We start from the raw sequence: 144179 nt of genomic DNA, 5'->3' as shown, positions 1-144179 counted from the left end.
TCAATTAATAAAGTTCAACACAATTCGACCAGATAATGTCACATACCACTTATCAAATATATGCGCATTTACCCTAAGGTATCTAATGCCAATTAATTCACTGTCATGCCATCCCTAGACATAACTAAATGCATGTGGTACCAAGATGTCACACCAACGGTGGACCAAGAACAGTTTTATATCATGCTGGATATGTCGGAACTTACCGAACCATCTTATCTCCCTTGGATAAGCCAAAACAGTTTTATATCCTGTTGGATAGCAGCTCTGGACTCATGGATTCATCTAATCCGATCCTCGGCTTCATTATGGACACATAATCCATTTTCGTTATTGGAACCCAAGTTTCCAATGTTCACATACAATCATGAATGCATGATTACTTTTAAACACATCAAATACATGACGCTATCTAGCTCGAAGCTATTCATTCACTGATGCGGAAACACAATTCCGACATCTAACACATTAGAATAACACAATATCCTATCACTCAATTCATAATTATTCACATGATAATTATCTGCATACTCATTTTTATACACACAAGGTTTCATTTACACTTATGTCATAAAACATACATCATTCTCTTAACATTGCAAATTAATGTTAAAACATAAACATAGTCACTTGAACTACAAGTCATTGCATACGCGTGCGAATCATATAACGATTAACAATAAGCATTAACAACATCAACATGTATCAACAAACATGTAAGGATACTCTTAAACCATGTTACAAGTGCCTAGTTGCACTTAAAACAATTATCAAAAATTGCAGGTTCAGTACTGTTCGCTAAGCGAATCCATAGCGAACAGGTAGCGAACTCATTCGCTAAGCGAATCTCAATTCGCTGTAGCGAACCACATCAGAGGATTACAGGTACATGGCGAACAGGTAGCGAACTTGTAGCGAGCTTATTCGCTGTAGCGAACTCCTGTTCGCTCAGCGAACTACACCAGAAAGAAAATCTGTTCTTGAGTTATCTAAGGCGGTTTAACATTAAATCAACTCAAAAATTCATCCAAACATGTTATAAATTCATATAAACAGCCATTCCAAACATATATGGTATCAAGGAACATTAATCATCCCTTCCAAACATCCAAATACCTCTAATAATCAAAATCAAGCCAATTTCTTGAGTTTTAAGCAACTTTTATAAACTTTTTCAACATGATCCAAACACATACATATTTATCATGAAATCAAGTTAGTGATTAACACATACAAAGTAATGATGAAGAACATCACACTCACATACAAAAGCTTATCAAAAGTCTAAAAGAAATTGAGTGGGAGAGTTCGGGAACGGAGACATAGACAATCTCCCCTCTCCTTGCCACTCAAGAATCATGAATTCTAATCTCTTACCTTAAGCAAAGATGATGATCCAAGCCTTCTCTTGCTCAAGCTTTCTCTCTTGATCAAACCCTAGCTTAGCTCTATGGTTTTGCTCTTGCTCTACTCACTCAAACTCAAGGAAAATGAATTGTGAAACTATTCATAAGTTGGACTTGCTACTTATACTACTTCTCATGAGTCATGAACCAAGCCCAATTGGCTTAGGCCCATGCCTCTCACGCCCATAAGCCCAAAACAATGGTTTTCGCGTCTAATAACTTACGTTCGGCTAAATAATTATTCGTCGCTCACTAAAATAATAAAAGCCAATTAATAAATAAAATAACATTTAATAAAATATACGAATACGAAAAACGGGTCGTTACAATTTCCAACTTGTAACATCAGCAAAGTATTAAGTTTATAAATCATAGAAATAGCATAAAATAAACATCTATATTTCGTAGCTCGAAATTCAAAATGTATATAATAAAATCAATAATATGAATATAAAAACGAAATGAATAACAAAAACAAATCATAGTTTAATTTATATTTAAATTGAATTAATAAATCATTATACATAATTCAAAACTCATATATAAAACTTTCAATAAAGATAATTCATTACACATAGTTCATTAATAAATTCATTACATATAAATAAACCTTAGGAATGAAATAACAACACAAAACCACCAACAAAGTGTCCCTAACACAATTCTGACACTTATTTATTAAATAAAACATCATAAGTTTATTATTTCTATGGCAAGTCACAAGTGAACTTCTGGACTTTGCTGGATTCACCAAGAACTTCAAATGCTGCAGGAAGCTTTCTTTTTGATCCACTAACATCATCTTTCGCAGCAGACACAACTACCTCATTTTGATCACTAACAATTGTAAAATCAATCTGATCAAAGTCATCAAACTCATCATATTCTTTCAGTGGAGAACCTACGGAAATATCCCTTTTTCCAGCAAACACACTCTGAAAAGGATACATAAATCCAATAAACTTGATAATAATTTCAATGAATACAAATAAATAAAAAACAATAAAGACTTACCTCATCACAACAAACTGAGAGATAATTTTCAATGAAAAAATTCACAAGTTGTGAATCAGCACAAACATCCAAAACATCATAACATTCAGTGGAAACTTTTTGAGAAACCCCATATTTTTTCACTTTGAATAAGAAAGGATCACCAAAGAACGAATCAAGTTCATGGGGATACAGAGAAGCTCCTTCTGGCTACATCAATACAAACACAAATAACTTTATTCAATCCTCAATTAGAATAAGAATAAATAGCTAATAAACAAAATTACCATTGAAGACAAAGCACCAAAAGTATCAGGAGCTAATTGCTTAACAATTTGGTCAGTTAACTTGAAAGATGCTTCACCAGTCAAATCACCCACGGTAAGAATTAGACGGAACCTACAAATATACATTAAAGAATAAGTTACCTAAAAATGGTAATCTAAGAATAAAATCAAACAAATTAAACTCTTTAGCAGTATAAGAAACCTCTGTGAATTATCGTCTTTGTACCACATATCAATACCCTCAACAACACTAAAAAAACATGCACAGACAACAGCAATACCGTCTAGCTTCGAATCAGCGAATTTGGAGAAATTTTGAATTTCATGAACTCCAATAAAACTTTCAACCTTAGACAGCAACTTAGACTGAGTAGGAAAAACATCGCGATAAACCATAATGATTTTTGTTTTTTAATGACAAAGGAAAAGATATGAAGGAAGAAATGATCCAACCTTCCTTAAATAACATAAGATCTCTGATAATTAAGGTCATGAGGAAAAGGGAAAATATATATAATAATATTTTATTAGAAGAATAATATTCAAAAGAGAAATGTATGGGGGAAAATGGCCAAATAATTTAATATTCATTAAAGTGGCAAATCATTACCTCTTTTCAAGCATAAAAAAATACAGGTAAAAAAAAATAATAATACTATATAGAGTTATATAATAAGGAATCTACATGACAATTATTCAAAATAAATAGGTCTATGAGGAATCTATTAAAAATTGTCAACGAAAACAAAATAAAAATAAATCTTTTATAAAATGAAGTATAAAAGTATTTTACAATATTTATTCAACTTCTATTGTTATACAACTATATGGATAATCTAGATAAATCAATATACATAAATAGAAAAGACTATAAGGTATCGTTTGGTCAAACATGTTTTTGATATTCTTCTCCAAAAATATAGGAGTCGGGGCAAACAATTTTTTTTAATTAATTAATAAAAATAAGTTTCCTAATTTTTATGTGTAAAATACATCAATAATGAGGTTTTTATAAAATTAATATATACATCTTTTTTTTGTGGAAAATCAACTTTTCGGCAGCTCTCCCTATTCGAATCCTCAAAAACACAAAACCATTATCCTATATTTAACCGATACAATTTTTTTTTTTGGTACATTAACTGATATGTTCATATACACTATTATTTAATCGCCCTTATGTCATGTCCCCATTATTGTTATTATTATTCTTCAAAAGTGCACTATTATATTTTTTTTTTCTAAAAAACTGAACTCTTATTATTATTTTTTTTAAAAAAAAGGCATGAATATCAGTATTCAATGTACTGTTAACTAAAAAAAAAAATCCTGTAGAATTTTTATTCTTCAAAATATGAAATTAATAACATCAATAATTATACATGTATTTGGATTAAATTACAAAAAAAAATTAACATTGTTAAACAAAACTCTATGATCGGGTTTGAAATTTTCATCCTTCACACCGATATTTTTACACCGTGTAATAATATTTTAAAAAATATACAATTTCCAAAATATTATTTACAACGGATTTAAAGTTTATGTCATTTAAATTATTAACATAAATTTTACACAAATATAAATTTATTTGATATGTTATTGAGTCCTACTAAAATATAAAACAACAATTTTAATTTTATGAATTTAAAAAATATATCAAATTGTTTTAGATTTGTGTAAAAACTGTCATAAATGATTTAAATAATATATACTTCTAATCAAGAGGTAGATTTTCTAATAAAGTGGTAGATTTTATAATATATTATTATTAAAAATGTTAAATTTAGAAACACAAAATAAAGATAAAATATTGCACACAAAAATTTTAATATTTGTTTATTAAATTTTTTAAATATTATATCGTTAAATATAAAATATTTAATATTTCATAAAAACTTATAATTATTGAAACATATAGCTTAATATATTGATTCTGAAATAGAAATAATAATTGCAAGCAACCATTATATTTCAGGTAACCTTGTACAAAACCACCAAGAAAGTGATCGAAATACACAACTGAAATAAAAACATATACTTCAGATAGTACATAAAGTCCTGTGATTATTTACATAGATAAAACAAACAAACAACAACAGTACAAACAGGACATCTTAGTAGACCTGGATCTACTCTTTTTCAATCTTAACAGATTTCAATGTAACTTTAGGATATAGAACATCAGATTCTTCAAAAGCCTTGGACAAATTCCTCTTAGAACTACCACCAGCAAACACTTTAGTAGGAGGAGCCAAAGCAGTTTCAGGAGTAACCAAAAGATCAGAGACAAATCCATCTAACTGAGTTTCTTCAACAATCTCTTCTTCAACAACCTCATCGCCAACATCATCAACTAACCCACCAGATTCAGGAGATTTATTATCAATCTACAAATACATATTGAAATCTTAGATAATTTGAATTATTTCAATAAAGAATAAGAAATTAATAATCTATAACAACCTCTTTGGTAGAAACTTGCAGCAGAGAAGGATTGAAAATTTGCATAACGGATGCATCATTGCAAATTCGCTTGACCCTAAATGAACCATCAAATAAAACATGGGTTGAGGAAGATTTCTCAACCTTGAAAAGCAGTTTAGTACCAACCAAATCCTTCAGTTCATTTGGATAGAAACCAGCATTTTCAGCCTGATTATAAAAGTAAAAATCTACGTCAAATCACCGAAACAATAAAATTAGCCTCATTGTACAATAAAACTGGTACTAATATAAAAATACCTTTCCAGCAGAAACCAGATCACTACACTGTTTTCCAATAAGGTTGAACATATCCGAATCGAAAACAACAAAAATAGCATCACCAGTAGCATCGCGAACACGAAACTTGACTTTAAACCTGCAAAAATGATTCAAATTAATAAATTCAATAATAAATATATGAATATATATATTTTAAATATATAATAAACCATGTGAAATAAATAACAGTATTACAAACCTAGGCACCATATGAAAGACATGCTTTACACACCCTTTACAATAATAGGCACCAGAATCAGCACTGACAATTCTATGACAACGACAGGCAGGATACCACCAGTCCTGCCCTTCAACCAAATCACTGATTATACCCAGCACAACATATATACCATCTTCAGATGAACCCAACAGACTTGAGATAGTGCTTTTTGGATTATCACGGATAAAATCTTCTTCAAAAGTAGGTTTGGCACGAGGACCAAGTACAGGAACAACCCCGGTTTGGTCAAGCCCAGAAGAAATATCCCTTATAACAAATATAAATATAGTAAATGATCCCAGTAGTTTGCAAATATGAAATAAATAACAAAAAAAATATATAAGACATAAAATGTAATACCCAATTTTTAATTCGACAGCCTCTGGAATATCAGGATTAATGAAAATCTGAGTAGTATTCATGACATTTTGTAGAGAAACTTTATCTGAGAAGAAATAAACATAATAGATAAAAACAAAGTTAAATAATACCAATTTGACCCAAGTCTTTGCCATTAAAATTTAATTTAATAAAAATAACAAAATATTGATTGGCAACAATGTACCTCTAAAAATCTTCAGCTTCGCAAACTGGACAGCTACAACCGGCAATCCTTCGGAAGTATTCTCCATTTTCTTCTGAAGAATATCAACATAATCTCCAAACAATGCAACTTCACATTTTCCACTGCAAAATAACAAAAAGTTTAATATAAAAAAACATATAGATAGACTGCCAAATCCAATTCAATAATTTGAATAAAAATTAATAAATGAAAACATTGAATTACCTCTTATCAGTCAATTCCATGACTATCATTTTTGTAACCCTTCCATCTTTAATGTATTCTCTCTCAACAGATATACCAGTCATTATACCCAGCACATCTAAATATACAACAACCACCAGATAACAAAATTGACATAAAAATGAAGAAATAAAAAAAATCTGCTAATGAAAAATAAAAGACAAAATAACTCAATTTAAGGAAAACAGTAATAATAATAACTAAATGAAAATATAGACATACATACCAACCAAGTAATCATAATCAACCGTATGGGATAAAACATCGGAGATATTGCTAAAAGACAACCCAAACTTTGGTATGGAATCACCCTCACAGATTTGGACTTTGGTTTTCATCTGGAAAAAAAACTTGTATGGATGCAGAGTGGTACGATAGCTACCACTGCTGGGTGCAACAGCCAAGTATGAAAGTTTATAAGTCTGACCCTCCATAATCTTAAGCTTAAAAAGATACAGCAGTTGTTTCCTAATAGTCGCATGAATCTTTCCTCCCTACAAAAATAAAATTAAGAAAGTTTATGTTACATATATAGGAAAAAATGAATTAAAGGAAAATAAAGATATATACCTTTTCATCAATCAAGACCATTTCAATAGAATTAGTCTGGTCATGATTCAAGAAATTAGGAACTTCCCAAACACGAATAACCCGAACCTTAACCCTCCATGATTCTCTTCCAGGAACAACATCACACAACATATCAAAAGATGGATCCATCTGATTAAGGAGTAACTCAAACAAATACTTTATAAAATATGATATCACAAGTATACAAAAGCAAAGACAAAGACATATTTATACCCAAATGGTTCAAATACATAGATGATGCAAGTAATAAATATATGAATCAAATAAAAATGAACTGCCAAAAATGAAAATTATCTGAGCCAGATATCTGCCAGACTGAGTGATATGACAAACCGTTCAGATCTGACAAAATACATTCCTTATGCAAATGCTGACAATGATGACAAACATATAAATGAAAAATAAATTATGAATTTCAAATATAATAAAATAAATCAAGTAACAAAAGATAAATATAAATATAATCTTTCTGCAGACATACAATATAGTATATAAATATTGATAACAAAATAGTATTTTAAAACATCCAATATGTTTTGTCATAGACTTTATTAAATAATCAAGTAATAAAAACTGGACAGGGTTGGTAAAAAGTTTAAAATGAACTGAATGTCAATGCTGAATAAATAGAATATGGTAAAACATAATTAGATAGCAATTGACATTGTATAAAGGTTAATTTACACAAATATAACAGACAAACTGAAATTTTGACAATCAGTTCAATATATAGAAATCAGGTAAAATAGAAATCAAGAAATAATTCATCACATTTTATATAGTCAAAACCTTTTAAAAAAATAAATTAAGAAATTTAAGAAAGATTGATTAATTCTTATAAAACTGGTGGAATAGTTGACTTGAGAAACATGAAACAAAAAAGTAAAAGGGGAATATTAAAATTCGGCAAAAAAAACAATAAACAATTTGAGACCCAACTGTAAACCCTAAATCATCAACAAAATTAAACAAATCTGAGGGCTACATCTTTTTGATAAAACAAATAAAAAAAATCATTAGGGGAGAAAACAAAATAATTAGGGGGATACCTCAATATTCAACCCATGTCGTTAGAGGAATTTTTTTGAAGTCTCAAGAGAAGAAGATGCAAAAGCAACAATTGGTAGTAACGTTTATGAATGGAAAGGTAAAGATATGCTTTCCATTGAAAAATAAAAGTAGAACTTGGGCCATTTGTTGTTAAAATCCCTACCGGAGGCCCACTTAAAGCATGAACCATATAATTTTTGTATTTAGGCACAATTTTGTGTGGAATTATTAACAATAAACCATAAAACGTACTTAAAAAAGGTAATTGTTTATAATTTTAAATCCAACTTAAAATGAAGTATAAGATAATCAATTATGTGGTATGGTTAATTACCATTGAAAATATCATTTCAATTTGTAAACATAAGAGGGATATATGATATTAAAATCAATTTAAATCTATTTTTAAAGTAAGAAAATTGCAAAATTAATCATGTATCCGAGTAAACAAAAGTAATAATTAATTTTAACATAATCCACCATCAATTGATTTAATTTATTAATATAAACTGAACAAAATTTCAATGGCCATTGAAGTACTAAATATTCAGGCCATTGATTATCATTCATAACCTTCAAAAAATGGCTATAAATTATATATAAAAATGCAACAATAGCAACGGCAATGATGACCAAATTGGCTAAAAAATAGGCAAGATAATTATCCCCATAGTAACTAAGAATAAAACAAATCCAAAACCAAAACACAAGCAGTCAAATTGATTCAATCACCAACTAATACCACTTATTAATAATGAAATATATATATATATATATATATATATATATATATATATATATATATATATATATATATATATATATATATATATATATATATATAGATATAAATTTACACAAATCTGGCAACAAATACCAATTATAACACATGATTTATAATAGCAAACAACTACGTCATCTGTCAGACACATTACAAAATCATAATTATTTAGTACTTAACACATTAGACCCTACATCTCAGCATCATTAAAATTACATCAAATAAAAATAAAGTTACAAACAACATTTAACAATCTCTAGATCGCTTGTGATGATCTGCAATTTCCTCAACAATCTCTAGATCGCTTGTGATGATCTGCAATTTCCTCCCCAAGTGTATTATCAAATGAACCAGCCAATCTTTTCTTTGATAAATATTCCCCATGTTGATTGATCTCTTCATTCAAACCCGAGGGATAGACAACCTCGCTCATTACTGGCCTATAAACCTGCTAAATTAAAAACCATACATCAGAAACTATAAAAAAAAGCAAACACTATCTAAATGAAATCACACATCAACAATAGACAACCTTTGCAGGAGTATGACGTGTTCCCTTAAGAGAAAAAGCATTGAAAATATCTGGATCAAGACAAACCCTAGAAACTTTGAAAGCACCTTTGTATATAGGATTCAAAGAAGACACCATGACAATCTTAAACAACAATTTTAAACCTTCAATTTTCATCAAAGCACTAGGTGGATTAATTCCTTCCAAAACCTGCTAAATTAAAACCATTGAAAAAAACACAAATCAAAAAAATATGGGAATAGAACAACAACAAATGAGATGAATAATAGAGAATAAAGTAACAACCTTGGATGATGAAAGCTGAATGCTACACTTGGTACGGGTCAGGTAACGGACATCATCATCAGAAAGAACAAACATGGCATCATCAATGCCATCGGTAACATGTATTTTGACGCGAAACCTATATGCACGAAAATCCATTATTTTTTGTAAAGAAAAATATAAAATAACAATAAACAACAATAACCACATAGATCAAAACAACTTTACAAAAAAACAATAAAAGGCTACCTAGGGACAAATTCAAACACATGCTTTGAACAACCTCTACAGTAATAAAATCCAGCATTAATTATTAAACGTTTTGAACAACGACACGAAGGGTACCACCAATCTTCTCCAATTACCAAACCATCCACAACACCAGATACAATAAATGGCCCATCATCAGGTGTAGATTTCAACTCAGCAATAGTTTTCTTTGGATATAGACGAAGAAAATCATCCACGACCGAAGGTTTAACGGGAGGACCAATTAACGGAACAGTCATTGCAGGTCCACCTCGCATTTTAGATAACCTATCAATAAAAAATGTGGAATATATCAAATAAACAGGAAACTCAATTTCTAATTAACTAAGTGAAACGAATAATGGAAGGAGAATGCTTATAGAGATATCCAATATACCTTCTTCCTAAAAGTACAGATTCATCAACTGGAGGATTCAACAACATCCTAGTTAGATTTTGAATATTCTGTAAAAGAACACGACCTATACAAAAATACAAAAAACATTACAAATCGTTAGTTGATTTCCAATACTGGGAAAACATCAATATACATTTTCAAATTAAAAAATTTACCACGAAAAAATCTGATCTTGGCAAATTGAATAACAACCAGCGGTAGACCTCCGTCGAGAGTGGTCATCATCTGAACCAAGTAATCAACAATTTCGCCAAACAGAACAACATGACAGAAACCTCTTCAAATTGCAAACATAAATCATCAAAAAATAAAAAATTAACCACAAAGCAATAATCAACAAACAAAGTATGGATTACGATTAAAAAGAATAATATAAAACAACAATAACCTGTGATCAGATATCTCAACAACAATCATTTTGACACGTTGACCATCTTTAAGAAACTCATTCTGGGAAGATATACCAGTCATTACCCCCATAAAATCTATAGGTTAACAACCAAAATTTAATAGAAAATCAATGTAGAAAATAAATAACGAAATTCAAAAAACATATAAAACTTACCAACTAAATAATTACTATCACATGAATGAGAATTAATTTGGCCAATGTCCACCAACGACAATCCATTCATTTTGATTGCTCGACACACCATTTTCTCCAAAATAGTAGTAGAATGAAAAAACAACCGACAAGGATGCCTAGTTGGCCTGCATAATCCATAAGCATCAACAACAGAAAACGCAGATAAAGTATAAACTTCACCTTCAATAATAACAGCTTTAAACAAAGGAATCAAGTGTCTCCGGACAGTAGCATGTATCTTGCATCCCTGTGAAACAATTTTGTGTAATAAGGAAAACATAAATACAATATATAAAATGAAAAAAAATAAATCAAATAAAATATTTAACCTTTTCATCAAGAAGCTCAAGTTCAATTGAATTTTCTTGCCCAGAAATTAAATTGGATTTGACCACCCAAAGACGAATCACACGAACCTTCAAACACCATGGAAAATTTCCAACACGAACATCACTTAAATTGCTATAAGCATCAACCATTGCGCCAAATAGCAAACAACCTAAAGGAAAACAAAATAAACCCAGATTTCGTTTTTTCAATAGCTTTTGAGGTCGTTATATACCACAGACATGAGCTTATGTAAATCTTAACGCTAACAATCAACATGTTAATTTACAGATCTGAAAAGCAACCAGGAATGAAGGGAATTTTGCATACTGACAATCTGGAAAGCAAAGTATCGGTCCAGACTTCTGAGGTTAAGAGCGAATTACTCGGTGACACGCGAGCAAGAGCAGGCAGCAATTCGGTTCAGCAAGGGGCAGAAACGCGAACCACCAAAAAGTGGGTATCAACAGTGAAAGGTGGAGTTATCCCCTTCGTGAAGAGTATAGATGAGAATTTTTTTTCTTCGTCAATAGTTCCTCTCTTTTTTTTTTTTAGCTTCCTTACCAAAAAAAACTTTTTCTTTTTTTTTTGACTAAAATTCCACCTACTAAATATGTATAATGTTTGAGATTCAAATTGCGGCCGATACATATATAATACAATGCTCTTATCAAATTGAGTTAAGTTTACGGATACATAATAATTACAATTCTATTCATCACTAATAATTAAAATCAATTTGTCTTAAAGCGTCACTTTATTATTTTACATTTTCGTTTAATAAAGTAATATTGACTTAGTTAAATATAATTTTAGTATTTTTAAGTATCCGAACTTTCGTTTTTAGTCTCATTCCCCCACAAAAAAAAAATCAATTTTAATCTCTATTTTTTGACATTTTTTTTCACCATAAGTATCCGGCCCACTGAACCGTCTAATTTGGTTTAGGGGTCAGTTTTGACAAAGTGGTTATAGCCCCCTCTCAATCGCAATTGTGAGGATCGAACCATGATCCTTCTTACCAAGTCTAACGCCAATTACCATTGGACCAACTAACAATCGGACAAAATTTAACATGGCATGTTTCAAATAACTTTTATTCATAGCATATCATTATTAAGACTTTAATAGATCATTTGTTTGATAAATTAACTATATAATTTTTAGTTTAACAATTTAATCTATAATTTAAAGATAAATAAATTAATAAAGATCAAATAGTTAAGTTATTAAACTAATGATATTTTAAGGTCTTATCAATAACATTTTATAAATTTTTTGAAGCATGCAATGTGAACTTATATAAAACGAAGGACCTAAAAAAGTAAAATTAAAAACTAAAATACAAATCCAATTAAATCCCTTCATGCAACATGGAAGGTTATTAGTTCATGCATGCAGGGGCTGATATTGGCAAATATTTGTTCACTTGCTTTCATGTTAGGTACTGAATTTGGCAATTGATAGGAACCCAAATTTAGAAAGATAAAGTTACTGCTTTATTGATTAAAAAAATGATGTATTACAGAATGAAACCTATTTCTCTCTGCCCAAACCATAAGGTTTCTAACTGCAAGATACTGAATGCTCTCTCCCCTAGTAACAAATGACAACATAAAAACAACAACTGCAAATATATTGAGGAAATAATGTTTCAAGTTATGAAAAATGGAAGAGACATATACAAAGGCTAGTTTTATGACACTGCAATTGCATGTTTATAACTCTAAACAAAGCTTCAGAAGTGCCACCATAATATAGTACCGATGTGAAGCCTGCGTCACCGCTTACTGCAACCAACTTAAATTTTCAGGTAAAATGACCTGTGAAGACTTGAATCATTGTCTTGTTCTCTTGACTTTTGTTAGACTTTGTTCTTGTCCGTATGGTATTTTACTAAGCAGCTGCTTTTATTAAAATGACAGATGTGTTTTCCTTTCTTGATGTAAGTAACCCCTGGAAAAAGGGAAGCAGCAAGGTGTTATGGTATATATATTTCTAGAAGATAAAAACAAAGACAGAAAAGTATTTGAAGACGTGAAATGAAAGGAAGAAGATCAATCGAACTAGACTATCTTGTAGTCTAGTTAAATCAATCTCCTACCGTTCCTTACTCGTCAAATACTTCCTAGCAATACAGCTTGATTGAAGCATCATATGGAGAGTCAGTTGCCGCAAGCAGCTCAAAGTAAATACACTTGCCTCTTTTGGGGATGAGGTATTAGATCACCTTTGGTTTCTTTACAGGCTTCTCTCCTTCTATGTTGACTACATTATCCCTGAACATGGAAGCACAAGAAATATAAACATTCTTTGTACTGCATAATGATGTGTACTTGAAGTATGCCACATCCAAGGAAATGTTATCAGTTTCATGCAATGACCGTAAAATAGAAGTTTATCAATTGGTTTATTGCAACTTATTTTAAAGGTGAGAGTAAGCATACTTGCTTCACAGCTTGAAAAACAGTGTGGTTCAGCATTATACATATTTATCATCATATCATACGTATGAACATTGTAGTTTTTTAATTGTTACTTTTGCAGAAACAAAATTCAATAATATCTCTGAGAGACTGATATTAATTCTACAATCTGTATTGCCAAAGCAGTTCCCTAACAAAACTGTTGAAATATGATGCACATTTCTAGATATTTCTAGAATACATTAGTAGTTTATAGAATAACTTAGCATTGATGCACGTGCTAAAATTTTCTAGAACTAGAACACTTTAGAAGTTGATCATAGAATAGTTCAATACCATATATGTATTAGGAAAATGTCATGAAAATTCTAGAATGTTGATATACCACTCATACCTATAAATAGGTAAACTGTGTACAATTGTATTCAAGCCTTTGAGATGCAATGACAATAACAATAAGGCTTCACCATGCTACTACTACTCTCCTACTACTAATGTGTTACCTCTTGTTCCATGTTACTAAATACTTCAATATTAGCTTTCACACTACTTGCTACTATCCTTCAACTATCAACCAAAGTCTTCTACAATATCAAACTAATTTCTAAACTATCACTACTACATCAACTACTAACAAAAACAAAGCACGAATCAACATCAGCTGGCAGAAATCTAGCTTGCTTTCAAATTACATCAAAACAACATAATGAAATCGAATGAAAATTTCCCAAAAAGCTTTAGGGGAAATGAGAGGGAGGTGTAGAATGGTAATATTAAAACAAGCTGACCACCAATAACAGACTCGCATATGTATAACGGTATTAGAGTAAGCATATTGAGTTAACTTTTGAAGGATGTTGAAATTTCTTGCTAAACTGTAAATAAGTGTGTTAAAAAAACATATGCAAAAAGTATAAAGAGAATAAGATTTGCTGGAACTTAATGAAATAAGGATGATAATAATATTATGGATGATGATCAATTGCCTCATAATGGTTGCATGCGGATAATGAGTCATTAAGATGTGTAAGAGGGGCTAGTAAGAAAGATATACAATGGCTAGTAGAGAAAGAGTCGAGATGCGTGTGAAAGTATCATCACTTTGAAATTATTATGAACAGTTTAGACTTTAGAGTATAAAGGAAAACGAAAACTGGGCTGCACGGAGGGCTTTATCTTCAAAATACAGTGAGAAACTTGTACATAACACAATAACAGAGCCTCTTAATTAGAAGTAAAATCAATCATCACAAATCTCCGATAATCTAAGATATCGCATTCCTTTTTGTTGTTTTACTTCTGACAGAAGTATATAGTTAAAAGAATATATCACCGTACTTATCTTAAATAATGCAAGAAAGAGGACAATATACAAGTGATAGTTAACATATCCCCAACTCAACCCCGCCAAAAGATTAGGACTGTACGTCTTAGTAAAAGGAAATTGAAGACCAAATAGCACCGCAAACACATTAACCTCAACCCATAGTCCATTTATCGTTAAATGTATTCTTTCTTGTATTTTCTTCTGCTACTAAGTAGCAAAAGGAGGATGAAAGCTGGTATAAAAGCTTAACATGGCCGTCCTAAGAAAATCACTTTTACTTTATTAGTAACATGATCCTTATAATAAACATTTTATTCAACACCAAACGCCTCAATTAATATACATAAATCTATTGAAACATGCCCCATGAGGTTTGGTTACCATCCGTTAGATGTAATAAATATAAACAATTGACATATGCCAGCACACAAGCTTAATCATCACATAAAATTAAACTTGACATTTCTTTTATGGAAACCAAAGTAAAGTAATCATAACTAACATGATATGTTATTAGACTTCAATAACTTGCAAAAGTTGCATTTTAGCAAAGAAGGTGCTATAAAGCAATTTTTTTTATGAATATGAACAAGGGAAAGGAATCTGGTATGAATCTATAATGAAAATAACTGTCATTTTCCAGTAACAGTTAAGTTATCCTTATGAATGTTATATAAGATTAGAAATGAGATCGGAAAATTCGATAGTTGTATCCAAAACAAGCCTAAAAATAAATGTTATATAGCCTTAGCCCTTATAAGTAATATAGTGAGATTCCACTCTAATGAAACTGATCATAATAAACGGCAACAAAACTAAAGATTTTCCCATATTGAACTATAACAGTTTCAAATCTATTGTTCACCAAAATGTTATGATCAAGTCAAACTTCATGAGATAATGAAACAAATCAACAATGATAAATGATAAATTAACAGTTAAAAGAACGTTAATATTAATCATTATAAACTCCCACCAACACAATTCTTGAATAGGAAAGGAATCAATCTACCAAAACCAACATAAAATATAAAACCAACTCAAATTTCCCAACATGCAATAACGATTAAAACAACACACTACATTCCATAACAGCAAAACCCATTATAGAAACACCAAAATTGAACTCAATAGCATATATATGGTATAATCATATGATGAGTATCAAACTATAAATCACCAACACAGACACTAAATAACAAAAAAAAGTTAGTTTGAAACACAATAAAGAGTCTTACTTGGAGGAGCCAATTCCATGAATATCAAGCTCATGAGTCATTTTACTCTTCTTCTTAGCGAAAAACTTGTTCTTTTGTTTCCTCTCTCTAACTTTCCAAACACTATTCTTTCTGAAAACGAATTTATCAACCTTCCAAACTGAACAACTCGTGTCAATAACCGTAACCTCACTTTTCGTGAAACCCTTCAAATCTTCCTCACCGTCTTCACCTTCCTCGCCTCGATTTTCTACCTCCACCGGCGCAACGCCGCCGGTGATGGTGGTGGAAGAGGCGAGGAAGATTTTAGGGTTTGTTTGTTTCCTGGGGCGTTTTTTTGTGGTTAGAGTGACGGCGGCGCTAGGATTGAAGAGTTGAGCGAGGACGGTGGTTAACGGTGGGTCATCGGTTATGGTTGGACGGTGGCGAATAGGGCGGGGTTGAGGAGAATGGGAAGTGAGTTTGAGGAGGAAGGAGTCGAGGTCTAGGTCGTCGCCGGTTGGGATGCCTTTATTGAACCGGAGACGGTCGAGCCAATTTGAACCGGAATTGTTGGACCGGTCTGGACAGATCATTATTATGGAAAAATGGACGGTGTGTGGACGGAAAGAAGGGAGAAGGAATTGAAAATTTTGAAGGATGGTAGAAAAAGGATGCGTCGGTGGTGCCACGTGGATGAGACGGAGAAGTGGTGGGTGTTTCTGAAATTCAAACACACTGTATATTTACACCAAACGGGGGAATGTTGACTTTACATACCCCACTCAAGGATGTTGACTTGACACCAAAAATTCAAACATAAATTTGGTGTATTTTTATTTATTTTTCATCATTGAATCGTTTAATCTTATTTGGAGTTAGTTTATGGTCCCTTTCAACTGTGGTCCTTCTACCAAGTTTAGCATCAACTAGTAATAGGCACGTGCTATCGCACGGTCGTATGGAACTCGACGGACATTTAAGATTTTTGAAGTTAAGATTTGTGAATAGAAAATTATAGCGATTACAATTTAGGTGTAAATAAAAATTATAGCAGTTATCTTTTAATCTCATTTAAAATATGTATGAAAGGTTTTTTTTTTAATGAAAGTATGTATGAAAGACTTTTATGTTGAACAGATCTGCATGTCCATGCGTGAAACTTGATTCTTGACATAATTCTTTTTTTCCGGTATATAGTTATGGTATTGACATGATTGATTTTTCCAATATATAGTTATGGTATTTGTCCATACTAATCCTTGAAATTTTTATCGGTGATAATTTGTCTCGTATACGATAGTTAAAATTTATCCTGTGTAAAATAGTTTTTTTGAAATTTTTATTAGTTATAACTTGTCTTACATATGATTTTTATTTTGAAATTTTTATCAGTGATAGTTTATCCCGTATTTAATAGTTAAAATTTATGTCAGTTATAACTTATCATGTGTAAAATAGGTTTTTTGAAAATTTTATTAGTTAGAACTTGTTCACATATGATAATTATTTTGAAATTTTTATCAGTAATAGTTTATCCCGTATATGATAGTTAAAATTTATGCCAGTTATAACTTATCCCATGCAAAAATAAGTTTTTTTTAGATTTTTATTAGTTATAACTTAACCCAATACGATAGTTAAGATGTATATCAGTACTGCAAGGCACCTAATGTGGGCTTAGGCAAGGTGATCCGCTATCCCCTTTTCCATTTTTACTGGCTGCTGAGGGACTGAATGTGCTTAAGGAGGCGATGATAGCGAATAATTTGTTTACGGGATACAGTATTGGTGAGCAGGGACCGATGACGGTTTCACACCTTCAGTTTGCAGATGACACTCTTTTGTTGGGGGTTAAAAGTTGGGCTAATGTTAGGACTTTGCGAGCTGTCCTTGTGCTTTTTGAGACTATGTCAGGCTTGAAAGTTAACTTTAATAAAAGCATGTTGGTTGGGGTTAATATTCCTGATTCCTGGTTAGGCGAAGCTGCGTCTGCTCTGTGTTGTAGAGTGGGAAAGATTCCTTTCCTTTATCTGGGTCTTCAGATTGAGGGTGATCCGAGACGTTTGAGTTTTTGGGAACCGATGTTGTTTCGTATAAAGAATAGATTATCTGGGTGGAAGAGTCGTTTGTTGTCTTTTGGTGGTCGTCTGGTTCTGCTAAAGTCTGTCTTGACCTCTCTACCTGTCTACACTCTTTCCTTCTTCAAAGCTCCCTCAGGTACTATTTCCTCTATTGAATCTATTTTTATTAAATTCTTTTGGGGGGGTTGTGAGGATTCTAGGAAAATTTCCTGGGTTGATTGGAAATCTATTTGCTTAAGTAAGGAGAGTGGAGGTTTGGGGGTTAGGCGGTTAAGGGAGTTTAACCAGTCTCTTTTAGGTAAATGGTGTTAGAGGATGTTAGTGGACAGAGCGGGGTTGTGGTTTAGAGTGTTGGCAGCTCGTTATGGGATTGAGGGAGGTAGACTTCGAGATGGAGGCAGGAGAGGGTCGTCATGGTGGAGGGAGATATCGCGTATTAGGGATGGAGGGAGTGAGACAGGGGGCAGGTGGTTTCAGGAGCAGGTGGTGAAGAGGGTGGGGGACGGGTCAGACACTTTTTTCTGGACCGATCCCTGGGTGGATGAGATTCCTTTGTGTCAGCGGTTTGGGCGCCTGTTTGAGTTTGCTGAGACCAAACTGCGTACGGTGGCAGAGATGTTTGCTTTAGGGTGGGGTGAGGGAGGCGAGGCGTGGGTGTGGCGGCGGCAGCTGAGGGCATGGGAGGAGGAGATGCTGAGGGAGTGTCAGTCTTTACTTCTTAACATTTTATTGCAGGCTCATTCTATTGATAGGTGGCAGTGGCGTCCTGATCCGGACACGGGTTACTCTGTTAGAGGAGCATATCAGCTTCTCACCTCACATATTTCGGTTACTATGGATGACGCGGATAACCTCATTTGGCATCCTCAGGTTCCTTTGAAGGTTTCCATCTTCGCTTGGCGTTTATTGCGTGACAGGTTGCCCACGAAAGTAAACCTGGTTACTCGAGGTGTTTTATCTTTTACAGCTCACTCATGCATTTTTGGATGTGGAGAGGCCGAGTCAGCCCATCACTTATTCATCTCTTGCAGTACTGTTGGTTCTCTTTGGGATTTAGTGCGTTCGTGGATTGGTATTCCTTTGGTGGGTTTTACTACTCTGCGTGACCATTTTGTTCAGTTTGTATCTTCAGCAGGTGGCTCTCGCGCGCGTCGTTCATTTTTACAGCTCATTTGGCTTGCTTGCGTTTGGGTTGTATGGACGGAGCGAAACCATCGATTGTTCACAGGATCAGCAGATACACCCCATATTTTGCTGGACAACATCAAGCTTTTCTCTTTTATGTGGTTGAAGACGACGAGTGTTACGTTATCTTATAACTACCATAGCTGGTGGTCTAGTCCTATGATTTGTTTGGGCTTTGTATGATTTGTTTATGATTATGTTTCTATGACTCTTTGTAAACTTTTGTAGTCTATCTTGGCACGTCTTGTGCTGGGAAGGCTGATGTGGTAATATATCTCATTTTAGCTTTTTTTTAAAAAAAAAGATGTATATCAGTAATTGATTTTATTCATCAAAGGTTACAAAGTATTTATAAGCAAATTCTGCTTTTTTAGATTCATTTGAATATCAATGCATCTAAACTTACTTAAGGTCAAATACATTGGTTTTACAATGAATCTAAAAAGTAGAATTTGCTTATAATTAAGACCGGAGGGAGTACAATTCCAATAATTTATTGACGTCGAAATCTTGCTGAAAGATTATGGTGTACTCTCTTGTTAACCGTGAGTACTTGACAAAATTGAATTTTCATAGTAAAATTTATTTTATATATTTCTTTTTTTACCATTATTTTATAGAGTTGAGTGAATTTTTTAATATTTTTACTAAAGTGGAGTGACTTGTATATGTTTATAGGTCTAACAAAGAAATACTTTATATTTGAATAGTTTTACTTCTTTTCTTTTCTTTTTATTTTTGACAAATTGAATAGTTTTACTTAAAAAGCTTTATTTAATCTTATAAAAAAAAACCTTATTTAAGACGTATTTTAAAGTTTCATTTGATTTTATTTTCTTCTATTGAACTTGAACACATATTTGCTAACACAACGTGACATGATATACCACAAATAGGAATGACAACGAGCTGAACTAACTCAAAAATAGTTTGAGACTCGATTTGATAATTAACTCGTTGAACTTGGTTCACGAATCAAATGAGTCGAACTTGAGTTGAAAATTAATCTCGTTAAATAAACGAGTCAAGTCAAATTTAAGCAAGTTCGACTCGATTCGACTCATTTTCAGCCCTAAACACCAACATCCAATATATTTGAAAGAGCAACTCCAAATCCAAATATATATAGTTCTCACTTCTCAACTAAGCATCGAGGTATAATTCGTCACTTTTTAATTAAATTTCTTACATTATTAAATGCAGTATTTTTATATTAGGATACCTTATTAGGATACCTTGATGAAGTCTTCCATGTTAGAATTGACCTAATAATAATAATATTAATTCTATATGGCTGCGGTGTTTGTTAGCATACTGACTTGGTAGTTGGTTGGTACTTGGTACATCTTTGATCACACATATTAACAATGATGTGTAACAAGGTGGGTGTCTAAATATAATATTTTATTTTTTTGTCCCTTTTCTTAATATGAAATATGCAAAGCATAGTGTAAACTGACCGGAGTCATATTCTTTAATCCTTCAATTTGCTGCTCTAATCATGTACTATGTGTTTAAGCAACATTTCAAAGCCGTGTAGATGACTTTTCACTCGGAAGGCTAAGGTGTGTACTTAGTTTAATATTGTACTACTACTACTTTTTCATGTGAATATAGAATATTATATATTTTTTTATCTAGCATAAGCTAAACGTACATTGACTTAATTAAACAATTTTTTTAATAATATTTATATTCACTCCTCTTAACAAACTATGCAACAGACATTTATAAATAAACAATGGAAAAAATTAATATAATTAAATATTTTTTAGATAATATATGTTTTTTGTACAAATGAAAATGACTTTTACATTTCAATATTTTCAAAACTTTCTTAGGATATATATACCTTCTCTTTTTGACAGCAAAACATTTTATTATGTGAAAATTAAATACTTCTTTGACAGAAAACACATTTCAATATTTTAAAAGATAAATTAAATACTTATAAATTAAATGTTAATTCAATTTCCGTCTTAAATAGAAATTCAAGCAATTATCAACAAAAAAATAGAAATTCAAGCAACACAAAGTTTTAATATTTTTTATTTATTTTTAAGTCATTTTTTCTATAAGAAGAAGAAAGTTTTAAGAATTTTAGATTATTATTATATGAAAACATTAACTTGATTAATTTTATTGCTTCATATCTTGCGTTAGGATGTTTTAATTCAATTCGTTTGCTTCTTCAAAAAAAATAATTTATTGCTTATATAAAATATGTTACCCTGACGAAAAAAAATATTGCCTCATATTTAGAAAGCATAATATAGACTTTTGACTCTATAATTTGTTGGGCCATTGAAAGGGAGCATGCATCATTAGATTAAATCTACATATTGGATATTGAGCAATTATACAAGTGATATTTATTCAAAATAGACATTCGTTTATAGTTAATCTCACTTATAAAGTATTAAACCTAAATTCTTTTAATCAATGTGAAACTTAACTTACACCGATATATCTCAATATATTTCCTCAGGTGCGAGTCTCTTTGCGTCACAATCTATCATCATTTATTGCTCATCCAACCGGACTCTAATACTACTGTTGGGTTGTGAAAGGGAGCTCCACTTGGTTGAATCGACACATTGCGCATTAAACAACCATACATGTAATTTTGACACCACACTTTCACCAAAAAATTTAAAACATAAACATTAGGTTTATGAGTCTTCTCATTCATGAAATATTCAATCTTAACTATTCCAACCAATATGAAACTTAACTCACACTTAATAGATCTCATGCTAATAATACATACTAATACTAGTAATAATCTAAATGCTAACAACTTGTCTACCCACTTAAATTCTAAGGATTAAGGGCACCCACGTACGGTTGACTAGAGGAGATTAAGGGTGGGTTTGAAAATCCTAATCCTAATCCTAATTTTCTAATAGTAATTGGAAACTCACTTTGAACTTGGAGGTTCGACCACTAGAGGTTGGGCTAGCATTTTTCTTTAACGACGAAAATTAGTTTGTTACTAAGCCACTAGGTTTGGTCTAGTAGTAAGGAATTTGGATAGTATGCTATAGGTCCTGAGTTCGATTCCCAACTCATTGTAAATAAAATAAAAATAAAAAATTAGTTTGTTACTAGTTTTTTATGATGGGGTGGGATTATTAAAATACAATTTTCTATTATACACCATGATGTTGGTTATATTAAAAATACAATTTTCTATTATACACCATGTATAAACAACAAAATAAAATTATAAAGAATTAGTAGAATGTTGCACATGAGTATTAGAACAATTTTGGCTTAATTACACATTTGATCTCCCTATTTTATAAGATTCACAATTTTGGTCTTCGTATTTTAAAATCAAACATTTTTGCTTCCCTATTTTGATATTTTTTTTCACCATTAGTCCATGACCCATTTTTTAACCATCTTGCAGGAAAAGAGATTATTTGTTTCTAATTAAGGTTGAAAAGAGTAGATCAGATGCATTAATCATTTCATGAAGCAAAAATTAAATTTTTTCTTATAGCGTATACTACTCATTTCCGTCTTAAAATGAGTGGCCAAGTTTGACCATATGCACTATTTATGTATTTTGTTTTGACCATATTTTTCTAATATATTATTTGATTTGTTTTGATGAATATATTTTTAAAATATAAACTTTTATAATTTTTACTAGTCAATTGTGTCACGCATTATTGGGCGAGGAATTTTTTTTTTCTAGATAGTCTAATGGCTATAAATTAGACTTTTTAAAGTGGATAATATGCTAAGGGCCCGTTTGGTGCACAGGATAAGAGACATGATAGGATAACTGTATCATATCTTGCCTCAATCCAGTGTTTGGTGATACAGAAGGATATGATAAGTTAATCATGAAGCTTATCCTATCCTGTCTCTCTAGTTATAATTCTTATCCTAAATTTGAGCTGGGTTACCAGCAGGATAGGATAAGGAAAAAAAAATACTGATTTATTTTATAAAATATATTTTAAAATACATAAAATAAAATTAATAAAATATAAATAATAAAATAATTAATTTTTAAATATATATGTGATTTTCTCACATGGGTAATTTTGTAATTTATATATTCTAAAAAAATCAAAATTTTACTAAAATTACAATATTTTAAAGTAAAATGATTATTAAAAAATTGACAAATAGGGATATTAATTTAAATTTTATAAAAAATTAAATATAATTCTTTTGCAATAGTAGTTTTATTATTTATGTATGAGATATATCATATATTTATTTGGCTTATCTAACATGTATATATTATTGAGTTATTTATTTGATCATGATTCATATAAAAAATTAAACTTGATTATTTTCCCTTGATTTTTATTTGAAATTATATAAAGTTATTTGATTACTTATTTATATTTTTTATTTATAAATTTCAAAGTATTACAAAATAATTTTTAAAAAATAACAATTGTTTTACAAGAGTAATTTTGTCATTTAAATATGTTATATATATCTTATTATATTATTATGAGCAAATATGTATTAAAAACAAAATATAATAGTTATCATGTTTGTTATCCTGTGTGCACCAAACACAGGATATGATAACTGAGTATAACTATTATCCTGCTGTTATCATATCCTATCCTTATCCTGTTTTATATCTTATCCTGTCACTATGCTATCCTGCGCACCAAACGGGTCCTAAAGATCTCTGGTTTCATCCTCAACTCCAATGTAAAAAAAAAGAAGTGGATAAGTGAAATAAGGTAGATAAGTAAGATGTTCGAGGTTCAAGTCTCGACACCTGCGTATAAAATATGATGTCCATTACCAATTGAGTTATTCTATCGGGTCAACAAAAGTATCATTAAATGGAGAGAATAACAAGGTGGATTAAATGATTAGTTGCGCGTGAAACACAAAAAATTGAAGAAAAACCACTTGTTACAACGTGGAAAACAAGGCCTAGCAAAAGCTCAATGACTTATGAGTATGTTGTTGTATAAATAAAGTACCACTCCCACTCGTTTTGGCTCAAAATCATCAATCACTCACTCACAATATAAACTCACTTTCTTTCACTTCCATTTTCCTTACCTAAGACCAAAGCCAACAATCAAACATTGACAAAATTTAGTAGACTTCAAAATTCCAAATTCAAACCTCATTTTCAATTCCAACTTAATTTCACACGCTTCTCATTCTCCCACATCACTTATTTCCCACCGCTCTTTTTATTTACCTTCTCATTCCTCCAAAACATATTCCAAACTCATTTTTTATTCTATCATATCATCAATTCTCCAACACAAACACAACATCTACCAAAAACCAAACCTTATTGGTTCATTCTTGTTCTGTCCCTATTTCTTGTTCTTCTTCTTCTCAAACCCAAACCCAAAAAACCCTTCTTCTTTTTTTTTTCAACCCTTCATGTCTTAATCAATCCACCTTCATAACACCCCATAACTTTTTGTCTTTCTCTTCCTCTTATTTTTCGCCAAATTTGTCATCTTTTCAATTTTCCCCCAATTTTTCTTCACCTCAATTATTCTCCAAGCTCCTTCCTCCACAAACCCTTTTTAACTTTTTCTTCTTAGTTTCTCCCGAACGCAAAAAAAAAAAAGAACGGATTTTGAGGGTGCCCTTTAGTTTATTTTACCCCTTTAAAGGGTTTTCAAGAATTTTATTTGTTCTTGTTTTTATGATGGAAAACCCTACAATTTTGGGTTTTGTGTTTTTGAGTCCTATGTGGTTAGTGTTTTTCTTAGGTGTTATTGTTGGTTGGTTATGGAAACCTAAATGGACTAGTTCAATTTTTAACTCTTTTGATTTTGCTTCACCATCTTTGGGTTCTCCCTTGAAATTCTATTCTTCTATTACAATGCAAACTCCAAACCCTGATTCTTTGTTGATTAATAAAGAGGTGAATAAAAAGGTTTCTTCTTCATCATCATCATCAACAACAACAAAATTTAATAGTTCCACAAGGTATTTTAACATTAATTAGACAAATAATTATATGTATTTAGAGTTTATGTTTTTATGTTGTTAATTAAGGAATTAGGGATATGATTATTGATTTGTTAATTGCTGCTACCTTTTGGAATTAGTTAATTTATTAAATCAAAGTTAAATTAATCCATAAATTGGTCTATGGTGAATTGGTGGTGCTTTCTAGTTTGTTTGTTTCCATTTGAACTACCAATAAAATTTAGAATGGAAGATAAATGGATAAAACTAATTTGGTTATGATGTCATCCAAGTTTAGATAAGTTTTAATATTTTAGTTGAATTAATGGTTTCATTGGTTTTTAGTTTGTACACTGTTATGCAATTATCTACCAATGAAAGTGTGATTTGAAATTTTTTCTTGGACTTATTTTTGACTGTTTAAACCTTGCAGTTCTCCGAAATCTGGTGAAGATACTTCTGATGGTGTTACAATGGATGATTTACATCATCTATACAAGCTTGTTGAGGAGAAAGATGGAGGTCTCCCTTGGATACAGATGATGGATAAATCTACTCCGACTATGAGTTACCAGGCGTGGCGCAGAGAACCAAAGGTATCGGATCGTATATATTTTGTTTTTGTTTCTGATCGATTTAATTCCTTAAATTAGTTTCTTAAGACTATTTGTAACTTTTGGTTTATTCTAATTACTGATTTTTGTCTTGTTAATTTTGATTCAATAGGATGGCCCTCCACAATATCGTAGCAGTACTATTTTTGAGGATGCAACCCCTGAGATAGTGAGGGATTTATTCTGGGATGATCAATTCCGACCTAAATGGGATGATATGCTTATGAACTCGACAACCTTAGAAGAGTGTCCTACTACTGGAACCATGAAAGTGCAATGGATACGAAAGGTGTGTTAACTCTTAACTTGATTTATTTATTTTTAGTATCGTATTCTTTGCTGGCATGGTATCTGTTTTTATGTGCTTATGGTTGCTATTTATCTGTGTTACAGTTCCCCTTCTTCTGTAAAGACAGAGAATATATTATCGGGCGAAGAATATGGGAATGCGGGAGGTCATACTATTGTGTCACAAAGGTACTTGAAGTTCACTTTTTTCTTCTTGAATATTTGTAGACACTCATCGAGGATAGTTAAGTTTTGTACTGTATAGTTAGTGTTGTTCTTACAAGTTTTTTTCTTCCTTTTAGGGGGTAGATTGTCCTTCAGTCCCAAGACAAGACAAACCTCGACGTGTTGATGTGTATTACTCTAGCTGGTGCATTCGAGCAGGTTTGTTTCGATAACTTATTAAGGTGTAATTTGTGAAATAGATCAACTATTGTTAGTTGTCTACCTCACAATTTGAACCAGTCATTCATTCATCTTTAGACTTGTTATGGGCTTATGGCTGATCAATGATCATTTGCCGTTTTTCTTGACAGTTGAATCTAAGAGAGATAATGGTCAACTGACTGCATGTGAAGTTTTACTCTTCCATCATGAAGAAATGGGAATTCCATGGGAAATTGCGAAGCTTGGAGTACGAAAAGGTATGTGGGGGATGGTACAGAAGATTGAGCCTGGTTTGCGTGCTTATCAAGAAGCTAAAGCTTCTGGTGCTCCACTCTCTCGTTCCGCTTTCATGGCCGGTGTCAACACAAAAATAAGTCCTGAATACTTGCAATCCATCGGATCCTCTAATGATTTATCAGAAACCGAAAGTGCGATCACTTCTGACAAACCAAAGGGCATGAACGTACCAAAGATGCTAGTCATTGGTGGTGCTGTTGCTCTTGCTTGTAGTCTTGATAAGGGATTGTTGACCAAGTATGTTCTTTTTGGTGTTGCTAGAAAATTTGCTAATATGGCTAAAAGATAGTAGAGCTAAAAGTGGATCCAATCTCTTGAAGGGATTTAGATTTGTCGTGGTCACAAATTCCCGCCTCCACGAAGTCAGCATATCAATGACCGTTGGCCCTAGATCATCGGACGTTGCAAAAGGGAGCATATTTTGGTTTTTTGAAGAGCTTGAGATTTCGAACGTCTGATCTTGATCCAATGACAACAAATGTGCTAACTCAATGAATGCGCTAGATTTGTGACTGCATACAATCCTAACCCCTCTTGAAGCCAGTTTTAGATGATCCACATTATTAAAAATTTGGAGCTCTTTTTTTGGTAAATGATCTATAATTAAAAAAGTCAAATCTAGGGGAATGAGAAAGTTTCAGCATGTTGATTTGGGAGATGAGATAGTTGATGATTTTTTTTTTTAACTTAAATTTTTCTTAGGGCATGAGTTGGTCAAAAGTAGACCACAGAATATATAAACTCTCTATGGTTGTACAAAACTCCGTCCGTAGCAATAAAGTTAAATCTATTTTTATTATTACTTCACCTTATGTATGTATTATAATCATTCATATGGTAAAGTTGGCTCAATACATGTATAATATGCTATAATTGCAATAATCAATAAATTTTACTACTTTGTTCCATTTACTGATTTTGATCCGTTTGAATTGAATTGTTTTTGAACTTATGCAAAACAAATTATGTAAAATAATTTTATGTATCAATTTTTGTTAATAAAAACTTATAAATTAACATAAACTATTTTTCACAAGCTCAAAAATATGTCAAATCACTGACCCTTTATCTTGCAATAAGTAGGAATCTAAATTCTCAAAATGAGAAAACTGTTGTTAGACTTAGATTGTTTAAATGTGGAAACAATGATGGGTTTTGTCATCTATTTTAACATGTAACTATATTTAGGATACATAGTTTGGGATTGTGTTCACGTATTAGACGTGACATTCACGTTACGTGTGTTAACATGAGTTAGTTCTTTCTTGAGTAAAGAATTGTGTTACCATAAAATGGCTTAACACAAAGTTGGCACATAATACTTAAATTAGTGGTGAGTTTGGTGTAATCACAAGGATAATTGGAGTCTAAGATGTTAACATTTTTCATCGTTTTCAATTCAATATCTCTAGAGGATTCATGTGAATGTTTAGCATATCTACCTTAGAGTAAAGATAAACTTGCTACTTTATCAGCCACACACTCTAGTCTTGTATAAGATAGATGATGGTGCAATTAATAGGGACACCTTGCACGTGACTACCCTAGTTGATTCCATTCATCAATTATGTGGTAATGAAGAACTCCAATTGAGTGATGGAATTTGGAACTAACTCAAGCCAATCAAATCATGTCTTGACAAGAATGGGGACATCAATATCAATTTTCTTCTTTTTCATTTCTTCTGTGATACATACTCCTATGATATTTTGGAGTAGAGTGGAGTATAAAACATTTGAGATTGTTAAATATGAAGAATCATAGTAGTTGAATTGCATATCACATTTTAATCTAAAACTTTAAAACGTGTACGAATCATCACAATTATATGACATTAACGACTCGTTTGGTGCGCAAGATATGATAGAGATAGAATATGATAAGAAGTTAAATAAGTATAGGATATGATAGTGACATGATAGCCACTATCCTATCATCTGTTTGGTACAGATAGGATAAGAAAACGGATAACATTATTTTATTTTTATATTTGTATTTAGTCCACACTTGATATTGATATAGTAAAATATATATTTAAATAATAAAATTATCTTACAAAACAAATGCATTTTTGTTTGTGTTCGATTTAACGTAGAATTCTTACTCACATGTTAAGACCTAGCTATTATATAAATAATTTTTTGTTTGTGTTCGATTTAGCTCTATACATTTACTTTCTTTATGCACAAAAATGAATTTTTTTTATTTTCTTTTTAAAAGACAAATATAAAGATTATTTGTATTATACTCGAAGTTGAAGATTAATTAAACCCTCAACATCTTTATCATTCCACTTTTAATTTCTGGTTTTAATCACCAAAACAACCTTATATCTCCATTAAAAAGTGGATAATGTATTATTGATTGAATTATTACAAACTAGTTAAATTAAACGATGTACTTTACTTGGAATTCGTATAATAACATATGATTGTTTTAGTACAAATGGTACGTACTCCTAGCTTCGTAGTATGTACACCATGCGTTGTGAAGTGAAGGGGACAAAAATATGAAATGTGAATCCAAAACAGTAACACATGCTATAAAACTAACTAACTACATTAACTAACTACATGTGTGTGTGTTTGTTTGTTTTCTCGGCCAACACAACAACACCACCACAAGTTCACACTATGTTTGGATGCCAAAGAGATAGAAAAGAGAAAAATAGTGAAGAGAGAAATAAGAGAGAAGAGACGTAGAAGAGAAATTGGATAGAAATTTTATATGGAGTAGAGAGAAATTAATAAAATTGAAAAAATAACAAATTTACCATTTTCTACAAGAAAATAAATTAGTTGAATTTAGGGTATTGTTGTAAAATTGTTTATTTCACTTCTTGTCACACAAATATCTCCTAATATGGAGAGATTTATTTTTGGCAGTTATTAACCATTATATTTCTCTCTTTCCTTATTTTTCTCCTCATCCAAACCATAGAAATAACTAATTTCTTTGTCATCTCTGTCTTTCTTATTTTTCTCTTTTGTGAATCTACCTAAACAAACACAGTTTCAGTGATCACTCGTCCAAACTGAAGCTATATAGTAGTTTATAGATTCTGAAAAATTGTAGTCTAATGGTCTTTGGAATGTGAAAATTGGAAACACACATTTATTTATTTATTTATTTATTTATTTAATCTTTATAGCTGATTCAGTCTATATATAGAATATGATGTGAGTAAATTGAAGAAAATAAACGAGGTTATGTATAATGTATTGGAAGAAAATACAACAGAATCAGTAATTAACAAATATTTTAACATATTTATTCATTCATCATTCATTTGCACAAGTTAGCATTTAGCAACACACAAATTAATTAACCATTCTCTATTGCTCTTTTACATTTAATTCATCACAAATGTTTCAAAACAATGCAAACCATCAAATTGTGGTGCTAATTTTGTCTTTTGAAGGATCTTCCCTTGCTCTTTCACTTGTGGTATCATTGTTTTGTTGAATATCATAAACCCTTTTTTCATTTCCTACATATGAATCATGTTGAAATTCAGGTGCATATATCTACAATACTTTCTCTCCGATATTAAATATACGCAAAAGTCAAGTCAAAACATATTTGGTCTAAATACAGTTTGACGTTTGTGTATATTCAAGACGAGCACGAGTACATTACGAGCAATACATAGAACTATTTAATACCTTAGCATGGTTTGTGCCTATGAAATAAAATCCAGCAGCAGCAGCAGCAAGAGAAGGCACAGCTACATAAATACTTCCCATAGCCATATTTGTTCTCCTTGAAAGCTGAATTAACATTTAGCCATTTTAGTTACATTGCATATATCATGATTATATGGCAAGGGTGGACAAAGAATATGCCTTGGCAATGAAAAGAAGCAAACCCAAAAAATAAAGATTTATAAAGAGATGACATGGCTAAATTAAATTGCCAGTAAAATTGCATTGTCTTGAACTTTGTAAAAGGGAAACTTGTAATGATAGGAATGTAGGAATTAATGTCAAAGAAAACCTTTATTCTATGTTACTTCTGTACCAAGCTACTATGTTTCCCAAGCTTTAAGAAATCATATTATCACTTGTTACTACTTCATATATATATATATAGTATGAATTTAGGGGATTTGGAGTGATGGAACTATGTCACACAGTTATTTGTTATAACTATCTTATCGAGAATTAGCGTTCAAAATTGTTTATAGTTAAATTTTTCTTGGTTAAATGTTGCTAGAGATTCACCTCTCGAGATGAATAAGTGGAGAATCTCGAATTCGAACTTTAGTTCCTACATATATAATATGATATTTCTATCGACTGAAATATATTCATAGAAACTATAGTTAATTTTATTTGTATGTAATTTAAACCTCTTATTTCACAAATCAACTTTTGTGATTCGAAACAATGTGAAACTCAGTTCTTTTCTTACATCATCTATCATCTCCTTGGTTAAAATTGGTATGAATTTGTACACTAATATTTAGGAATTTAAACTATGCACTTTTTTAAGACACTAGCTCTTGTCAAGTCTAAACCAAATATTGTTTTTGTTTTTACACATCTATTTTAAGTTCTACAAAATTGCATGATAGAAATATAAAATTAACAAATTGTATAAAAATGATGTGTGTCTACAAATGATGAGATTGAAATTCAAGATGGGGTACATCATTGGCCGGAGATGCTATTAATGGTATGCGTTAGATAGTCACATCAAATTGACAATGGAAAAATGAGTAGAGGACACTGCACTCACACATGTTTCATATGTGAATTTAACTTGGAAGTATGGTCGGTTTTAAATTTAAGAGTTTAATTTTTGTTATGCGGATGAAAAATTAACCTCCTCATTTAGTACTGAAAATCTAGTTACAAAAAACTATATGAAATTTTATCCTTATTTTTTAAAAAAAAAATAATCAACGTACACTTTAGATCAAAATTTACAACATTATGATGCAGTACGGAAGCGAGAAAGATTAACAAGCGACAAACCTGTTAGATAAAGTTCTGAAATCCACCAGATTTCCGAAATCCACCAGAAAAGTAATTAATTTGGAATCCACCAAACTTGAGAGAAATATCTATATTTTATTGAATGAAAAAACTTGCATTCAATGCTACAATAGTTTAGCTTAAATAGTAGAGAAAAATAAAAATAACAAATTTCCTAAACAATACTGATAAAAGAAAATAATAAAATAGAAATATAACAAATCTACCTAAAAGATGTAAAATAAAATCTAACTAAAATGAATACTAAAGAAACCTTCCTACATCACATTAGGACACGAGTAATTAATTTGAAAATTGTGATTAACTAAATGCTCAATACATAAGGGAATAATCTCAAGTCTATGAAAACTAGCCCAAACATTGACCGCTCTAGCAAGAGGTATGAACAATCAAATTCGCTTGTCTCCTAACAAACTTAATCTTAAAGTTTAAGTAAGAAAATGACATCAGAAGAATAATGTCGTTAACAACTAAATTAAATTTCGAATTGCCCCGTCTTCTCGAATGAATAACGTCAACCAACAACTTTGAGTCACTTTCAAGTTGAACTCGCTCAAATACACCAACTATCGTCTTTTATTTTATAAAGATATGAGACATTTGAAAGCAACATCCACAAATAAATATTGAGTCAATTAGATCAACATTTGTGTAATCTCCGAGGAACTAAAAAAGAATTTTTTTAAAGTTGAATAGCGAAAGAGGAATCACACTCTAACCAAAAAAAAAATTCTAACATATTGTTTGAAAAAGAAGACTATATATATTGTTTGAAATCTAAAGTTACAATTTACATGTTATTCATTTGTAAACATAATTTGAAAAAGTTGACTAATAAATACACATAAATAATTTCATGTATAAATAAATGAATCAAATTGAAAATCGATCCATGGATCACTTGGAAGGTATAATGCATTCAAAACAGTGTAACCCATCCAACTCCGGAGCAAACCTTGTTCTGGAACGGGTCGGGTTTTCTTTCTCTCCACCGGGTACCGATGATGTTTTCTGATCTTTGGCGGTGGTTTTTGTTTCCGATGATTCCTTATTAACCTTTGGACCCAAACCAAAAGAAAAAGTCCACTTGTGTGCTTGGGAAATCTCAAAGTGACTAAACATAGACATAAACATGTTTTGTTATGTTGTTGTATTGATGATGATTTTTGTTTGGTTGTTTTTATGAACAGAAGAAGAAGAAGAAGTATTGTATTTTTTGTTTGTTGAATTGTACAATGATGATGAGAGGATTTATAGTAGATGAAGATGAGGAAAGTGGAATTTTCATGAAGTTTCTAAAGCGGTGTGTGTTCTTTTTCTTTGTTTGGTTGGACTCTCGAAGTTTCTTCCATATTGACGCGTGGTTGAATTGAATTCAACAACTTTTACGCGTTCAACGTTTTTAAGTTTTTTCATCACTTACATGGTGAGTCAAATTTGATTCAATTGAATATTCAACTTTTTTTTTTCTTGTTGATTCTAGTACAGCTTTTTGTAATTGGAATGGAAAAAGAACTGCCTATAGGAAAGTAAGTAGAAAGAAAAAAAAAATCCATTTGAGTTAAATGCAGTCAACAATTTAGAAATACAATTCAAAGAGAATTTTTTTATTTTTGACGGTATGACTGGATCATTTTTCGATTGCACAAAATTTAGGTCCAAAAAAATCAAGTCTCTTTCCATCTAGTGCAGCTTTGCTCCTTTTCTTCCTTTTTTATTTTTTAATATGATAAAAACATGTGGCAAAAATGAATCTGATGGCTGAAATCTAATGACTCTAATTAAAAATTAAAATACACTTGCCTACAATTTTTGGAAGGATGAACTTTTTACAAGATTGTAAATTCTCACTCAATTATATATCTATTGTTTTCTACTTGGTTATATATATTTTTTGGTATATAGTTTAATCAAGTAATTGGAAATACATTTGTTAACACTATTTTGTGCGCAGAATCATTCATTAATTAATCAAGTTAATCAAGTAATTGGTAGTACATTTGTTGGCTAGAAGTAGGGGTGATCGTATCCGAACCAATCCAAAAGTAAAACCGCAAATCGAACCAAACCAAACCGAAAACCGCAAAAACCGCATTTGGTTTGGATGTATTTGGATGGCTTTCTTACTGAACCGCAAACCGCAAAACCGCAAACCGCAAAAACCGCGGATAACCGCAAAAACCGCATTAAGTTACTATTATATATTTATATTCCAATATCGTAAAAGAAAATATATTTATATTCCAATATACATGCCCAATTACCAAGTCAGTCGACCAAATTAATCGAACTTCAAGTTGTTTTTATTTTTTGTACTGAAATTTTATTTTGGTGTTGTAATGTTATTTTAAATAAACAAATTTTATCGGTACCGTGATGTTATTTTGAAAATTCAATTTTTTTATATATTTAAAATTGTAAGTTACTATAATGTTATTTTGGATAAATAATTTTTGTTGGTACTACAATGTTATTTTGGAACTTCAATTTTTTATTTTTTTTTATGCTTAAAATTGTTCGGTACAATCGTTATGTTTTAAACCGCACCAACCGAACCGATCCAAACCGCATTGGTTTGGTTTGGTTTGGTTTGGATGACTTTTTAAAAATCAACCGAACTAAACCGAACCGCATGCATTTTTATCTCGCAGTTAGGATGACTTTTATGCTCAAAACCGAATCAAACCGCACCGCGATCACCCCTAGCTAGAAGAATGAATTTAATTATCACTCATATTTATAGGGAATGGAATGTTATTGCTGATAGTCTTGCAAATATGGGTCTTAATAATGCCTTGTTTTTTTGGGAACCTCCTAATTGTATAGTTAATAGTTTGAATAGGAACAAACTTGGAATACCAAATTTTAGGTTCAAATATTATACTAAGAGGGTTTGGTTGGGCCCCCCTCTTAATCTTTTGTATTTTTCTTTCTTTATCAACGGAGTTTTGTGGTTGTAGCACCATAGTTACACCACCTTTTGTTTTAAAAAAAAAAACTCAGTTGAATAAAAATTAGCTTAACTCGAAACTCGATTCAAATTTGGATTGAATTTTTTTAGAATTACAATAAAAATTTAGAACTATTAAATCATATATAACATATTTGCGGATATTTTACAAACTAACTACCATGGCTTAGTGTTTCACCCTTCTCAATCTCAAGATAATTAGGACAAATAACAACACTTTAAAATAGGCTTAATTGTGTAACAAAAAAAAAAATAGGCTTAATTGAAGTTCCATATTTTAACAAATTCGGTATTTTGATCCCTATATTTTTAATTCCACAATTTTGGTCCTCAATTTTTCAAAATGAAGACATTTGGTCCCTCCCAACAGAGATACATAGTTGCTTAACCCAAAGTTGCTTCTTCTTTGATACGGCTGTAAGAACTTGTTCGTGATTGAACCACCATCGCATTTTCTTTCCGGTTGTTTCCTTTGGATTCAACTGAATCCACACTGCCACTTCCTACTTTTCCTGCTTTGCTGCAGATGATGTCCAGAAGTTTAAGGTAAGATGATTCAAACCATTCCTCTGTGTTCTTTCTCTTTTGTACCAAACCCTAGGACCCTAAATGATGGAAAAGGGGATTTTATAAGTTAAAATTGTCTGGTTTTATCATTAATAGACTTATACATGTTTGATTCCACAAGTGTACATGAAAGTAGTAGAAATTTCTGTCAAACCCGGAGCATAAGTTTCGTTACATAAATCGTTTTGACACAAAACCAAAACCATTGGAAAGAAGACAGAAATTGACATGAAACGGTCACTGGAATTATGAGATTTGTTTAACAAGAGGAATTCTGTTTGCAAGATTGATAAATTATCCTGCCCAGTTTTCATACCAGCACCGACACTTTTGTTAAACTAGACCAATTGGTTGCTTAACTATCAAAACAAAAATTATATTTGTAATCTTGACATCCTTGGCTTTCCAAATAGTGGTCGTTTACTCAAACTGGAGATCGTTTGATATTTTAATTAAATTGCGAAAGTTGAGGTACTGTTGCTATGTTTGTGCAGAAAAACTGGTTTCGGCTTTCGTTTGTTCTAGTTGAGGATTTCACTTTTCGTCGAATCCTGGAACTGTTATTGACACATTGCAGCAGAGGAGTTAGAATCGGAGTTGGAGTTGAAGACTTGGTATCGGAAAGGATATAAGAACGAGGCTGGAACTAGAAGCTTGAAGTTGGGATTAGCGAATCATAACCATTTTATCGGCTAATTTGAGTTGGGTTCCTTTAGGTTAGCCTACCCATTTTAAGTTTGGCCTATTTAGAACTAATTGTTCACTATAGGTTTAGATACAATGACAAATTGGAGTATTAGATTCCCATTGTACTACTAATGTTCTTCAAATTCTATTTTGAAGGATATTACACATGTATGATAATCTAGTTATCCCCAATTTTTATGCATGTGATATGATAGAATCATTATGAGAAGTTGTGTATGATGAGCTTGTTGGTGTAAGCCCTAGAGGCCAATTATTTATAATTGCATGATACTTGTATTGGATAATTTACTTATTAAATAAAGGCTTTTCTTTATTATGTTTATGTGTTAAATAATAATAGAGTCCCTAGAATAGTAAGTTCATTGAATCGAACGTTAAGTGTGACTTAATCGTGAGAATCCATTACACATGAGAACACTATTCTTAAAACATCCGTAGTCGAGCTTTACTGTGAATTGGGATAACATCAAAACATAGAGACTATTATGTTGGTAGACTGATGATCACATCTCACGGATCATAGATAAAGAGTTATCAAGTCTTCACATAGATATAAATATTAAGAGTAATATTTATATCAGATTGACCCGCCATGAGAATACTACATAGTATGTTATGAAATGTCATAAGATATTCTCATAGTGATAAGTGGTGTATTCCACCATTCGACCTGAAACCACTATGTTCCCTAGATGTAGGAGTGTAGTACTTTGTCGCCATTCAAAGTTATCCATAACAGGATGACTATAAAGTTGGTTGATGGGTATTCCACGAATCATGCTAAGGGACATGAGTGACCTAGATGGAATTTACCCCTCCTACATAACAGAAGATATGTCTATGGGCCCAATATTGAACTTAACAAGGGTGACGTACTATGCCTTGTGTTCAATATAGACATAAGGGTAAAAGGGTAATTATACACATGAGTTTTATCACGGAAAGGTTTGTCAGATCACGTGACATTCTTGTGACTTGGGTAGCAGTGATGTGTTGCTAGATACCGCTCACTGTTTATAATATTAAGATTAATATTATTGCCAACGTCATAAGAACCTACAGGGTCACACACATAAGGACAGTCGATATGGAAGAAATAAGTAAGACTTATTTTGAGGGTGCAATTAGTGGAAAAAACAGTTTAGGGCTTAAGAAGACCAAACACCGTTTGACCCAACTGACCAGTGACCACACAAGAAACTCTATAAATAGAAGCTTGTGTAGTTCAGTTTGTTTTTGCTTTTTCACAATTCGTTTTCAGAGAAACCCTAAAACTCTGAAACCCTAACCGCACTTCCTAAGCCTTCATCTTGTAGCAGCTAGCACTGAAAGTTGAAGACCTGTTCGTGTGGACTAGCTAGAGGTGCTGCCGTCGTGTGGTGCTTGTGATCAATAAGAGAAGCAAAGAGTTTGCTGTTTCAGTTCTACAAAGGTATAACGTTTAACCCTGATCATGCCCATTCGCAAGGATTCAGTGAAGGAAAATTTAATTCCGCTGCGTTTTAATCTCTTTTATACACGCTATTCTCCTTCGGAACTTTTCACCTCAAAGCTCATTATTATGTTAATATTATGTTGAAACAAGATTAGGCCCGACATATATACAAGCTTCTGAAGTAGATCTCCTATCATCTGGGTCAGATGCCCAGTCAGCATCACAAAATCCAATAAGAGACAGAGGTTCATTAATAAGAGCAGCTTGTAGTAAAAGACCATGATTAGTAGTGCCACTGAGATATCTAAGTATCCTTTTTACAGCTTTCCAATGGTCTTCAAGAGGATTGGCAAGGAATTGACATACTTTGTTTACGGAGTAAGAAATTTCAGGCCTTGTTAGTGTAGCATACTGTAGTGCTCCAACTATTTTCCATAAATTATATCTCGACTCAACTCAAAACTAATGGATGGTGCAATACAACTACCAAACCATTTACATATAAAATAGATGACAATACATTTGTCTCTAATCTTTCTTGGTCAAATGGTGGGAAAATTGAATCATTGGTTATTTTTTCGTTATTATAAACTGCATATATACATATGAAATTTATCATATTTAATGCCAATTGCCATATTTTATGTAGTTTACGATAACGAAAAAAATAACCAATTGCCATATTTTATACATGGGAAGAGGAGAGTGTGTGATGAAGGGAGAGGAGAGTGTGTGATGAATGAAGGAATGAGTTGAAATGCCAATGTTTCTTATCTCTTAAATAATATGAGAGGACTGTTTAGGCGTTGCGTTCTTTCTTCGAAAGTGTCAGTTTCACAGTGCTCAATTTACATGTGTGTGATGAAGCGGGAGATGAGAGTGTTTATTTATAGAGTTAGAGAAAGAGAGAGGAATGAGTTTGATTCATCATGTTACACTTCAAAGTCTTAAAAACAATGAGTCTAATGTACACTGAATAAATGATAATTTGACGATGTACAAAAAAAAATGATAATTTGACTAGATTTCATTGGACATCTTATTCACACACTAAAAAAACGTGATGCTTAGTGCTTAGGGAATCAGAAAAAGTGAAAAGAAGTTAACAAGAAGTGACCAATTTTGCTTTGCAAACTGAAAAAGCCGGGGTTCAAAATAGGAAAAAGTAGATATATGGAAAATCAATTAAATGCAGCCATAAATGCAACCACGAGTGAAAAGGCAAGACTTGAATATCTACAAAACCACGATCCATACTTTCAATTCCAAAGAGTTTCTTAACAAAACAATATTACTGATTGATCGATAATTCAATCAGCATCCCTATGCACATTAATTTGCAGAGCAATGGAAATCTGTAAGCAACACTTTTGCTGGAAAATATCTAGTACAATTAAAGTTATTTTATTCAATTTCTGATTTTTTTTAATAGATTAAACACATTCATATCATTGTTAATATATGAGTAGAAATATAGTTCTCCATTTAAATTTCTCCGCCTCTAAATATAAGAAGAAATAAAAATGTATTAAAAATAATAAATGGGTCATGTGGCCTTATATGGTGCAAGAAGGAGTATTATTGTCTTTTCATAGTATCTTGCTTTCATATATGCCCTTAAATAAGTCAAGATGCAAAAAGGTGGTGGTAGAATGAATTAGAGAACTTTAGGCCAAATATTCCAAATATGCCCTTAAATGAAGGAGGAAAAAAAATTGCTTAAAGGGCAAAATCGGTTTTTTAGCATCATCTTTCTTTCTTATATTTATGGTAGATATGTTTCCACCATACTACAAGAAATTTGACATTTAGTGACAGCAAAAATCCGAAGGTAAAAGTCCAAAAACCGTGGGTATAGGCCGTAAAAGCTACACCAACGGACGTTTGGTTCCGTGGACTTTAACTCGTTGTACCTACGGAAATACGGCGTCGCAATAGCTCTATAGCCACGGTTTTTCGAGCTTTCGGATAAAGTTTTGGTGCTATACCCACGGCCAATGACAACTATTGATTTGCTTTACCTACAGTAGTTGCTGTTGGTATAGGTCTGGAAACATTTTTTTAATATAATTATTTTTCACTCAAACAAACATTTAATTTATGAAATAAAATAAAATGGTACACTGATAACATCATCAACAATAATATAAATCGTCAATGATATAAATTGTCAATTCAAGCCAGTCATCAACAATGAGCGAGCATACCAGGAAACAAATGGTACACTGATAACATATAGTAAATGAATAGTTATAGAGAGATCTTTAGAATTATGACTTAGAGATCTCTTGCTTTTCTTAGGCTAACATCTTCTTTACAGGAGATTTGAGTTCTGAAGCCTCCTCCATTGACACAACATTACCATCATTCTTAGAGTTGTTACTTTCAGTGTTCTTTCTGATGCTCCTTTAGAACTTCAGTTTCCTTAATTATTTCTTTATCTGCATTCTCTGAAGAGTTGGCTAGGACTAGACTACAACATCATGCTGAACTGGTACAACAACAGACACGTCCTTCTCTTTCAAAGTGCCATCTCGTGTCATGTCTTCTTTTTTCCTTCCACTCTTATGCTTTTTCTTTGCACTTGGTGCGGGCTTACAAGTTCCTTTCTCACATACAATAGAGTCACCTTTATTGGATTCATCTACCTCACATTCAATATGTGAATTTCGAACCATCTCCAAAAAAATTACAGCCTCTTTTTTAGTGTTATGTGAATCACATGGGCCATCAGAAGGGATTTCTTCTTTTTCATCCTGTTGGTTCTCTGATCGAGGCCTCTTTGCACTTGGCACAGTTGTTGACGGCACTTCCTTATTTTCTTCACAGGATCCATCTACTATACATTCAATATTTAAACTTGGAACCGTCTCCAAATTTTTCACAGCTTGCAACAAGACATTGCAAGTTGCAACAAGCATTGTTTGAACAACAGTGTAGACAGTAGCTAGAGTTTATGTACCTTAATCCCATGAATCTGTATTGGTCCAATTTTGAGGAAGCATGAAGGATGTTCCGACTCGATTATCTCTACATATGAAAAGAATGAATATCATTTTGATGTACAATCAACAATAAAAAATAAAAAATAAAAAGTATCGAGAGAGCTTAAAATGATTTTTTCAATAATTCTTTTTTGTTAAGTAGTCTTGTGATTAAAATTTTATCCTTAAAATAAATAAATAGAATATTTGGAGTTTGAATTTCGACACACACATATATATATATATATATATATATATATATATATATATATATATATATATATATATATATATATATATATATATATATATATATATATATATATATATATATATATATATATATATATATATATAAGAGTGTATCCGGTGAGAACTGATAACTATTGTGAGAAACGAGAACTATTAATAGTAACCATGAGATTCAATTGACGCATCAGATTAAAATCTTCCACTCACTTAAAATTTCATATGATTATATTTTGTGTATATTAAAATATCTTCCTATATATAATCTTTCCTAATTTATTCCTATAATATTTCCTAATTTATTAATACAGCTCCATCCAAAACTTATCACTCTTTTGGCCACTCCGTCCAAAACCTACCCCAACAGGTACTACCCCCTTCTTTTTGTTTCTTTAATCAAATATTTCACAAATAACTTAAAAGAAATAGCAAAAAAGAAAGATGTGAAATATCTGATTGAACTAATCATACTCCTATTCTCTAAGTCGTGTAACAGAGAACACAAGCCAACAATTAACTTACAAATATTTGATTGAAATTTTGTTAGTACATGCAAGAAGATCAGTTGACATCAGGTGTCAAACTTTAATTTGACACCAAATCTCAACTGTTTATTTTTTAAAATCAAAGGCTAATAATAGTTTCCTGTATTAACTCATGTGTGTATCTATTTAGGAAATTCCTTATTTTTCGGTGGCATACAAATTTGATCTAAATTTAACATTTTTTAATGGTAATATTTGTTTCACTTTTTAATTTAATAAAAGTGATCCAAACGAATTATAATTTGGAGTGAGGGTAGTACTACTCCATCCGTATCAAATTATAAGTCATTTTAAAAAATAAATTATACTAAAATGATCCAAAATAAATTGTACCAATAAAGCATTTAATTTTTATGATACAAATGAAGCATTTAATTTAATGTTATTTTTCCATTACTTTTTTTTTCAATTCATCAATTTATATACTAAATCATCGAACCATGTAGGAAAGATACAGTATCTTTTAAAATATAGGTAAGGAATATATACCATAATATCAGACTTTAAACACAAACCGACCTTAGCTCAGTTGGTAGAGCGGAGGACTGTAGTTGGTATTCAAGCTGTCATCCTTAGGTCGCTGGTTCGAATCCGGCAGGTCGGACTTTTTTTACCTTTTGTTACCTTGAATTTTTCTTTAGAGAATTATTAATTCTTTCGGACATGGTGGTAATTCATGAAAATTTTGGCCCTTTTAAATTTCATCTGTTTACCGAACAATCAATATTTTATGGAGTCTAAGATTAGTTTTTTATTTAAAAATATCATTATCATTTTTTATTATTATCATTTTTCATGAATGCATTTTTTATTATTCTATTCTTTGTTAGGTCTCTTTGGTCCGGGATAGATGAAGGGGTGAGGAGAATTTTTTTTTTTAATCACGTGTATTTTCTTAGTTGTTGTTGTTAAAAAAAAAAGGTGTATTTTTTCGGTTTTTATGAAGGGATGGAAAAGGAGTAGAGTAAAATCCCTCGTAAGCTCACTTTTTGCTTCTTCCCAAATTGGAGGGTTCACAAACAAATCAACAAAAACATTTTGATGTTTTTATGTTGGTTTTATTCATTTGATTTTACTTAGAAGATTGTACTTGGATAAACATAAAATCAAGTCTGACTACCGTTATTTCTTTGTTGCTGAAAAATTGTACTTGCTGAACAGTAAGGAAAATGTAGGTAAACACATTTATTTGACAAAAATACAACAAATATATTTTTTTTGTTTTTTTAATATTTTTTGCATTCCTCGTTTTGTGCTTTTGTGAGTGGAAAGAGAGATGTGTCAATTTTGTGTCTCAAATTTGTGTTTGAATAACATACCTCGAACAGTAAACACCATTTCTTTGTTGTTGGAAAACAGTACTAGCCAAATAAGTACTCGTGTGCATGTAAACTATTTTTTTTTGACGAAAAAAATAAATAAAAAGAAACCATTATTATTAGGTTATCTATCATTTTTTTTACTAAAGGTCATCTATCATTGTTATTTCTTATACATAAAATAAAAATAATATAAGTTTTTAAAACACCAATGTTATAAGATTTTAAGGATGAAATGGTAAATTAAATTTAAAATCTCTCTATTCTCTTGTGAATTTAATTAAAATTTCTTTCATTCTCTTCTATCCCCTCCCCTCCCCTCCCCTCCCCTCCCCTCATTTGATCCAAAGATATATTTAATTAACATATCTTCCTTCCCCCTCCCATGGCGGATCCAGCAAGGGTTTGCAAATTATTATTTTTAATTTAAATTAAAAATTTATTTTATATATAAATATATCAATATTATAAAAAAAACATTAATTATATAATTATATAATCTTTTATATTATAAGCTTGTATACACAAGCAAACTTTAAACCCTAATTTGTTTTCCCTGTTTTCCCTCCATTTTATCTTGCAATTTTTATTAAAAAATAATACAATTTTATCTTGACTATGATTCGAACCCACAACCCTTCATTGCAAGGCAATATTTCCAACCATTATGGCAAGTATATCAATTGTGATTAAAATTATGTGCAATAATTGATAAGCACCATCAATTTTAAAAGTATATCATATCAAAATTATTGTTGACTATATTATTCATCACGAAATATTTTTATGTCTTTCCTGGTCAATAATTTTTTTTTCTACCGGATCATAAATTTAGAGAATAATTATCATGTGAGATTTGGAAAGTTATTATCACGTGTAATTTAGAAAGTTATTATCAAACTCAATTCTGCTAAATTAATTTTTTTTTTGCAATACAACCAAACACAACCATAGTCATGTCACTAATCACATTCATTATCTTGATTTTAACATTGCAGATTTACTATTAACCGATGATCAATTGATACAATATGCACTAGCAGACCAATTGTGATTTAAATTATGTCCACAAAGTGTTAAGCTCCATCATCTTTCATAGGAAAGATTTCATACGACAATTAAGCACCATCAATTTTCATTGCACAATTTAAACAATTAAAAACTGATAATCTCTTATATTATAAGCTTGCTAACATAAGCTAACCCTAAACCAAATTTTTTCCCCTCTCATTTTCTCTTTCTTTTTATTACAGCTTTATATTAAAAAAAATACATATTTGTCATCGAACCTGCATCCCTTACTTACAATAAAACCTTTCAACCGCTAAAACATGTGCTTCAATTATGAAAGAATTTAGGAATCCTAATATGTTAACCCTGTTTTCAATAAATTTGAACGGCGGAATTAATCACAATTTTTATTTATTTATGAATGTCTACTTAAGTTTATGTTCTTGATTATGTCTTTAATTTTTTTTTAACCTTTAATTATCATCAATTTTTTAACCTTTAGTTATCAGCAATTTTTTTCAATAAGTAAACAAAACGATGGGGTTCCAAAATTATTTAAAAAATATATAAAATATAAAATAAGCACATAAACAAATATAGAATAATTAGTCTATGAAATTCCCTATACTACTCTTATTGAAAATGCTCTTAGAATTTTTGTATTTTATTTTTTATTGTTACATATTACATCTAATTAGACTCATGCACCGTATGGGTCAAAGTTCTAGTATATAATATATGTCTTATACTTGCGCTTGTATGATACATCTTAATTGTTTGATAAATAGATTTATACACCCTTTATACTAACTCTGTCTGTTAATAGTTTCATACTCCATACCTAATCTTAATCAAATTTTATTTATCTTGCAGACAAACTCTAAATTATCATACTCTTTTTCTATAAATTAAAGCGTTGGTACTATGTCATTGTCATCACAAAGCAATCGTTAGTTCATTCAGTGGTGATTGACGTTGAACTTGGTATGGAGGACTACAGTTTAATTTCCCGCAACTGCGATCGGAAGAGGGTTGGAACTAGGGGTGATCGTATCCGAAACAATCCAAAAGTAAAATTGCAAATCGAACCAATCTAAACTGAAACCACAAAAAACCGCATTTAGTTTAAACTGCACGGATGATTTTTCTTCTAAACCGCGCGGTTTGGTTTGCGGTTTTTATTTTAGAAAACCAAACCAAACCAAACCAAACCAAACCGCAATACTAAACTTAACTCTATCAACTAGCAACAATCAACCTATTACCTAGTCCAACTTAGCAAGGTCAATCCAAATTGAGTCTATAAAACAATAGGTTGTCAAAACAAATAATTTAACGCGATCCAGAATTATACTGTTTGTATTAAAAATAAGTTCTTATGTATATGCAATTTTCATATATGCATATTATATCATGTAAACAATAAAATAAATTAAAATTTCCTAATGTTATTTTGTAACAAGTTGGTAGTATCGTCATATTTTTTATATCGTGATAAACCGCACAAACCGAACCAACCCTAATCGCTTTGGTTTGGTTTTGTTTGGTTTGGACGACTCTTTAAAAACCAACCGAACCAAACCGAACTGCATGCAATTTTATTTCGCGGTTACAATGACTTTTATGCTCAAAACCGAATAAAACCGCACCGCGAGCACCCTTAGCTGAAACCACTTGATGTCAGAACTACCCCAAATTAAATTAAACTGGTGGTGAAAACTAAAAGCAATCTCTTCCTTTATTATTTTTTTTGGTACAATGTTGTTTTGCTTATTAAGACAACTAATTTGGAGCGTGCGAAATAAAAATAAAAATGGGCCCATGTTGTAAATTGAGGCCCAAACCCGTTTTGGATCCATAAATTTGAACCCTAATCCCAAATCTCACTCTCTCTTTCTCTTCATTCTCTCGATTTCGTGTTTTCCAGCTTCGGTTTCAGTTTCGCGAAGGTTCAATTTGGTACTCAAGCTGTAATCTTTCTGGTATGCCGTACATTAAATCATTTATGAATTCTTCAATTTGCATTCTTTTCACACCTCTATTGAATTTTGAATGTTCAATTATTCAATTAGGGTTTTTGAGGTAAATTTGATCTCATTTTGATTCGCAGTTTATGTTGCCTCAATTTCTCTTGTTATTGATTGCATTTTCCAAAGATGCTGTTTAGTAATAACCAAATTGGATGTTTTGGTTATGTTTTAATTAAGGTTGTATTTCACCGTGCCAAAGTCAGTAATTAGTCGTTAATGTTAGTATTTTTTGTTGTTCATCGGGACTTGAACTCGGGCTCCTTTAACCCTTAGCTCACGCCAGTTGAGCTACGCAACCCCCCAAGATTTTGTGTAATATTTACATGGGATAGTTAAGATAGTGAGGTGAGGCTATAGGATATAGTACCGGTACATTTCGAGGACAATAAGTTGATAAAAGAACTGTATATAAATACAATAAGGGGTAATGTTGAGAAATTTTGACAAGGGTTGATTTTTGAAAGCGGTTAAAAGAGAGATGAGTAAGGTAACTTGTTGAGTATATGTTGATCATAATGTGATCTCATGACACCAATGCTTTCTTTATGATAGATGACAAGCGCTTGGACAAATATGAGCTTTGCATTCAAACATAGGGATATAGAGTGGGAGTGGGAGAATCGGGGTGGAATTGTGGTTATTTTTTTAAATAAATGGAGATTCTTCCTCACTCTCAGAAGGTGTATGCCTGCTAATAATCTGGAAAGGATGAGGAGAGCAAATTTATTTTCAATATTGTTATAGCTTTGGAGCATCTTTGGAGCAAATGAGCAATGGAGCTTGTGGAGCACGGCTCATCTCAAGGATTGCTCTCTTGGTTTGCTTCATAGTTTTGGTTTTTATTTACTTTTGTTTGTGTAATCATTAGAGTAATCATGATAGTTAGCTGTTTCAGGTTTTGGCGTGGCTTCAGAAAGTAATAGATTTATACTTTGCTGACGAGCTTCCGTTTTTGTTTGTAGTGGAAAATATGAGTAGTCGCTTTTCTCGCACAATCTATGTTGGCAACCTGCCCTCTGATATAAGGGAATCAGAAATTGAAGATCTATTCTACAAGGTTTGATCCGCGTACTTTTCTTGTGTTTCATGTTATGGTGCTTTCAGTTCATGATATTTTGCGTTTGTTCGGTTTGCTTGCTTACTGGATTTTTCTATATTCACATATTGTCTGCAACCGACCTTTACACTGTTGTAAATTTTGAACTGTGAATTCTCTACTCAAACCTGAATTTTCTACTATTTTTTTAGTTTTAATTATTGGTAATCAATCAATTATAATTATGTTATCTAATGAGTAAATATCTTGAAACATAATTCATGGTTCAAATTAGATGACAACAATTAATGGGAAAAGCTCTTGGTGGTTGTTTGTTATATTAACTGACAAGCAAATAGTATGCAATACTCAATTCTTGAAACTTACAAGCAAGGATAAAGAATCATCTTAAATTCTTGACCACCCATACTGACAGTTTTTCTGTGGACCTCATTTGCCTCTGAATGGACTGTAGTTTGCTGAGCTTTATTAACTTAAGGATTTGGATTTCTTTTTTAATTATTTCTATTGCTTGATGTTGTTCTTATATGTAGTTTCAAGCGTCATTGGGTGGGGTTGGTTATTGTGTATTATTGTAGTCATTTTACATTGGTTATCTATTATTCCTTCAACAGTATGGCCGCATCATGGAAATTGAATTGAAGGTTCCTCCTCGCCCTCCGTGTTATTGTTTTGTTGAGGTATTTAACACGACTCTTCTATATTTTTTCTGGGCAATGCCCTGCATCCTTTTTCTCACCACCTGATTACTTGTATTTTGGCTTGGTAGTTTGACAATGCACGAGATGCGGAAGATGCAATTCGGGGTCGGGATGGTTACAACTTTGATGGATGTCGACTAAGGGTAAGGAGCTGTTCCAACTTTTTTCTGGTGAGGTGCATTATTTCTTTGGTATGACTCATCAGTTCTTGTTGTAGGTGGAGCTTGCCCATGGAGGTAGAGGGCCATCATCAAGTGATCGACGTGGATATGGAGGTGGTGATGGTGGAGGCCGTGGCAGCGGCGGCGGCGGTGCTGGTGGGGGCCGTTTTGGTGTCTCACGCCATTCTGAATTTCGAGGTGTGTATATTTGGAGATTCCTTTTCCGATATAAAAAATGATAGGGAACATATGCTGAATGGTCTTTTTATTTTCATTTAGACTGCTCTGACTATAGCATGTTTATCATTCTTTAAGTAAAGAATTAAAATTTCTGTCCAAAAGAAAATTCGAATTTTCTGGATTCATCATTCATGACATTTTAAGATTTTTCACCCTGAAAACTCTGGAATCATTGTCCTTGATTCATCTGTGACTGCATGTGTATGAATTCAAAATTTTCAGAAATTTTCCGCATATATATATATATATATATATATATATATATATATATATATTTTGGTGCAAGTGCTTTATAAATTACAAGTGATATTTGTCTAATGTGTATTATTACAAATCAACCATAATTATTGAAGATATTTTTGTTTTCATATTTTCATGATTTTGCGTACACCAGAATATCTTAGTTTTTATGGTTAACTACAGTTATTGTTCGTGGACTCCCATCTTCTGCATCCTGGCAAGATTTGAAGGTATCAAAATGTTCATATTACTGAAAAATCACAAATAACAAATAGTCAAAGCAACATCCTCTATAATTTTAATATTTGGCTTCAGGATCATATGCGAAAGGCTGGTGATGTTTGTTTTGCTGAAGTTTCCCGTGATAGTGAAGGTACACATTCATATTGGTTTGTGTTTTGCCATGTTTTTATCAGGTTTTTACCATTATTTTGGTTGGTGCTTTGCTATGTTTTTATCAGGTTTTTACCATTTTCTATTTATGCTGTTGTATCATGCATGTATGGTGCATGTTTTTTATTTTCTGCTCCATCTGAGTGGTATGCAAGAAACCAAGGCCTACTAAAAGACAAATAACTTAGGTGGAATCTCCCATCTGTTTTGTATATTAAATAATATTTCTTATGATCAGCCCCACATTTGGTCAGTTTGACATTAGTGACCCTGGGAGTAGACATCCCTTGTGCTTCTGACTTATAGTACTGTCTTCCCAATTGTTTCAGTGCTCTGGTTTTAGTTTAGTTACTAGGTACCAGAATTAGCCTTTGTGATATCAGATTACTACTAGCTTTACGTTTTTTGGAATATATTCGTTTTCCCGTATATTTCTGAGCTTGCAATATATTTATTGTCCCTATCACTCATAATGGTTTTTTTTTTTTTTTTTGTTCAGGGACTTTTGGCCTTGTTGATTACACTAATTATGATGACATGAAATATGCTGTAAGTGTTTCATTTTGATGAATTATACCAAGATTGATACTATATTCCCCTTCCATCTGTTTAAAAGCATATTTTCTTTTTCACAGATTCGGAAACTGGATGATACTGAATTTAGAAATCCTTGGGCGAGATCATATATTCGGGTAACCATATCTGTACTAACCATTTATTTAATACATTGTTCATGAGAGGGTTAAATCTACAGTAATATTTTAAGATGTGCTTGTTGCACCCTTGTTTGTCTTGTCTTTGTTTCTTTTTCCTATAAAATGAAGTTGCATGTGGCACTTGATGCTTTAGTACAGGACTATTTCACGGTTTGCATGAGACATATTATCTGGAGAATTGCACATAAATAAAAGTATTATCTTGCAGGTGAGAAAGTACGAGAGCAGTCGTTCAAGGAGCCGCAGCAGGAGCCCCAGCAGGAGCAGAAGTCCGAAAAGGGCTAGAAGGTGCTGTCACTTTCTGATGTTGACTTTTGGTACATTGTCATGCCTTTTAGACATACACACTTGATATGAAAAATTGTGTTGTTTCATTCTGCAGTAGATCTTTGGAGCGATCTGTGTCTAGGTCACGATCTATTTCCAGGTCTAGGTCCAGGTCCAGGTCCAGATCCAGATCAGCATCACCAATCAAGCCTTCCAGGTACACAAAACATACTGTACTTAGATATGATTTTATTTTATATTTTAGTGCAAATCCACCATTTTAATGCTCTTAAATTGTTTATCCAATTACAGGCCAAGATCACCACGATCACCACGATCAGCATCTCCACGATCACCACGCCAGGTATTTAAAGCATATTAAATGATTGAGAATTACTGTGAAGTTCTTGTAGCAGAGAATCAAACATAAAATTAAATCGGAAACATTTCCAATAACTCAGTTTATACTAAAGGATTTAGTTGTGCTTGCCTATTTCATTTGGTTTTGTATATTTATTATAGAAATTTGTTATGTCTCCTAAGAAGCATTAACTTTTTTGTAGGTTCTGTCTGGTGGTGGTAGTTGATTTCCTGAGAATGCATGCGGATCTCCGAAACTCCAGCACTATTCTGGGAAGTATTGGAATTATGATTGAGGGTATTTGAATTGTTTAATGGATAATTATTGTACCAGAGTTGTTATTGGTTTTTATCAGTTTGGTTATTCTGTAGGGAGCTTAAACTATACTTAACTTGCTCTACCATATTGGTCTTGTTTGTATCAAACGTGAATATCGGATGTTGTTATCCATGGCTATTGTCCTTTCAACTATTAGTATTAACATTTTCAGTTATATTTAAGTTTTGACAATTGTGGGTCTGATACATATTCCGATTACAACTTTTTGCATGTAATTCCGGCAAAGCTTGTGCACTCTTTGAATATGGTTATCCTATTAGGTGAAAATCGACAAATCTGAATGCATTTCTAACACTACTTATAGAAATAGTGTTCTTTCAATCCTTCACATTTATTATCTTCAAATAAGCTAGTCACATCATTGCTTGAAGAGTTGTCAATGGTGATAGTAGACAGTAGACACACATCTCAATTCTCAACCCCCACTCTTCTTTTCACTTCCTTTATCTTCCTGCCCATTGATTCTCCTTTGTAGTTTGTTACTACATAAATCTAATGATACGATGTTTATATTTCAAGTTAATTTTGCACTGACCTCTAATGAGTATTTTGTATTTAGTCAAATCACAAATATTTTTAAAAATAGTTGTATGACATGTCACATTTATGTTTTTTTATTGGATGACTATGTAAAATTACTTTACATTTTCAGTGCATGTCTATTAAATTCTATTTCTGATCATTGTCAAATAAATGGCTTAAAAGGGCCAAATGATTGAAATTCAAGGCAAATGTCCAGCTGGAAATTTTTTTTTCCACCCAAACATTTAACTCTTTACCCCTACAAACAACCTAATATTCCTATTTTACCCTTTTATTATGTCATTTCACCTTTACATTTAATCAAAGTTATACATGGAAAAACTAAAAAAAAATCTGAACAAACATATAGTGTTCCGGTAAAAAATTTGCAAACCAGAATAGTTAGATAAAGTATTCCGGTAACCAAAGTGAAGTCATGTCTCAACCACACCCAAAATCCAGTTTGCAATTTATTCAACAATGATCTTTGGCCAATATGCAATTCTAATTTCAAGCACAAACCGTGATTCGATTTAAAGGGTGGTTGGTGAGAAAGAAGCGATAAGGAATATTTTATGGTGAGGTGTGCTGCAATGTAAAAATGAAGGGAGGGTCTGATTGGTGAAAATGAATTGAAGGAGTTAATTAAAATAGAAGGTGTAAGAGAAGAACTGGAAGATGCCAAAAAACACTAGACAATAAAGCTTGAACTTTGGCCATGGAGGATTGTTCCGAAGAAGAAGCCACAAGACGAGGAACTTTTGGGTTTTGGAGTTGTTGAACAATGGAGATGATAAAGCCGAGATCTCGTTAACGGAATACTTTATAAAACTATTCCGGTTTGCAATTTTTTTTTACTGGAATATTTAATTCAAGTGTTCCGGAAAAAAAATTTTGTGTTCCAATTTGTAGTTTTTATTAAATGTAAAAGTAAAATAAAATAATAAAAAGGGTAAAATAGGAATATTAAGTTGTTTGTAGGGGTAAAATAGGAAAATTACTTTACATTTTCACGCATGTCTATTAAATTCTATTTCTGTGGGTGTTGTTTTGCCACCCGAACAGTCTTTGGGTTTGAGTGATGATTTCGGGTGTGGGTTTGGTAAGTGTCAAACCCGCACTCATGGGCGCCCGTTGTCATCCCTTTATAGTTTGTACAAAGTATACTACAGCAAAAAATTGTACTATATGTTAAGCTATGGCAAATAAGGAAAAAAAATTGTACTATATGTTAAGCAAAAAATTATCAAATTTAGTCTTACGGTTTTAATAGGGTCTGCTTTGTTATAGGAAACTTGGAGTCGACGTTGTCAGTACCATAATACCATTTCTTCACATTTCTGATGTACTTGAAATAAGGAACAAAGACCATTAAATATTTCTACATTTCAAATATGGTTTTAAAATAACCTTAGAACATCAAATTTAAGGCTAAATGAAACCCATTTAAAGGATGAGACATGTATACATAAGGCTATTATGTTTGGAATGAAAGATTTATTCAATTCCGCTTCATTACATTCCACTCTATTATATTCTTTCCGCTCTATTCCATTATATTCCATCAATACAAAAAGAGCCTTAAATAACAAAGTAGATGTGAAAGGAAAAAAAAATATGCAATTGAATCCAAAAAGAACATCATGAGCAACAAAAGTATGCAAAGTTGAATTTATTAAAGTTAATTTAATATATTAATATGGGGAGAGATCAAATTACACTGGCGTAACATTTGGGCAATGTTACACCGCTCAATAACGCTTTAACGAATACAAATTTTTAAAAATCGACCGTTGGATTAAAAGTTTATATCATATAGATCATCTATGTTAGATTTTACAAAAATCTAAAGTCATTTGGTATGTTATTGAGACATATCAAGATTAATGGTATTCAATAAAAATGCATAAACCGTTAATCTTGATATGTCTCAATAACATATCAAACGATTTTAGATTTTTGTAAAATTCAACATAAATAATCTATATGATATAAACTTTCAATCCAACGGTAAATTTTATAAAATTTGTATTCGTTAAATCGTTATTAAGCGGTGTAACATTACTCAAATGTTACACCGCTGTAATTTGATCCCTCCCCAATTAATATAATGTAATGAAAAACATTATTGACACAAAAATATTAATAATCAACTAAATATTTAGAGAAAATAGTACAATATAAACTATCAACCAAACTTATGTGGTTCAAATTTTTGTTTTGGCCAAAAACCAATTCAACCCGATCTATATACACACCCCCATTCCAGTCAAAAAAATTGAATTGCCTCTATATTAGAATTTTCCAATTACCGCTAATCAAAAGCGAGAAACCAAATCACAAAATCACAGTTTCATCGCAAATCCCCCTCCGTCAAACCCACTCCCACCGGCGAATCCTCCTCCGTCAAACCCACTCTCCTCCTCCGTCAAACCCACTCCCACCGGCGAATCCACCTCGTCCTCCGTCGCACAACCACTCACCATCGACGACAATCCAATCAGCTTAAATCGCAAAATCAGCTTAATCGGTGAGTGAATCTAATAATCTAATGTTGATTTCTGTTGAATAACTTGTTGAATCTGTTGAGTAGTTCTATAATTAAGTAGTTCTTGTGTATTGCTATTGTTCTGAGATGCTGCAAAATAGAAAAGGTATATGAATTTGATGGTAAATAACCATAGATGATGCATTCTTCTGCTGCTACAATTACTGTTTCTGATCATTATAGTTTATATGCGATGATTTCCCTTAGAAGCCTTTAATTGGACTTACACTCAAGTAGGTGATTTTTCGTGCTCAATATACAATCAGTTTGTGTTCTGCCATTGTGTGCATTTATGGCAACGCCTATGAAGAAGTATAAACTTTTTTCTTAAAAAAATCAGTTTTAAAATTAATTTGAGTAAAAAAAAAGTTTTAAAATTGGTTTGAGTAAAAAAACCGGTTTAAAATTGGTTTGAGTAAAAAAAACCGGTTTAAGGTATATGAAAGGTTTTCATTGGTTTGTGGATTATGGTTTAGATATGCAATTCCACAACTATGTAAGATTTTTATATACAGATAGACACCATATACGTTTACATGCTTACTGAAATTAGGGTTCACCTTAGCGAGCATATCCCTCTGTCTTAATTCATGGTTGTTACTTGTTTGTTGCAGAGTAGAGTAGAGTCGAGGAACAGTTCAATTGTTGAACTCAATCTGGTAGTGCAGTGAGTGAAAGAGAGAATCAAGATTTGATTCAGAATGAGTTCAGTAAAGAAACGTGAATTGAGTGGTGCGAGCAGCAACAAAGATGAAGATCAATTGATAGTAACACCATTAGGTGCTGGTAACGAAGTTGGTCGTTCTTGTGTATACATGACCTATAAAGGCAAAACCGTTTTGTTCGATTGTGGTATCCACCCCGGCTATTCCGGCATGGCGGCGCTGCCTTACTTTGACGAAATCGATCCTTCAACAGTCGACGTACTTCTCATAACTCATTTCCACTTGGATCATGCTGCATCACTTCCTTATTTTCTTGAGAAAACCACTTTCAAAGGCCGAGTTTTCATGACCTACGCAACAAAGGCCATTTACAAGCTCCTCTTATCTGATTATGTTAAAGTCAGCAAGGTTTCCATCGATGATATGCTTTACGATGAACAAGATATTAACCGCTCCATGGATAAAATTGAGGTTGCTCTCTCATTTCTTCATGTGCTTTGCTTTGCTTTATGATAATTCAATTTATTTTCTCTTTCTTTTTCATGAGACTTGCCATTATGATAATGTGTATGTTTTTTAGCCTCTAAAGTCTAAACTTCAATGTGTGTGTTAACAGTGATTGGTGACTGCAGGTTAATGGTTTTTTAGGGTTTTATTTTTCTTTTGGAACAATAGTTATAGTATTGGAGTATGTATGTTTTTAGGATCTTAATTTGAATGTTCATGTTAACAGTAGTAGTAGTATTGGTGACTGCAGGTTATTGATTTCCACCAAACAGTTGAAGTGAACGGTATTAGATTCTGGTGTTACACTGCAGGACATGTCCTTGGTGCTGCTATGTTTATGGTTGACATTGCAGGTGTTCGAGTGCTATATACAGGAGACTATTCACGTGAGGAAGACCGACATCTTCGAGCTGCAGAGACCCCACAGTTCTCCCCTGATGTATGCATTATAGAATCAACCTATGGCGTACAACACCATCAGCCTCGGCACACCCGAGAAAAACGCTTTACTGATGTTATTCATTCAACCATTTCTCAAGGGGGGCGTGTGTTGATTCCGGCCTATGCCCTGGGTCGTGCGCAAGAGCTACTATTGATCCTTGATGAGTATTGGGCAAATCATCCGGAACTCCATAATATACCCATCTATTATGCTTCTCCACTTGCAAAAAAATGTTTGACTGTTTATGAGACTTACACTCTTTCGATGAATGACAGGATTCAGAATGCAAAGTCAAATCCATTTGTCTTTAAGCACATATCGGCTTTGAGTAGCATTGATATTTTCAAAGATGTAGGACCGTCTGTTGTGATGGCAAGCCCCGGTGGACTTCAGAGTGGGTTGTCACGGCAATTATTTGATATGTGGTGCTCTGACAAGAAAAATTCTTGTGTTATACCTGGGTATGTTGTTGAGGGGACACTGGCTAAAACTATCCTCAATGAACCAAAGGAAGTTACTCTGATGAATGGACTCTCTGCACCTCTCAACATGCAGGTGCACTACATTTCCTTTTCTGCTCATGCTGACTCTGCTCAAACAAGTGCATTCTTGGAAGAGCTCAATCCGCCCAACATCATTCTTGTTCACGGGGCAGCTAATGAGATGGGAAGGCTCAAACAGAAGCTCATGACTCAGTTTGCTGACCGTAACACTAAGATCCTTACTCCAAAAAATTGTCAATCTGTCGAAATGTATTTCAATTCACAGAAAATGGCAAAATCCATTGGGAAGCTGGCTGAAAAAACACCGCTAGTGGGTGAAACCGTTAGTGGTTTGCTAGTTAAAAAAGGCTTCACATATCAAATAATGGCACCAGATGATCTCCATGTCTTCTCACAGCTATCAACGGTAAACGTCACACAGAGAATTACCATCCCTTATTCAGGCGCCTTTAGTGTCATACAGCATAGACTCAAACAAATATATGAGAGCGTGGAGGCGTCAGTCGATGAAGAATCTGGAGTTCCAACATTGGTAGTTCATGACCGTGTAACAGTAAAGCATGAGTCTGATAAGCATATCTCATTGCATTGGACGTCAGACCCCATTAGTGACATGGTATCGGATTCAGTTGTTGCTCTAGTTTTAAATATCAGCCGCGATCTCCCAAAAGTAATGGCTGAAACTGATGCCGTAAAGATTGAGGAAGAGAATGAGAAGAAGACAGAGAAGGTTATGCATGCCCTCCTCAATTCACTGTTTGGAAATGTGAAGGTTGGAGAAAATGGGAAGCTGATAATTAACATTGATGGCAATGTGGCAGAACTCAACAAAGAAAGTGGTGAAGTTGAGAGTGAAAATGAAGGCCTTAAAGAAAGAGTGAGAACGGCATTCCGGCGTATTCAAAGTTCTGTGAAGCCGATTCCTCTCTCTGCGCCATAGTTCTTCTCCCTATACTAGCTCTCATACTGCACTAACATGTACGACAGTCATCATAACATGTAGTTACTCGCCTGTAAGTCTATAACATGAACTTTGGCACAACATTTTCCGCTCCATTTTTACTTTATTGGCTGTAGCATCTGATGTCCTTTGTATTGTTGCATTTTTAGCATTTTTATTTTCTTTCAATTCAGATAATTAAATTTTGGTAGATACGGATATTTTGTTATCACAAATTAGTTTTGGTATACTTTTGGGTGACAGCTTGTCAAACATAATTTTGAATGAACTATAAAACTAATAGTTAAAATTGAGTTTGAAGTGAAGTCATTTATTATTATAAGTGTTAAAATTGTAACTTAGTCTTGAAATATGTATATCACTGCATAGTCCAAAACTGTCTTCAACTCATAATTTGCTAAAACGTGCAATGCAAATAAAATGGAGGAGTTTTCTTACAAATATCCAGAGTATATATTTGATTCCCTAGATGGTGTTATGGGAGTGATATCTGGATTGTGAATAAGACCCTTCAGAGCTGTATGTTTTGAATAGAATGTTCGAGACTGAAATTAAGAAATTTTTGTTTTGGAACAGAATGATTCTGTAATTATTTATTCCATCTGAGTTAATTGTAAACCTTCACATACTGACCTCTTGACTAGATAATATTTTGTGCCATAGATGTTAACTTTTTGTCAATCTCTCTCTAGTTTTATCATGATATAGAATATGTCATAATGTGTAGAATTAGTTTTTTTAGTTTATGGAATTTCATATGCCTGTAACTTCTTTGTCCATGCTTTGTTCTTCCTACAGGTGGGAGAAAAGTGAAAGAGGGAGAGATGATAGAACTTGACAGGAGATGTTAACAATATCTTTGTCCATTATTTTGTAATGTCTTGCCAGATTAGTAATATTGAACTAATGGTTTGAGTGTTTGACAGATTATTAGTAATAGTAATGGTTTATACTTTATAATACTGGTTTGATCTGATTAGTCTAATAGATATTTTGTAATGTCTGGTTAGATTAGATATTACTATGTGCTTCATTTGGTGATATCGAATGCATAGAAAAGATAATGTTGGCTTTGTTGTACTGGGAAGCATTACATGACAAAACAATATGATAACAAGAATGCATGTTGATGATGCAAAATCTATATTAGTTTTTGTTGTTATTATTTAAGATGCTTCCTTGATGTTTCAACTGAAACTGAAGCTGTATCATCTTCTGTAAGTAGGATCCAACACTTGCACACAATTGATTGAATTGGTCCGTATATAAATGTATAAATGTAATGCTTTTTTTTTTCCTGATATTAAAAGGAAAGTAAAATACAAGAAACTAAGCCACGACTATAGGAGAACAGGCTCCCCTTAAGTCCTTATCAAGAAGAGAACTAATACTATAAATGTAATGCTCTGAACACACAAGTATTAGCAGTAACCATAACTCATGTATTTGTGTGAACTGTCACCCCTGCTCATAAATGACATTAGTTTCTTTAACTTGTGGTAGTCTTGTAGTCTAGAGTGGCTTATCTCTAATATTTATTCACAAAGCTTCTATTTAGAAACATTGGTGTATATATATTTCTTAACCTGTTAGCCTATTTGGTGAAAGAAACATGCATGTCAGACAATTGCTAAAACAAATACAAAAGCTTTCATTTTATTGGTCCTTGAAAATTGGATATTTTAAAAGAAAAACCAGTTTTGAAAACTGGATTTTTGTACTAAAAAACTGGCTATAAAAGTGGGTATGATCATAACCGGTTTATAAAATCGGTTATGATATGTTGTTCTGAAGCGGTTGCACAATGTTGAACAGTTAACACTTAACACAAACTCAATTCTTGAATCATGGACTCATGAACCATAATCCCTAAATATCTAAATCTTCCCAGTTTCTAAATTGCTCCCCCAAATATCCAAATTGTTATTCTATCTTCACGCTCCAAATCACGTTTCTCTGAAATTCCGTAATCGTCAACCCAATTTATAGTTTTTGAAAATTGAACAGGGCACTGCCACAACATTGTCATTGTCGCGCAGAGCTTCTCACTTCCAATTCTTGGTTGCAAGCATGTCATATGGTTTATCATTATATGGAGGCATTACGAGCTCACACATGAATAAAGCTCATACATTGATTGCTTGAAAGAAACCCGCTAATGAATGGTAGTTTTGAATACGTATGGTGCTAGTAAGGGCACCTTAGTGGTAGGTTGTGGTGGTGTCATTCGAGCTAGTGATGACAATTGGTGTTGTGGGTTTTCAAAGCATTTAGGGTGGTGTACCACGTATGTGACGGAATTTGGGGGTATTCTAGAATGTTCGAATCTCGCTTGGGACTGTGGGTATAAGAAGGTTGAGCATTTGGGTCAGCTTGATATCTAACCATTCATGCCAATTAACTTTATGTTTCTATGGTAAAAGAAAAAGATTATATTTCTAAGCAAATAAGATGTTTTGGGTAGTGTTATGCAAGTACAATTCCATTGATAAATTTTGAATCCACGTTCTCCACTTTTTATATTTAACTTATGATTTTTTTCATTAAATTATTTGACAAAAATATGACATTCTAAGAAGTGGTTAATTAACCGTGTTTAGGCCTCTTGTAGTCGTTGTGCATACAAGAAAATGCAAAACTATATTTAATTAATAGAAATACGTACTTTTAGACAAAAAATAAATAAAAATACGTACTTTTTGTCGTACTATACTATTATATAGACAACATCTTTGACTAATCAAGAGTCAAGTATATGTTAGTAATACTGTAATAGTATATATATAGTCTAGAACTTTTGCTACAATGATTGAATCGGTTACTTTTACAGCTAAAATATTTTGCTAAAAATATAAATATAATACTACTCGATGTCAAGGAACAATTCTTGTCAAGAAAAATGTTGTTTTTGAATTTAAAAATTCGATTTTCAAAATATGTTGTTGAAGAAATTATTGAGTCGAATTGCGGACTAGGTAGATTTCTTTAAGATGTTTTGCGGCAATCAATAATCAGTCAAGAATTGCACACTCGATATGGTACAAAAGCCACCATCAAAACCGGAGTAATTTGCAAGTGAGACGTACTCATCTATTTAAAGAGGTAATATGCGCATCCGTTTATGGTAAAAAAAAACATGCGCACAATTAAAACGGATAGACACACACATTTATTTCATGAAAAATTAATATTTATTATTTTTTCTTTTTTGGGTATTAAAAATATACGTCACTCAAGCCTAACTTGATCGGATTGCTGCACATGTATGTGATGGTCAAGAATTACGTTGTGTTTTGTATATATTCCTTTTATAAAATTGGGTGATCCTTGGGGCACACTCCAAGTGACCACACTACAATATATAAAAATTACTAAAATGTGTTGTTTTTCAACGTAAAACTTATTGAACTTTTTTCAAATTCACTATTTACACTTAGTTCAAAGCCCGTGTTTATATTTTACAAGTTTCTTCAAAATTTTAACTTGTTCCCACAAAAAATGTCAATGATTGAGAAATAAATCGTCCCTAAATTGTCGACGTGTCTTAAATCAACTAATAAATATCGATATTATATGTCAGATGTCTTTGTTAGGATTTAAATTCAAAATATTACGGTTGTTGTGTGTAAATTTTTAATAGGCTTAAATGCACTTTTGATCCCCCTATTTTCAAAAAAATGAAGTTTTGGTCCCCCTATTTTAAAAACCAACTTTTTAGTCCCCCTATTTTCATTTTTTTTAGTTTTGATCCCCCATCCTATTTTGGGGTTAATTTTGTTGACGTGACATCGTCACTAATGCATATCAGCGTCCACGTGGACAAATTTAATATTCATGTCATTATTTGTTTTTAATTCAATAAAATTTATTTTATAAAATAATTTAATTAAACCTAAGAAAGTTCATTAAAATAAAAAATCCAAAAATTCACAACAACTAATTTATTAAACCTAAGAAAAAACAAACAATCACAACATGGACATGATCCTCTTTGATTCATATCAAACAATTGCATATTGAAAGCAAGTTTTGTGTTTCAAGAACCTTCAACTTTCATCATCATCCAACTTTATATAAAACCAATCTAGAATTAAACTTCAAACTTAAAACAATTTTTGGGTTTTCATTCAAATTCATCCAAAGTCATAGATAGTTTAAAGAGTATGAGTAATTTCTATTGAAATACAAAATCATCTCTAATTTCTTTTCGTTTTTAAAAATCTAAAAATTGTTGAGTTTGAACGGAAACCATAAAATTAGTGAAATCCATAAGGAAGGATTCTCTCCGACGGTGAATAAAATTCTAGTAGTTGAAGGTTTGATAATTAGAGTTTCAAATTTCATATTTTATAAGATTTAACAATTATTATTTCAGTTGAATATATAATTGTAACAATTAAAATATTTTATAAATAAAGTTTTATTGAATTTAAAAATATATAATAATGACATGGATATTAAATTTGTCCACATGAATGTTGCCACATCATTAGTTACAAGGCCACATCAACAAAATTAACTCCAAAATAGGATGGGGGATCAAAACTCAAAAAAAATGAAAATAGGGGGACTAAAAAGTTGGTTTTTAAAATAGGAGGACCAAAACTTCATTTTTTTTGAAAATAGGGGGACCAAAAGTGCATTTAAGTCTTTTTAATAATATTTGCTATTTTGTATAAGACCAAAAACTAAAATATTACTCTTCATGTTGTAGTGTTATGGTTAACAACACGAGTGTGAGTGAGTTCGAATGCATAGCACTCACTTCCTCTCCTAATTTATTTGTATAAGTGCTTGGCTAACCAAAAGATCAGTTAAAAAGAAAATTGGGAAAAAAAAGAAGGGAATAATAGACATGGATGGAATTAAAATAATACTATATTTTAATTAATTGACTGAAATTTAAAGGTTCCTTTGACTTTCAAGATTAGTTGATTACCACCTCTTAAGGGAAATGTGTCACCGACTCTCTAGCTATCTTTGTTTGAATATTGAAAAACTTGATTATCACTTTGATTTTCTTTTTTTATAAACTAAAAGTGTATCAAAATAAAACTTGATTATTATTTTGATTATTCTTTTATAAATTTCAATTTTTTATAACATATAAACTTCATTATTATTTTGATGATTTTTCTTCTAGAAAAAACTTTATTATTATTTAGATTTTTTTTACTCTCTCTTTATTATTATTTTTAAAGAAAATTTTGAAGATAATTATTTTATCTTTGATTTTTTACAGGTGTTTTTAAAACACTTATTAGCAAAATCCATAAAAGCAATTTAACAAAAGTTTGGGGACATAGACCTAGTTTAGGAAAAAGGAAACACCAAAAGAAAAGGAAATATAAGGAAAGGAAAAGTAACCAAAAGCTACATTAAAGAATGTTATTTGAACCATTCCTAGAACAAAACAAAAAGAAGAAAAAGAACAAGTATACTATATTTAATGGATGAATTTTGGATTTGGTGTAGTTGGCTCAATAAGGGGTTGTTTACTTTATAAAATATTCTCTGTTTTTATTTTTTAAAATATGTTTGTTGTATTTTTATATTAATTATTTTATTTCAAAAATTATATAAACATATACTACTGTCTGATATATAATTTGTCTAAGCCTTGAATTCCTAATTAATGATTATTGGCATTCCAACGTTCACTTGCTCAATATTGATTTCTATACTTAAAACAAATATGTATACGTGACCTATAAGCTTAAAACAAAGAAAGCTTATATATGTTGTTCTGGTAAAAAACGAGGGGGTTTGTATTATTGATCAAATGGTGTGATTACACTCAGTTCAATCCCAACAACCCTGGGAGTTTGATAAGTCAGAAATCGATCTCCTGAACAAATGAAAGTAAGGAGCTATTTATAGAGCTTCTAGTCTTCTTCTCCAAGCAAGGGCTCCTAAAAATCCGGTATTCAGCGCCTTTTCCGGTGATGCAGCGTGAAAGTAGGAATAAAACCTTGGTCTCCAAGCCATGGCAGTTTCAAGGAGTTGGTTTCTTCATTCCTAAGTAATCGCTAAGGCAGAGGAGGATGAAGATATTTTGTTATCGTGTGTAAATCCATCCTATGGGCGGTATCCTTCATTGTCTACCTCGCCCAGGCCTTATATCGCCAAATGGACACTTAGAATTTAATTGTTTTGGGCCTGTTTCCTTTCTCATATTAATTGGGCTAGTTTGATTTTGCCTTTAAGCCCATTGCCCAGTCCACAGCCCCCCAAGCATGAGATCCGTAGGAATGAAATGCTTAAGTACAATTCGAATTTCCCTCCATAATTCTTGGCGCGCGGTATACCGCGTTTCTCTCCCACTCTCTGGTGCACGTTCTGACGTTCCTGGGCAACTCTCATTAACCGTTTCCCCACCTGATGCTGCCACTATGAGACTCTTCGTCTATAAAAGTGGGACTTTGATGAAACAATCAGTTCATCCCTTCTTACCTGCAAAGTTCTTAACTTTCCTTTCAGCGTTATGTCTCCCAAAAATCCTTCTTTCGAATGTGGTCAATCCCCGGCTTCCCCCGTCATTAAGCGGCTCCGGCGTATGTTGACCCTAGGCACGGAGGACTTGATGGATGATTTTGGCGAGTTCTCCGAGTTCGTCAAAGAGCTGAACGATTATTGCTGGAGGCTAACCAAGGAGGAGAAACGCTTTCTTGATAGCGTGTTACGTTTGGAGAAGGAACTGAAGGATAATGCGTCCTTTGTGATTGTTGTGGAAAATGTGAAGGAGTGCCATGCTGAAGTTACCGAAGCTGTCGACAGTCAGATAGAGATCACGAAAGAAACCATGGGTGTGCAGGAGGAGATCCTAGGGATATGCTTCAACGAGGAACGGAGAGTGGACGATCGTTTGGCGCTGCTGAACAAGGAGATGAAGCCGCTTGTGAAGAGGAAAAGGGCTCTTCAAGGCGAAATCAGGGACGATGTCGTTAAGCTGATTTCTAGGCGTCACTCCCTGGTGGACCTATTGGACAAGCAGAACGAACTGAGAGAGGATTTGAAGCCTATTGAAGAAAACATGGTGAAGGCGAAAAGGGTGAAACGGGCATTGGAGGAAATGCACCGTATCGCCGTTGCCGATGCTGGTGAATTGGGGAGCTCTACTATGCCGTGAAGTTTTTTGTTTGCTCATCTTTCTGTTTTGTACTTTTCTTTCCAGTATTTACAGTTTGCTTATGTATTTTGGGATCTTTGTTATTTTCATTCTGTTTCTTTGCTTCCGTTGTATTTTCTTTGCGACGAGTTTGGATATTAAGCAATTTCTTTCCCTTACGTGTTGCTCTTCTGTTCCCTTTAGTACCGCCTTCCTTTGCGATCTTCGATAACTAAAATGGGTCAAGTTTTGACTCCTTGGAAACATAAAGTGGTATTTATCGAGACAGTCAAAACTTGATGGTTACGACCGTCCATGCACTTATTGTTGCCGTTAATAACGATGTTAAGGTTGAATATTGACTATAAATATCCCCTGTTAAAACTCGAATTTTCATCAATCTTGTTTTGAATCTTTATGATGGAAAATAATAATGCGAAAAAACCTGTTGCCGGAAGCGCTCCGCCTCAGCGAAGAAAGAAAAGGGGAGAGGTGTCTACTTCCAACTCCACTCGCTCCCGAAGGTCAAAGGATGTCAAAAAGGTGGAGGTTATCGTCCTTTCCTCGGATACCTCCGATTCTGGTAGTGGCGATGAGGATTACGTTTCGTTTCTGGAGACCTACGTTCCTCCTGAGCTTCGTGCTTCTTCGTCCAGTGAAGAAGAGGGGTCTCGGGTCACCGTGGAGTCCAAGATGACTTTCCCTGAGCCTGCGCCAAAAGATTCCGAGTCCGAGTGATAGGACTTTCAAGATTAGTTTTTCTTTGTAATTTTGCTTTCTGTCGTTGTACCTTTATTTTTCAAAATTAATAAAGACTTTTGGTCTAGGGCTGAATTTATTGTTCTTGTGTTTTGCTTTCTTCTTAATCTTGAATTTTTTCTCTTTTTGAGCGTTTTTCCTGTTAATTTGTGTTATGCTCAAAAAAGGCGAGGCTTGTACTTTTGGCGTGGTGATTCCAGAGGCGCATTGTGTTTCGAGGCGACTTCATGTTCGCCTTTTAGGGTGATAACTATTTGACGATAAATCTTCCAAAATTTATTCTCGGGATACACGCTTTTTGACGCGTGTTTAATCCGACGGCGGACTTGGTACTTATTACTTCGACTTCTGAACTTCAACCAAAACGAAAAGATTTCCCTCTTTATAAGTAGTATCTCCGCTTCTTCTTTCCCTTTACTTATTTCTTCTCGCGAATCAGTATTCTCTTTCGCATATCCTTCTTCGATCCAGCAAGCCTTTGTTCAACGATTAGGACGCTTCCAGTTTATTTCTTCAAGCTTTGTCAATTCCTTTGAGGTATTCTTTCTTTTATACCTTACTCCTTTTTGCCGATTTGGTCTGTCTTGAGTAGGAACCCTAGTTTTCTGATTAGGTTTGGATAAATGGTTATTTTGAGGGAGTTAGATGATAATGAGGAGAGGGTTCCTATTTCTTCTCCTAGTTATTTCGAATGGGCGCAACAGGTTCGCGCCCACTATACTAGGGCTAACGGCGTCCTTAATAGCCGAGGGTTTTACTCGGAATTATGGGGTTTTGATGTGGGGAGTAGTAGTAGTGATAGTAATAGCAGTAGTGATAGTGGTAATGACAGTGATTGTGTCATAATTTCCCCTTCCTCTTTCACAGGAAAGCGGAAGAATCCTTGTCGAGATCTGGTCGTTGCTGATTATACTCCAGTCACCATGGAAGTTCCTTCGAAGTATACTAGTGTGGAAATGGTGAGGAGCTTTAGGAAAGCCGTCAAACTTTCCGACTCTCGACATGAAGATTCTATTATTACCGAGCCTGTCAGAGAGGATGAGTTTGTATTTTCTAAGAATGACAAACCTCCGCATTATTTCTACCTTTATACTGGCGTGATCCAACCCCTCAATATTTGGCTGCCCTTTACCCCCTTTGAGGCGGAGATGTTGAAGGTTCTTAACGTCGCCCCTACCCAACTTCATCCCAACAGTTGGGCCTTTGTCAAAGCCTTCGAGGTGATGTGCTTAGGTTTCGAACTGGAGCCCTCAATTGGCGTCTTTTTCTCCTTCTACCACATTAAAAATTTGAAACCCCAAGCTTTAGTCTCCCTTAGTAGTCAACCTAACCGCCGCCTCCTGAGTTTGTACGCTTCCAACTTCAAGAATTTTAAGAACTCTTTCTTCCGGGTTCGCTGTGGCGATCAATTCCCGGATTTGATGTATGATGAGGTAGAAGATCCTTTATTTCCCTTCTACTGGACCAATAACCCTAGGCTTATCAAGGGGGCCGTCTTTGAGGCCTTGAGTGATTTTGAACAAGATACCGTCAGCTTCCTTGACTCATATGCTCTTATGGATACTGCCGATATTCTTAGGTGTGAGGGTAATAGTGAAGCCCTGACAGAGTATTTACGTAAGTAACGCATTTGGTATTTTTCTACTTCTGTTTAATGTTGATCTCGCCTCGTTATTAACTCTTGTGTTTTTTTTTGTCTCTTTTTACTTTTGCAGAGAGAATGAGGACTATTTCTAATGAGGAGAGACTGGCATTCTTGGCTAAAGCTCGCCAGCAAAGAGCCCATCCTGTTGTCGCCGTGACTGATCCCCTGAAGAAGCTGCAAGTGGAGGAAGCTGCTATGAAGGAAGGGCGGAGCAAGAAGAAGCATGAGGGGCGTATCCGTGTTGAGATCCCGGGAAAGACGGCTTCTGGAGCAGAGGAGAACGAGGGTGTTGCTCCTCCTCCTCCTAAAAAGCAAAAAGTTGAGAAGATTACTCAGAAGGCTGGGGGCGCTGACAAGGGCAAAGGCGCGGCTTCCAGTTCTTCTCAGCCTCCCGCTCAAGACGCTGAACATGCTGCGCCCCTTTCCTGGAGCTCCTTCGATCCTCTGGAGTTTATTGAGAGAGGAGTAACCATGGTGGGTGATATGACTCGCTTCACCAACACTTCGACGGAAGACCTGAGGAAGAAAGCCTTAGAGTATGAAGTCAAGGGTACTCTCCTCAATTATCTGTTGACAAACCGCCAGGAGCAAGAGGTTATGGAGGCGAGGCAAAAAGTGAAGATGGTTGATGACAACCTCGCTGATATTGAGAAGAAGTATTCTGAAACTAAGGCGAAGCTGGAGGATGATATTAAGAAGCTGAAGGAAGAACAGGAAGGCGAGGCGGAGAGGTTGAAGAAGGAGTATGAGGATAAGCTGGCGAAGGTGAAGGAAAGTTATGCCGCCTCCGAGACCAAGCTGAAAGAGAATGCTGCTGCGCAAGATGAGGTGATTTCTAAGCTTTCTAAAGAGAAAGATGCAGCGGTGTTCTCCGTGGGGACCTTGGGCGAAGAGAAGGAGAGGTTGGAAACTGACGTGAGGGAGCTTCAATTGTATGCTGCCAATCAGTACGAGGAAGGTTTCGCCTATGCCCTTGAGCAGGTCAAGCTTCTTTTCCCAGACCTCGACGCCCCGCGCCTAGCTGAGGCTGATGCTATGAACCAGATTATTGAAGGAAAGCTTGTTCCCTATGTACCTCCCAGTGAATGATATGATCTTGTTTGTAATGATTTTTGTTCTTGCCCTTCTGTGGCTTTTTGTAACTATTTTGTATGCCCTGTTGTGGCTTTGAACAATTTGCCCCTTGGCTGGGTCCTTTATAAATTTCTTTATTCGCCTGATTTCTTCTCTTTATAACTTTATGGATTATTTTTGCATTACGTTGTGAGGTAACGCCTTCTGTTGTTCTCGTCTAGGAAACTTTGTCCTTGCACCTGTGACATTTTCTACTTTCTATAATAATTGTAAAATGATACAAATAACGTTATACCTGTTGTCTTTTGGCGTTATAATGAATCGCCTGCTTTGGTTGTGTATAAGCCTCTTCTGGCGGTGTTGATAATCTCGCCTTTTTAATTTTTCTTTTTCTGACGTACCCAACTCGTAAGACTTACAGGTAACGCCAAGGCCTTTCAACCTTTTTTTAATTTTGCTTTTTCTGACGTACCCAACTCGTAAGACTTACAGGTAACGCCAAGGCCTTTCAACCTTTTTTAATTTTGCTTTTTCTGACGTACCCAACTCGTAAGACTTACAGGTAACGCCAAGGCCTTTCAACCTTTTTTAATTTTGCTTTTTCTGACGTACCCAACTCGTAAGACTTACAGGTAACGCCAAGGCACTGTAACCCTTGTTTATTTATTATTATTTTTTTTCTGACGTACCCAACTCGTAGGTGACGCCAAGGCACTGTAACCCTTGTTTAATAATATTTATTTTTTTTTTCTGACGTACCCAACTCGTAGGTGACGCCAAGGCACTGTAACCCTTGTTTATTTATTATTATTTTTTTTTTTTTTTTTTTTTTTTTTTTTGACGTACCCAACTCGTAGGTGACGCCAAGGCACTGTAACCCTTGTTTAATAATATTTATTTTTTTTTCTGACGTACCCAACTCGTAGGTGACGCCAAGGCACTGTAACCCTTGTTTAATAATATTTATTTTTTTTCTGACGTACCCAACTCGTAGGTGACGCCAAGGCACTGTAACCCTTGTTTAATAATATTTATTTTATTTTTTTTCTGACGTACCCAACTCGTAGGTGACGCCAAGGCACTGTAACCCTTGTTTTTGGTTCAGCGCTCACATCTGAGTTGATCTTTAAATAAAGATTCAGAGCTCAAGTTTGAGATAACCATTTTTGTTGGTTCAGAGCCCGTAACTTAATCAGGTTGACCTTTATTGACGCAAATATTTTGGGATATGCAGGAAGATATAAACTACTAGAATTTTGAAATTCAATGAGCCTCGATAAAAACCCCCGTTGAAACAGGGGAAAAGAGTGTCTCATTGTTTTTTATTCATTTATGAAAATGGTTCTTATACATCATTTAAAAATATTGCTAAAAGAAGAGAATGGTTTTACTTATTCTTCCACCGATAAAGTGATGCTCCGTGATTAGCTATAGTAGAACTTTAGGTTTGCTACGTTCCATGTCCTTGGGAGGATTTTTCCTTCCATGGTCTCTAGGCGATATGCTCCTCCTTCGAAAGCTTCTTGCACCCGAAAGGGACCTTCCCAGTTTGCTGCGAACTTTCCTCCTTTATCCTTTCCCATAGGTCTTTTCAGCACCAGGTCGCCTTCTTGAAAACTCCTTTGTTTGACTCTCGTATTATAACGCCTAGCGGCTCTTTGCTTTATGGCGAATTCCCTGAAATGCGCTCTTTCTCTTCTTTCCTCGATCATGTCTAGGTTCTCTTCCAGAGCTCTGTCGTTCTCTTCCTGCGTCGTGGTTTCTCTGCGCCAACTAGGAGGATTTATTTCCACCGGGATCATCGCGTCCGAACCATAGACCATTGTAAATGGCGCTTCTCCTGTCGAGGATTGGGGAGTGGTGTGATACGACCAGAGGATGGGTGAGATGTGGGCTACCCAAGCTTCGCCTTTACTATCTAGCCTTCTTTTTAAGGCTCTTAGTATCACCTTATTTGCTGACTCTGCTTGTCCGTTAGCTTGTGGATGCTCCACTGATATAAAGGTGTTTTTTATTCCTTTGCTTTGACAGAATTCAACGACCTTTTCGCTGGCGAACTGTGTACCGTTGTCGGATACGATGTATTTGGGCAATCCAAATCTGCAGATGATTTTCTTCCAATAAAAGATTTTTACCTGTTCCGCCGAGATGCTGGATACCGGCTCTGCTTCAATCCATTTTGTAAAGTAGTCTACGGCGACGATGATCCATCGCGCTTGTTTATAGCCAACCGGAAATGGACCAACGATATCTACACCCCACATGAAAAAGGGCCAAGGGGATAACACCGACTTCAGTGGCTCCCCCGGAACGTGATGCAGGTTGGCGTGTCTTTGGCATTTGTCACAGTTTCTTACATACATGGCGGTATCATCATGTATATCTGGCCAGTAAAATCCTGCTCTCAATATCTTTCCTGCTAATGCTCTTGAACCGATATGACTACCACATGATCCTTCGTGTACTTCATTCATGATGCGCTTGGCTTCTTCAGTACTGACGCATAAAAGGAGGGGGGACGCGAATCCTCTCTTATATAGCTTATCCCCTACCATTGAATACCATGCCGCCATTTTCCTCAATTTTAAAGCCTTTTCCCTTTCTTTCGGGAGCTCATCCTTTTGGAGGTACCGGATAATGGGCGATCTCCAGTCTTCTTCTTCTATTACCATCATTACCTCTTCCCCGTCGATGCTGGGAGTTTTTATGGTTTCTTGGATAACGGTTCTATGGCTTCCTGGTTTTTTGGTGCTCGCCAATTTTGACAATAGATCTGCTCTCATGTTTTGTTCGCGGGGAACGTAAACCAATTCGAACGAATCGAAATGCTTAGCTAGGTTTTGCACCTTCTCCACGTATTTGATTAACTGCGGCTCTTTCGTTTGAAACTTCCCTGATACTTGGTTGGTTACCAGCTGGGAATCACTCATGGCCTTTAGCTCTTTTACCTCCATATCGCTTGCCAACTTCATTCCTGCTATCAAAGCCTCGTATTCCGCTTGGTTGTTGCTAGCTTTGAAGGCGAAACGTAGCGATTGTTCTATCATCACGCCATCCGGTCCTTCCAGTACTATTCCGGCTCCACTTCCTCGCACATTGGAGGCCCCGTCAACTGAGAGTGTCCAAAACGCCGTTTTCTCTGTTGTTGGCGGAGTAGACATCTCCAATACAAAATCAGCTAGTCTTTGTGACTTAATGGCCCCTCTAGGTGAGAAGGTGATGTCAAATTCCGATAATTCCACGGACCACGCCACCATTCTTCCTGCCAAGTCTGGCTTTCGGAGGACATTCTTGATAGGGTAATCTGTTTTAACAATTACCTGGTGGCTTTGAAAATACTGCCTTAACTTTCTGGCTGTGACAACTACCGCGAGAGATAACCTCTCTATTCTTTGATACCTTGTTTCTGCTCCCCTTAAGGTTCTACTTACAAAATATATAGGTTTTTCTTCGCCCTCTATTTCTTGAACTAGAGCTGAACTCAAAGCTCTATCCGAGACTGCGAGATATAGGTAAAGGGTGTTACCTGGTAATGGGCGTGTCAAGATGGGCGGTGATGCCAGGAACTCTTTTAGTTGTTTGAAGGCTTCTTCGCATTCTGGCGTCCAGGAAAATCTCTCATTTTTCCTAAGAGATGCGAAGAAGTGGAAACCCTTTTCGCCCGCACATGATAGGAATCTGGATAGTGCGGCTATTCTGCCTGTCAAGGTCTGTACTTCTTTCACGGATGTAGGGCTCCTCATGTCTATGATGGCTTGGCATTTTTCGGGGTTAGCCTCTATTCCTCTGCTGGTGAGCATAAACCCTAAGAATTTTCCGGCTTGTACCCCAAAGGAACACTTTGCTGGGTTTAGTCTCATGTTGTACTTTCTTACTGATCCCATGATGTCCAACAGATCATCATCATGGCGACTTCCCTCGGAAGTTTTTACTACCATGTCGTCGATATATACCTCTAAATTCTTCCCTATTTGCTCAGCAAAAACCCTGTCCATCAACCTTTGGTATGTTGCTCCCGCATTCTTCAGTCCAAAAGGCATGACGTTGTAAAAATAGTTGCAGGTATTCGACATAAAGGCTGTATGGCGGGCGTCGGAGGGGTTCATCTTTATTTGATTATATCCGGAGTAGGCGTCCATAAAACTCAGCATCTTACACCCCGAGGCGCCATCAATTAACCTGTCTATGTTAGGTAGGGGATATGGATCTTTGGGACACGCCTTGTTTAAGTCTGTGAAGTCCACGCACATTCTCCACTTCCCGTTGGCCTTTTTCACCATGACGACATTTGCCAACCATGAGGGATATTTTATTTCTTCGATGAATCCTGCTTCCTTTAGTTTCTCTACTTCCTCTGCTATAGCGACTCGCCTTTCTTCTCCCACCTTCCTTTTTCTTTGGGAAACTGGTTTTGTGCTGGGTGATATTGAGAGTTTATGTGTTATCACCCCTTCGTCAATCCCTGGCATATCTGAAGGTTTCCATGCGAATAGGTCAGCGTTATCCTTCAAGATTTTGATGATTCGTCTCCTCTCCTCGCTGGGCAACGCTGTTCCCAAGCTAGTTGTCTGGTGAGGGTAATCGCCAATTTGAACCTGCTCCAGGTCTTCTATAGGGCTTACCCTTCGATCTTGGAATTCCTCCCTTGGATCCATATCTGCGCTCTCTATCATGTTTATGCCGCCTGGAATTGCGGCTTGTCTTCTTTCGAATTTCCCGCTTGCGCTGGAAGTTCGGTGTCGTATTTTTAAGCTGGACTCGTAGCACTTCTTGGCGAGAATCTGATCGCCCCGTACTGTTCCTACTCCCCCATTCTCGAGGGGGTATTTTATTGCTAGGTATAAAGTGGACATGGCCGCCCCTAATGCGTTAAAGGCGGGTCTTCCTATAATAATATTATAGGAGGTAAAAGGAGTTTTAACTACCAGATATCGCACTTTGATAGTTTTGGCGTTGCTGCCTTCTCCAAACGTGGTAAGAAGGGAGGCGTAACCCATTACGTCCACTTGTTCGCCAGAGAACCCAACCAGGGTTCCGGAGTATGGTTGCAATTGCTCTTCTGCTAATTGCATGGCCTTGAAAGCTTCCCAGTACATAATGTCCGCTGAACTCCCCGAATCTATCAATACTCTTTTTACATCACAGTTCAAAATTTGGACTTGTATCACTAAGGGATCATCGTCATGGGGTGCTACCTCCAAACCATCTTTTGCTGTGAATGCCAAATCCGGTACGTCTAATGGCTGAGGTTGACTTATGAGGTATATCTCCGAGATGGCTCGGCGTACATACCTTTTCCTTGCTGAGCTTGATTCGCCCCCGCCTGAGAATCCCCCCGCTATTGTATTCACGGAGATTCTCCCCTTGGGAGGCTCTCTGTTTGGCCCAGGAGGGTCTCGTGGCTCCTGCCGGGGAACTTTTGGCACGACAACCCGCCCTTGGGCGGCGTCGTCAATAAATTTGCGAAGGTGTCCGCTTTTGATTAGTTCTTCGATCAAATCTCTTAGGCGGAAGCATTTCTCCGTGGAGTGACCTCTACACCTGTGATATGCGCACCAGGCGTTATCGTCCAGCCCCATGGGGATGTTACTGGTTCTCCTTGGGGGGAGGTTTGCCAAACCAGTGGCCAGAATCTCATTTAAGACGTAAACCTTTGAGGCGTTTAATGGCGTGAAGTCTTCATTGGCGGGATGATTCCTGAATTCTCTTCTGGGCGGTTGGCGGTAGGGTTTCCCATGGTGCCTCTGCCATGGGTCTCCTTGGTGGCCCCCCGATTTTGGTCGTGGGTGTTCGGGCGCTCTAGTGGCACGGCCCACGTATTCCTTCTCCTTGACGTCTCTTTGCCTTTTCTCGGCGTTACTTTCTTCGCCCTTGATATAACACTCCGCCCTCTTGTTCACCTCTTGCATCGACGAGGCTGGCTTTTGGGCTAAGGACTCATTGAAATGTCCCGCTCTTAGCCCATTGTGGAAGGCTGCCACAAACATCTCCTGATTTGGATTTGAGACTTTGATGGTGGCTTCGCTAAATCTGGCGAGGAAGTTACGCAATGACTCGCCAGGGTTTTGGCGGATGGAGAAAAGACTGGTTGATGTGACTTTCACGTGTTTCGATCCAGCGAACTGGTGAATAAATTTTTTATGAAAGTCAGCATAACTCTCAATTGAGTTTCTTGGAAGGTTCATGTACCAACGCAGGGCGACATCCTTGAAGGTGCCGGCTAGTAATTTACACTTTAGATGTTCCGGAGCATTGATTATGGCAGTTTGTGTCCCAATTGCCATCAGGTGCTCCCTTGGATCCGTCTTTCCGTCGAAGGTAGGAAGGTGAGGAACCTTGATTGCTTCCACCACTTGGGCATCCCACAGGTGCTGTGCTAAGGGTTGTACGTCCATGACGCCCTCTCCCTCCTCCTCCTCCAAAGTCAATTTCGCCTTCTCTTTCTCATTAGTTCTTTCGGCTTCTATGGCCGCAATCTGAGTTTGTAAGCGCCGAATCTCTACGACGGCGGCTTGCAGGGTGTTAACGTTAGAGTTGTCGTGGTTTTCGTGTTCTCCAGCCATGTGAAGATGTTTGATTTTTCGTCTAGTTGCTGTGATAGGCTGGGATCAAATGATTTTACCGCAGCCCCACGGTGGGCGCCAAAATGTTCTGGTAAAAAACGAGGGGGTTTGTATTATTGATCAAATGGTGTGATTACACTCAGTTCAATCCCAACAACCCTGGGAGTTTGATAAGTCAGAAATCGATCTCCTGAACAAATGAAAGTAAGGAGCTATTTATAGAGCTTCTAGTCTTCTTCTCCAAGCAAGGGCTCCTAAAAATCCGGTATTCAGCGCCTTTTCCGGTGATGCAGCGTGAAAGTAGGAATAAAACCTTGGTCTCCAAGCCATGGCAGTTTCAAGGAGTTGGTTTCTTCATTCCTAAGTAATCGCTAAGGCAGAGGAGGATGAAGATATTTTGTTATCGTGTGTAAATCCATCCTATGGGCGGTATCCTTCATTGTCTACCTCGCCCAGGCCTTATATCGCCAAATGGACACTTAGAATTTAATTGTTTTGGGCCTGTTTCCTTTCTCATATTAATTGGGCTAGTTTGATTTTGCCTTTAAGCCCATTGCCCAGTCCATATGTATATACATAAACAGAAAAACCAACAAAAATTGAGTTCTTCATGATTGCATTTTATGTGTTTGTCAATTTTAAGTTGTTCTTTTACCTCCATATTGGAAAGGATCTATTAAATTTTGGGAAATTTGTGAAAATATATAGCGGATAAATTTCTAAGAACAGTCTTTGTGCCGCCTCAGGTTATTACTTAACATTTTATGTTTTGGAGGTTCACTTTCTAATTTGTAAGCATAAGGAACAACAATGTGTTTATTTTATAACTTGCTAAAATGAACAATTAATTGTGATGAAAAGAATACGAAATAGTAGTTAGAGATGATGCATTTTTAAAAATAATATTAATAGAATCATCTAACCCTTTGTGTCAGTCGGGATGAAATGAGTAGCTCAACTGGTTAAACTAATTGAACTGAGAGTTAAATGAGTTAGAAGTTCAGAGTTTAATATGTAAAAGAACTAACATAATAATTAACATAGTGAATTTAATTTTTTTTAACCCTTTGTGCCTAACCGGAGTGAATCTATTACCACAACAATTCACCATTTGTTTTCTATGTTTGTGGGTGGATTATGCTTCAATGTTGGACGCACTGGATGGGGAATAATTATGAAAAATATAAATAAATAAAAGAATTTAATTTATATGCACCGTCAGTGTAAAGTTAATAATATACTGACACATCATGTATGGTATTTAAAAACACATGATGTGTCACATTCATTAAATGATGTGGCAACGCATCATTGGATGTATGTGTAAAGAATCTTTACACCGACAGTGCACAACAATTAATAAATTTTGTTTAGGCGCGCACACAAAAAAGTTTAAAAATTAAAGAAAAAATTATTAAAGTGATATTGATTGATATGATCATTTTATTTTTCTTTTAATTTTTTAATTTATGTGAGTATGCCTAAAGTTGTGTCTATATGCTTTGCGTCTATAAATTTCTCTACATGCAAAAGAGAGCATATTTTAAAAAGTGATTTTTTCTTTCCAAACAAACTCCTCATGTAGCAATCGTCTCCAAATTATAAAGGTGTACAGTGTACACTAATTTTATTTTAAACGAAAATGCATAAATTTTTTTCCACGCATCATATATAGGTTACTTTTTTTTTTACTCAAGGTTGGCCTTTTTTTTTTTCATAGATAAAAATAAAAAGTGGGATACAAAAGAGGGGGACCAAGCCTAAACCCTCAACAAAGGAAACAAAACAACTAGCTAGCAACATCTAAAATAAGAAAAACCTAACCTATTTCTAGTTAAATCTTCCCTAATTTCAACTGGAGCAGATGTCCACCATGTGAAACCTTGCAAAGATAACCCGAGATTAGCAAGTTTGTCTGCACAATGATTGCCCTCCCTATAGATGTGAGATATAATGAAGTTCATGTTTCTAGTCATGTATATACAGTTCATCCATCTGTTTTTTAGTTTCCAAGGAATGATATTCGGAGATTTAAAGGCCAAGGAGACTAGTTTAGAATCACTTTCTATCCAAAGATGAGACCAATTCTGAGCATATGCATGTTCAACAGCAAGAATGACCCTCATTGCTTCCGCAAACAAAGCATTAGCCAACCCCAAATGCTTGGAAAAACAACTAACCATTTCACCTCTATGGTTTCTAAAAATACCAGAACAAGCAGCAATACCAGGATTACCCAATGAAGCTCCATCTGTGTTACATTTATACCAACCAAACATAGGTGGTTGGCCTTTGATGTATACGTAAAAAATTAAAAAGTTAATATTATTATAGCTTTTATATAGATAACTTTTAGACATTAATGATGTTTTTTTTTTACAAGAGACATTAATGATGTCTTAATATTTATAAATTGCCCTTTAAAAAAAGAGATTCTATAGTACATTGATAAATTAAAATATACTTCTAATTCAATAAATTAATAATTATTTGTTATAAATCAAAAAGTTATTTGTCGATTATTGTATTTTATAGAAAATTATTTCTTAAAAAAAAAACACAGTTTGATTATTTATATGCATTGTACTAATTTTTTTTTGTTTTTTTATATTTTTTCATAAAAAAGAATCATTACTATTATGAATAATAATATTTTTTTAAAAAAATATTATTTTATTTTGCTAACCGATTTAGTAAATAGTATTTAGTTATTCTATTTCTTACGAAAACTACATGCAAGAAAGGCAAGAATTGATCTTGTATAAAATAAACAAACAAATAAATAAACGGATGGGGCAGTTGGAGATGAATTAAGTGGCCGAGATTCATTCTTCTCTCTCTTGCCCAGGCTTTCCGTAAAATTTAGCATTTTCTTTTAGTTACTAGTTTAAAGATTGGTTTATTGAATTTTATTCGATATTTGAATTTGTCACTATATTATTTATTATATAATATTGTTAAAATATAAGTGAAATTATTGTGTTAATTATTTATTGTAAACTTATTTATTCAATATTTTTTTTTGTTTTAGTCACAAATAAATGGTTTTGTGTTAAGTCAAAAAAATAAAAATAAAAATAATGGTCTTGTGTATATTTTTAATCAAAAATTAGAAATTTTATTAAAAATATTTAGGATAATTAGTAAGTTTGATACTAACTAACTTTATTATAGTATTATTTTTTTTTGAAAAAGCTAAAATGAGATATATTACCACAACAGCCTTCCCAGCACAAGACGTGCCAAGATATGCTACAGAATTTTATAAAGAGTCATAGAAACAAAAACATAATCAATCATACAAAGCCCAAACAAATCATAGGACTAGACCACCAGCTATGGTAGTTATAAGATAACGTAACACTCGTCGTCTTCAACCACCTAAAAGAGAAAAGCTTGATCTTGTCCAACAAAATATGGGGTGTATCTGCTGATCCTGTGAACAACCGATAGTTTCGCTCCGTCCATACAACCCAAACGCAAGCAAGCCATATGAGCTGTAAAAATGATCGACGCGCGCGAGAGCCACCTGCTGAAGATGCAAACTGAACAAAATGGTCACGCAGAGTAGTGAAACCCACCATAGGAATACCAATCCACGAACGCACTAAATCCCAAAGAGAACCAACAGTACTGCATGAGATAAATAAGTGATAGGCTGACTCGGCCTCTCCACATCCAAAAATGCATGAGTGAGCTGTAGAAGATAAAACACCTCGAGTAACCAGGTTTACTTTCGTAGGCAACCTATCACGCAATAAACGCCATGCGAAGATGGAAACCTTCAAAGGAACCTGAGGGTGCCAAATGAGCTTATCCGCCTCATCCATAGTAACCGAAACATGAGAAGTAAGAAGCTGATATGCTCCTCTAACAGAATAACCTGTGTCAGGATCAGGGCGCCACTGCCACCTATCAAATGAATGAGCCTGCAAAAAGATGTTAAGAAGTAAAGACTGACACTCCCCCAACATCTCCTCCTCCCATGCCCTCAGCTGCCGCCGCCACACCCACGCCTCGCCTCCCTCACCCCACCCTAAAGCAAACATCTCTGCTACCGTACGCGATTTGGTTTCAGCCAACTCAAACAGGCGCCCAAACCGCTGACACAAAGGAATCTCATCCACCAAGGGATCGGTCCAGAAAAAAGTATCTGACCCGTCCCCCACCCTCTTCACAACCTGCTCCTGAAACCACCTCCCCCCTGGCTCACTCCCTCCATCCCTAATACGCGCTATCTCCCTCCACCACAAGGACCCTCTCCTACCACCATCTCGAAGTCTACCTCCCTCAATCCCATAACGAGCTGCTAACACTCTAAACCACAACCCCTCTCTGTCCACTAGCATCCTCCAACACCACTTACCTAAAAGAGCCTGGCTAAACTCCCTCAAACGCCTGACCCCCAAACCTCCACTCTCCTTACTTAAGCAAATAGAGTTCCAATTAACCCAAGAAATTTTCCTAGAATCCTCACAACCCCCCAAAAAAATTTAATAAAAAGAGATTCAATAGAGGAGATAGTACCTGAGGGAGCTTTGAAGAAGGAAAGAGTGTAGACAGGTAGAGAGGTTAAGACAGACTTTAGCAAAACCAGACGACCACCAAAAGACAAGAAACGACTCTTCCACCCAGATAATCTATTCTTTATACGATTCAACATCGGTTCCCAAAAACTCAAACGTCTCGGATCACCCCCAATCTGAAGACCCAGATAAAGGAAAGGAATCTTTCCCACTTTACAACACAAAGCAGACGCAGCTTCGCCTAACCAGGAATCAGGAATATTAACCCCAACCAACATGCTTTTAGTAAAGTTCACTTTCAAGCCTGACAAAGTCTCAAAAAGCACAAGGACAGCTCGCAGAGCCCGAACATTAGCCCAACTTTTAACCCCCAGCAAAAGAGTGTCATCTGCAAACTGAAGATGTGACACCGTCATCGATCCTTGCACACCAACACTGTAACCCGTAAACAAATTATGCGCTATCATCGCCTCCATAAGCACATTCAGTCCCTCAACAGCCAGTAAAAAGAGGAAAGGGGATAACAGGTCTCCTTGCCTAAGCCCACGCTGAAGAGGGAATTCATCAGTCGGATTGCCGTTAACTAACACGGATGCCGACGCCGTACAGACACACTCTCGAATCCACTTCCTCCACAGAACTGGAAAAGACATTCTCCCCATAACATCATCCAGATATTTCAAGTCCACCGAATCATAGGCCTTCTCAAAATCTACCTTGAACAACAATAGATCCTTCTTAAACTTCCGCGCCTCATCCACCACCTCATTTGCAATGAGGATGCCATCGAGAATTTGTCTATCCTTCACAAACGCCGACTGAGTTTCAGAAATCACACTACCTATCACTATACGCAACCTATTCGCTAAAACCTTCGCTAAAATTTTATACAAGCTTCCCACAAGCGAAATAGGTCGAAAGTCGTTTAACCCTTGGGGACTATCAGTTTTAGGAATCAAAGCAATGAAAGTAGAATTTAAACCCTTAGTCAACTTGCCATTGCGATGAAAATCAGAAAGAAAACGCATAATGTCGCCCCGAAGCTCAGCCCAAAAATCCTTAATAAAACCAAGATTAATTCCGTCTGGGCCAGGACTTTTATAACTGTCACAATCCCACACGGCTGACTTCACCTCAGCCTCAGTAAAAGGTTTAGTTAAACCAACACTCTCCGTCTGGGTCAACCGTTTAAACTGAAGGTCGTCAACCCTAGGCCTCTCCACGTTTGGAGCCTTGAAATGTGACTCAAAATGTGAAAACACGGCCTGTCTGATTGGGATCACGCCCTCTACATTAACCCCATTCACCTGAATAACGGACATTACATTCCTACGACGACGCTCCGCTAAAACCGAGTGGAAAAACTTCGAATTGGCATCTCCTTCCTTAAGCCACAACGAACGAGATTGTTGCTAACTAATGCTGGCATGCAACCGTGACAACGAGTGAATATCAGCCGAGACCCCATGAAATTCCACCAACTCCTCCTCAAAAAGATCTTCTTCCTCCCCCTTCTCGTCAAGAGCCGAAAGCCTACCTTTCAAGGTCTCGATGCGACCGGGAAGGTTTTGAGTATGAGCCTTATGCCACTCTTTTAGACCTGCCTTAATCATCTTAAGTTTTTCCTTGAGCATATATCCTCCCCAACCATCAGCCTGATATGAAATCAACTTATCTCTTACGAACTGGTTATAGCCGGGAACATCCTTCCAACACTTAAGCATTCTCGATGGGTGAGGGCCCCAATCTTCCTCATTCACAGACAAAACCAGAGGACAATGATCAGATAACCCTCTCATCCTAGCCATCTGCCTACAGTTAGGCCATGCCAAACACCACTCCTCAGAAAGAAGGAACCTATCTAGACGACTCATCGAAGAACCATCCCCTTTGAACCAAGTAAACTTACGACCAATTAAAGGAAGATCAATAAGGGTATTATCTTCGATGAAACGAGCGAAAGGTACATGATCCAAAGAGCGATGACCCCCTCTGGACGAACGCCTTTCATCGACAAGTTTAACAGCGTTAAAGTCTCCACAAACACACACCCTCTTACCCACCAACGATAGGAGCCTCACCGAAAGGGAATCCCACAAAGCTTGCTTGGCTCCATCGTCACAGGGCACATAAACATTTGCCACAGAGAACTCTTCTCCAGTCTTAGAGAATCGACCATGACACCATAAAACAGACTCACGACTCTCCGTCGACCATACATCCACCTCAGAAGTGTCCCATAAAGTTAAAAGCCCCCCTGACGCCCCTATCGAGGGTCGATAAGAGAACCCGTGAGATGAGCTGCCCCAAAGATTCGATCCAAGAAAGACATCGCATTTTTGCAACTTCGTCTCCTGAATACAGAAAACAAAAGGTTTCAGATCCTCCACCAACTTTCGTACTTCCTTCCTCTTCTCTAAACCTCCTAGCCCTCTAATATTCCAAGAAACTATCTTCATCTGAAAACACTCCCCCTCAAAAACCAGATGAAACACTTAAACTAGCAACCATTCCCTTGCCGGGTTCCCCCCCCCCCCCGACCTCTGGCCTGAGATCTCCTTCTTTCCTTTGCCCGCCCGAGAGAGAATATTGAACATATTCACATTTTCACCTTTAAACTTGACCCCTATAGCTTTCCCTATCCCCCACACATCATCCATCGTCATTTGTTCATTACCTTGAACAGCCACCCAATTTTTCCAATCATTGTTGATAGAACCCGATGAAATAGAATCTCCTCCGGGTTCTTGGCGGCTCACCGAACAAGACCGATTAAAAGCATCCTCGCCCCTACGACGACGAACACTCTTCTTTAAGACTTTTAGCACCTCATGACGATCTTTACTTGGCATCCTAGCAACTTTTTTAAGGCTGTGAAGCGGGTGACGAAGCAACCCCCCTTCTTTCCTCCTCCGAGGTTCCTGATGCCCAAACTTATTAAGACTCTTTCCATGATGATGCCCTTCTTACCCTTCTTACAAACTGAAAAAATCACCCCTGCCTCCCCGTGGTTCTGGTCATTTAACCATTCCAAACTCCAGGGCCCTGAAATAACTGAACGTTTCACCTCCGGAGGACAAGAATTCGTACGTTTACTACGACGCGACCGAATGGAATGACGAGCCTGAGCTTCCGTCTTAAAAGGGGTTAGATCTGTATGAACTCCCTGATTTCCAAACTCTCCGTGAGGACCCGGTCTCAGATTAGAAGAGATCTTGGATCCCCGCTCCACTTCCGCTTCGGTCTCTCCCTCGGAAGAGAGGGCAACATCCAACTTATCTAATGGCTTTTCAACATCCATACCCTGAATAACGTCAAACCCCTCATCCCTCACTCCATCCGTGAAAAGGTTGACCATCATGTCAACATTGCGACGCGCTTCCGGATCAATTTGACCCTCTCCACAGACAGATTGGGCCCCCTCCGATTCAACCTCTTCCTCGAAGAGACACATGTCCTCTCCCAATGCTTGTAACGCCCCAAAAATTAGGATTCATTTTATTTAATTATTTAGTTATTGTGGTGTTGATTTTCTTGTTGTGGTGTTGATTGACGATGTTTATGTGATGTTGATTGACGATGTTTATTTAATTATTTTGTTGCGAATAATTAAATAATTGATAAATAAAAATAATGACGTTGCTAATTAGAAAATAAAATTAAAAGAAAAAGAAGTAGAAAAATTAGATAATGAGGTGTTGAGAGCAAAGAGGAGGGGGGTGTGAATAATATAGTAGTAAAAATAAAAATAAAAGAAAACCATGATTTTAATTTTAATAAATTCATTTTAATTGTATTAAAAAGGTTGTTTCTTGGAATTAAGTGGTTTAAAGTGGGTGAAGTTAAGAAGAGTCAGGAGAGTGATACAAACAAGAAAACAAACACACACAAAAATAATAATAGTGCTAGTGGGTGAGAGAAAAGAGAGAGAGCTCATGGGAGAGTGAAGAGAAGCAAAGGAAGGAAAAGTTTAACCTCAATTTAGGGAGTTCACTACAATCCAAGTAAGGGAGCTTTATATACTCTTGAAATTCTGAATTCAATAGACATACTTGTATATTCATTATATGTGTGATTTAAGTTGTTGCTCTTATGCTTCTTTTCCCCATTATGTGATGTTGTTGTTGTTCCTATACTTGTTCTTAATTTCGATTTTATCATCTGATATGATAATGTTTCTATGCTTCTGTTGTTGGTGCAAATTCGTGTTATGATGTTGAGTAAATAAAATTGTGAATTGACGTTGTGCTTGAGAATTAACATAAGGGGTATAATGATTTTTTGGGATTTTGATGATAATTCAAAAGAAAAAGTTTCATAACGTGTTGAGCATCGAATGCAATTGTAAAGCAATTCTGGGATTTTTATGGGTTGAGAGAATGTCAAAACCGAAGCTTTTGAACAACCATCAATGGAGTTTTTTTTTGTTAAATTCGTGTGAAGCTTTTTGATATTAAAACATTCGATTCAATTGTCGTTTCTAAAAATAAATACCGGGTATCTTTCTATAATTGAATGACGATCAAAACGATATAAAACACGTCAAATTCCGTTGAGAAATGAGGGAGAACTGACCGGGTCAAATCGCGGGTCGTCGCGACCCGTTTTCCTGCAACCGGGTGAAGGAGGTGATGAACAGTGCTCGAGTGGCCTCGCCCACTCGCAGCACTGGCGCGTGAGGGCGCGTGAGGGGTCATAGGGACTCCAATTGTTTTAAATGTTTTTATAGAAAAATAGTAAATAATTTTCTTGAAATTTTGGTACCTCTTTGGTAATTTTTGGACACTCGTAGCTATTTTTAATTAATTATTTGGAGTAAAAAGGTGATTAAAAATATTATAATTTCGTGAAAATTTCCCAAAAATTTATGTAGGGTATTTTGAATATTTTGGAACCCTCTGGTGTATCTCACTCTCCCTGGTTTTATATGCTATTAAGATTTGAATTTATTTCTTAATTTTTATTAATTAAATTGACTTAAAATTCATACGTTTCGTCAGTAAACTAAATCAAGATGATTTGGGTTATGAGTACTGTTATAAAGGAGTAATAGGTTGTTGTTTTGGAGAGGAGTGAATGATTAATTGAGTTATGAAGTTTTAGTTGGTGTTGTAATCGAAGTTGCTAATAATTGTTGTGTATCGGTGTTGTTTTAAGTCGTTGCTCGTTGATAGTAATTGTGTTGTTTGAATTGCCGTTTCGTTGAATAATGATGTTGAGTTACGTGGTTATAACGATGTTGAATTATCTATTTTAATGATGTCGGAGTTGTGCCGAAATTATAATGTTGTAATTGTTGTTGTTGTAATTGCTTATGGACGTTGTTTATTGATGTTGTTATAATGATGATGAAGTTGTCTATCGAAGTTGTTAAATGATGTTTACTATTGACGTTGCTTATTATAACATGACATGCATTCATTCATGTGTTCAATGACGTTGCTTATTGAAGTTGTATAAACGATGTTGAAAATGACGTTGCTTAATGAAGTTGAAAATGATGTTGTTTATAATGATGTTGATCCTCCATGATGTAAAACTGGAAATGACGTTGTTATTGGTACCACATGCATGTAGCGAGTCTAGGCGCATTGCATGCATTTTAATTATATTGATCATTTAAATGATGTTGTTTATTTCTCATTATTTAATTGTTAATTGATGATTGTGGTTGGCTGATGAATGCGCGCGGCCATCCGCTTAGGTGGTCTTGTTGTTGTTTATGATGTTGCTAGTTATTACTTTGTTTTAATTCAGTTACTTTCTTGATGTATTGTCGCTCACCTTTACATTCCCCCTTCTGGCTTGGCCCTACGGTGTGCAACCGTAGATTTTCAGGTAGGAGATGAATCATAGCTGATGTGTTCGGATAGTTGTTGCCTTGCTATTTATTGGAGTCGCTCTGTTAGGATGTTGTCGGGGAGAAACTTTATTTAATTATACTGCTAAATTTTTATAACAATTGGACTATGTCATTTGATTCAGTATTTTCAATTCGGACTTCGAAACTTATATTATTTTTGTATTTTCCGCTGCATGATTTTTAATCATTTGAGGAATTAGTTAATTGGAGTAAGTGTGACATCCTTATTAAATAAATGAAATTAATTTTTTTTGAAAATAAAATAAAGGGGTAAATTAAGGGTGTTACAAAGTGGTATCAGAGCAGGTCGGTCCAGTCAGACCAAGATGACGATCTTTTATTTTGCAGATGACATGTGTGTAAACACTGTCGATTTTTCTTACCCTTACGAGCGAAGGAAAGAGTTGGAGGTTAGTACAGGAAGTCTGCCGTCTCAGCAGAGGGCTACATATGAGTTTAAATTAAGTGGGGGAGACAACCAATTGATACGGATAAGATGGTGTTGTTTCCCGAACCTGGAGCAAATGCAAGATTGGAGATGGCGTCTACTCCACAAGTGGAAAAGTTAAGGAAGGAGAACGCTCAGATGTTTACGACGTTCACTACAATGGAAGTGGAAGGAGGAGTTGGAATCATCGACTTACCAATGATGTGGAATTTCTTAAAGGATATCAGCGATATAACGCCAAACGAGAAACAGAGTTTATCAATGGCCTACCTGGCATTGGACCAGTATCGATGGTGCCCTAAAAAAATGTTGCGGCAAAGTTGAGTGGACTGACAAAGTAGTTAGAAAAGCTGTTGGAGAAGAAGTTCGTTTGACCAAGTATATCGCCGTGGGGAAAGCCAATGCTATTGGTGAAGGAGAAAGTTGGGAGTAAGAGACTCTATGTTGACTATCGATAGTTGAACATAGTTGTCACTAAAAACTAATATTTCCTTTCGCGAATTGATGATTTGATAGACCAATTAGTTGGAGCATTTGGAATTGACTTAAGATCGAGATATCCTCATAACCGAGAGGCGTAGCAGAAGCGTGATAGAATAACAATAAACTTGTCTAGAAAGTGTGCAGTGTTGCAGTGGGAAGCTCCTAAGTCATTAAGCGAGATGTGAAGCTTGTTGGGATTGGCTTACTATCGGAGATTCTTTGGAGATTCTTCGAGGATAGCTTTACCCTTGACGCAGTTTACCCGGATATGACGAGCTCCCATTCGTTACAAGACGTGTGAGGAAAGTTCCATGAGTGGGAGCAAGGATTGACATCAGCGCCAATGTAACTTTACCTGACGTGAATGAATCATTGAAGTGTATTGTGATGCATCAAAGATGATCTTAGGAGGAGTTCTGATGCAGAAGGATTAAGTAGTTATGCATGCTCGAGGAAGGTGAAAATCAACAAGAGGAACTACCCGACTGACGAATTAGAGTTGGCAGCCGCTGTGGTCGTGTTGAAAGTTCGGAGACGTTATCTGTATGGCTCAAGTTTAAAGTCTTCGGCGACCACAAAATTTTGGAGTACTCATTTAATTAGAAGGAGTTGAACATGAAGCAGATGATGTGGTTGAAATTTCTAAAGGGTTATGATTTTGAGTTGAACTGCCACCCTAGTGAAGCAAATGTAGTGGCAGACGCGATGAGTATGAGGACGTTGCATATGTTAGCACTCGTGACAAGAGAGATAAGACTAATCGAGGGATTTAGAGACCATAGTCTAGTATGTGTACGGAAGCCAAGAAATGTGAAACTAGGAATGTGGAGGTTAACCAGTGTTGTGTTGGAAGAAACCAGAGAAGGTCAGAAATGAGACTTGAGACTAGTCGACATGTTTAGAATTAATTAACTTGGGTAAAAGAAGTGAGTTACGAAGTTGCCGAGAATGGGGTCTTGAGATTCAAGAACAGAGTTGAATAATAGAAGCCAATAGGATTGTTGAAGCCGCTGAATATTCCAGAGAGGAAGCTGAGATAGTTGCTTGCCATTGATAGAGTTTACTTACAATGACAGCTACAATTCTAGCATCGAAATGGAACCGTTTGAAGCCTTGTATGGGAGAAGGTGTAGGACACCTTTGTGTTGGAACGAATCCAGTGAGCGAGTAGTGTTGGGGCCTGAAATGATTAGGCAGACTACTGAAAAGATGAAAAGGATTCAGTAGAAAATGAAGCCATCCCAGGATCGACAAAAGAGTTATTACGATCAAAAGAAGAGAGCAGTAGAGTTTCGAGAGGGACATCATGTGTTTATGAGGATGACTGTGATGACATGTGTTGGACGAACTTTGAAGTCCAAAAAGCTCGCTCCGCGGTTTATTGGGCCGTACTATATATTTAAGAGGATAGGGGGCGTGGCCTATCAGATTGCATTGCCACCGCCATCAAATCTTCATGGTGTTTTTCAAGAGTTGCAGCTGAAGGAATGTATTTTCGATTTGTTGCACGTGATTCAATCTGATGATGTGCAAGTGAGAGGGTATCTGATAGTGGGATTCGTGTAGTTGAAAGTCGAAGATAGAGCGGTGAAACACCTAAAGAACAAAAAAAAAAATTGTTACAGTGAATGTAGACTGGGAGGACCTACCAGTGTGGAATGCGACATGGGAGTTGAGAGAGTCGGATGAAAGAATCCTATCCAGCGTTGTTTCCTTCAGGCAATTTTCGAGGACGAAAAATCCTATAAGTGGGGGAGAGTTGTAACGCCCCAAAAATTAGGATTCATTTTATTTAATTATTTAGTTATTGTGATGTTGATTTTCTTGTTGTGGTGTTGATTGACGATGTTTATGTGATGTTGATTGATGATGTTTATTTAATTATTTTGTTGCGAATAATTAAATAATTGATAAATAAAAATAATGACGTTGCTAATTAGAAAATAAAATTAAAAGAAAAAGAAGTAGAAAAATTAGATAATGAGGTGTTGAGAGCAAAGAGGAGGGGGGTGTGAATAATATAGTAGTAAAAATAAAAGGGTCTTGTTAACATGTGCCCTTAGGGCACATGATAAGATATACCAAAATAGTAATTCAACATTTAATGATACAAGAAATTTAATGCTTCAAAAGTCAAAATACACAAATTAGCATTTAATAATTTCTATTTTTGCTTCCTTAACATGTGCCTTAAGGGCACAAGTTAACATTTTCCAAAATAAAAATAAAAGAAAACCATGATTTTAATTTTAATAAATTCATTTTAATTGTATTAAAAAGGTTGTTTCTTGGAATTAAGTGGTTTAAAGTGGGTGAAGTTAAGAAGAGTCAGGAAAGTGATACAAACAAGAAAACAAACACACACAAAAATAATAATAGTGCTAGTGGGTGAGAGAAAAGAGAGAGAGCTCATGGGAGAGTGAAGAGAAGCAAAGGAAGGAAAAGCTTAACCTCAATTTAAGGAGTTCACTACAATCCAAGTAAGGGAGCTTTATATACTCTTGAAATTCTGAATTCAATAGACATACTTGTATATTCATTATATGTGTGATTTAAGTTGTTGCTCTTATGCTTCTTTTCCCCATTATGTGATGTTGTTGTTGTTCCTATACTTGTTCTTAATTTCGATTTTATCATCTGATATGATAATGTTTCTATGCTTCTGTTGTTGGTGCAAATTCGTGTTATGATGTTGAGTAAATAAAATTGTGAATTGACGTTGTGCTTGAGAATTAACATAAGGGGTATAATGATTTTTTGGGATTTTGATGATAATTCAAAAGAAAAAGTTTCATAACGTGTTGAGCATCGAATGCAATTGTAAAGCAATTCTGGGATTTTTATGGGTTGAGAGAATGTCAAAACCGAAGCTTTTGAACAACCATCAATGGAGTTTTTTTTTGTTAAATTCGTGTGAAGCTTTTTGATATTAAAACATTCGATTCAATTGTCGTTTCTAAAAATAAATACCGGGTATCTTTCTATAATTGAATGACGATCAAAACGATATAAAACACGTCAAATTCCGTTGAGAAATGAGGGAGAACCGACCGGGTCAAATCGCGGGTCGTCGCGACCCGTTTTCCTGCAACCGGGTGAAGAAGGTGATGAACAGTGCGCGAGTGGCCTCGCCCATTCGCAGCACTGGCGCGTGAGGGCGCGTGAGGGGTCATAGGGACTCCAATTGTTTTAAATGTTTTTATAGAAAAATAGTAAATAATTTTCTTGAAATTTTGGTACCTCTTTGGTAATTTTTGGACACTCGTAGCTATTTTTAATTAATTATTTGGAGTAAAAAGGTGATTAAAAATATTATAATTTCGTGAAAATTTCCCAAAAATTTATGTAGGGTATTTTGAATATTTTGGAACCCTCTGGTGTATCTCACTCTCCCTGGTTTTATATGCTATTAAGATTTGAATTTATTTCTTAATTTTTATTAATTAAATTGACTTAAAATTCATACGTTTCGTCGGTAAACTAAATCAAGATGATTTGGGTTATGAGTTCTGTTATAAAGGAGTAATAGGTTGTTGTTTTGGAGAGGAGTGAATGATTAATTGAGTTATGAAGTTTTAGTTGGTGTTGTAATCGAAGTTGCTAATAATTGTTGTGTATCGGTGTTGTTTTAAGTCGTTGCTCGTTGATAGTAATTGTGTTGCTTGAATTGCCGTTTCGTTGAATAATGATGTTGAGTTACGTGGTTATAACGATGTTGAATTATCTATTTTAATGATGTCGGAGTTGTGCCGAAATTATGATGTTGTAATTGTTGTTGTTGTAATTGCTTATGGACGTTGTTTATTGATGTTGTTATAATGATGATGAAGTTGTCTATCGAAGTTGTTAAATGATGTTTACTATTGACGTTGCTTATTATAACATGACATGCATTCATTCATGTGTTCAATGACGTTGCTTATTGAAGTTGTATAAACGATGTTGAAAATGACGTTGCTTAATGAAGTTGAAAATGATGTTGTTTATAATGATGTTGATCCTCCATGATGTAAAACTGGAAATGACGTTGTTATTGGTACCACATGCATGTAGCGAGTCTAGGCGCATTGCATGCATTTTAATTATATTGATCATTTAAATGATGTTGTTTATTTCTCATTATTTAATTGTTAATTGATGATTGTGGTTGGCTGATGAATGCGCGCGGCCATCCGCTTAGGTGGTCTTGTTGTTGCTTATGATGTTGCTAGTTATTACTTTGTTTTAATTCAGTTACTTTCTTGATGTATTGTCGCTCACCTTTACATTCCCCCTTCTGGCTTGGCCCTACGGTGTGCAACCGTAGATTTTCAGGTAGGAGATGAATCATAGCTGATGTGTTCGGATAGTTGTTGCCTTGATATTTATTGGAGTCGCTCTGTTAGGATGTTGTCGGGGAGAAACTTTATTTAATTATACTGCTAAATTTTTATAACAATTGGACTATGTCATTTGATTAAGTATTTTCAATTCGGACTTCGAAACTTATATTATTTTTGTATTTTCCGCTGCATGCTTTTTAATCATTTGAGGAATTAGTTAATTGGAGTAAGTGTGACATCCTTATTAAATAAATGAAATTAATTTTTTTTGAAAATAAAATAAAGGGGTAAATTAAGGGTGTTACAATGCATACCCCCACTCCTCGACGATCTTAACCTTCACCTGGTTACCATCCACCAAAACGGTCTCAACTCTGTTGATGATGTCCAAATCGGTCGTGGCGATCAGGACCCGAGCAAAATCGAGTCTATCCTTATCAACAGAACATCCATCCGTTCGAAGGTAACGTCCACAGTCGAAAACACAAAGCTTGAAAAATTGTTCATTCCAGGCTTTAAGTGGAATCCCGTACAGTCGAACCCACGCACCTCTCCGGTAAGGCTCCACTTCCTTTTCCCAACGCGTCCAATTCGAGAATATTAATTGAAAAAACTCCTTTGCGTTAAGAACCGTTGGCATTACATCGACCCCCTCTAAGCTACGCACGAAAACCTTATCAGCTCCCATTGGAATGAGAACCACGTCGTTAAAACCCGCGTCCAAAATTCTATTCTGCACCACAGGGATCGCCTCGCCATTAAAAATTGTAGCCACTATTCCGTTGTGAACCCAATCCGCATCAACTGGTGTTGATCGATAACTCCGCATTAAGACTGGGTTATCCTTTACCGTATCCACACGCTGCTCTACCACTTTAGAAATCATCTCTTCCACTTCTTTTTTGCCTTTCTTATGGGAAAACTTTGCATTTCGCTCCCCTAGCTTGACAACTATGTCCCCCACCCGCACTCCATCCGCAGGATTACTCCCTTCCTTCTTTGCTCTTAGATCAATGATACCATCGATTTGTGATTGTTGCCCTGATGATTTCATGTTCTCCTCGCCGTCCTTGGGCACAAAATGCCGGTTGGAATTATGCTTCCCATCCTTCAACAAGGGGGCGTTAGCTTTTTCCGGAGCATCCTTTTTATTCTCCATTCTCCTCCCCGCCCCTGAGTCATTTCGTTCAAACATAGCCACTCTAGCTCTTACACGGAAATGCCCAAACCATACATCGTTTAAGGCTCTCGTCATTTTAGAAACATTTCTAACATTTAAGAATTTGACAAAGCCATAGGGTTGACCGAACTTATTTCTTTTTTTTGCAACGTACACATCCTCCAGTATACCACAAACCTCGAAACCCTTTCGAAGATAAAAATTTGACATTTGTGCTGGAAAATTTGTAAAATAAAAAGAAACGTACCGCTTTAAGTCAGTACCCAATCCATTCACTTCAACATGCTTGCTGACAACACCACCATGTTTGTTTCCATTGTCAAGCTTGTGGTCAGCAATCAATTCTCCTCCACCGACAAACTTACTACCTTTTCCATCCATTGAATTATCCTTATTGATCCTCATACCTTCATTGTGATTGCCGTGAGACTCTCGCCTCCTATCCTCTTCCATCACCTTACGCCGTCGATCATCATTAAACTGACGCCGTCGATCATCATCAACCTTACGCCGTCGATCATCATCAAGGATTTGCTGCTGCCGTTCAAACGCAGGTTGAGACCGCACCGTGCCTGAAAGCGATCGCTCGTTAGGACTAATATCTTGAGAACGATCACGCGAAATTACACGTCGCTCCGTGCTGTAACGAGACTGGTTTCTCCCAGTTTGGCCGCGATCATTTGCGCAAGGTCCTGGGCTATTGAATCGATCGTAAAAGCGTCGATATCCAGGTGTAGAAATTGAACGTGAGAATTGGTAGTTGCTGGTCTTGCGAAATATGTCTTGTTCTCCATCATCCCCTCTAAACCCGTTCCGACGTCGCCGTCTCACCTCCGTCCATCCTCCGCTGTCAATCGAAGCACCCCCCCGTTTCTGCCTTGCTTTCGATGAAGGCGGTGACCGTGACGGCTGCCCTAGGTGAGCCCTAGATGCAGCGCTTCTCTCTCTCTCTCTACCTCTCTCTCTCATCACGACTATCTATTTTTATTATAGTATTATTAATGGTTAGTAGTAAACTTTGTAGGAATATTGTTTATGTTTCGTTAAAAAAAATTGTTTATATTTCTTTTTTTTTTTATGAAAAATATTAATGTTTATATTTATTTTTTTCATAGAGTATTTTTTTTTATTATTTGTATATTCCTATGAGATTTCTTATTATTTTTTCTATATTCTCTCTATATATTTTTTTTTATTTACTAACTTTTTTATAGTTTTTTATTATTTTTTTCGTCAAAAAAAAGTATTGTTTTTTTTTCCCCCTATTTTTATGTATAAATTGTTTTGTTTTGTTCCTATCTATAATTTGTTGTGTTCCTATTTTTAAGCGTATCATCTTTCTATATTTTTTTTTGTCAAAAAAAAAAACCTTTCTATACTTTTTTAATATTTTTTTAGTGAAATTACAATGAAGGATATAAAACTTGTAACGTGGTTAAAAGTAATAAGGATAAATTAGTAAATTTAGTGGTAATCGATTTTAATATATTAATAATAGATTATAATTTTTTAAATGATAATAAAAAAAATCAAAAAACATTCATTTAATTATTAATGTTCCAATTTTCGGACTATATACCATAGAAATTGCCTTAAAAAAATCCAATAATAACTGTCAAGGGAGGTTGAGTCCAAAGAAATAGAGAGAAATTCTTGCATGGTCTCTCCCAACATTTAATTCATGGGCACAACTAATGATTAGAAGAAATTGAGTCCTAACTTATCTTTCATGAAACCATCTCTCATACTAGACGGAACACTATCCCACCATGTGAGGTGTTCAAGGTTTGAACCTCAACCCCTCATTGAGTTAAGTTGATGAAGACCTGATATCCGTAATTTTTGTAGCTACTATAATAGCCTCAATGACGGAACTAAAAATTATTTATATCTATAGACTATAGTGGATAAAAAGGTAATTTACAAAGATAATAAATAATTCCAATTCAAGTACGTGAAATTGCTAAAGTTTATTATCGTTTCCCAAAGATCAAGAATTTTTTAATCAGGTTTCTAAAACACATTACTGCTTCATTGTTTTATAATTTTAATTCATATGCTAATTGTAAATACCAATTTTTAAAATTTTATTTTTTCAATTTTTTATTATTTATGTTAATAATTTAATAAATGAAAACCTTTTTTTTGCAAAAAATAATTTTAGAACAAATTTGATTTCATAATGCATGCTATTTTACGAATATTCATTATCTTAATTTTTTTAATCATTTTTTGCGGTTTTTTTTTTTAAAAAAAACAAAGCCCTTTTTTTTTGAAAAATTAAATTACATTGATATTTTTCCATGTTCAATTTATTAATAAATCAAATAAGTTTTTGATCGATTGGGTTTGAGTTGCTTTCAACAAAACGTGATCCGTCAGAGTTTAATATAGAGGTCTCATATTGCCTCTATTGTGTCGGGTTTATCTCAATATTCATATCATACATTGATTTCAAACTGTTTATAGCTTGAAAAAACCACCATCGCTTACCACTTGCTGCTGGGAGTAGCGAGTACGTGGATCATTTTCGTGTTGACGGTCGGCTCATTCGCCTCAAATTTTTTAGTACTTCTATTTTGTCGTTTAGAATTAACTGAAGGTTGGTATGTTTCGTTGTCCTACACCCATTTGTATGGACTCATTGGACTAGGTCTATGTCCCCTCAATTTTTGTAAATATTTCTTTATTTTTTCCTTAATATAATAAGGAGATATAGACAAAGGATGAAGGCAAAATCTGTTTTGTCCCCTGATATCTAGTGTTCACAACCTTATAAAAAAACTTTACTTTCAATCAAATGTTTTTAATCAGCATTAAGTATTGTGTAGCATTCCTTTTTGACTGATATTATTTTATATCTTTTTCCATTTGTAGAAAATAAATTAATTTTTTTTATCGTAATATTAACATATTATAAATATAAATAATTATTTTAAAAGATTATACATCAGATTAAATTGATATTTTTCATTTTTTTTACACAATATTTTTCATATTTAATTTCTTATGAATCATATAAAAAAATTAATCAAACAAAAATATAATAAATAAAAAAATACAAAAAATAGAGGCAATATAAATCCGACTCAACAACTACACAAAAGTGTAAAAATAATCAGATAAGATTTTGAATGTTCATTGAATTCAATTTTCAAATATGTTAAGTATTGATGATGTTGCCTTATTGACTGGTATTTTGTAATATTCTTCAATCACTAGTAAAATAGTTTTCCCAAATTAATTAAATTCTTCAAAATTATTATGCTATCAAGAAATGTTGAGCAAATATCCTCTAAAATAATTCTATATGTATGTATTATAATTCCTAAGTATTTATAAAAAAAATTCCAAATAAGTTTTCTTACCAATTTCTTTTTACTCGACTTATTTTTATACTCATTAAGGTACAGTTTGACCTAACTTTTTTTATCATAAAAGTTACTTTAAACTTAAAGTTAAAAAATAAAAACTTTAAAAATAAAGTTAAAGTTGTTTGGTTATTCCAGTTTTTATTTTATTTTAGAAGCTATTTTTAAACAAATGTTTTTTGACAAAATTTTATTACAAAAGGTTTGATTTTGTTAAACATTATGGTAAATAAATAAATAGTGTGTTAAAAAAATAAAAGAACATGGAATATTTTTTCATAGTTGATAAAAAAAATAGTTCATAAACAATTACATTAAATAAATTAAAAGTATTTTATGAGAGTGAGTTAAAATAATATTATTTTAAACAACATTTCAATACATCAACATAATTTATAATTTTCTATCAATAAAAAAGCATAATTTATAATTTTCAAAAATTACTCTTTTTTTTTTGCTGCTTAAATAAAAAATTACATATATTACTACGGTATTTCCATAACTTATGATGAATATGATTTATGCTTGTCAATATATGTTTGTCAAAGGAAATGCTTCTAGCTACTACTGTTTATAAAAAAATAAAACAAATAAGCATCCTGCTCCTATATATTGTTTCCGTAAAAAATAATAATAGAAGCACTTTATGTTTGCAAAATATATAAAATATTAGATTTTGGTGTCATTGGGTATCGAAACAGAGGCATACATCAAAATAAGCCATAAGTCACCGAAAAAAGTTAATATTTCTGACTTTTTTGGAAGTATCTTTTTCCACATTTTTCTTTATAAAATTAAGTTACTTATTTATTTTAGGACTTTTTTTAATTTATGTTTGACCCTTTTTATACTTTTAAGAAGTAGAAAAATCATAAAAAAAGGCAGGCCAAACACACCTGTCTCACTTATTTTTATTAATTAATAATAACAAGGCCCAAGACCAGTCCAATGAGTATAGCTTCATTGGTAAAAACATTGCCATTAATATGTAGAGATCGGGATTCAAACTATGATACTTCCAGATATTACTAAAACGAAACCAAACTCTGGGTGGGAATAGGTGGCATAGCAATAGGTGGCATAGCCTATTTAGATTTAGGTTAAGCTAGACTTTTTTTTTTAATATTTAAATAGAGCATATGTCAATATTTTTTCAAAAGCCTATTTAGTTATACTACGCAAAAATCTTTAGGATTACGAGACCTTCCTGTTTAATTAAATATGAATAATATTTTTATTACTAATATTATTATATTAAATTTTGTACTTTCGATTAATTTATAATCTCAGAACATCTTTTCAATAATTTAAATTCATTAGTTTACATTAAACTTTATTGAAATATGATGTCATATATAATCAAAATATCTAAAATGTCATGTTAAATATCGGCTTAATTATAATTTTGACCCCCTATTTTCATTTATTGAAGAAATTGATCCCATATTTTAAACCCGAGTTCAGGTTCCCTCCATTTATTCTCCATTTAGAGAGAGATAGACACAAGAAAAAATTTGTGGGGTCCACAAATTAGTGGGACCCACTTTTAATGGGTCCCACTAATTCTTAATGTGTCTATCTCTCTCCAAATGGAGAATAAATGGAGGGATAATAAATGGAGAGAACCCAAACTCTTTAAACCCACTCACTTTTAGTCATTCATTTACTACTCATCCATTTGTTGTCCATTTAGTAGAAAAATAAACACAAATAAAAATTAACGAGACTCATTTTCAATAGGTCCCACCAATATTCACTCGTGTTTATCTTCCTCCTAAATATATAATAATAGTATAACTATATAACAAATGGATGAATTGTCTTAAAAAAAAAGGATGAATAATAATTGTAAAAAAATCCAAATTTCATACTTATGTAGATAATATGTAAAAGAAAAAAGTAAAATTCAAAACAAATAAACTTATACTTTCCCATTTGACAATAATTCCTCCATGCATCTCAAAAGTAACTTATTAACCAAGGTTGTCAGAACCGGACCGGTCATAGAACCGGATCGGTCATAGAACCGGACCGGTCATCGAACCGGCGAGCTCACCGGTTCAAGGTTCAATTGGTCGGACCGGGTTCAATCGGGGTCGAACCGTTTTTAATTAAATATATATTTTAATTAATATATAAATAAATATATATGAATAATTGTTGAATATTTCATAATTTCACACATTAAAAAGATAAAATGTCACAATTCAAAATAAAATAAAATTTATAATTCAAACCAAATGAAAAATAGATGAAAAACAAAAACATTTCCTATTCTTACAACGTCGTTGTTTTGTTTCAGATTTTTTTATTTTAAAATAATTAAAACGACGTCGTTTTGCCCTTTTTTTAAAAAAAAAAAAATCTGCAAAATCACTTGAACCGCCCGACCGGTTCGCCGGTTCAACCCGGTTCGACCCCGGTTCACGAGTTTTTTTGCCGGTCGGTTTCCTATTCGTTTTTTGCTCAAAACCGAACCGTTTTCATGACCGGTTCACGGTCCGACCGGCCGGTCCGGTCCGGTTTTGATAACCTTGTTATTAACACATTCTCACATTAGATAAAATTTTCATTATCCCTATCATATTATTAAACAAAACTAAATCATTAAATAAAATTTTAAATTGTCAAATTTATGACATGCCTAACATATTTTTACCATGCATGTATGACGATGTATGAAGGATGACATACTTTTCTATCAAAATAAGAAAGAAAATAATAAAAAAGGATGACATATACATACCTTTCTTTTATTTCTTTTTTTTTATGACATAATTGTTTTTTTTTTGACTAATATATTTTATGACATAATACTTGAATGGGTAGTTATGGAAATTAATGAAAATTTGTGTCCAATTTTTTATTTTTAATTTTAATTTTAATATTTTTCTACTTTGATACGATCATCATCAAATTCATCATCATCATCATAGTCACATTCACAACACAACCCAAAGACATCAAATTGGGACGTTCTTCTCAGGAAGGTCCAAAAAGTCAGTGCTGCGAAAACGGACGATCCGAATATTACCCTTTTCATCTCTCTCAACAATATTCATCTTCATCACTAATTCAGTAAGATAAACCTCTCTCTCTCCGATTTTATTTTTTGTCGTAATTTTTTATTTCTTTCTGGGGTTTTAAGGTTGTTGTTTTTTTTTTACCTTAAAATCTTCTGTTAGTTTGATCTTATGTCTGTCATTTGAAACCATGATGTTTTTTTTGTGTGTTTTTTTTTATGTTTTTTTTTTCTGGGTATTTTTTATTTAGTTAGTAGTCTCTTAAAGAATCATTTTTTGATACAGATTTGAAGGGAAATCTGATATTAGAGAATAAAGGTAGAATCTTTTTACCTCAACAGAAGTGATTATGGCGGTTGCTGATAATGTTGGTGCCAAAATCGGTTCTTCAAGTCAGAATTTGGACAACAACAACAACAACACCAACAACAACGTTGTACCATCTGACTCAGCTGAGGTGGAGAAATCGAAACCTAGGACTGATCAGGATGTGAACAACAATGGTGTGTTCAACCATCAACACCAAGAAAGAGTTTCCAATGGTAACTATGGCTTCAAGACTCATCAAATGGGTCAGATGCATGCTAATGGTGTTCAGAACCAGCAGTTTGTGGTGAACAATGATGGGTATGTGATGAATGGTGTCAGAAATGGTGAGAATGGTGGCGAGAGTTTCAAGCGTGAAATGAGGGATTTGGAAGAGCTGCTGTCGAAGCTGAATCCTATGGCTGAGGAATTTGTGCCTCCATCACTAACAAATAATCAGGGCTACTTAGCTGCTGGACCTGCTGCTGGGTTTGGTTACCCTCCTAACAATTTTATACTTTTGAATAATTATGCTAATGCTAACGGCCAAACTAACCGAAGGGTATGAATATATTGTTTTGATCTATTTCATTATTTTCTTGTTGGGTTTTGATGCGATGTTTAACTTTTTTTTTATGACAATGGTGTGTTTTGCAGAGGAAGAATGGCTATACTACTAATGGGAAGCGAAGAGTGAATCATAAGATGGATATGGAGAAAAGAGAAGAGATGATTAGGAGGACTGTTTATGTGTCTGACATTGATCAGCTGGTAGGAATTTGATCGGTTTTGTTGATTTCTTATTTCAGCTAACTTATAATGTTTACCATTTGTATCCATTTCAATGATTGTTGATTTTTGTCGGAATATAGGTTACTGAAGAGCAGCTGGCGTCTCTCTTTCTTAATTGCGGTCAGGTAGTAACTGATATGTATAAAAAAATGATCGTTTAATGTTTATGATGTTTGTTTTTTTCGCAATTGAATTATTATATTGTATAAAAAATATCACTGCAAAAATGTACTGTAATTAATCTAGTTTGAACTGAGCTCATCAAAGGTACATTTTTTAACTAATTAATCATATACGAAGGTCCAAGCTTTAATAAATGATGTGTTAGATTCTTTTGTTCCGTTACATTGCCACTCCATGCAATAGAAAATGATTTGTCGGATTCTTTTGTTCCGTTACATTGTCATTCCAAGCAATAGAAAATGACGCATTGGATTATTTTGTTACGTCACATTGTCGTTTGTGCTATTTAGGGTTTTCCCTTTCTTAATGATGGTTTACCATGTTGCTGAGTCAACTTCTCTTTCCTGACTGTAGGTTGTTGATTGCCGTGTATGCGGAGATCCCAATTCTATTCTCCGATTTGCCTTCATTGAGTTTACTGATGAAGGTATACCACCATCGCTAAATATGTGTTGTTCATATGCTGCATTTATTATCGACACTTCACTGTATTAATAGTGTGTTATGCTTGCAGAAAGTGCTAGGGCTGCTGTAAGCCTCTCTGGAACTATGCTGGGATATTACCCTCTGAGAGTGCTGCCTTCCAAAACTGCTATTGCACCTGTCAATCCAACATTTTTGCCTAGGGTAATGCTTTTCTTAGATATGCTTATTACATGTTCTTGAAAATAAATGACCAGAGTGAATATTAATTTATCTATTTTATTTCTTACTTTTGTGATGGTGTTGTGTTCTCAGTCTGAAGATGAAAGGGAGATGTGCTCAAGAACAATTTATTGCACAAACATCGACAAGAAGGTAGTTTAGGGTTCTTACACTTTCATTAAATCTTGCTTCGAGGAACTACTTGGTCTTTTTCTATATCTGGTTTGTAGCAATTGAGGCTCGTAATTCTTAATAAGTTATTTTATTGTTATACTTGCAGCTGACTCAAGCAGATGTCAAACACTTCTTTGAATCAATCTGTGGAGAGGTTTGTAGTTTTTTTTTTTGTGGAACTAGGTTTATAATGCTTATTGTTGGTTAAATTTGTACTATCTAGTGAAACATTTTCCATTATATTGGTGTGTTCCATGGTTTCAAAGCTTGAGTTTTTTGTTGTTAATTGAATTTAAGTACCTTGTAAAATAATTTTCATTGTCTTGGTGTATTATCAAGGTCCATCGGCTGAGGCTTCTTGGGGATTACCAGCATTCAACTCGGATTGCATTTGTTGAGTTCGCGGTGGTAATTACTCATGAACTTTCCAACCTTCTTACTTTTGTTTGCTCAACTCTGGTTTGGCTTAGCACTTTTTTAACATCCTACATTGCTTTGTGAAGTTATAGCTCTCAGATTGAGTTATCATTTGCGTTCATGCAGCTACCCCTCCCTCCCCAAACAACTTCATTCTGTTTGTACTTCTGTCGATAATCATGTTTCATAGTAATAGTAACTCACTAACTCCACATTGCCTACTAAAACTTTCCATCTTAGCTTTTCATAGCAAAAGGAATGTTTTTTTTCCTTGTTCCTTATGAATCGGAATGGAACAAATCTGTGCACATAATGTACTGAAAATCTGTTGTAATGGTGAATTTGTTCATGCAAAGTAAGGTATCTTGGAATCCGCGTGTACCTTAGTGTCAATGTATTTAATTGATGGTAATAGCATCAAATGTTTATTCGTGGCTCCTTTATCGAAATATTCAACTCCACAAATTGTGAGAGAATTATGGGCACCCACATTTTGCCATACTAGTTCATCATGTGGATGTCTCTATAATTGCACGCTTTAAGGTACAATATGGAGTTACAAATAAATCAGTGGCATGCATTGGGAAGAGCTAGAGCACTAATGCCACATTAGTGCTCTAGCTCTGTCCAAACATGTAATGAGAGAAACCAGAGTGAAGAAAATAGGGTGGGATGGCAAATTCATGTGTGGGGAAAGTCCTAACTCCTAAGAGGCGGTTGTGCCGCTTATGTATGCTTTTCACCTCCATAATGATGTATCTATGATCTAGTGGTCAAGTCATTCTTATCAATTTACCTTACTTTATGGTTGGGGGGCACACTTTAGGGCCATGAAAGGGCACTGATACCTAGGCTTGCTCTATAAGGTTCAGACAAATTTAGCTTTCACGTGATGGGGGTCTTTGTAAGATTGTACTTGAACTTATCTAATGACATAAGCACTATTGTAAGTGTGTGAAAGTGCTTACGGAAATAGTTTATTCATGATCCCATAAGCTAATTTCAGCAAATTTTCAGTCTCCTTAGAATAGCTTATATAAACAACTGATTTTGACCTTATACGAAGTTTTCCATTATTCACTCAATTGTAGAAACAACTTATATAGAAGCAATTATACGACATGGTTAACTAAGTTTTTTATCCCAAACATGCTAATAGTTATTAGTCATCCATGCTTTGGCTTCCTTAGTTTGAATTAGTGGAGTTAATAATTCTAAACTCATTTTACATTGTTTTGAGCTTACAAATTTCAATTTAGTCGAATTTTTGAAGATTAGTTTCACTGTTAAATTATTTTCGTTTCCAGATTTGCACTGTAAATACCCCTCTCTTATAAACAAACAAAAACATGCAAATATTATTTACTAAACTTAGGCTTCCATTTTATGGAGCTATACTCAACTTTCTGCCGCTTACCTTGGTTAGCAGCGAACTTGTGTTTCTTGCATATTCGTTTTTGGTTTGTTGCTTGCCCAATGCTTTTTCTTTTCACCCCACTTTTTCCTCATCTATTGCTACTGTTTGATTGCCACGTCTTTTCTTTTTTGTCTGTCTGAAGATTTTCTTTGCCTCATTCTTTCAGGCTGAAAGTGCAATTGCTGCTCTAAGCTGCAGTGGCGTGATTTTGGGGGCGCTGCCTATAAGGTTTGCTGGATTTCTCTCTGATTCAATTGTCCTAAAAACTTCACAGAACATATATAATGCATTCTGAACCAGTCTTATATCTGGTATGCAGGGTAAGTCCGTCAAAGACACCAGTCCGAGGTCGTTCTCCTCGTAGTCCGTGAACTGAATCAACTGTCATTGCTGCTGGGGTTTGACTGCTGCTACATATATATACCGTACATAGAAACATATATGTTCCAAAGAACCTGTGGCGTTTAGTTGATACTTTTGTCCCCGTGTCTTTGCTCTATGGTTTCTTTGTTTCCCTTTTGGGTAATGGGTTCTTCGTTTAGCTGTTAGAGTTGATGGTACTTCGAGGATCTTTCTTAATTTATGATGCACAATGTGACGTGTTTATCTTGCATGTCCAGAATTTTATGGTTGGATGTTATCTGGAGTTTATTTTGAAGAAACATGTTACCAAATCCTTTTTTAGTCATGACATGTTTATTTGGTTATCGGAAATGCCTTTATGTATGGATATCTGTTTTGATCTTTCTCTTACGCCGTACGAAGTAGTGACTGCATCGCACATAGCTATGCCGGTTATTGTGACTGCAATTACCAGATCAATCCCTGGACAACACCGCCACTGTCGCTTCTTGTACTGTTTAGGTTTTCTACTATGGTTTCTTATTATATAAGCTAGCATTGGTAGAGAAGATTTTGTGGCAGGAGGAGGCCGCCTTGTCTGGTTCTTGAATGATCTTGAGCAACCTTTTCCAAAATCTGTGTTTTACTAGCAATAGTAGAGTTCACCCTACTAACATAGTAACATGTCCCTTTTATTCTCATGAATTTCGGATTTGAGGTGATTCTATTTAGTATCAAGGTTCGGCTCGTCAGCAGATTGGAATTGGTTGACTAGCTGTCTGATTTCCGTTGTTCAAGACAATACATCTAGGAAAGGTTTCTATTCCTCACTCTCAGACTATGTTTCCTAAGTTGTGCCAAAAATTACATATTGTTTAGTTAAGGTGCTAGTTTTTTCCTTAACTAACCATTCCGTATTTTTAAGGGAGTGGATTCTCAATGATTGATGACTATGTCATTTGCTTCTACAAGTTTTGTGTTTCAATTCTGGCACTTTACTAGTGTATGTTTGGTATCACGGTGGGTATGTCAGAATCACAGTGAACCACTTGGAAATCACGGTGGATCGATTCTGGCATACCCACCGTGATACTAAACATAGGTTAACAATGTTTGTCTTTATCAACATACTAAACATAGGTTAACAATGTTTGTCTTTATCAACTTGCTTTCAAAATAGTTGCTAAATGTTGAGATCAGGTCAATCTTTTTCACTCATAAAGACTAATAGCTCAAACCTTAGGTTCATTAAAATTTTAGGGTCCGTCTAGATTATCTTATTTTGAGCTTATTTTGTGGTGGTATGGAAACACACTGACATTTCTATAATCTGATCTAGTTTATTTTCATAAACTCTCCCGAATAGCTTATGAAAATGGCTTATAAGCTTATATGGACATAATTTGACTGTATCGTATCTTTTGTCATGAAAATAACTTATACCTAGCACTTATGCTATCTGTGTTTAGTTAAATTGTTTGCTGTGAACTCAATAAATTCACATCAAATGATTGACTTGCCTAAACTAATTTTCTTTGTTTGGTCCATTTCAACTTAGAACAGCTAGGCACAATACTTTTTTGATGTAAACAGATTTGATTTACACCTTAAATTGATAGGTTGTGTTGACACTCTAGTTTTTTTTCCCTTGTGTTTTATTGCATGCTTTTAATCTATTAATGTGATAATTTTCTCTCAAACTTGTTTGCCAAAAGAAGAAAAGGTGAATTTGGCCATTAAATTAAACACTAGAGTTTTTCTTCTATGTTTATTGTATTTTTCTTCTATGTTCATTCAAGAAAAGGTGTTGATCATCTCTCAAACTTGTTTGCCCAAAATAAGTAAAGAAGATTTTGGCATTACTTGCCACAATTGATATTAAGTGTGTAAATTAAACTTGTTCGTTTCTTCAAGTTTTATTGCTTTCTTTGATCTTTAGTCTAACATGAACAAGTGGTTCATGTGGTGCACCATGCACAAGTATCGGATAACATTATAACGAACACGAATTTTACAAAATCGATCGTTTGATTGAAAAATTATATCCAATAGATCATCCGTAGAAAGTTTTAGAAAAATTGAAAATTATTTAATATGTTATTGAGACACATTAAAATTAACGGGATTTAATAAAACTCATAAACCGCTAATTTTGATGGATCTTAATAACATATCAAATGATTTTCAATTTTTCTAAAAATTTCTACGGATGATCTATATGATATAATCTTTCAATCCAACGGTCGATTTTGTAAAATTCGTATTCGTTATAATGTTATTTGAGACTTGTGCATGGTGCACTACATGAACAAGTAGTTCATGTTAGAAAAAGCCCTAAGAATGTGGTAATTATCTATCAAACTTGTTTGCCCAAGTTAAGTAAGAAGAATTTGGCATTATTTGCCACAATTGGGCAGATTTTCAATTAGTAGTTATGGTTATGACTATGCAATTTCCATTGCTAGGTAAAGTTGCCAGTTATGGCCGAGTATAAAAAAAAGGTCTCCACCAGAGGCCGAATATAGCCCGGAGTTTGATTTTTTGGTCGAATATATATATATAAGATTTTACTTATTGTCCGACTGAATTTCAAAGTACTAAAACTCCTTCCCTTAAGAGAGAACGGAATGATTTACACACAAAAATAAAATAAATACAAGTTATGAACTCAGGCTTTCTAGATAACTTGGCAATATATTTGATTAATAAGTTTATTTAATCAAGATAAAAATGTTTGGCAAATAAATTTATTTTATCAACTTATCATCTTTCATTATATATGGAGTATTTCTTGAATGATTAATTATTATTTTTTATATATTTCTTGAAGTGTAGCCCGTTTTGGTAGATAGATATGTAAATGAAATAGCATTACTGATTTTATTACAGAGATTTTAAAACATAAGCAAATGGTTAAATATCCGATCTTTGATTCTAGTATATAGAAAAAAATTGATTGAAAGAGGGAAATCCACCTTGAACCTATAAATATGGTAAATAAAAAAAGAGAGTGAACGAATTGAAATTTGTGTGGCACGAGTTTGTACTTTTGAAGAAGGCTAGAATTTGTACCAATGACATACTAGTATTCATTTTCTTTTGAAGAGTTATTTTTCAAAGAACTTTCTTTAGTGAGCATAATCCTCAAAAAAAGAAGAAATAAATATAAAGAAGACTAAAGACTTGTACGATTTAGCAGTTTGTTTTGTTTTCTTTGCCTCATCGCCATTGTTTATATTTCGGGTCATGTTCTATTTCCTGGCGTTTGGGTGTGGCTGATCTGGCTGGCACTACCGTCCTCGTGGTGGTGGTCGTTAGCCAGTGGTGTTTTGGTTGCTGCTGCATGTGGTCGAATTTTTAGATATTTGTTTTTCTAATTTTTTTCACATCTGTTGAGATTAACAGGTTTCAAGGTCTCTGATTGACCTCCACCGCACCGGTACCAACTGTTTTGATATCCTCGGGTCATTTTTCGTGGTCTTTTAGGAGCACAGCTATGCTCCATTTCTACTAGCTCCTTTTATTCCTGTCCATTGAACAGATGAATGACATGTGGGAAACTAAAAATAGAGGGTTGAGATTTAAAGGTTATAATTAATTATTCTTTTAACAAAAGCATAAGAAAAGGAACCCAGAAACGACACATGCGCCGCTTCTTCTTCTTCTTCTTCTTCTTTCTCTGTACAATCATCGTTTCATCTTCCCCTCGCCGCCGCTCGCCGTCATCACAACAGCGGCGTCCTTCCTCCATTCTTCTCCACACACCACCTCGTCATCACGACTCTGGCTGTTTTCGCTGCATTTGAGTTGAAACAAAGATGAATTTTGACAAATTTTAATTATATAAAAAGATAATTTTTCAATCCATTTAAATTAAAACATCTGTTGTAACTATGAATTGGGGAATTTTCTCACTGCATTTGAATTAAAACTGTTTATATAAGGATTTTCTCACTCTATTTTAAAGAAGGGGTCAATGTCAATTTAACATATTTCAAAGAAAGGATCTAACATTACACTTATAGCAACTCTTTTAATTCAAATGTAGTAGTGAAATTTTCATGGATTCAAATGAAGCAAATGAGTGAAAATTACATGGCAGCACAGTAACAACACAATTCTTAATTCTATTTGAATTTTTCTCTACTTGCAATAACAAAGAGGACCAAGAATAAAAAAGAGTGTAGTTTTGAAAAGGAATAATACCTTGATCATGAATATTAGTAATGACGTTGGGTTGCTCTGCAGCAGCTTCGACATGGTTGGGTTCTGTCATTGCGGCAAAACGGGCCGGCGGCGAATGCGAAATGACAAGATGTTGAGGTGGTGCGTGTGCGTGGTGGTCGATTGAGAAAAGGGGAGGAAAACCGCCGCCCTATGACGGCTGGAAGGGGGTGGCAGTGACGGTGGCTGAGGTTGACAAAGTGACGAAGGAGGAAGAAGATGTTTTTAATTTTTAATTATTTAATTAAAGTCATTAAATTCCAACCATCAGATTCATTTTTGCCACATGTCCTCAATCAATTAAAGAAAAAGGAAGAAAAGGAGCTCTAGGAAAAGGAGCAAAGCTGCACTCGTATTTTAGACTGGTGTTTGTGATTGCAACACTGGTGAAAAGGTTGCAACATCGTCCCTTTGTTGGTGATAGAGTTTTGAGAAGGACAAATGTGCATCCTTGCTGATTTTTTGTTTTTAAATGGTGTTGCTATTTATATTTGTTGCGGCGTTGTTCTACTGCATTTTTTATGTATAGTTTTCTACTCTTTCTCTTCATCAATATGTCTTATACTTATGGTTGAGTGCTATAATATATTTGTTGATTCAAAAATAGGAAAGACTATTCATTCGTTGCCTAAACACAATTTTGATAGTAGATAATTTATGGTGAAAAATAATTTATTTATTTTTTGGTCAAATGACATATAAATGTTGAGTTAAATAAGTTTTTGGTCATTATAAATATCTCAAATTTGTTTTTAGTCACTATAAAAAAATTCAGCAACTATGTACCAAAATAAAATTAGGTAACTTTTGATCTCTCAACCACAACTTTTATCCGGGCTGCTCCCATGGCTATGAATGTCAACGTGGTGGATGCGCTGCAACAACTTTATTGTTGAACGATGTACCATCTTAAGTGAGCATCTTTGGGCGACAGTTATTATTAGAGAAACTTCCGTCTTGGATGTCTTTGACAAGAAAAGGTAGTATAGTTAATCCACGTGAATTTTGTTGTGCTCTTTGCTTTAGAGAATATGAAGATCTCGAGCATTTATTTTCTTAATTATTCGTTCTCAAAGTGTGGATCAAAATTTATAAATGTGAATTTTATACCGTTTGAGGAGGGATGGATGCATTTCAACACCTTTGGTTCGCTAGTGAAAATATGCAAAGGGACGTCTTGTTTTTTGGTTAGCAACAATTTGGAGTTTGTGGCACATGCGTAACATCATGTTTAGAGGAGATTTTGCTAATTTGTCCTCCCTAGTCGATCAAATAATTTATATTTCCTAGTTTTGGTTTATAAGACAAATATAAAATAGCTTCTCTTTTGTTTTTTCTGATTGGTGTAATGTTTCGTTAACGTGTTTACAAAACATCTAATGATGCGCTTGTGAATTGTAAGGGTTGAGTGCACCTAAGTCTCCTTATAATTCAATTTTTTGTTTATAAAAAAAAAACCATTATCCCTACTTTTAATAAACTCTTGTGTACTTTCACATTTTTGAATATTTTTTTTTGTGTGTTTATGTTTATAATATTAATGTACTAAACATGATCGGAAATTTTCTTAAAAAAAAATGGTCGGAAATTGTTTTTTAAAATTTCAAATGATATACACGAATTGACTGAAAAGCATGAACAAAAAATCATTAAAGGAAATATTTGAGGATAAAAAATTGATGAATTTTTTTTTTATAAAAACTAAAAATAAAATTTTAAATATTTATAGGGATAAAAATATATTTAACTCATAAATTTTTAAGCTATACTTATTGTCCTTTTCTTACGTAGAAAAAAAATTCTAACAAAGGCAACGCATAAATCCAGGCCCAAAATAGGAACAGTCTCTGAAGGGGGTGCAGAAAGGCAATAGCTGGTGTATTAAATTCTTACCATTAGTACGACCTTATACTAGTAAATACTTAACGATGTACTACTAATTATGATATTTAATATTAGTTCATTGATATTAAATAGAAATCATTAACGTATCAGTATTACTTTATTAGTTTTACACAATTATAGTACGTTAAGATTATGCAATAATTTCATACTTTAAGGTGAAAGATTCTCATCAATGAAAACTATCTTTCTCTTAAAAAAAAATTAAATGAATCCTATGCATCAAAATTCACAAAGTAAAAATTTTCAAGTCTATAAAGAAATTGCTTAAAAAAAAAGTCTATAAAGAAATTATAATTTATTTCATCAGTGACTGGTCTCTAAGATCACGTATCATGTGGATGTAACACATCAACATGTTCTTGCTTGAACTATATAGTTACATTCCTAGACCACATCATTGAACATTTTCTCAAAACTTTTTCCTCTAGTCAATTGATGGAGACACCTCCTCTTTTTTTGTTTTTAAAAACTCTGTATCCGGCCCTAGGACCGACTAATTCGAGGGGACCAATCCCACCACCCACTTAACTTGAAGATGTTTGATCTTTGGGTGATTCTACCACTCTTGTTGCAGCTCCTGTTTTAATCAAATGTACAAAAAACCTAGAAATTATATAAGATTAAAAAATATTAGTCAAAATAAAATCATAGTACATTAGCAATTGATTATTATATGGAAAATTCTAGCGTGAGGCCACAAAATTGGCCTCTTTGGTGAGATAGCCACTGTGGCCAATAGAAAAGTAAGTTGACTTATTCAAATGCCACATAGGATTATATGGTACATACCACTTACTATGTATCTTCATGTCTATTAATATTACAAATAAGTCCCTATCATATTAAAAGTTACATAATTACCTCAATCTTTATATTGTTTTATTAATTTTAATTGTTATTGTTAAAATCAATTGAAACAATATCACAACAACATCATCATTTTCTCTTCAACACAAATTGCTTCTTACATTCCTATTAAAAAATAAAAATAATCTCTTCTTCCAATATAATGTTCACAAATAAATCAAACAAAAAAAAATCTGCATCCTCATCCTGATTGATCGGATCTGATTTATTAAAAGAAGTTCATGGTGTAGATGGTTGAAGGTAGTGGCTGGAGTTTTTACTGACTTGAGTTATCTTCATGAAAGAAAAAAAAAACGTAAAAAAAAAAAAACAAACAAAAATAATAGATTTGAGTTAATTATCAATCGGTAGAGTGAATAGATCTGGATTTAACGTTGGAAAATAAGAACGAACATACCACTTCATCAACAAATTTGTTATTTTAATTTTTGAAAATTTTAATTTTAGGTTTCTTATTTTAGACCATTTGAATCAAAATTAAAAGCATGAATGTATTGTAAATGGTTTTTGTGATGTTTCTGGATAATTAATTGTTATTTTCGCAGTTAAAATGAACATGATACTGGCGGGTATTAAGCTTGGATCGCGGATCTGAAACCGGGTCGAATTGACCCGGCTGAAGGTTGAAGATGATGTTAATTTATATATTTTTTATCAACGCTTGTTTTATATATATATATTATTTGACGCAATATAAATCAACAATTCATTCATGTGTCCGAGTGGTTGCAGGTTTTATCTCTATATATGATGCGCGCGAGTTCGATTCCTGTTCACAACATTTTGTGAATTTTTTTTAAAATTTTCTTGAAATTCAAGGCAGAAAAAGGAAAATTTCGAATGAAGAGGGTTTCAAACCCATGACCTACCGACTTTACACCCATTAACTAACCACTTGGCTATGTTGCTTTTTGTGAATTTTAGTCCACCTTATGAATATATGTCTATTTCTGAACTTTTAGGATTAATACACTATATTTGTCATTTTTTTAGAAAAGATAATATTTGTCATTTTAAACATGTAATTATATGGATTAAAATGAATTATATAATGTTTATGCAACTTAATTATTTTGAATCAAATGTTAATATAATTTATATTTGATTAGGGAGTACCCGTATCATCTTTAATTAAATAAAATTATTCTAAAACACTATTAAATGTGGTAATTGAATAGTGGTTATAATCCGTTGAAGTTAATGTTTTAAAAACTATATAAATAAACTAAAATTTAAAAATAAGATATAATTTGACTTAAGATTATACTCTGGTTCAACTGAATCACTATTAATCATAGTATTTGATAATGGATTATACTTCGGTTCAAAAGTATTATTAACCCTAGTTTTTTACTACGAGTTATACTTCGGTTGAAGTTTATGACTTAAAAATTACATAAATAACGTAAAATTTAAAAATAAAGAGTTATCTTTTATATTATAAATTTGTATACACAAACAAACTCTAAACCCTAATTTGTTTTTCCTGTTTTCCCTCCATTTTATCTTGCAATTTTTATTAAAAAATAATACAATTTTGTCTTGACTAGGATTCGAACCCATAACCCTTCAATGCAAGACAATATTTTCAACCATTATGGCAAGTATACCAATTGTGATTAAAATTATGTGCAATAATTGATAAGCACCATCAATTTTAAAAGTATATCATATCAAAATTATTGTTGACTATATTATTCATCACGAAATATTTTTATGTCTTTCCTGATCAATGATTTTTTTTTTCTACCGGATCATAAATTTAGAGAATAATTATCATGTGAGATTTGAAAAGTTATTATCACGTGTAATTTGGAAAGTTATTATCAAACTCAATTCTACTAAATCAATTTTTTTTGCAATACAACCAAACACAATCATAGTCATGTCACTAATCACATTCATTATTTTGTTTTTAATATTGCAGATTTAATATTAACCGATGATCAATTGATATAATATGCACTAGCAGACTAATTGTGATTTAAATTATGTCCACAAAGTGTTAAGCTCCATCAACTTTCATAGGAAAGATTTCATACGACAATTAAGCACCATCAATTTTCATTGCACAATTTAAACAATTAAAAAACGATAATCTCTTATATTATAAGCTTGCTAACATAAGCTAACCCTAAACCAAATTTTTTTCCCATCATTTTCTCTTTCTTTTTATTGCAGCTTTATATTAAAAATATACAGATTTGTCATCGAACCTGCATCTCTTACTTACAATAAAACCTTTCAACCGCTAAAACATGTGCTTCAATTATGAAAGAATTTAGGAATCCTAATATGTTAACCCTGTTTTCAATAAATTTGAACGGCGGAATTAATCACAATTTTTATTTATTTATGGATGTCTACTTAAGTTTATGTTCTTGATTACGTCTTTAATTTTTTTTTTTAACCTTTAATTATCATCAATTTTTTAACCTTTAGTTATCAGCAATTTTTTTTAATAAGTAAACAAAACGATGGGGTTCAAAAATTATTTAAAAAATATATAAAATATAAAATAAGCACATAAACAAATATAGAATAATTAGTCCATGAAATTCCCTATACTACTCTTATTGAAAATGCTCTTAGAATTTTTGTATTTTATTTTTTATTATTACATATTACACCTAATTAGACTCATGCACCGCATGGGTCAAAGTTCTAGTTTAACTTAAGTTTTAACTCCAAATCAACTTGAACACTATTTAACTTTAAGTTTAATTCATTAACTTCAGTTGAGTCATAATATAATATTAATTCATTTTATAAAGTAAATTTGTACTTTATTTCTATAATATTTAATAAAAACTCTAATAATATATTCAATTAATTTCAATCCCTGTTGGGATGATTACAACACAATTAAATAGAATATGTATGTCTCAAGTGAATAAATTAACAAGTAATGTTTACGGCCAAGTTGGTAAGTGTTGGTGATTAATAACTATGGGTTCTCTGTTCGAATCATGCTTATGCCATAATATTTATTTTTAGTTGTACTTTTTATCAACGCTTTTTAAAAAATTATAATTCACAAAACACTACCAATATGAATTGAACCCACAACTGCTTTGTAAGGGTAAAACACAGCAACCAGTGCGACAACAGAACTTGTTGTTATTAATCTCGCAACATGAAATATTTATAAAGATAGCGTTAATATATTAAATAAAGCATCGTCTTCAACCTTCAGCCGGGTCATTCTGACCCGGTTTCAGATCCGCGGCACCAGTCTCGATTCCAGTAAACGCAGAACCTCCAAATTAAAACTTCAATTAGATTTTGAATCTATAATCGATTTTGCATGACAATTTTTTTTTTGTTTACACTTAGATGACAAATTTAAACATAGATACTTTTTACTTTTCAAAACTGGAGAAGAAAAACGTTTCTGGGATTGTCAAACTTGAAACCAAATAGTTTTGAGTTCACTCGCGTTTGAGGCTACAGATCTGAGATTTGCTTTTGCAATTATCCACACATCAAAGGAATGAGTTTAAACCGCGTTTCAGCATCAAACTCGCGTTTGGAGAAAAATCTCAGATCTAGAATAGTGGTAGTAATTTCCAGAAAATTTAATGTTAAGGTTGTTGTTGTTCAATGAAAATGGAGGATATGGATGGTGAATGATAAATACATGAAGAATGGAGAACACAAATTGTAACATCCCAATTTTTAGAACTTTAATTCATAAAATATTTTGTGAAAAACAAGACTTTTTTTTTTGTAACTGCTAAGAAGATCCATTTGGTTAATTTCCCCTAATTAAATTTCGTCAGAATATATAATCATGAAACACATCCACTTCCAAAATGAAAGTAACAAATCAAACTTTAGATCCAAAAGAAAATCCAGCGAGAATTTGCCAAAACCAAATGACAACTTAAGATTTACAACACCATGAAATTAAACCAGCGTATAAACTTCGACGGAAGAAAATTAGCTAACACAAGTATGTAACGTAAACAAAATCCTAAAGCTGATCAAATTAAAATCCTATGCTAATATCAGACTTAAAGCTTCTGCTAAGATACTTCATGACTGACGTAATCATCATCTCTGTCCGGAATGTCACGCCAAGTCCCCGCCGTGAGAACCCTCTCGGAAAGGTGAGTTTGGGTCATCATCTGATCCAAAGGTAAGGGTTGTCTCCAGCTAACAGATATAATATGTATATATAGATATATGTGTAGATATGCATAAGCAGATTTGTAATTATAAAACAACCATATAACCAAGCCAAGTATCCGGTGTATCAATTATAAACACGTAACACCAATGCACAACTTATTAGTCACTCACCGAGCCCTATTTGTTAGTCTACGTGACAACGAATGCAACCTACATGATCCGGATATCGCCACTCCATAGAGTAGAATAAAATGTCCCACCATTGGACAGTGTCCCACCATTGGACACAATACCCCACCGTTGGGTATTAAGATTCGGTACTCCACCATTGAGTATTATTCCGAAAAGCGTTAGGTTCGTTACCCCACCGTTGGGTAATATTTCGAACCACGCCAATGAATGAATGAATGAATGAATGAATACACCCTCTCCGTTAGTCACACCAGGAATCTCCATAATTGAAACCTCTCTAAATCCACTCAATTAAGAGACTAATTTAACACCTTTGGTAACCACCGGTCCCAATCGTAAATACTACCTTAAGCTATTTACTTAAGATATCCCCTTACGCACAAGTAAATCAATAAATAGCAGTCACATAATCACTCGCAATAAAGATGACCGCCACACCATAACAGCACAAAAGAATTTATATATTGCAAGTAAGAAAAGTGTGTGGAGTCCCTTACCTTCGCAGCAGCAGCTCTTAATTCTTAACACGGCGGTCTTCACTCCACTACCTCTCAATTAACCTTCATAATTAAATATTAACTCACTTAGTTTCAGATCTCATTAACTCTAAATTTTGACTCAAAACTTAGGCTTTACTAGGTTATAGTCTGCTACTTAATATTCCAAATACCCAACCTTCTTAAAATGTCCCTAAACAATATAAGAATACTACTTCCAAAACAGGACCATATACTCCAATTTTTAACAGTACAAGTGCACTAGTTAATTTTACAGGTTTGTAAATAAAATTAAGTGCAGGTAGTTTAGCCAATAAATCAATTGTTCCCTTATTTTAAAACACAAACCGATCAATTTGACGAGCTGAGATACAACACTGATTCAATGTTAACACAGCCACTAACATGATTTATACCAACACCAACTAGGACAAAGCTCAACATTAAAGTCAGCCTGCACTAAAACTACTAGTTTGTAAAAATAACTCAATTAATCCACACTTAACTATATCTAAACCACAAGATAACAATTAATACAAGGCTTATTCCCTTGATGCTTAGTTAAAAACTAACAATTATTCCTGGCCATGGATTGGGTTCAGACGAGAGAAAATCATCTCAGCACCTTTATATTTCCTAAATTAAAGGTTACCAACAATTAGGAGGTATGTTTGACATCAACCTACAGTGATCTAATTATATAACTCCATTGGTTTAATAGCACTAAATCAAAAGGGACATTAAGAGTATAAGTTGTGTTTTTACCTGTGGTGAGAAACTTAGATGATGACTCCTACAATTTGATCTTTCCTTGATTCACCCCTTTCCTTCTAAACCCTCTGAGTTTTCTCTCTGAATATCTGTTTTTGTTTTCTATGCGTGTGAAGCCAGAATGAGGAACCAGTTACTAATAATCCCTATAATAACTCCTTCCTAAGTAATAGGGACATAGTGGGGAAATATGATTCGAGCTAAGTCAGCCCCTTTGAGTCCCACTACCCCTAATTTTTAGCAACCACAAGTTTTCATATTTTTACCTAAATATACTTACTTCTAAAACATGCTAGTCAAGACTTTTATTTTGATTATCACATCTAATACCCTGTAGATAACACACGTCCTCACTTCTAGATATTCACATTCTCATCTACACCTCATGTCAAATTAGATTCAGCTCATTATAATTAGTATCATAGTTCACACATGTATTAGTAATAACAACACCGGCACAAATATTATCCAATATCAAATTTATCTAATCCTTCTTAGACTAATAGTTCTATGATAGTCTCCGTAAATTGACCACCCACAATAATTAAATTGAATGTGGAATTCTAATTAATTAATTAATTAAAAAAAAGAGAATGTTAAACAAATAATGAGAAAATTTGTACTTGAAAAAGACAAATTAAAAGTTGGATATTAGTTATATGATTTAAATCTAAATAAAATAAGTTTTAATTATTAAAATAATTTTAACTAAAAGAAGGGGTGATGTGCAATAAATAAAACTTTCATTAGAAAGACTTACCATAGACCTTCATTACACTGTAGAGCTAATGTGACATCACTTAGAATTCTATTGGGCAATTCAATTGACCTCACTAAAGAAACCAATTTTCTGACCTCACCATAACTAACAAAATGTCATGCTTGTGCTTTATTACTTGATGAGTCAATAGTTTTTTTTACTCAGTTGTTCGATGCATTTTTTGATCTCTCATTTCCAATCAAAAGTTTCAAAGTTTTCTTAATAAATGCATGTAAGATTGTCACTCAGAAGAAGAATTTCAAAGTGTACTTGGGTTGGGATGAGATGATTAACGAGTACAAATTTCATGATCAAAAATGGTTAAATGACATGTATAATTTAAATTTTTCACGAGTGGCATTATAGTAAGTTTGGAGAAAGGATCCCCTCCCGTGCATATTGCACCGGAGAGGGAGAAGTGTGCATCTTAGCCCTTAAAATTTTGTTTCCTAATTTTTAATTTTTATTTATTTCCATTCCAAAGGTCATTGGTTGTACCGGAGGATTATGTTACGGGAGGGAATCCACTCTCGTAAGTTTGTATTATGTGATGGTATTAAATCCTCTCAAAGGTGCTAGAGTAAAAATATTGTTGTATTGAGTGACATTGTAGAAAAAATGATTGGTCTCACAATTTGTAGTGGCATTTGAGAAAATGGTTAAAAAGTGGCGACAATTAGAAGTTGAAAAGGTCTTATTCTAGAGAGAAACGAAGTTATAACACGGGAGTCGAGTCCTAACTTATCTCTTATGAAACCATCTCTCATACTAGACGGAACACTATCCCACCACGTGGGGTCTTTAAGGTTTGAACCTCAACCCCTGCATGTAAAATACGATTTCTCTTGCCAACTGAGTTAAGTTCATGAAGACCTGATATCCGTAATTTTGGTAGCTACTATAATAGTCTCATTGACGGAACTAAAAATTATTTATATCTATAGACTATAGTGGATAAAAAGGTAATTTACAAAGATAATAAATAATTCCAATTCAAGTACGTGAAATTGCTAAAGTTTATTATCGTTTCCCAGAGATCAAGAATTTTTTAATCAGGTTTCTAAAACACATTACTGCTTCATTGTTTTATAATTTTAATTCATATGCTAATTGTAAATACCAATTTTTAAAATTTTATTTTTTCAATTTTTTATTATTTATGTTAATAATTTAATAAATGAAAACCTTTTTTTTTGCAAAAAATAATCTATTATTTATATGTTTGAGAGTTTCTCTCTCATGATCAATTTATTAGGTGGCATCCTCTCAAGAAATTTAATCTCACGTGGCATTCTCTCAAATCATTTTGTTGACGTGTCATCATTCTGTGCTTTCTTCTTTAGTCATTAATCCTCAATAATAAATATAGAAATTTCCTATGCTCAATTTTTTTTTTTACGTAATTAAATCAATCTTAATTAATATTAGAAGATTTCATGAAAATTGAATAGCAAAGCAATTAGAAAAAAATTAAAAAGAAACAAATTCTTTTGTTCGTAATTAAAAGGAAATAATTTAATACAAGATTACAAGACTATTGTTCGAAAAATTACTGTTTCAGTATTAATTATTGATATTGATTCATGAAAAGAATCGGTTTATTTTACACATTATTAGCATTCAATATATTCCAATTTTACGAGATTCTTAGCTTATTTAAAAAAATTAATTATTAATTATTGTCTTACTATATAAGTTTTTGCATTAGCTAGATCAAAATGGTTAAAATAAAAAAAAAAGTAATTATAGATTATAATATATTATTTCAAAAAAAAAATCAATTTTTTATGAATTTCGAAAAATTACTAATTTCTATATTTTTTTTGTTTTCACCACCAATTTAATCTGGTTCGGGACAAGTTCAACGTCAATCACCACTGACCAACTAACTATTAGTCTAATTTCTATATTAATTAGTTATGCAAATTTAATATTTTTTTTATTCATGTACGTCCAAATAATTCATTTGTGTGAAATTTTTATTTTTATTTTGTATAAAACATTGATATATTCCAAAAAAGGAATCAATATATTTTTAATTAATTTTTAGTAATGGTTTTAACTACACATTTTGGGCAAATTACTTATATACCCATGTTTATTATTCTATATAAGAGGTCTTTTGATGAACATTACAATCACATTTCAGGTATGTCTCTTTGTTATTTTATAAGAGGTCTTTGGATGAACATTACACATGTTTATAATTTTCGTGACTCTTCATTGTTTTATTTGTAGTAGTGAAGTCGACGATCCAAATTGCAATGTGTTTGTATATATCTTTAATTTACATCTTTCTACTACATTTTTTTGTTGATATAAGTTTTGTACTTAAATGATGTTTATAAATAATTATAATCGTACTAATTTTGAGATATAATTTTTTATTTGCAGATCCATGTAGAAGAATGACAATATTCCTTATACAAATTAGAATTTAGCAGTATCAACTATTGTTATTGTTCTATTAATATAAGCAAAATAAATCTGTCTATTTTATTTTTATATGCAAAATAAACCTGTTTATTATTCACATAGAAAAAACTTGATAAAAAAGAACATCGAAAAATGGCATGCTATGAGTCATCTATGGTTCTGAATTATTGTTTATTTTGACTTTATGGTTCTGAAATTTTAAATTCAAAGTTAATGGAAAGAATGTTTTTTTGTTACAAGAATGAAAATTTTCAATTAATTAGAAAACATATTAATACCAATTTTGAAACACATACACTTAAATGAATTCAAATTAAATACCATAATGATTAAATATATTAATTATAAAACGTATCAATCTAATATTAACAGGGTCCATGATTTATTTCCTATTAGGTTTTTTCTTGGGTACAATGGCTATAAAAAATAAAATACGTTGAAGACATAACCAAAATGAATCATGATTATATGTGATGTGATAATAATAATATTCTATGATTTTGAAATTTAATTTTAAATTCAAAATAAATTGAGAGAATATTTTATTTTAATAAAAAATATATTAGAGAATATTTTATTTTAATAAAAAATATATTAATGGCAATTTTGAAATATTTCTACTTAAATGAATTCAATTCTTTGGAAAATATAACATAATTTTTTTTGGAAAAGCAATTTTTTTAATTAAATAGAGAAAAGAGCACAAGAAGTGCTAAAACACAATACAAGTAAAGTCTGGTACATAAGAGCCTCAAAAAAACCAAAGTTCAACTTTAAGCATGGAGCTCATAAGCTCAGTCATGTCCTTATATGATAGCAGAACATCAAAGAGATACAATATGTCCAGAATAAAACTAAAAAACACCAAAAAAAACACCAAAAAAACAATCTAGAAAAGATAACATTTTCGTTAATATTCATATTGTGTCAATAAAACATTAGTCAAAGCAAATATGAATTCACATAAAAGGAAAAAAAAAGAATGAAATAATTATCATTAAAATTATTGCACAAAATAATTAAGAGATCATTAAGATGGTCAATGAAAATTTGAATCCATCCAGAAAAATTCTTAGATGAGTACTCACCCAACAATTAATGGTTAGGCACATTCAATAAGATAATTACATGTAATAAAACCATAATAATAAACAAATATGTTTAAACTACTTCTTAAAAAAAAAATATGTTAAAACTAAAAAGACAATAGACATCTATTATTTATATGTTTAGGAGTTTCTCTCTCATAGTCTTATTCCTATGTGGCATCATTTCATTGATCTATGTCTTATGTGACATTCTAATATTTCTCCAATTCATGTGGCTAACTATGAAGGCCTTTGCAATTTCTCTAATACATGATGATATCATTTTACTTAGAATCTTTGGCTAATTTGGAAATTCAATCATTTTTCAATTATTGTTTATAAATCGTATTTAATGCACCTATTAAAAATAATTTTAAAAGGAAATAACTCAAATTCAAATATAAATAATTATATCTCATTAATATATATATATATATATATATATATATATATATATATATATATATATATATATATTAATATAATACATAATATTATACATGATTTTTTTTTTTGTGAAAGTATTATATATGAAATTTTATATATACCAAACACTGGAGTTTTTTTACGTAATATTTTTTTTATATATATACCACAAGAGTTTTTTCTCAAGGAAACAAATCTACGTGGACAATCCATTTAAATAGAGCATCTTTGTTGGGTTAATTGTGATGATGATAAACAAAAGGATCGGTGAAGAATGAGTCCAAAAATTGACTATTTTTTTTTTTGAACGAATTAATCACTCCGCTGATTTAATGGGTTTGATAATGCTATATATAATCCTTTCAAGCTAAGTTTATTGGTTGAGACTTTGGTGGTTTCTTTTCAAACTTAGCAGATACATGCATGATACACAAATGTATACTAGCTTTCATTTTTCATGTGATATTTAACAAATATACTGATAAAATAATATAAACTCCTCGAAGGACTATACTATAGAACGAATTGCTTATAAAAAAAAATTATATAGAACGAATTGGCCAAATGTGGAACTGAGAAATTGAAGGCTTAATATGTTTCAAAACAAAATTGAAGGCTTAAGAATCTCTGAACAAAAATACTCACCTTAAAAGGAATATAAAAAAAATAAAAATAGTAATTTAATTGTTCACAAAAAAAGTTATTCTTAAACTTCATACTTATCGAACAGAGAAAATGGTGTGATTGTCTGAAATATAAAAGGAATAAAGTAATTGACTTCATAGATTATTTTTCTATTTTATTTTATTATTTTATTAATTTTATTAATAAAAAAAAGTTACATAGTGATTTATACCAAACATAATATTACAATAGGGGGTATTGATAAAAAATAATCTACATGGAGGTATTAAGCAAAAAATAACTTACACGGGGTGGGACATACATTTGTAGATTTTATTATATAAAAAATACGATAAATATCAATTGAAAGTAAGGAAAGTAACAATGATTTTATATATAAAAAAAGAAAGAATTAAAAGTAATAATATCATGTATTACTTTGTTTTTATTTTCCAAATATCACTGTAAGATAAACAAATAGATAAATTTTTTAAAATTTGCACCATTAACAAATGAGATATGCATAAAAAAAATGATATAATTTTTTTTTTGTGTCAAGCAAATGACAAATAATTCTACTGTTCATTACACTTACACAAATGTGAAATTTTTTCACACGGGAACATGGGCTAAAATACTCCAGAAGAAAACAAATGTCTAAAGGAGAGAGATGATGATTAAGAACTAATATATATTAACCGTTAGATTAGTTTTTGCTTAATGACCTTTTTTATGAAAATAAAAGAACAAATATACAAACATGTGGGTTGGGAACGGGGAGTGGAGTATCACTCTCCGTTCTACCATTTCTCATTAAAATCTCCAAAATTTGGATCATTTATCATATTTAAATAAATTATTACATTAAATATAAAATTAATTTTACAAATAATTAAAAAAACCCACAAAATATTGAAAATTTAATAATCCATATTTTTCATATGTCAAAAAAATATCTATATTTTTCATTAAACATTAACCCGTGCATTTGCACGGGTAAGTTATACTAGTTTTAGAACAAATTTGATTTCATAATGCATGCTATTTTACGAATATTCATTATCTTAATTTTTTTTAATCATTTTTTGCGGTTTTTTTTTTAAAAAAAAAACAAAGCCCTTTTTTTTGAAAAATTAAATTACATTGATATTTTTCCATGTTCAATTTATTAATAAATCAAATAAGTTTTTGATTGATTGGGTTTGAGTTGTTTTCAACAAAACGTGATCCGTCAGAGTTTAATATAGAGGTCTCATATTGCCTCTATTGTGTCGGGTTTATCTCAATATTCGTATCATACATTGATTTCAAACTGTTTATAGTTTGAAAAAACCACCATCGCTTACTGCTTACTGCTGGGAGTAGCGAGTACGTGGATCATTTTCGTGTTGACGGTCGGCTGATTCGCCTCAAATTTTTTAGTACTTCTATTTTGCCGTTTAGAATTAACTGAAGGTTGGTATGTTTCGTTGTCCTACACCCATTTGTATGGACTCATTGAACTAGGTCTATGTCCCCTCAATTTTTGTAAATATTTCTTTATTTTTTTCCTTAATATAATAAGGAGATATAGACAAAGGATGAGTGCAAAGTCTGCTTTATCCCCTTATATCTAGTGTTCACAACCTTATAAAAAAACTTTACTTTCAATCAAATGTTTTTAACTAGCATTAAGTACTGTGTAGCATTCCTCTTTGACTGATATTATTTTATATCTTTTTCGATCTGAAAAAAACAAATTAATTTTTTTTATCGTAATATTAACATATTATAAATATAAAGAATTATTTTAAAAGATTATACATCAGATTAAATTGATATTTTTCACTTTTTCTACAAAATATTTTTCATATTTAATTTCTTACGAATCATATAAAAAAAATTAATCAAAGAAAAATATAATAAATAAAAAAATACAAAAAATAGAGGCGATATAAATCCGACTCAACAACTACACAAAAGTGTAAAAATAATCAGATAAGATTTTCAATGTTCATTGATTTCAATTTTCAAATATGTTAAGTATTGATGATGTTGCCTTATTGACTGGTATTTTGTAATATTCTTCAATCACTAGTAAAATAGTTTTCCCAAATTAATTAAATTCTTCAAAATTATTATGCTATCAAGAAATGTTGAACAAATATCCTCTAAAATATTTTCTATATGTATGTATTATAATTTCTAATTATTTATAAAAAAATTCCAAATAAGTTTTCTTACCAATTTCTTTTTACTCGACTTATTTTTATACTCATTAAGTCTCACTTATTTTTATAGCTTCATTGGTCAAAACATTGCCATTAATATGTAGAGATCGGGATTCAAACTATGATACTTCCAGATATTACTAAAACGAAACCAAACCCTGGGTGGGAATAGGTGACATAGCCTATTTAGATTTAGGTCAAGCTAGACTTTTTTAATATTTAAATAGAGTATATGTCAATATTTGTTCAAAAGCCTATTTAGCTAAAAAGTTTGTGTATACTACGCAAAAATCTTTAGGATTACGAGACCGTCCTGTTTAATTAAATATGAATAATATTTTTATTACTAATATTATTATATTAAATTTTGTACTTTCGATTAATTTATAATCTCAGAACATCTTTTCAATAATTTAAATTCATTAATTTACATTAAACTTTATTGAAATATGATGTCATATATAATCAAAATATCTAAAATATCATGTTAAATACCAGCTTAATTATAATTTTGACCCGCTATTTTCATTTATCAAAGAAATTGATCCCATATTTTAAACCCCTCACTTTTAGTCCTCCATTTACTACTCATCCATTTGTTGTCCATTTAGTAGAAAAATAAACACAAATGAAGATTAATGAGACTCATTTTTAATAGGTCCCACTAATATTCACTCTTGTTTATCTTCCTCCTAAATATATAACAGTATAACTATATAACAAATGGATGAATTGTCTTAAAAGAAAAAAGAAAAAAGAAAAAAGAAAAATTCAAAACAAATAAACTTATACTTTCCCATTTGACAATAATTCCTCCATGCATCTCAAAAGTAACTTATTAAGTAACACATTCTCACATTAGATAAAATTTTCATTATCCCTATCATATTATTAAACAAAACTAAATCATTAAATAAAATTTTAAATTGTCAAATTTATGACATGCCTAACATATTTTTACCATGCATGTATGACGATGTATGAAGGATGACATACTTTTCTATCAAAATAAGAAAGAAAATAATAAAAAAGGATGACATATACATACCTTTCTTTTATTTCTTTTTTTTTATGACATAATTGTATTTTTTTTTTTGACTAATATATTTTATGACATAATACTTGAATGAGTAGTTATGGAAATTAATGAAAATTTGTGTCCAATTTTTTATTTTTAATTTTAATTTTAATATTTTTCCACTTTGATACGATCATCATCAAATTCATCATCATCATCATCATCATAGTCACATTCACAACACAACCCAAAGACATCAAATTGGGACGTTCTTCTCAGGAAGGTCCAAAAAGTCAGTGCTGCGAAAACGGACGATCCGAATATTACCCTTTTCATCTCTCTCAACAATATTCATCTTCATCACTAATTCAGTAAGATAAACCTCTCTCTCGATCCGATTTTGAAAGTTGTTGTTTTTTTTTACCTTAAAATCTTCTGTTAGTTTGATCTTATGTCTGTCATTTGAAATTTTTTAGATAGAAACCATGATGTTTTTTTTGTGTGTTTTTTTTTATGTTTTTTTTTTTCTGGGTATTTTTTATTTAGTTAGTAGTCTCTTAAAGAATCATTTTTTGATACAGATTTGAAGGAAAATCTGATATTAGAGAATAAAGGTAGAATCTTTTTACCTCAACAGAAGTGATTATGGCGGTTGCTGATAATGTTGGTGCCAAAATCGGTTCTTCAAGTCAGAATTTGGACAACAACAACAACAACACCAACAACAACGTTGTACCATCTGACTCAGCTGAGGTGGAGAAATCGAAACCTAGGACTGATCAGGATGTGAACAACAATGGTGTGTTCAACCATCAACACCAAGAAAGAGTTTCCAATGGTAACTATGGCTTCAAGACTCATCAAATGGGTCAGATGCATGCTAATGGTGTTCAGAACCAGCAGTTTGTGGTGAACAATGATGGGTATGTGATGAATGGTGTCAGAAATGGTGAGAATGGTGGCGAGAGTTTCAAGCGTGAAATGAGGGATTTGGAAGAGCTGCTGTCGAAGCTGAATCCTATGGCTGAGGAATTTGTGCCTCCATCACTAACAAATAATCAGGGCTACTTAGCTGCTGGACCTGCTGCTGGGTTTGGTTACCCTCCTAACAATTTTATACTTTTGAATAATTATGCTAATGCTAACGGCCAAACTAACCGAAGGGTATGAATATATTGTTTTGATCTATTTCATTATTTTCTTGTTGGGTTTTGATGCGATGTTTAACTTTTTTTTTATGACAATGGTGTGTTTTGCAGAGGAAGAATGGCTATACTACTAATGGGAAGCGAAGAGTGAATCATAAGATGGATATGGAGAAAAGAGAAGAGATGATTAGGAGGACTGTTTATGTGTCTGACATTGATCAGCTGGTAGGAATTTGATCGGTTTTGTAGATTTATTATTTCAGCTAACTTATAATGTATACCATTTGTATCCATTTCAATGATTGTTGATTTTTGTCGGAATATAGGTTACTGAAGAGCAGCTGGCGTCTCTCTTTCTTAATTGCGGTCAGGTAGTAACCGATATGTATAAAAAAATGATCGTTTAATGTTTATGATGTTTGTTTTTTTTCGCAATCGAATTATTATATTGTATAAAAAATATCACTGCGAAAATGTACTGTAATTAATCTAGTTTGAACTGAGTTCATCAAAGGTACATTTTTTAACTAATTATTCATATACGAAGGTCCAAGCTTTAATAAATGATGTGTTAGATTCTTTTGTTCCGTTACATTGCCACTCCATGCAATAGAAAATGATTTGTCGGATTCTTTTGTTCCGTTACATTGTCATTCCAAGCAATAGAAAATGACGCATTGGATTATTTTGTTACGTCACATTGTCGTTTGTGCTATTTAGGGTTTTCCCTTTCTTAATGATGGTTTACCATGTTGCTGAGTCAACTTCTCTTTCCTGACTGTAGGTTGTTGATTGCCGTGTATGCGGAGATCCCAATTCTATTCTCCGATTTGCCTTCATTGAGTTTACTGATGAAGGTATACCACCATCGCTAAATATGTGTTGTTCATATGCTGCATTTATTATCGACACTTCACTGTATTAATAGTGTGTTATGCTTGCAGAAAGTGCTAGGGCTGCTGTAAGCCTCTCTGGAACTATGCTGGGATATTACCCTCTGAGAGTGCTGCCTTCCAAAACTGCTATTGCACCTGTCAATCCAACATTTTTGCCTAGGGTAATGCTTTTCTTAGATATGCTTATTACATGTTCTTGAAAATAAATGACCAGAGTGAATATTAATTTATCTATTTTATTTCTTACTTTTGTGATGGTGTTGTGTTCTCAGTCTGAAGATGAAAGGGAGATGTGCTCAAGAACAATTTATTGCACAAACATCGACAAGAAGGTAGTTTAGGGTTCTTACACTTTCATTAAATCTTGCTTCGAGGAACTACTTGGTCTTTTTCTATATCTGGTTTGTAGCAATTGAGGCTCGTAATTCTTAATAAGTTATTTTATTGTTATACTTGCAGCTGACTCAAGCAGATGTCAAACACTTCTTTGAATCAATCTGTGGAGAGGTTTGTAGTTTTTTTTTTGTGGAACTAGGTTTATAATGCTTATTGTTGGTTAAATTTGTACTATCTAGTGAAACATTTTCCATTATATTGGTGTGTTCCATGGTTTCAAAGCTTGAGTTTTTTGTTGTTAATTGAATTTAAGTACCTTGTAAAATAATTTTCATTGTCTTGGTGTATTATCAAGGTCCATCGGCTGAGGCTTCTTGGGGATTACCAGCATTCAACTCGGATTGCATTTGTTGAGTTCGCGGTGGTAATTACTCATGAACTTTCCAACCTTCTTACTTTTGTTTGCTCAACTCTGGTTTGGCTTAGCACTTTTTTAACATCCTACATTGCTTTGTGAAGTTATAGCTCTCAGATTGAGTTATCATTTGCGTTCATGCAGCTACCCCTCCCTCCCCAAACAACTTCATTCTGTTTGTACTTCTGTCGATAATCATGTTTCATAGTAATAGTAACTCACTAACTCCACATTGCCTACTAAAACTTTCCATCTTAGCTTTTCATAGCAAAAGGAATGTTTTTTTTCCTTGTTCCTTATGAATCGGAATGGAACAAATCTGTGCACATAATGTACTGAAAATCTGTTGTAATGGTGAATTTGTTCATGCAAAGTAAGGTATCTTGGAATCCGTGTGTACCTTAGTGTCAATGTATTTAATTGATGGTAATAGCATCAAATGTTTATTCGTGGCTCCTTTTTCGAAATATTCAACTCCACAAATTGTGAGAGAATTATGGGCACCCACATTTTGCCATACTAGTTCATCATGTGGATGTCTCTATAATTGCACGCTTTAAGGTACAATATGGAGTTACAAATAAATCAGTGGCATGCATTGGGAAGAGCTAGAGCACTAATGCCACATTAGTGCACTAGCTCTGTCCAAACATGTAATGAGAGAAACCAGAGTGAAGAAAATAGGGTGGGATGGCAAATTCATGTGTGGGGAAGGTCCTAACTCCTAAGAGGCGGTTGTGCCGCTTATGTATGCTTTTCACCTCCATAATGATGTATCTATGATCTAGTGGTCAAGTCATTCTTATCAATTTACCTTACTTTATGGTTGGGGGGCACACTTTAGGGCCATGAAAGGGCACTGATACCTAGGCTTGCTCTATAAGGTTCAGACAAATTTTTAGCTTTCACGTGATGGAGGTCTTTGTAAGATTGTACTTGGACTTATCTAATGACATAAGCACTATTGTAAGTGTGTGAAAGTGCTTACGGAAATAGTTTATTCATGATCCCATAAGCTAATTTCAGCAAATTTTCAGTCTCCTTAGAATAGCTTATATAAACAACTGATTTTGACCTTATACGAAGTTTTCCATTATTCACTCAATTGTAGAAACAACTTATATAGAAGCAATTATACGACATGGTTAACTAAGTTTTTTATCCCAAACATGCTAATAGTTATTAGTCATCCATGCTTTGGCTTCCTTAGTTTGAATTAGTGGAGTTAATAATTCTAAACTCATTTTACATTGTTTTGAGCTTACAAATTTCAATTTAGTCGAATTTTTGAAGATTAGTTTCACTGTTAAATTATTTTCGTTTCCAGATTTGCACTGTAAATACCCCTCTCTTATAAACAAACAAAAACATGCAAATATTATTTACTAAACTTAGGCTTCCATTTTATGGAGCTATACTCAACTTTCTGCCGCTTACCTTGGTTAGCAGCGAACTTGTGTTGCTTGTATATTCGTTTTTGGTTTGTTGCTTGCCCAATGCTTTTTCTTTTCACCCCACTTTTTCCTCATCTATTGCTACTGTTTGATTGCCACGTCTTTTCTTTTTTGTCTGTCTGAAGATCTTCTTTGCCTCATTCTTTCAGGCTGAAAGTGCAATTGCTGCTCTAAGCTGCAGTGGCGTGATTTTGGGGGCGCTGCCTATAAGGTTTGCTGGATTTCTCTCTGATTCAATTGTCCTAAAAACTTCACAGAACATATATAATGCATGCTGAACCACTCTTATGTCTGGTATGCAGGGTAAGTCCGTCAAAGACACCAGTCCGAGCTCGTTCTCCTCGTAGTCCGTGAACTGAATCAACTGTCATTGCTGCTGGGGTTTGACTGCTGCTACATATATATACCGTACATAGAAACATATATGTTCCAAAGAACCTGTGGCGTTTAGTTGATACTTTTGTCCCCGTGTCTTTGCTCTATGGTTTCTTTGTTTCCCTTTTGGGTAATGGGTTCTTCGTTTAGCTGTTAGAGTTGATGGTACTTCGAGGATCTTTCTTAATTTATGATGCACAATGTGACGTGTTTATCTTGCATGTCCAGAATTTTCTGGTTGGATGTTATCTGGAGTTTATTTTGAAGAAACATGTTACCAAATCCTTTTTTAGTCATGGCATGTTTATTTGGTTATCGGAAATGCCTTTATGTATGGATATCTGTTTTGATCTTTCTCTTACGCCGTACGAAGTAGTGACTGCATCGCACATAGCTATGCCGGTTATTGTGACTGCAATTACCAGATCAATCCCTGGACAACACCGCCACTGTCGCTTCTTGTACTGTTTAGGTTTTCTACTATGGTTTCTTATTATATAAGCTAGCATTGGTAGAGAAGATTTTGTGGCAGGAGGAGGCCGCCTTGTCTGGTTCTTGAATGATCTTGAGCAACCTTTTCCAAAATCTGTGTTTTACTAGCAATAGTAGAGTTCACCCTACTAACATAGTAACATGTCCCTTTTATTCTCATGAATTTCGGATTTGAGGTGATTCTATTTAGTATCAAGGTTCGGCTTGTCAGCAGATTGGAATTGGTTGACTAGCTGTCTGATTTCCGTTGTTCAAGACAATACATCGAGGAAAGGTTTCTATTCCTCACTCTCAGACTATGTTTCTTAAGTTGTGCCAAAAATTACATATTGTTTAGTTAAGGTGCTAGTTTTTTCCTTAAGTAACCATTCTGTATTTTTAAGGGAGTGGATTCTCAATGATTGATGACTATGTCATTTGCTTCTACAAGTTTTGTGTTTCAATTCTGGCTCTTTACTAGTGTATGTTTGGTATCACGGTGGGTATGTCAGAATCACAGTGAACCACTTGAAAATCACGGTGGATCGATTTTGGCATACCCACCGTGATACTAAACATAGGTTAAGAATGTTTGTCTTTATCAACTTGCTTTCAAAATAGTTGCTAAATGTTGAGATCAGGTCAATCTTTTTTACTCATAAAGACTAATAGCTCAAACCTTAGGTTCATTAAAATTTTAGGGTCCGTCTAGATTACCTTATTCTGAGCTTATTTTGCGGTGGTATGGAAACACACTGACATGTCTATAATCTGATCTAGTTTATTTTCATAAACTCTCCAGAATAGCTTATGAAAATGGCTTATAAGCTTATATGGACATAATTTGACTTTATCGTATCTTTTGTCATGAAAATAACTTATACCTAGCACTTATGCTATCTGTGTTTAGTTAAATTGTTTGCTGTGAACTCAATAAATTCACATCAAATGATTGACTTGCCTAAACTAGGGATGGCAGAAAAACCCAAACCCGTGAGACCCACCCGAACCCAAACCCAAGTCAACGGGCGAAACCCGAATTGACTGGGTTTGGGTTTGGGTTTGGGTGACACCCGAAAATATGGGTGTGGGTTTGGTATCACTCAAACCCACACCCGAAACCCATACACCCACCCGAAACATGTTAAAATTACCTAAATACCCCCATATATATATATAAGTGTAAAAGTAAAATTTGGTTTTTCACAGACCACAAACCAAAATTGTGTTTGAATTTTGCTTGAAAGTTGGAAGAACTTAATTTTGGTTTAGTTGTAATTTAATTTCTTGAAAGACTATTTTGTAATTTTAAATTCCCTTGTAATTTTAAACCTATATTTTAAACCTATGTTTAAATTCCATTGTTTTTGCTTAAATTTACCTTGTTTTGCTTAAATTTGCAAAGTAGTACAAAATGTGTTGTGGGTTTGGGTTTGGGTGTAAAAAACCCGAACCCAATGGGTGTGGGCGTGGGTGTGGTTTTGCCACCCGAACAGATTTGGGTTTGGGTTTGGGTTTGGGTGTTGATTTCGGGTGTGGGTTTGGTATCACTCAAACCCGCACCCGTGGGCGCCCATTGCCATCCCTAGCCTAAACTAAATTTTGTAGCATATACCAGACATTTCGGTTGATGTTTTTCTTTGTCTGGTCCATTTCAACTTAGAACAGCTAGGCACAATACTTTTTTGGTGTAAACAGATTTGATTTACACCTTAAATTGATAGGTTGTGTTGACACTCAAGTTTTTTTTTTCTTTTTTTTTTCCTTGTGTTTTATTGCATGCTTTTAATCTATTAATGTGGTAATTTTCTCTCAAACTTGTTTGCCAAAAGAAGAAAAGGTGAATTTGGCCATTAAATTAAACACTAAAGTTTTTCTTCTATGTTTATTGTATTTTTCTTCTATGTTCATTCAAGAAAAGGTGTTGATCATCTCTCAAACTTGTTTGCCCAAAATAAGTAAAGAAGATTTTGGCATTACTTGCCACAATTGATATTAAGTGTGTACCATTGAATTAAACTTGTTCGTTTCTTCAAGTTTTATTGCTTTCTTTGACCCAAGAATGGGCCAAGTCTAACATGAACAAGTGGTTCATGTGGTGCACCATGCATAAGTCTCGGATAACATTATAACGAACACGAATTTTACAAAATTGACCGTTTGATTGAAAAATTATATCATATAGATCATCTGTAGAAATTTTTAGAAAAATTGGAAATTATTTGATATGTTATTGAGACACATCAAAATTAACGGTATTTAATAAAACTCATAAACCGCTAATTTTGATGGATTTTAATAACATATCAAATGATTTTGAATTTTTTTAAAAATTTCTACGGATGATTTATATGATATAATCTTTCAATCCAACGGTCGATTTTGTAAAATTCGTATTCGTTATAATGTTATTCGAGACTTGTGCATGGTGCACTACATGAACTACTTGTTCATGTTAGAAAAAGTCCTAAGGTGTTCATGTTAGAAAAAGTCCTAAGAATGTGGTAATTATCTATCAAACTTGTTTGCCCAAGTTAAGTAAGAAGAATTTGGCATTATTTGCCACAAAATAATGGTTATGACTATGCAATTTCCATTGCTAGGTAAAGTTGCCAGTTATGGTCATATAAAAAAAAGGTCTCCACCAGAGGCCGAATATAGCCGGGAGTTTGATTTTTTGGTAGAATATATATATATATATATATGGGTTTTGCTAACTACACCCGCTTATTTTTAAGGTGTGTGTTAGCAAGTTACAACTAAAAAATAGTTAAATACACCCTGAGGTGCATGTTGCTAATGCACACCTTCTAAAAAAATAAGTGGATGTACGTTAGCAACTCCTATAGGCATTTGCTATAATACACCTACTTAATTTTTAGAAGGTGTGTGTTAGCAAATGAAAACTAAAAAGTAGTTAAATATACCTTAAAAAATGGTGTATATATTTTAAAGATTTTACTTATTGTCGACTGAATTTCAGAGTACTAAAACTCCTTCCCTTAAGAGAGAACGGAATGATTTACATACAAAAATAAAATAAATACAAGTTATGAACTCAGGCTTTCTAGATAACTTGGCAATATATTTGATTAATAAGTTTATTTAATCAAAATAAAAATGTTTGGCAAATAAATTTATTTTATCAACTTATCATCTTTCATTATATATATATATGGAGTATTTCTTGAATGATTAATTATTATTTTTTATATATTTCTTGAAGTGTAGCCCGTTTTGGTAGATAGATATGTAAATGAAATAGCATTAATGATTTTATTACAGAGATTTTAAAACATAAGCAAATGGTTAAATATCCGATCTTTGATTCTAGTATATAGAAAAAATTTGATTGAAAGAGGGAAATCCACCTTGAACCTATAAATATGGTAAATAAAAATGAATTGTAATAAATATGGTCAATTTATTACACAATAACAAATATAAAATTAATAAGACTAATTTACTAGTATTCATTTTCTTTAGTAAGTACAACGTTAAACACGTTATTCACCAAAAAAAAAAAGAAGAAGTCAAACACGTTTGCTTTGGAGCAATTTTGGGAAGAGTTATTTTTCAAAGAACTTTCTTTAGTGAGCATAATCCTCAAAAAAAGAAGAAATAAATATAAAGAAGACTAAAGACTTGTACTATAACTACTAGTTTGTAGAAATGACAATCAATCAGAAGCAGTACGATTTAGCAGTTTGTTTTATTTTCTTTGCCTCATCGCCATTGTTTATATTTCGGGTTGTGTTCTATTTCCTGGCGTTTGGGTGTCGCTGATCTGGCTGGCACTGCCGTCCTCGTGGTGGTGGTCGTTAGCCAGTAGTGTTTTGGTTGCTGCTGCGTGTGGTCGAATTTCTAGATATTTGTTTTTCTAATTCTTTTCACATCTGTTGAGATTAACAGGTTTCAAGGTCTCTGATTGACCTCCACCGCACTGGTACTAACTGTTTTGATATCCTCGGGTCATTTTTCGTGGTATTTTAGACTGGTGTTTGTGATTGCAACACTGGTAAAATGGTTGCAACATCGTCCCTTTGTTGGTGATTGAGACGTTTTTGCCACATTATGTGGTGTTGTTTGGTGAGGAGCTTGAATAGTTTGAGTAGAATGTTCAAGTTTTTGTTTGACTATGGAGCGGTTGTTTTGGTCGTGGCTATTGCTAGGATGTATAGGGTTGGAGATGTTGTTATTAGAATAAGAAATATTCTTAGTCATCATTTATCTTTATTAATGATGACTAAAAATATTTCTTATTCTAATAGTTGTATTGGGGTTTTTGGATTTTATGGTGGTGATGGAGTTTTGAGAAGGACAAATGTGCATCCTTGCTGATTTTTTGTTTTTAAATGGTGTTGCTATTTATATTTGTTGCGGCGTTGTTCTACTGCATTTTTTATGTATAGTTTTCTACTCTTTCTCTTCATCAATATGTCTTATACTTATGGTTGAGTGCTATAATATATTTGTTGATTCAAAACTAGGAAAGACTATTCATTCGTTGCCTAAACACAATTTTGATAGTAGATAATTTATGGTGAAAAATAATTTATTTATTTTTTGGTCAAATGACATATAAATGTTGAGTTAAATAAATTTTTTGTCATTATAAATATCTCAAATTTGTTTTTAGTCACTATAAAATAATTCAGCAACTATGTACCAAAATAAAATCCAGTAACTTTTGATCTCTCAACCACAACTTTTACCCGGCCTGCTCCCATGGCTATGAATGTCAACGTGGTGGATGCGCTGCAACAACTTTATTGGTTGAACGATGTACCATCTTAAGTGAGCATCTTTGGGCGGCAGTTATTATTAGAGAAACTTCCGTCTTGGATGTCTTTGACAAGAAAAGGTAGTATAGTTAATCCACGTGAATTTTGTTGTGCTCTTTGCTTTAGAGAATATGAAGATCTCGAGCATTTATTTTCTTAAGGGTCATGTTAAATGTTAAGCTACCTAAAAATAGAAATATAACATTTAATGATACAAAGAATTTAATTTTTAGATAATCGAATACACCACAAGTTCAATAAATTTTTTTCCACATTTATCTTTTTTTTTTTGAAGAAGCTAAATTAGCCCACCTAAATTGGCGCCAGAGAGAATCGAACCTCAGACCTCAAGAGGAGCACACTCTCAGGTCCCAAGTCAATACCAATGCACCAACCCAAGTGAGTTTCCACATTTATCTTCTTAACATGTGCCCTTAAGGGCACAAGTTAACATTCTCCTTTTCTTAATTATTCGTTCTCAAAGTGTGGATCAAAATTTATAAATGGTTGAATGTGAATTTTATACCGTTTGAGGAGGGATGAAAGCATTTCAACACCTTTGGTTCGCTAGTGAAAATATGCAAAGGGACGTCTTGTTATTTGGTTAGCAACAACTTGGAGTTTGTGGCACATGCGTAACATCATGTTTAGAGGAGATTTTGCTAATTTGTCCTCCCTAGTCGATAAAATAATTTATATTTCCTAGTTTTGGTTTATAGGACAAATATAAAATAACTTCTCTTTTGTTTTTTCTGATTGGTGTAATGCCCCGTTAACGTGTTTACAAAACATCTAATGATGCACTTGCGAATTGTAAGGGTTGAGTGCACCTAAGTCTCCTTATAATTCAATTTTTTGTTTATAAAAAAAAACCTTTATCCCTACTTTTAATAAACTCTAGTGTACTTTCACATTTTTGAATATTTTTTTTGTGTGTTTATGTTTATGATATTAATGTACTAAACATGATCGGAAATTTTCATAAAAAAAAAATGATCGGAAATTGTTTTTTAAAATTTCGAATGATATACATGAATTGACTGAAAAGCATGAACAAAAAATCATTAAAGGAAATATTTGAGGATAAAAAATTGATGAATTTTTTTTATAAAAACTAAAAATAAAATTTTAAATATTTATAAGGATAAAAATATATTTAACTCATAAATTTTTAAGCTATACTTATTGTCCTTTTCTTACGTAGAAAAAAAATTCTAACAAAGGCAACGCATAAATCCAGGCCCAAAATAGGAACAATCTCTGAAGGGGGTGCAGAAAGGCAACAGCTGGTGTATTAAATTCTTACCATTAGTACGACCTTATACTAGTAAATACTTAACGATGTACTATTAATTATGATATTTAATATTAGTTCATTGATATTAAATAGAAATCATTAACGTATCAGTATTACTTTATTAGTTTTACACAATTATAGTACGTTAAGATTATGCAATAATTGTGTCAAAAAAAAAAGATTATGCAATAATTTCATACTTTAAGGTGAAAGATTCTCACCAATGAAAACTATCTTTCTCTTAAAAAAAAAATTAAATGAATCCTATGCATCAAAATTCACAAAGTAAAAATTTTCAAGTCTATAAAGAAATTGCTTAAAAAAAAAGTCTATAAAGAAATTATAATTTATTTCATCAGTGACTGGTCTCTAAGATCACCTATTCTGTGGATGTAACACATCAACATGTTCTTGCTTGAACTATATAGTTACATTCCTAGACCACATCATTGAACATTTTCTCAAAACTTTTTCCTCTAGTCAATTGATGGAGTCACCTCCTTTTTTTTTGTTTTTAAAAACTCTGTATCCGGCCCTAGGATCGACTAATCCGAGGGGACCAATCCCACCACCCACTTAACTTGAAGATGTTTGATCTTTGGGTGATTCTACCACTCTTGTTGCAGCTCCTGTTTTAATCAAATGTACAAAAAACTTAGAAATTATATAAGATTAAAAAATATTAGTCAAAATAAAATCACAGTACATTAGTAATTGATTATTATATACTAACTATAAAGTAACTAACCAATGCTAGAAATTGAAGTAGAAGGTGAAATAGTTCCTGATATGCCAACAACATCATGGAATTGTGTCTTTTTCACTAATGTTGTTGGAATTAATTGTCTACTAAGGCCATAATAGGGTTGGTAATATGCTGGAATCCAACGATATGGAAATTGTGGTCCACCATATGCATTATAGCTCTGCAGAGAACAACAAAGTTTAGACTCAGAGGAATATTCTGAAGTTGATATGAAAAATTAATTATTTGAGATAAAACTAACCATTTCATAAATGTCTTGTGGACGAAGGTAACCAGGTTGAGGGTACCTGAATTTTTACATTATTTAGCATACGACAAATTCGTAGATAAATTTGACAGCATATAAAGAGTTATTATCTATGAAGCACCGACACAGACATCAAACATGATGTTGACATCACTAATAATAATCCGACAAAATGAAATATTTGAATATAATCACATGTATCAGGCCATGTCAATGTTAGATATTTGTCAGACGCCTGACATGGTTTAATATAAAATGTTGATGTTACATACGTTATCTGGTTGTGTCAATGTTAGATGCTTGTCGGGACACCAGACACGGTTTACTATGAAGTGTCGATGTTACATATGCTATTACTTTTTACATGTTTGAATTATGTACCTGTAAACTGGATAAGGATATGCATATTGAGGTACATGTTGATTGTAATATATGGATGAACCTTGTAATTGGATTGGTGCATTAGTCCACGAAGGACTATTGATTTTCTGCTTTCCTATAGAAAAATAAAAAAAATAGTAAAATAAGTCAAAATATGAGACCAATAATAACATATTTGTTTCATGAAATTTTGATCATGAAATTTTAAAATTAAACATAATTCAAAACAAAAACATTGATCACCTGAATCAGATTGTTGAGATGCAAGATTACAATTAGCTCTTCTTCCATCAATCACAGGATTAGGATTTTGGCAAGCAAGTATTGCAGAATTTGGATCCTTGAAGGTAACCTAAGAAACAAAAGTGAAACGATTAATCTCTGCGGTTGTACGCAGATGATACATGATTTACACAACAACAAAAAATTAGAAGCAAAAAAGTGATTATTACAAAGCCATATCCTTTTGATTTTCCAGTGGCTCTATCAGTGATGACAACAGCTTCTAAGATATCACCAAACTGATCAAAATAACGTTTGAGTGTGTCTCTTTTAGTCTCCCAAGCCAATCCACCAACAAAAATCTTAGTATAAGTTGTGTCACCAACATGTCTAGGAACAACGTTTGGACTCATCATCTTGTTTTGCCTAGTATGTGACATCTGAAATTGATTCACAAAAAGCACTTAATGAAGAAAGAGACAGAGAAAGTGAGAGAATAGGTGTTTGGTTTGGTTTGGTTGTAAAGTATGATGAATAGTTGTAATAATCAATTATTTATCAAAATTTTCGGAGGAAATCTTTCACTAACAATGTGGTATAGTGATTTTCGTTCCTTCTAGTGAAGACAGGACAAGTAGTACTTGATTTTCATACTCAATAATATTTCCTCAGATTCTACATCAAAATATTCCCTTAACAAGAAACTTAATCAGTTAATAATAGTAATAAATCGTTGAATATGTCGGGGAGTAATAAATAAATAGGGATGACAATTTGACTCATACTTAGTGGGTACCCGAAAAAATACCCATTATGGTAAAAACCCGTATTTTGGGTACGAGCACGAGTATGAGTAATTACCCGCAAAAATGAACGGGTATGGGTGCGGGTACGGGTACTTTAGTACCCACCCCGCCCCATACCCACATAATATATATTTATTTATTTTGTATATATTTTTATATAATAACATATGTATACCAATTTTAAAAAATATAACAACTATTAAATTATTACACATTTTTAATAAAAATATTTATTTATAATATAATACAAACACAATGTGAATATTTCAACAAAGAAATGAACTTTAACATGAGGTTGATAAATTTTTTGTTTATAATTTTTATGAGTCAACATTAAAATCTTAAAAAAAGAATTAATTATATTAAAACGATATGATATTTTATAATCGATCGATTTATTTTTAGCAAAACTGCGGGTAACGGGTACGGGTACTTAGGTACCCATAGGGTATGGGGACGGGGATAAAGATTTTTACCCACGCGGGTATGAGGATGGGTACGAGTATTTTTCAAACTGCGGATATGGGGATGGGTACTATAGTACCCTACCCATACCCTACCCATTGTCATCCCTATAAATAAAAAGTTAAAACGGAGAAACAGTGATGTAACAAAAAAAAAAACAGAGAAACAGTGGAGAGTTTTTACATTCTTTGCTATGATTCCACGCGGTAATTGACCGAGAACAATCTGTTGAGAATAATGTTTTTTTTTTAAGATTTTATATTTATATTTGAAATAAGATAGTATTAAGATTTAATATTTATATTTCAGTTTCGAATATTTATGATTTGTTTAAATTTATATAATTAGTTTGTTTTTTAAAAGATATTATTCAGAAGTTTGTTATTTTTGTAGCTCTTTATATAGAGTGATATAGTTATGAACAATATACGAGCAAAAATATGAGAATATTCTTCATGTAACAATAATGTTTTTTTTTAAGATTTTATATTTATATTTAAAATAAGATAGTATTAAGATTTAATTTTTATACTTCAGTTTGAAATATTTATGATTTGTTTAGAATTTAAAGGATTAGCTTGTTTTTTAAAAGATATTATTCAGAAGTTTGCTATTTTTGTGTTATATATATATATAGAGCTATATAGTTATGAACAATATATGAGTAAAAATATGAGTATTCTCCGTGTAACAATATATTTTATTCTTGGTATAAACATATAAATATATTCAACCAAATTCCGTAATACAAAAACATAAAAAATCATATCACAATGGAGATTTTAAACCGTATGAATTTGTAGATATTTGTGGCTGGCTAACTATGTACTTTTATAATTGTAGCTGATTGAGTCGGGCATTATGTATGTATAGCTAAGAAGTCTCACATCAAATGTGAGTTTGTCTGGACAATGATTTATAAGTAAGAGACAATTATCACCTTACAAACGGTTGATTTTGTAGGGTTGAGTTATATCAAACTCTCAATTCTAAGATGGTATTAGAATCTCATCTGTTGGACCACCGACTATTAGGTCATCGAATGTGAGTTGGCCTGACAATCCTCACATTATAGAAGTCAATATATTTCATTTTTTTGTTTTTTGTAGCTTAGTGGCTAAATTTTTTATATTTTACGGTGAATAATTGGATGTATGAGAGCTTGTAAAGTAAAAATAAACCATCTACATTTGACTTAAAAATAACTATACACCCTACGAGGGGCAACTAGGAAATCATTCACATTGAACTTAAAAACAACTATATAAGTGAGTTGAACATCACAATTTTACCTAAAAATTATATTAATTTTATGAATCCTTTTATTTATAAAATATTTAATCTCTAAGTTTTTAAACAATGTCGAATTTAACTCGCCTTATATTTGCAGCAATAATTTTTTATTTATTTTTTGATAAGGATATTTGCAGCAATAATATTCTCATGTGGAACTCTCACTGAGATGAAAATATTGTGGAAAATCTGATGGTAGTGTTTTTTGGGTAGTTAATTAAATTGAGTGCATAAATAGTACTATACCGTTTAATTTTATTTTTTTTGGTGCATCTATACCGTTTAATTTTATTTATAGCTTTTATAGTATAAGTTTCACACGTATCAATTCTTTCCAACTTCTCTCAATTTATCCAACCAAAGATACACGTATGTGTCTGGCATCTGGCTGTTTAGAAGCTAGCTACAGTCTCCTTCAAACATTTTAAAAAAATTTATATTATCATATCTTTTAATCTTTATAATTTATTTTTGTGAACTTAAAATATTTTTAAAGGATGAACGAGTAGAATATAGAAATTGAGGAAATTGTTTTCAAATAATAAAGATTTTGGTTTCTTATAATAAGAAAGTAGACAAAAGAGTCATGAAATACATTTTCCTACCTATCCAAAAAGAAATTTTACATGTATTTATCAGGATGTACAAAATGAAATTAGAGAAGAGACCGAAAATAATTATTTTTGTTTATGTGTTGATGAAGCTCGCGATGAAATCTACAAGAGAACAAATGACTCTAGTTGTAAGATTTGTTGATAAGAATATGAATATATATGTCAAGGAGCGTTTCTTGCATATCTTATACGTGCAAAATACCATATCATCCACTTTTAAGCAAAATCTTTGTTCAAAACACCATAATCTTAACATTTAAAATATTCGAAGTCAAGATATGATGGAATTGGTAATTTGCATAGAAAGGTAAATGGTTTATAAACTTTGATTCTTGAAGAACGTCATTATCCATATTATGCGCATTGCATGAGTACTCATCCATCAATTCCAGCTTGTTGGATCATCTAAAGAAGCAGCTAACGTTCATACTTTTTTCTTTCAAACTTTGAATATAATTGATAATGTTGTGTGTTCTTGTAAATGCAATGATGAGTTGCAAGCAGTGGTGGATCCAAAAAAATTCATTGGTGGAGCTAAAAAAATATTACAACTAGTATATTTTTCCTTGAAGATAACGCTTCATTTATTTGAATATAATACCAAACAAAAAGAATTAACTTACAAATTTGCAATTGTTATAGAGAATCATAAGACAAAAATAAAATCAATTATAGTAAAAATTATAACCTTTAAATACTAGTTGTGAGAGAATATATCTGAGATAAAAATTAGTTGATGTCAATGTAAAAGTTTAAACTTTAAATATTGAAGGGGAAGTAACAAGAAAGAAGAAGAGAAAAACGGTTTATGTTTTACTCTATTGGAAGAAAAGGTTACATACCAAGTAAAGTCCCTTGGGACCTAAGATGGAACAATTGTTTTTCTCATAATATGCAATTATTATTTTCACACATTTTTAGGGAAGATAATTGTTGCGCGGACAAGTTGGCGAACCACAATCATAACATTACGGGTTTTCATTGGTTGGATTCCCTGCCTCCTTTCTTGCAGGAGGATTTCTTTCGTGATAGATTTGATGCTCCTAATTTTCGTAGAACTTAGCGTTCTGTTTGCCTTTTTGTTGTTTTGTCTGCTTTTTTTTTTCCGCTTTTTTTTTTTGTTTATTTTTATTATTATTATTATTATTATTATTATTATTATTATTATTATTATTATTATTATTGGGTAAGGTTTGCCCCCCCCCCCATTTGTACTTGTTTATATATATATATATATATATATATATATATATATATATATATATATTATTATGAGCACTTGACAGAGGATTAAGGATACAAAGGGTACCAACATAGTTGGGATGTCTTCTATTCTCATTGATGTCATTATGCTCTTAGTTCACCTAAAAAAAACATACCAAGTAAAATTAGAGAAAGAGAAGGCTTGTTGGGATGTCTTCTATTCTCATTGATGTCATTATGCTCTTAGTTCACCTAAAAAAACATACCAAGTAAAATTAGAGAAAGAGAAGGCTTGTCAAGAATTTGATTGAAGAACATGAGGATGCACACACAAACAAAACTACAAAAGAGAAAAATTAATTCAGTGCTATTTTACTCAAGATAATGAAAAGTTGAAAAGTGAAAATGTAGTGAGTGTACAAGTGTAAATGTAAAATAATAGACTTAGTTAATTTTTATTGGGGCTTAAATATATATAATAGAAATTTCCTTATGATAAAATATATAATAATAGTAATATTAAAGTTATTTTTTCTTTTGTAGTGGGGGCTTGATCCCCCAAAGCCATGGCCTTGCATCCGCCCCTGGTTGCAAGCTGTGTATGAAACTAAAACTTTCAATTGGTTGAAACTATTCGTTACTAAATTATTATTTTTTTGTATATGTTATTCATTTTGAAATTTATTTTTTCTTTACTAAATTATTCTATTAAATTTGGTCCTCCTAATCTAAGTTCATCGTATTTATACATAGAGATTTGCTTTGGAATTATAGTTTTTTTTCTTCAAATAGTTTAGTTTAACGATTTGCTTATGAAGAAGTGAAAAATCCAAAGTTGGAACCTTAATCCCTCCAATAATATCCATCATAATTACCAACTGAGATACACTTACGTAGTAAAACTCAAGATTTTCAATTAATTAAGGTATTTATGATATAAAGTTTTTTAAGATGGTGAGAGAAACTAACATAAAATTGAAGATTTTTTTATAGGTTCCTTCTATTGAAAATAATTTTAGACAAAATTATACTTTTAGTCCCTTAATTTAATTTCAGATAACAATTTGATCTTATATTTTTTTTGTTTCATATTTTCCCTTCTGGGTCCATTTGCATATAAATTTTGATGCTTCAAATGTAACATTCATATGCAAAAATGGATGAAAGATCAAAGATATGAAGTTTCAGAGTTCACAAAAAAATAAAATCATAGTTTTGAAGCTTGAAATCTATATACAAATTGACTAACATGGAATAAAATAAAATAAAAGAAGATAAATGACCAAAACGCTATTTAAAATTAAGTTAAACAATTAAAAATATAATTTTACCATAATTATATTTGAGACTAATATGAAGAACTTAAATATAAAAATTTGTTATAATTTTCAAATAATCAATAAAATAGTCGGCCTAAATATCAAAATAACAACATAATTTATGACTCTCCATTCAACAATCACCCTAAAATAGATGCAAACATGTTTTTTTTTAAAAAAATTTAACTCGTAAGCTATAAAATTTGGGTCCTAAAATTCTAGTTTTAGTGCCCTTGGGCTGGCATGTTTTTATTGCTTTTTAGGTAGGGTATTTTCATGCCTATAGAAAGGCAGTATACTTTTAATACTAGAAACAAAATGTCATGCCTTTAAGATTGAACTTAGCCAATTACCTTCTAGTTGAAGAAAAAAAGTGGTGTTTTATTGGGCTTTACCCAATCGCATCCTGTTAATCAAAATATATTAGTAGCATTTGTTTTAGGAAAATTTCTTATCCCACTACCCACTTTCTCATTACATCTCTGAAAATTCCATTTTTGTCCTTGGTCAAAAAATTCGGAACGCGTTTTCCAAATTTTTTTAGTTCAAATTTGAAAAAAATTGGGAAAACACATTCCGAAGTTGTTTTTGAAGGCAAAAAAAATTCGGAAAACGTGTTCTGAATTTTTTGACCAAGGGCAAAAATGGAATTTCCAGGGGTGTGGTGAGAAAGTGAGTAGGTGGGATGAGAAATTTTCTTGTTTTAGCATCCTAGGTAGGGTGTAATTCTATTTCAAAAGGCAATCTATTAGTTATGCTATAATCTTTGAGAAAAAAATTATAGGGGAAAAATTATAATTTTGTAGTAGATCACATCAAAAGTAAATTAGGGTATTTTGTTAAAGAAATGATATTAGAACACAAAATTTTGACAAAAAAAAATAGTTAGACAATGTATAAAACTATTCATATATGGATAAACTTAGGATGATCAAATAATATTTTTGACCATGGTGGTCCAATTATCATCAACCGTTACACTAAGTAAGCTCGTATAATATTAAGATGGTCTATCGATATTAGATATATTCAAGAATTTTTCTATCTGTCTAGAACCTTAGAGGGGATTCACTAGTCACGACGGAAATCCCTCAACGTCCTCATGCGGTCTTCCCCTCCAAAACATAGAAAGTTACACATTATCCTTTTTACCTCTCACTCATCAATTTCCTATTAACTTAAGCTCTCGAGTACGTGCAGTTACACTAACCTTGCTTGATGGAGAGCTCCTTTGGTTGTCCTCCGTCTCATTTCAGCAATGTCAGTAGTCATTTGAGATCTACCTCGGATTAAATTCCAATTTTTTGATATAGATTTTGATCCTATGCAGACTTGAAATCTGGATGATAGGCTACGGTGGGTCCTTGGTTATGGTTGTTGGTGGTTGTACATCGTTGTGAAAGAGGGGTGCTACTTACACACACTTCGACGATCAAGTAAGTATCGAAGATGAGATGTATTAAAGTTAGATAAGACATATCTTACGTAGTCCATAAGGCAAGTTTTTATAAAAGGAGAATTAGGGTTTAAGTGGAACCTAAAACCTTCTCCTAGACATCTCGTGGACGTGTGATAAATGATGACTTGGCGATAGAATTTGGCGGCCACATGTCTCAAGTGATAATCGTGTTTTAGGTCGTGCGTGTACATCGCATGATTCGCCCAACTAGGTATAATTCGGGTGACCCAATCCAGCTCGCGGATGGACCTTAGTCTTGTTTGGATTGGAACAAACTTTTTATACATAATTTATTAAAATTGAATGTTAAGAATGTAACAAAAACAAAGAATATACTACATTGTTAAAGCACCTAGGGCCAAAATGCTAGTAATATACCATGTCATTCGGTTAAAACAAAAAATATAAATCATAAATTCTAATGGTATCTTAATGATATCTTATTTTGAATATAAATATAAAATATATTTAAATATAAAATCTTCTGAAAAATATTTAAGTATATATTATTCTTGTAACAGATCGGTTACAAAGTTAAATGACCAATAACTAAAAGACTTAAAAGAATCAATCAATCAATCAATATAATATAAATGTTAAACTTAAAACCCTAAATTTCAAAATCTCTATTATTATTTTTTTGTATTCAAACAAATTTTAAGGTGTTTCAGTCTTGATTTCACTCAATAAATGTAAACCTTGTCCAAACTCTTTTTTCCTTTTGATATTTTATTCTCTTGCAATCCTATCCTAGTATATAATACATATCCCTCACGTAACATGATATCATCATACAATCCTCCAAAAAAAAAAAAAAGATATCATCATACAAAACATATGAAAGTGGAAAAATAGAAGTAAAAAGTAATGTGGTTGGCCTCAAAAGCAAAAAGCTTTTGTCATGTTCGATTGATGATGTGGTTTGCTCTCCACCATATCCTATTTTTCTTCTAACAACCCATTGCATTTGAAAGATCTTGTGTGCTCGAGAGAAACTCAAAGAGAAGAAAACGTGTGGAATTGTTGCTCCTGGCTACAATGGCATGGAAACTAACCAAGAAAAATGGTTATATGGAAATCATATTATTTGAATCTTTGTGACAAAACATGGGGAACTATAGTTAGTTAGTTAGTTTGAAAATCTTGTACTATGAATTTCGGAAGCAATAAAAAGTAGTAAGTATGGACCACGGTCCTAGATTGAATGGATTATAATATAATATATATAGGGAGACCTAAATGAAAAGAAGGCATTAGGTCAATTCCACAAACACATGGGGCCTATATTCATAGGATCCTTTCCTATCCAACATAAATTTTGTATAATTATTCATAAATAAGACAAAGATGTTTATCGAGCACATACTTTTTTATATAGTACATCCATCACATCACGTCCAAAAATATGATTAATTTAATTAAGTAGTGGTTAATTCAATTTCAATTTTCGTATAAAAAAATTCAATTTCAATTAAAAATTGTTGTTAATTTATTCATATCAAGAAATCAAATTTTCTTTACCAAAAAAATAAATAAATGAGTATCTATGTTTGAAGAAATTATTCCCTTAGATATTCATCTCCATATTTAAAGAATTACTCTCTAACTTTTGACTAGTGACAGCGGCAAAAATTACCAAATTCTTTTATTGATCATCAAGAAGACAAACTTTTTTATTTAGTGACCAGACACTTTTTTTTTAAGAGAGTGATCAGACACATGTGTTCCTTCTTTTAATTATTTAAAGTAGACATTGTTTAAATTTGTCAATTGCCTGAAAAGATTTATAATCTCTTTAGAGAAATGTGCGTAGAAATGTAGAATTGTGGAATAAATTTTGAATATTGAATAAAATCTCCTAAAGTAATTTGAGGATAATCAAGTGTGTTTAAATAGATTATGTTATATATGATTAAAAAAAATTTGTTATCTTTAATGGGTTCAATAAAATCTATACCAATGGAACAAAACCAAGACATT

The 144179-nt window shown here is 33.2% G+C and overlaps 9 protein-coding genes, 2 long non-coding RNA genes and 1 other non-coding gene across 20 annotated transcripts; 7 read left to right on the top strand and 5 right to left on the bottom strand.

The window, feature by feature from the left end:
- Window positions 1–4818: 4818 nt before the first annotated feature.
- Window positions 4819–7183, bottom strand: LOC123905121 (replication protein A 70 kDa DNA-binding subunit B-like). The gene is made up of 9 exons (XM_045954757.1): window positions 7051–7183; window positions 6707–6974; window positions 6463–6559; window positions 6238–6359; window positions 6033–6117; window positions 5652–5939; window positions 5432–5549; window positions 5153–5341; window positions 4819–5076 (listed from the first exon to the last, which is right to left on the bottom strand). Exons 1-9 carry the CDS (start codon window positions 7180–7182, stop codon window positions 4819–4821), a joined length of 1557 nt encoding a protein of 518 aa, XP_045810713.1. The 5' UTR covers window position 7183.
- A 1806-nt stretch (window positions 7184–8989) lies between these two features.
- Window positions 8990–11781, bottom strand: LOC123905120. The gene is made up of 9 exons (XM_045954756.1): window positions 11368–11781; window positions 10931–11198; window positions 10754–10850; window positions 10521–10642; window positions 10345–10429; window positions 9948–10235; window positions 9720–9837; window positions 9435–9623; window positions 8990–9353 (listed from the first exon to the last, which is right to left on the bottom strand). The coding sequence occupies exons 1-9, from the start codon at window positions 11428–11430 to the stop codon at window positions 9189–9191; spliced, it is 1395 nt and encodes a 464-aa protein (XP_045810712.1). The 5' UTR covers window positions 11431–11781; the 3' UTR covers window positions 8990–9188.
- Window positions 11782–12754: 973 nt separating this feature from the next.
- On the bottom strand, window positions 12755–16970 carry LOC123909590. The gene is made up of 3 exons (XM_045960456.1): window positions 16270–16970; window positions 13481–13557; window positions 12755–13234 (listed from the first exon to the last, which is right to left on the bottom strand). Exons 1-2 carry the CDS (start codon window positions 16821–16823, stop codon window positions 13500–13502), a joined length of 612 nt encoding a protein of 203 aa, XP_045816412.1. The 5' UTR covers window positions 16824–16970; the 3' UTR covers window positions 12755–13234; window positions 13481–13499.
- A 7462-nt stretch (window positions 16971–24432) lies between these two features.
- Window positions 24433–27815, top strand: LOC123909454. The gene is made up of 6 exons (XM_045960297.1): window positions 24433–25445; window positions 25861–26023; window positions 26154–26330; window positions 26435–26518; window positions 26632–26713; window positions 26866–27815. Exons 1-6 carry the CDS (start codon window positions 25159–25161, stop codon window positions 27300–27302), a joined length of 1230 nt encoding a protein of 409 aa, XP_045816253.1. The 5' UTR covers window positions 24433–25158; the 3' UTR covers window positions 27303–27815.
- Window positions 27816–41986: 14171 nt separating this feature from the next.
- On the top strand, window positions 41987–42076 carry TRNAY-GUA. The gene is given in 2 exon segments: window positions 41987–42023; window positions 42041–42076. It is a non-coding gene; the product is annotated as a tRNA-Tyr (tRNA).
- A 3570-nt stretch (window positions 42077–45646) lies between these two features.
- LOC123908705 (serine/arginine-rich splicing factor SR34A) lies at window positions 45647–50478 on the top strand. Of its 4 annotated transcripts, none has more exons than XM_045959421.1 (14): window positions 45666–45784; window positions 46385–46649; window positions 46795–46889; window positions 47504–47569; window positions 47659–47733; window positions 47808–47949; window positions 48415–48461; window positions 48547–48604; window positions 49124–49173; window positions 49260–49316; window positions 49549–49628; window positions 49726–49824; window positions 49920–49971; window positions 50171–50478. In XM_045959421.1, the coding sequence occupies exons 3-14, from the start codon at window positions 46803–46805 to the stop codon at window positions 50192–50194; spliced, it is 837 nt and encodes a 278-aa protein (XP_045815377.1). In that variant the 5' UTR covers window positions 45666–45784; window positions 46385–46649; window positions 46795–46802; the 3' UTR covers window positions 50195–50478. The 4 variants fall into 4 exon arrangements, with proteins under 4 accessions (XP_045815376.1, XP_045815374.1, XP_045815377.1 ...); XM_045959419.1 differs by having other exon boundaries at window positions 49723–49824; XM_045959420.1 differs by lacking the exon at window positions 46385–46649 and having other exon boundaries at window positions 45647–45784.
- Window positions 50479–53006: 2528 nt separating this feature from the next.
- On the top strand, window positions 53007–57595 carry LOC123907106 (cleavage and polyadenylation specificity factor subunit 3-I-like). 4 transcript variants are annotated; one of them, XR_006809155.1, is made up of 4 exons: window positions 53007–53359; window positions 53992–54513; window positions 54800–56507; window positions 57254–57595. XR_006809155.1 is itself a non-coding variant. In XM_045957213.1 (3 exons), the coding sequence occupies exons 2-3, from the start codon at window positions 54079–54081 to the stop codon at window positions 56432–56434; spliced, it is 2070 nt and encodes a 689-aa protein (XP_045813169.1). In that variant the 5' UTR covers window positions 53025–53359; window positions 53992–54078; the 3' UTR covers window positions 56435–57595. The 4 variants fall into 4 exon arrangements, 2 of the variants coding, with proteins under 2 accessions (XP_045813169.1, XP_045813170.1); XR_006809156.1 differs by having other exon boundaries at window positions 53025–53359; window positions 53997–54513; XM_045957213.1 differs by having other exon boundaries at window positions 53025–53359; window positions 54800–57595.
- Window positions 57596–81875: 24280 nt separating this feature from the next.
- On the top strand, window positions 81876–84152 carry LOC123909928. The gene is made up of 2 exons (XR_006810039.1): window positions 81876–82134; window positions 83961–84152. It is a non-coding gene; the product is annotated as an uncharacterized LOC123909928 (long non-coding RNA).
- A 12496-nt stretch (window positions 84153–96648) lies between these two features.
- On the top strand, window positions 96649–101442 carry LOC123904778 (polyadenylate-binding protein-interacting protein 12-like). Of its 2 annotated transcripts, none has more exons than XM_045954398.1 (11): window positions 96649–96875; window positions 97106–97688; window positions 97784–97897; window positions 97999–98043; window positions 98456–98528; window positions 98616–98728; window positions 98840–98899; window positions 99027–99074; window positions 99260–99328; window positions 100921–100982; window positions 101074–101442. In XM_045954398.1, the coding sequence occupies exons 2-11, from the start codon at window positions 97170–97172 to the stop codon at window positions 101123–101125; spliced, it is 1155 nt and encodes a 384-aa protein (XP_045810354.1). In that variant the 5' UTR covers window positions 96649–96875; window positions 97106–97169; the 3' UTR covers window positions 101126–101442. The 2 variants fall into 2 exon arrangements, with proteins under 2 accessions (XP_045810354.1, XP_045810352.1); XM_045954396.1 differs by having other exon boundaries at window positions 96716–96875; window positions 97162–97688.
- Window positions 101443–111908: 10466 nt separating this feature from the next.
- Window positions 111909–113934, bottom strand: LOC123904777. The gene is made up of 2 exons (XR_006808277.1): window positions 113681–113934; window positions 111909–112978 (listed from the first exon to the last, which is right to left on the bottom strand). It is a non-coding gene; the product is annotated as an uncharacterized LOC123904777 (long non-coding RNA).
- Window positions 113935–122367: 8433 nt separating this feature from the next.
- LOC123904776 (polyadenylate-binding protein-interacting protein 12-like) lies at window positions 122368–127154 on the top strand. 2 transcript variants are annotated; one of them, XM_045954394.1, is made up of 11 exons: window positions 122368–122619; window positions 122830–123412; window positions 123508–123621; window positions 123723–123767; window positions 124181–124253; window positions 124341–124453; window positions 124565–124624; window positions 124752–124799; window positions 124984–125052; window positions 126647–126708; window positions 126800–127154. In XM_045954394.1, exons 2-11 carry the CDS (start codon window positions 122894–122896, stop codon window positions 126849–126851), a joined length of 1155 nt encoding a protein of 384 aa, XP_045810350.1. In that variant the 5' UTR covers window positions 122368–122619; window positions 122830–122893; the 3' UTR covers window positions 126852–127154. The 2 variants fall into 2 exon arrangements, with proteins under 2 accessions (XP_045810350.1, XP_045810351.1); XM_045954395.1 differs by having other exon boundaries at window positions 122459–122654.
- A 6582-nt stretch (window positions 127155–133736) lies between these two features.
- LOC123908782 (RNA-binding protein 38-like) lies at window positions 133737–135668 on the bottom strand. Its single transcript, XM_045959511.1, has 6 exons — window positions 135271–135668; window positions 135062–135170; window positions 134819–134933; window positions 134432–134477; window positions 134173–134350; window positions 133737–134053 (listed from the first exon to the last, which is right to left on the bottom strand). Exons 1-6 carry the CDS (start codon window positions 135478–135480, stop codon window positions 134001–134003), a joined length of 711 nt encoding a protein of 236 aa, XP_045815467.1. The 5' UTR covers window positions 135481–135668; the 3' UTR covers window positions 133737–134000.
- Window positions 135669–144179: the final 8511 nt, after the last annotated feature.

Source organism: Trifolium pratense, linkage group LG2 (genome assembly GCF_020283565.1).
Source record: "Trifolium pratense cultivar HEN17-A07 linkage group LG2, ARS_RC_1.1, whole genome shotgun sequence".
NCBI classification, from domain to species: domain Eukaryota; kingdom Viridiplantae; phylum Streptophyta; class Magnoliopsida; order Fabales; family Fabaceae; genus Trifolium; species Trifolium pratense.
The sequence above is the reverse complement of the archived record's forward strand: the minus strand, read 5'-3'. Positions and strand labels throughout refer to the sequence as shown.

Bases quoted from the DNA above. Each gene is read 5' to 3' on its own strand.
- LOC123905121 (XM_045954757.1), bottom strand. From the start codon at position 7,182: ATGTTGTGTGATGTTGTTCCTGGAAGAGAATCATGGAGGGTTAAGGTT. The intron at 6,560-6,706 runs GTATGTATGTCT...TTGTATATTTAG, and splicing joins TGATTATGATTACTTGGTTG to ATGTGCTGGGTATAATGACT. The intron at 5,550-5,651 runs GTTTGTAATACT...TCATTTTTGCAG, and splicing joins GTCTTTCATATGGTGCCTAG to GTTTAAAGTCAAGTTTCGTG.
- LOC123905120 (XM_045954756.1), bottom strand. From the start codon at position 11,430: ATGGTTGATGCTTATAGCAATTTAAGTGATGTTCGTGTTGGAAATTTT. The intron at 10,851-10,930 runs GTAAGTTTTATA...GTTAACCTATAG, and splicing joins TGATAGTAATTATTTAGTTG to ATTTTATGGGGGTAATGACT. The intron at 9,624-9,719 runs GTTGTTACTTTA...TTAATTTAGCAG, and splicing joins TTCAGCTTTCATCATCCAAG to GTTTTGGAAGGAATTAATCC.
- LOC123909590 (XM_045960456.1), bottom strand. From the start codon at position 16,823: ATGATCTGTCCAGACCGGTCCAACAATTCCGGTTCAAATTGGCTCGAC. The intron at 13,558-16,269 runs GTAAGACTCTTT...TTCCATGTTCAG, and splicing joins CATGGAATTGGCTCCTCCAA to GGATAATGTAGTCAACATAG.
- LOC123909454 (XM_045960297.1), top strand. From the start codon at position 25,159: ATGATGGAAAACCCTACAATTTTGGGTTTTGTGTTTTTGAGTCCTATG. The intron at 26,331-26,434 runs GTGTGTTAACTC...TCTGTGTTACAG, and splicing joins AAGTGCAATGGATACGAAAG to TTCCCCTTCTTCTGTAAAGA. The intron at 26,519-26,631 runs GTACTTGAAGTT...TCTTCCTTTTAG, and splicing joins CATACTATTGTGTCACAAAG to GGGGTAGATTGTCCTTCAGT.
- LOC123908705 (XM_045959418.1), top strand. From the start codon at position 46,803: ATGAGTAGTCGCTTTTCTCGCACAATCTATGTTGGCAACCTGCCCTCT. The intron at 46,890-47,503 runs GTTTGATCCGCG...TTCCTTCAACAG, and splicing joins TTGAAGATCTATTCTACAAG to TATGGCCGCATCATGGAAAT. The intron at 47,734-47,807 runs GTAAGGAGCTGT...TTCTTGTTGTAG, and splicing joins TTGATGGATGTCGACTAAGG to GTGGAGCTTGCCCATGGAGG.
- LOC123907106 (XM_045957213.1), top strand. From the start codon at position 54,079: ATGAGTTCAGTAAAGAAACGTGAATTGAGTGGTGCGAGCAGCAACAAA. The intron at 54,514-54,799 runs GTTGCTCTCTCA...TGGTGACTGCAG, and splicing joins GCTCCATGGATAAAATTGAG to GTTATTGATTTCCACCAAAC.
- LOC123904778 (XM_045954398.1), top strand. From the start codon at position 97,170: ATGGCGGTTGCTGATAATGTTGGTGCCAAAATCGGTTCTTCAAGTCAG. The intron at 98,900-99,026 runs GTAGTTTAGGGT...TTATACTTGCAG, and splicing joins GCACAAACATCGACAAGAAG to CTGACTCAAGCAGATGTCAA. The intron at 99,075-99,259 runs GTTTGTAGTTTT...TGTATTATCAAG, and splicing joins TTGAATCAATCTGTGGAGAG to GTCCATCGGCTGAGGCTTCT.
- LOC123904776 (XM_045954394.1), top strand. From the start codon at position 122,894: ATGGCGGTTGCTGATAATGTTGGTGCCAAAATCGGTTCTTCAAGTCAG. The intron at 124,454-124,564 runs GTAATGCTTTTC...TTGTGTTCTCAG, and splicing joins ATCCAACATTTTTGCCTAGG to TCTGAAGATGAAAGGGAGAT. The intron at 124,800-124,983 runs GTTTGTAGTTTT...TGTATTATCAAG, and splicing joins TTGAATCAATCTGTGGAGAG to GTCCATCGGCTGAGGCTTCT.
- LOC123908782 (XM_045959511.1), bottom strand. From the start codon at position 135,480: ATGTCACATACTAGGCAAAACAAGATGATGAGTCCAAACGTTGTTCCT. The intron at 135,171-135,270 runs GTAATAATCACT...TTTGTTTCTTAG, and splicing joins AATCAAAAGGATATGGCTTT to GTTACCTTCAAGGATCCAAA. The intron at 134,478-134,818 runs GTACATAATTCA...GTAAAAATTCAG, and splicing joins TATCCTTATCCAGTTTACAG to GTACCCTCAACCTGGTTACC.